Source organism: Scomber scombrus, chromosome 15, assembly GCF_963691925.1.
Source record: "Scomber scombrus chromosome 15, fScoSco1.1, whole genome shotgun sequence".
Taxonomy (NCBI): Eukaryota; Metazoa; Chordata; class Actinopteri; order Scombriformes; family Scombridae; genus Scomber; species Scomber scombrus.
The window spans coordinates 12347176-12467873 of NC_084984.1; the positions used below are offsets into that span (position 1 = coordinate 12347176).

The window sequence follows — 120698 nt, forward strand, 5'->3', positions numbered from 1 at the left end:
ATGCCTGATCAGCACTTTCTCTCTGCTCCCTGTTGCTATTTTTCTGTCTTGTCACTGTTACTGAGTCAGTGTGTGTACAGTTTAAGATAAAAGGCTGCTGCTATCTGTGGGCAGAGGGTGTGTACACCAGATCAGCACGCACATTATCGTCAAGTGAATATTTACTCTCTGGCCTGGTGCCCTAGCTTCCTAGCTCTCACGATGGCATCTTGGTTTCTTTGAGCCTCGAGACTCGCTGAACGTGTCCTGGCTATAGACAGTGGCACACTTTGATCTGTGCTGAAGTCAAAATTTCACATTCCAGTTCGGGTTTTCTCACACATCAGCAATCCCTTTCAATGCTAGGTTGTATATTGTCATGTTTACGGCTGATACAGTGACAGCTTTGATACTTTATGAAGCCAAGTGTAATAGTATTGCTGGCAGTGTCCACTGTGACATTATAATTTAGGCAACACCCTCATTATGGCTTAATGGGGCTTTAAGAGTGACATAATACTACAGAGACCCTCAAGTCAATGGAAAACCCCCTCAACATGATCTTTCTTTAACCCAGAGTTGTGTTACTATGTCCGTCCTCAACACCTGCTGCTTGCTAATATGACTCTTTTTTTTACACTCTTCACCTCTTTCCCCACTTCCATCGTCCCTTTTTTCCTTCCTTCACATCCCTCTGTGCTCTTCAGGTCCTTGTCTTTCGCCTTCCCAGCTTGTCTTTCATTCCTGTCCTCTTCACCCATAATGTTCCCCTTTCCTTTTTGCAGTCTCACTATGTAGCCATGACTTAATTTACAATTTCAGTTTCAGGCTCTTTACTCGTTTCTTATAGTGAAAAAATGCTGCACTGTGTAAAAGAGACAGAAAAGAAACAGCTGAACATTCCCATGGAGATGCATTATCTATGTTATGATCTTGGCCTAGCTGCCATAATGAGTTGTTCTCTGTTTATGAACACAGCTGTCATTTACACCGGCCTGGCACAGGGAGCTAACAGTACAATGATGGCGAAGATGAAGACAATAATAATGGTAAGAGTAATGAAATACTACTCTCAAGTCTGTAGCATGTGCTTACGCACGTATCAGAATGAGTCACAGGGAGGGAAGGGTCCTCCCTCCTTCTGCAACTTTGTGGTGAGGTATTAAAGTGGTGCGGAGAAAAAACTGGTTTAACAGACAGTTACACAATCTGGATTCTTTGTTATAGAACGTCATGTTGGATAAGTTGATGAAGGGTATGTATGTATAATACTGTGCTGTACATGAGCGGAAAAATTAAACAGGTGATGATGAGAAAGTTTGAAGGGGTAAAATAAATAATAAAATAAAGTTTCTTGAGATTTTAATTGTATTTGAAAGAGTTTATGTTTTCTCCCAAATCACTTGACTTAATGCTGTTGTTCTAACCTCCTTAAAATGACTTTGCTGTGTGCTTAACGTAATCATAGTTTATTACACTTTGGGTCTTATTTTCATAGTTAACAGTAATCTGTAACATTGTACTTACTCACCGAAGTGATTGTTGAGATGTTGGACCTCTGCAACATTACTACAACAGTCCAAGAGGGCAAGAACCACAAACACTCAGAAGAACAAACAGATGTTAAACAAGGCAACGAGCTGAGTTAGCTAGATTATCTTAACTGCTTTATTTGGAGGTAAAACTGAAAGTGAGCGCACGTGAAATGTCAGTAATAATCTCCCACTGCACAGGACAAAAGTTTGGACACACCCTTTCATTCAAAAGAATGAGAAGGTGTGTCCAAACTTTTGGCAGGCACTGTGTGTAGGCACACAGCTTTGGTACTGTAGGTCAAAGTTAAACCAATGGATGGAAACCAATGTGATTTTCTGTTTCTTACCACATCTGACTTCTTTTTAGTGATATTTCTGATGTCGCCCCATCGGTTTTAGCAATTATCACAGCACAGAACTTGGTGACTATATACAATGTTATTGATGGTAGGATTGATGAGCAAACCTATAAAAGTAGTTGTTACAAACTGGATTTAGCCTTTAACTCTTTTAACAACCATACATCTAAAATATCTCTTCTTTATATTATTATTATTGTTTAATAATAATGAATCATGGCCATGTTCAAAACCATCTGGGGCAGCTCTGAACCCAGTGGGGAAACAAAGGTGAGTTGCTCCAAAAATAGCTTTATGTCCTCCCTGCGGTAGTTCCCAGAGGAAAGAAACCGAAACTGTAAACCATAATCTTCAAAAGAAAACAATACACTGCTCCTGTCTCTTTCAAACTCACACACATGCACACAGAATGAGGAAAACGAGGATACTCATAGCTCCTGGGTATGTGTGAGCACACTAACACAACTGTTTAGTCCTAATGACACCTCAGTCACACACTGTCACACTGTTCTTCTCTTCACGTCATCTTGAGCGCTGCACCTGTTTGCTCTATGAACCCTTGACTTATTTAACAAGAAAATACAAATACAACACCACCTGAATAAGTCCTTCATTGATATCGTGGGTGTGCTTTAAATAGCGAAATGACTTTTTCTTGCTGTATGCGAATGTGGTGACACTGGTGCTTGAAACCTCCAAGACAAACAAAAAGTTGTGTTTTTCCCTCGGCATACAGAGTGGAGGTGTGTGTGTGTGTGCATATGCTTATATGGTGCTTACATGCCTACGTCTCACTGGATTTTTGTGAAGTCCCACATTATGTCGACATTCGCCCCGCACAGTATCCTGCATCACATTTTCCCTCCATGGTGCAGATGTTGCTAGCTCATGTCTGCTATGTATGTGAGCAGGCATAAATACTGTAGCTTGGCATTAAAGGGTGGTGGAACAAGTCCTCACACAGGCAACAAGCTGGAGAGCATCCACTCTGGCTGTAAGGTCTATAAACCAACGCAGGGCAACGAGGTCACATAGCTAGAAACACAACTGCCATGTGAGTCACACAGTTCTCTTAAAAAGTCTGATGGCTTGAGGTATCCTTGGAAAAGCACAAAAAGCATTCATATTATAATAAAGTGAGATATGTCTCAAGATATTTATTATTTTGAATCTGCCAACTAATGAAAGCAGTGGATTCGTACAACAAAACTGGCATCTCCTGAGGGTTGCAGTGTACTCCAAATCCAATTTGGCATGTTCACACAGGCAAAATGGCAGCTTTGGACCAAATTATGCTTTAAATGCTGAAGCTTGTAGAGGCAATGACCAGTCTGAATATGTTAAAAAAAAAAAAAAAAAAAGTTTTCATACATTCTCATTCTACTCATCTACTCTCTAATGTACTCTATCATTTGCTATTGCAGCTCACAATCTCCACCAATGGCAAATAAAACTATGTCACTAAACGAACAGACAAGGATACACAGTGAGTGTTTTTTTAATTTTATTTTTTGTATTTGCATACAATTTCAAAAGTAAACAAGGAAACTGACTCAAATTACAGAAGATAAATTTGTGGTTTGAAAGTCTATTTGTCCATCTCTAAAACAGTGGACTTAATTGGTGTTATAAATGATAAATATTTGTTGTTCTGTGGTAGTGAACTCTTGCTGTTAGCCAAAGTTCTAACACTCTTTCTTTACCGGTATCCTGTACACACAGCAGTGTTCCTTTGCCAGTAGCTGGAAATTGAGACAACTGATGTGACTGGGATCAAGTGTTGATCTTATAAGTTGTATCAGTTCCAGTGGTCTGATGAATGCTTATTTCCAATGTTTTTAGTACATTTATGAAGAATAAAATTGATTAGATTTCAAGGCCATCTTTACACAATTTACTCAGTTTTCCACCAAAGATCAATAAAATGTGTGGGCATGAAACACAGTATCCTGAGTGCTAAAACAGACTTACATGTATTTTCATTGATGGCCAAATTTTAATGATTACCATGCTTTTGTCATGTTTATGGGCATTTATGTGGAAGGTTTTGCCAGGGCAATCCTAATTTAATTCTTAAGAACTTTGCAGTGTTTTTTTTTCTAAAGCCTATTTCATTACAGTACCATAGTCTACAAGCTACGTCATCAATGCCATTAACAGTTGGTGAATTTATTTTAATGCCTTCAAACTGCACTATTGATCGCAGTTGGTATGAATTCAGAAGTCTCTGATGTCTGTTCAAAAATGTCTGCAAATGAAGAGAGTTTTGCTGATGTGGCAGATCTCCCACTTTGGTTCTAAAGAAATCCATGTGAACCTACTAATTTAGTTCACTTCTAACAGCCAGTCTTCTTTTCGGACTCATTAAATCCATGTGTCTAATGAACAGCCTGTACCTCTCGCTCTCCTCTGTACTGGAACCTTACACTGGGCTCAAAGGAATAGTTTTACATTATACGAAATTGAAAGTGTTAGGTGAGAAGATTGATTCTCTTGTTTATACGGTAAATATGTTAGCTTAGCTTAGCATTAAAGACTGGAATGAGGGGGAAGCAGCTAACCAGGCTCTGTCATAACAAAATCCACCCACCATCAGAATTGCTCTTGCCAAGAAATAGTCTGGCACATAAACCCATGCAAAACTTTATTGAATAAACCAAATTAAATATAACTTTAGACTGTACATAAAGATAGATGTTGCGAGGTGTGATGTCACCCACTGGAGCATTGGAGTCAGTTCAAGGCCCAGAGTTGCAGCTTATGGTTGGCATCATCTTTTCCGTTTGAGCTAAATTTGCGACTTTAGCTAAATTGTGCTAACAGGACAGGTATCACAATCAAGTAAAATTAAACTTGATTATATTGCATGTGAAAGTCCCGGAGCCTGGGAGCGAAGGAGGTGAGTGACCTGTCGATCAATATCCACAAGGCAGACATCAAAGCATACTAAAAGTCAGATGGAGCAATAATTTTCAAAATTACCACCAGCACACGTTAGAGATGCCAGATTTAGTGATCTTTTTTTTTTGTTGATAATGACTCAATGATTCACTTCACATTTCCACTTTTTGAATGGGAGTCAATTGGAGTCAATCTTGGTATCTAATGCTCGGCAAGATAGCAACAAACGTATTTCCCAAAGATTCATTAGTGTATCTTGGCTGTTCAAAAAGAATCTGATATAAATCCAGAGTTCAACATTCAAGGATGCTTTCAACACTAACTTAACCCCTGCCAGCTTCACGTGTCTTTATGAAAAATGGCATGGTATCAAATTCTTACAATCGATATAAATTTGACCAAATAGGTCAGTTTTATGACATTTTATCCCATAGTTAAGTGTTTCATTGAGCCAAAATAGCTCTGTGAGTGTAAGAGAGAGAGAGAGAGGGAGAGACAGTGAGTGAGACGGGATGTAGAGAGGGGGGGCTGTTAGTTCATGAGCTGGTGGCCCATCTGGTTTGAGTTACTGAACCTCCCCCCCTCCTCAATTAGACTCAGCATGATGTCAATAAAACGTCAGACTGGAGAAGCTATCACTTAAATTGGGCCTGTCAAGTACTGCTCTTTCCTCAGCATTCCAGCAGGGCCGATCGGTCTGAAATGATTTGTAGTTTGATTAAGGTTACCACAATGTGCCATTTCTGATTTGATTTGGGAACTTGCCTGCAAAACGTTGCCATAAAAGTTGTTTGCCTATTACTGGGGATATATATACAGAGAAAATGGACTGAGGAAGGAAAACTGATGCGACTGAGTGAGAAATTAAAGCAAGAAATAAGTAAGTTTCAACTTACAACGTTTATTTGTCTGACAATAATTTTCCATGTCTTTCCTTCACAACATTAGTCCTTCACAACATTCCTAAAGTTTTCCAAACTTTTGCCATCCAGCCTCCAGATTTATGCTTGAATATTAAACTTTATACAAGGGAGGTTTGAAGAAACAGTGGTGACATTTATGTTTCTTCGTTCTTATTGCACAGTGAATTTATTAGGAGTTCCCTGGTTTTAGTGACGGGAGTTTCCCAACAAGACCGTCTCCCCTCTCCTACAAACCATGGATCATCCTGCAGCGCTTATGTGCTTATATATAGGATTATTACTGTCATTTTATATCTCTGGATGGTTGCACCAATTGCAGGCATGTTTCCAGACAGTCAATCCAGTGCCTGAATAAACAGCGATTCATGGAAAAGGTCACACATTCCCAACTGCTCCCAGTGGGAAAACAGGAGAGTCCACACCTTCTCAGGAACGCAGAGGCCTAGTACCCTGAAATCTGACAACAATTACTGCATGGATTTCTGCATATCATAATGCCAAACACTTTATCTGCAGACCTCCACTCGATGGTGCTCAGTCAGTCTGGAGATCATCAGCAGATGATGCGCATTTGGTAGTTCCAGCTGTAAAATGATCCAATTTAAGTATTCAAGCTTTAACAAAATCTGCTCAAGAGCTCTAAATTCACATTACAGATGCTTAAAATTTCTAAATGAAATGATATGCAGGCTCAAAACCCTGTAAATCACACACTGCAGATCTATGTCACTGAACCACGGAGCATGTATCACACTGCATCTAAAATTCCAATGTGCCTCAAGAACATAAAGATTTAATCAAGTGTTGTGAAAATGTGACAGCCACGGTTTAACAGCAGTGCATCGAGAGGGTAGAGGACCAATTAGCTGCGTCTGAATCAATGCCAGAGCGCTCTTTAAGGTCTGAGAATGCCGGCCATTGCTATAATTGCTGTGCAGCAGGGGTCTGATTTCTGGGACTTAAACTTTAATACTCATATGTTTCTATAGGAACCTCTCTAACATAGTAAAGATGTGGTCTCTGTGTACTGACAGTCAATACACATAGCTTTTACAGTACAATCATGACTGAAAAGGTATTTTTTAAATTAGATTGCTCTGGATGGATGATGTTTAAGAAAGATAACTACTTTTGCTAACACAACTACAGATGTGGGTCATATAAAAAGACTTATTAGCTGAACCATATGGAATATAATATAAATGTTCAGCTTGTCCCTGTTGGCCAGTTTCCATTTGTGACTGCGATACTTTGTTGTGTGTTGCAGTTTGCCACATGTTATCATGATCTCTGAGATTATTTTGCCTTGTGTGTTTTTCTTTCCCTGCACCTGCAGTTTAGGCATGGATGACTTGGACTCTTTTGAACTCTATTATTGTCTCCTATTGTGCTGAAACTCTCAAAACTCATATCAAAGAAGCTGATATGTTTTATAGCTGTCAGTTGTTGCTCACTGGTATTCAACCTTAAATGACCCATTATTGAAGAACTATTTGTAAATGTGATTAAAGTATACCACAGGAATTAAGGCCTTCCTCATGTTGACATTATGTTGTCTACACCCTGCAGATAGATTGTACACGGAGTATGTATTTTATTAAGGACACTGCCTTGTTTATGCAGACAGCTCAACCATTTGAGCAGTGAGTCACATTTAAATAAAACAATAAGTATGAAGCATGAAAAACCTGGTGGAGGGCTTCAGTGACTGAATGCTCAGCTTACACATTGTCGAAATCCAAGATTACCAATCAATTTATTTGACGGTTTCACAATCTTTTGATTATTTTTCCATTCCTAAAGCCTACACGCAACTAAAGTTGAATTTATTCCAACATCATTTTTATTATTTTTAGTATGTGAGTATTGCAAAAGCTTTCAGTTTGATATTCTGTGGATTCTAAAAAGCTATTTCCCTTGTCAATTGCCTTGATTTGCACTTTATTTCATCATAAGTTTCAAATATCTGAATCATCCCTAAATGTGAATCTCCCTTTTTCTGTCAATCCTAGTTTACCCTTAACATGGACTCTGTTAGTGTCATAGTAATGCACCACCATTACAATAGTTTCAACATTAAATATACTGTGTATTACACAAACAACTAGTGGTATTATGTGTATTTAAATAAAATTAAGGCTGACGTAGTCTGCATGTGCATCCATTTAACTGACATGTGTCCACTGTGGATGTGAAACAATAAAAATCAGTTAAACATAACAGTCTATGACGTGAGGCTGGTACTAATTTTGCTGCTAGTGAGGTTAGTGCAGATTGAGACATGAACTAGTCCAAGTTTTCAGTATGTCAACAAGGTGAGCTCATGGGAAGTCCCTGATTCTCCCATGTCAGAAAGACAGAGAAACACATTTTCTCCAGCTCTGGCAGTCTAGTCCCAGGACTTTTCTTTTTAGAGGCTTCTAATCCTGGCGGGTTCCTGGCCTGACGTCACAGGGTCCTCCCCCCACCCTTCTGTCTGCTGATGAGCTGTACCCACACTCTCATTTCCTCCGCAGCTCACGAACACCAATCTCTGCTCTGGTCCTTTTAGTTTATGACGTCTGAGCATCTGATTAAAACACTGCCTCGTCTGACGCCCTAGCTGGCTGAGGGGGTTAAACTCTGAAAGGGAGTGAATATGTGGGCTGGTTTGGGTATGAGGCAGCCAACCAAGCTCCCTCTCCTCCCCATAGTTGCTCTTCCCCACTTCCCCCGTTGTATGTCTCTTATACGGCTGCCTGAAATGCATCATGTGACCAGGAAGTGTGGCTCCCCTCCATTTCCCCTCCTGTCAGAAAGGAAATATTGTAACAGAGGGGGCCGGCGCTGGGCTCTGTTACGTCGCCGGTTAAAAATAACTGGCATATTTAAGGCTGCCGAGGAATCCCAGGGCAGGCAAAGGCTGGACAGCCTGCCGCCCGGCAGGAGCTCTCTCCTCCTTTTCAGTCTGTTTCTCGCTGACTTCTCCCTCTCTCTGCTTCCTCCTCTGAACCCATTCCACTTTACACAAGCCCCTGCAACACAACTATAACCACCTTCGCTCACCTCAACCACATTTTTTTACACCAGTGGAAGCCCACCACTAAATTATATGACGTGTTGAAAGCACAGTGTTGGCCGGTTGCATCCCAGCCTGGCCGCAGCTCTGTCCAGCTATAAAGCCTTGGCTGGAAGTGTCCAAACAAACAGCCTCCCACTGACACAGAACTCATCCATATGCATACCATCACACGGCGGAACGGTCAGCCAGTCCCGTCTGTTAACTCAGTAGTCCTATGGAAAACAAATACAGATCTATTTTGCAATAAAAGTGACCATAACCAATTCCTGTCACTGTGATTATTTACTGTGAATGTCTGGACCGCAGCAACAGGTGTGGTGAAATCTGGGGGACTGAAAACTGTGTTGAACTGAACACCATGCAGGCCTGGGTCCATCAGGTGTTTTAGATTACAGAATCTTTCTTTTTATTTTGAGCAAAAAAGTCAAGCGGACCAAGTCAAACCTCCCAGATCAGCACTTCTGTTCTAAAAGCTTTTGAGATGTCTGATAATGACTGACTGGAATAATCATAATGCACACTTAAGTGATTCTCCAGTAATGTCAGTGTTCTTTCATCACCAGAAAATGTATGTTTTTAAATTACAAATGTACACTACTATTTACTAGTATTTCAGTTATGTTTTAGTTATTGATGAAAATATAAAACAAAGTTCAGTTATTATCAGAAATGTTCATGTTGTATTACAGTTGAAACAATTAGTCAATTCACAGAAAATTAAGCTGCTAATATTTTGGGAATCGATTAATCATTTTCAGTAATTATTCAAGAAACAATGCCACATTCACAAGTTGATTAATGAATGAATCGATTATGTGACAGTGTGGGTGAGACCACACTATTTGTTCGCATTGGAGTGTGTGTTTCCTTCCAGACTTGTCAATTGTTTGTTTAGCCAGTAAATGTAGGATGTAGGATTTTAAAAACATGGGTGTCAAAAACTAAGGCAAAAGGATTTTTTAAATGGTGGACATTAGATGAAATGACACATGTTATTGCAAATATTCAATATTTGACCCACAGTGCTCTGTTTGTGCAGTGCTAGTGAAATCTTCAAATTTTATCTAAGATGGAGAATTATCACTCCAAACTAAAACATTACTATTCATGTCTTAAAACACTGCAGTACCAGAGTAAAGGATTATTAGACTTAGACCTACAGTCTGTGGCATGTATGTGTTCCCTTAACAAACAATTTAAAGTCATCTGAACCTTGCTTATTCTTTGGCTTTGCATTGGGTGACAAAACAGAAAAAGCAGAAAACGACTGCTTAACATAATAGTTTTTAGAGTTAATGTGAGCTGGAGTGGAAGGAAGTACAGCAGTGAGAATCAAGAAAGCTTGACTTGGCTTTCAAGAATTAAGGAAAGAATGAGAGCTATTTTTTAATTACCGAACAGCATCTGGAAGAGAGCGTTGAAAACCTCAATATCTGGAGTTATAATCCGCTAGTACTCATATTCACTTGGGTGCTTTCCAGGAAGGGGGAACTTGACTGAGAGACACCGGTGGAAACCATGCCAGAAAAGCCAATAAGAGCTGTGCAGTTGAGTTATTTGACTATTCTGTAGACCCCCTGGGGTCATCTGAGAAAAAAAAAAAGATCCATGTGTAAATCTGTGCTCTCGGTTCAGAAATCTGTGTGTACAGTTTGTATTTGTGCCCTCGAATTACAAATCCATGTCCACCAATTTCTAAATCTTGCCCCAAAAATGTTTTAATCATTTTCAAAAGTTATAGTTGTAATAATAATATAAGTGGATAGTCTCTCAGTTCGGCTAACAAGTAAGCTCAAACTGAAAGGTTGATTTTGTGGTGAAAAGCACAGTAAATACAACATTACACAATGAAATGAAAGCTGTGAAACGTCCAAAAGTCAGTTTAGTGCATGGGTTGCAATCGGAGAACATGGTTGACCAAACTATGGGCATGGATTTGTAATTTATAGATTTCTAGAGTACAGATTTACACATGGATCTTTTTTTTCTCAGCAGAAACCGGAGGGCTCGGTACTATTCACACTCTATTTACGTATTATCATTGTTCACAACTGTGTGACTCGATTATCAACTGTTTTTAATCCTGATTTGAGTAGTAGTGTGACCACAGAATATGTCAGCCTGACTGTTTTGGAAATACTAAATGTCTAACCAGTCGAAACTCTCGGCACAGCCAAGAACAACACCCGAGCTCAACCTCAAAACTTGAAGTATTTTTGAATGTGCTCCTTCAGGCAGGTGTCCACGCTTGATCCGCACCGAGAGAACATTGTCAGGACACTTTCTGAATGAATAAGAGGAAAAAGTGACACCTCTAAAGTATCAAATTAGCTCTCAACAGTTATCCTTGTTGATACAATAACATTACCTCAATCTCTCCACATCTGATTCTCACAGTTATGTCACCTTCAACATAATGTCAATATCTGGAGTTGTATTACACTTCTGATGATTCATAGTGGGCAGGTTATTGCAGCTAACTCTTTCATATTCCACGTACTGTAAGTATTGTATTAACATATTCCATGCAAGCAGTAACAAGAGTTACTAAACCACCATGACTTCACTGGGTCAGGAAAATTGTTAAGTGTTAAGTCATTTTCTCTTCCTTTATCTCTTTTTTTTGTTCCTACTCTTTCTCATTGATGCAATGCAAAGCACCTCAGCTGTCAAAATCAGTCATTTGTTTACTGGATAATTTTCTAACCCATTATCTCACAACATAAAGAATATACAAGGACTATAATGACATGAGTCTCATTGTGCTGTAGGAGGAAACATCTTACTCTTAGATGTTACCGATATTGTAGATTTAAGGACATGACTCCTCACCATGCACATGCAGAAGTTAGATTAAGTGTCTTACTGTTAATATATCAAACAATTAATCGTAGGCTGTCCAACAGGATACATTTTCTATTTACAAAGTTCTTGTGCTATTGTGGCTAATATTTTTTCCCACCGGTCTTTGTTTGCCAACCAAAGCAATGCTCATTCATGCAATTTAGACCTCTGAATTGAGAAACCAACAGACACTTAGCCTACAGCAAATGTGTCCTGTTGAGGTGACGGCATGTTTGTTGACATGCCTAACGGACAAGATCCTGATGCAGCAGGATCAGCGGATTGTTTGCTCTTGCACTGAAGTCTTGAGTCAATGTGTCTAATTATGTTGGATAGAGAGGCTTGTGTTAGCTCGCTAGCTCTGAGCAAACACTGCCTGAACCCAATTCAAACTCAGCACTGAAGAGCAATTTAATGTTCCCAGGTAAGTTTTCTCATACTGAATTGTCATTTGTTGAAACTATTCTTTGTTTTGTTTTTTTTGGTAGTGGAAAAGAAAGTTATTTACGAGGGAGACATTTAAGTAAAGACTTAATTAGGGTTCCTTGCCGTAACATTGTAATACGGTGTATTTTTATTCAGATAACACCTACTAGTGTCATTAGTGTTATTATTATAAATCACATTAGTTTGACATTCGTGTGAAGACATTGTTTAAGACTATCTTTGGCTATGAATATGTCAACTATGCATATGTGTATGCATGCATATTTATAATATAGACTACTTGTCCTACCTGAAAAATTATGCTCATTGTAAACTGGTAAAGTAAAACCAAGCAAAACAAATCTTAAATGTTCCTCTGGACATGCATATACAGTATGCATTGTGTGTTGTCTGCTGCTATTGCAATCCATATGGAAGCACTATTAACTACAGGCTACTTACCTGCTACAGTCCTATAGTCATTTTTGGCTCCAATTTATACAACTGGAGCATTGACAGGTGGCATAAAGTATATGTAACCTGGCGCCTCTCAGTGTGAGTTGATTTTTTTTTTTAGAGGTGGCTTATCATGAATGCTACTGTAAGCTTTTGGTCATTTAGCTAGGTGATGTCCAAGCCTGCAGGTGTCCCCTCCTCCTGAGTCCTGACACAGTGAAATCAAAGTCACTGTCATTCCCGTGTGAGCCCATCTGTAGGAGTCTGAAAAGATGCGCCCACATTTCACAGGAGTAACAGCAGTAAAGGATAGGTGGTTGCTATGAATACAAACAAACCTCTCTCTCTCTTTCTGTCTCTCTCTCTCTCTTTCTTCCCCTGCTCGTCCCAGCCTCCTCCTTCTCCTCCTCCCCCCCACGTGCTCCCTCCCTCGCGCTAATGTTTTTCCGCGGCTTGTTGCCGAGCAACGAAGGCGTGTCCTACTCCCTTGATTTAAGGGATACCTCTCACGCGGTTTTTCTCAGTCCAGGCTGCCGGTCCCTGCATGGCAACAGGCGTGAGGGATTCCCCGCGTACGTCGCCTCCCTGTCTGTATCCCGTTCAAAACTGCTTCAGCGTTAAAAAGCAAACAACCAAAACAACAACAAAATAACAACAACAACAAACAAAATATCTATTTGCTTCTTCCCGGCGGGCGGCAGCATGTCCTGGAGCACAGTGTGAGGTTCGACGCGGAGCAGAAACTTTAAACCAGGGGATATTTAACCAAAAAAAAAAACCCAGTGCAGTCACAGCGGAGAGCAGCTGAGAGGACGACACATACAGATTCTCATTGATGAGGTGCGGACCCTGAGAAACTTTTACCAGCTGACATGTTATACTGGTGAAACATTGTGGACTATATCCAGTCGCCTCTCCGGGATCTCTCCAACAAGGATTTACCATATTTTCTGTTTAATTGCAGGCAGCCTCCAAATGACGTCGAGATGGCTTTAGGTGGTACTCTTCTTCCATCTATATCCACGTTTGCCAGCGGTCCCACTGTCAAGAGCAAATCCATAGGAAGTGCCAATTTAGTAAGTAGCCTGTGTGGTCATTTCTTTATTTTCATACACAATGCCAAATAACTATCATATAAATATCTGTGAAGGGTAAACAAAAAAATCTAGCCCGTGCAGTTTATTGACAGTGTTTTCCAATGTGTCGCTCCCATGTTATTATGGGAACAGTCAGGGCTTGACACTGGGCTCTACTGGGGCGTGCACCAGTTTACATAGGCTGGCTACTCCAGGAGGGTTTTCTGTGAATGGGGCACACATGGGCCACTACACAACTCCAAATAAAAACACTAAGTTAATGTCCAATCTGATTCATTCGCTTAAATTAATATTAGACTGTTCAATAGGCTGCACAAAGTCTGAGAATCATGGCCCACTCTTTCTTCTTCAAAGAAATATCACTTGCCTATGCCTCAGGCTCTAGTTCGATTTCTTTGTGAGTGAGGAAAATTTGTATTCTAGGAAGTGCTCCGTGCCAAGGACACTTTCTAGACTAGAGTTAGCTCAGTAGCACGGCTGTCATAATAATCTCTTCCCATTATAGAGCCAGGTTCCTCTCTCCTTTATGTCTTAACTTGTACTGTAATTGACGTCTTAAAACAGATTATTGAAAACAAGCTCTAATTTAAAGTCGGACAGGGTAAAGTCAAGTGTGATTTACTCGTTTGTTTTTTTCCAAACAGTAACCTGACAAACAAGTGCAGTCATAAATGCCTCTGTAACTTTCCTCTAGAGATGGAAGGAGGAGTTGTCCCATCTTAAGAGACCCTGTGTGCCAACTGGAAGTAGCTGCTCCGACGCAGACCATCCCACTGCCACCAGCACTATAAGCCCCAGCATGTCCAAGAAAGACACCGAACTAGACCTCGACTTGGACTACGACTTCATTCTGTCTAACTCCATCATGCAGCAGCAACAGCAGCAACAACAGCAACAACAGCAGCAACAGCAGGAGGAGGCCATGGCATGCAGCTCTGCCCAGGGTCTGTCTCCTTCGCCTGGCTCTTTCTCCTCATCTTACCCTCTTCCCTCCCCTCCGGGCACGGCCAGTGAGCTGCTCTATACAATCCCCGACATCAGCGACGTCTCGCCCTCTGGAGGTTTTGTGGCAGAGCTCATGAGACCCGAGCTGGACCCAGCGTACCTCCATCCCACCAGCCTCCACGGCAAGTTCGTGGTCAAGACAACAATGGATATGGGAGAATACAGCCAAGGCGTGAGCGTAAGCAAGGCCTGTGTTACCGCTGTGTCAGACCCATCTCTTTCACGTGCCTCACCGTCCTTTACATGCCACAGGATAAAGCAGGAGAACCCCGGGAACTGCAGCATCTCGCAGCCAATAGACCTACACCTGGTTGGGGTAAACTCCCAGGGTCGAGGGGGTCAGCAGCGCCCGGGCCACTTGGAGCTACATAGCTTCTCTGTTGGTGGGAGGTCCATGACAGGCAGCAGGTTGTCCTCATCCTCTTCCCTCTCCCCAGACCATCCTCTGAGCCGGGACCAACAGGGGCTGGGCCATCCTCACTCTCAGATTCCTCTACCTCCTCAAGGATACCACCACAGCTCCCCGCAGGGCTACACCTCCTACCCTCAGCCATCTTCCATGCAGTACCAAGGTTAGAGCCCATTTCTTTTTCTCATAATTATATAATTGAGTTATACTCATAAATTATAATCTCTTGTGGCCGCTGACTGCAGTAACTCAACGTGGAAGATCTGTAATTTAAACTCTGTCCATTAGTTAAAGCAAATGTGTATATATACATTTAGAACAGACTAACAAAGAACAGATTAGTCAACAGGAGTGTAAAATCAAAGTCCATAGAGTCTATTTAAATACATCTTATTCAACCTTGAGGGCTTTAATTATACCCCAAAAGCCAGTGGTTCAAAAAGGATTAAAACCTGCAGTCCATGGCCTTGAACAAACCTCTGTTGTCATCACAGAGTTAAGTCGTGGCCAGATGTTGAACAAAACATAGAGATATTTTGTGTATTAGTGTTTTGTTGATTGCTCAAAAATCGGCCTTTTCATACTTTAATACTAATAAGTCTTTAGCAACAGGCTGTGTTTCATCCAGACTATTTATATCATTTTAAAAGAATACAGCTGTTTTTGTTGTATCTTTAAATTGATGACAGAAAAACCAACTTCTGTATCGCCTATAGATCTCTTTACCAGATCTCCCAGAATATATGACCTCATTAAGCTGTGGGATCTCTGATTTATACACACACAGAAAACCTTTCTCAATACACATGATCTTTGATTCTTTGGACCCCACAGAGTCCCTCATGATCTCCAGTGGGGACTGCTTGCCGGAGGAACCAAAACCTAAACGTGGGAGGCGCTCCTGGCCGAGGAAGAGAGTCGCCACGCACACGTGTGACTATGTCGGCTGTGGGAAAACGTACACAAAGAGCTCCCACCTCAAAGCACATCACCGCACGCACACAGGTATGTATCTGTGTGTTATGATGTCTTTAAAGTATTTTTGTTATTACTTGATTTAAATATCTGTAGTACACTAAATCATGTCACATGCAGATAGCTTTTTATGTTCTCATTAAGAGGCATGTTACTGATTTTTATTTTCACTATTAACTTTAACACAGTTGTTTTAACACTTCTGTACTGTTTTTATTGTTCAGAGCTTATTAATATCTGAACGAGTCTGTTGCACATTATGTAGCAACACAGATAATTATGGAGACATGAATGGGGTGTAGATGGGGTAGGGGAGTTGTTTGGCAGGTGCAGTGAAACAGGTTGATACTGATCTCTGCTCAAACACAAACCCCAGGGTGATTAGCCTGGCCTTTATACACAAGCTGCCGGACAGGAAGGACCTCTTTTTTTCTGGAGGTGGGGAAGGTTGGGCCATTTTAACCTCAGGGCCAACGTTTAACTGCTCCGTGTGTGTATTGTGTTTCCATCAAAGGGGAGAAGCCTTACCACTGCGACTGGGAGGGCTGCGGTTGGAAGTTTGCACGTTCGGACGAGCTCACACGCCACTACAGGAAACACACAGGCCACCGGCCTTTCCAGTGTCAGAAATGTGACCGGGCCTTCTCAAGGTCAGACCACCTTGCTCTACATATGAAAAGACACCTATGAGACCTGGTTGAAGGAACTGAGTGGATGGCGGTGGAATGAAGGCTCTACAAAAAAATATATATTTTTAGCAAAACCCTGAACAAACTTGTGACCTACACTTTTAAAAACCATAATTTGCCTTCAAGCCGTTGTCAAGCAACAAGACAAGCTGTGGTGTTCACGGCAAAAAGAGCATTACTCCCTCAAGAGCCTAGAATTTCTCTCAAGACTGATCCCGTCTTCACACATGGCGCAGGTGACTCGATGACACCTCTCAGTCAGGGTTGTAAACTTTTATGAACGGGACAAAACTGGAATTTGTCTTATTTATCCGACAAAACTTGGAGGACCAGGTGCCAATTTTTAACTGGAAATGTATTTTTGTCAGGGAAACCAGGAGCAACAGACAAACATCTCCAGAGGCCTTCTACCAGCAACATGCCATTATAGGCTCTGTTAACTACACACTGTTCAAAATACTGTATTAATAAATACATATATATATTTATATATACATTTCACCTGCAATGCCATTAATTTCAGGTACAATGTTAATTTATAGAGTGGTGCTCAGTGACTATAAAGAAGGTTTTTGTTTTTTTTCAAGAAAAGGTACCAAAGATTAAGGAAAATATACAAAAGGGTGAAAACTATGAAAAAGTGCCATATGGTTGTTTGTGTGTTTCTTGGAAACCTCTCTCTCACAATCTGAATGAAATCAGGTGAACACTTCACTTTTGAATGGTGATGGCAATCTTCAATGCACTGCAGTTGCAAAGTGCAATAATTTATATGAGACATTCATATTTTTGTATTGAATGAGTAACTCTGAACAAAGATTTTTTGTTTATAGCCAAAAATATGTAATATAATCTTGAATTTTGTACATTTGTACATAAAAAAACATTTTGTTATTGTTTTGTATTTCACATTATAATAAAATGTATTTGAAATAATAAAACAATGATGACCTTTATACACTTCTAGTATATCTACATTATTATAAATACATTATTATTTAACTTCATTGGAAACAAAACATGATGACACCGTAACGTAAGCATTATTCACATAAAAAATTACAGGCTTTAAAAGCAGTCTCCATGAACATCATTAGTCACAGTAATTGGAGATTTCCATGGCAGTGTAATGGAGAAGCACATTTAAATGGCAGCAATAGCTCTGTCCTCCCTCTGCTCCCCTGATAATACCTAGATTGCCTCAAGCAAACGAACACAATGTTGCTGTTAAAAAGATTTTTAAAAAATACACTCCTACAATGTCGTGTTTCCATGAGGTTTCTCTTTCCACCTGTCAGCGGGAAGAATGGAAGGACAGCCGAGTTGCTGGCTGACATTCAAGAGTGACACCAAATCTGACTGCCACTTTCTACTGGAGCTCTCAGGTGCACAATATGAATGAAACCCATTAAAGATGCTACAGTGTGAAAGCATCCTGATGTGCTTCTGCCATATAATTATTCTGTACATATATGTGTCTATCTAAATGCATTTTTTTTTGTTATTTCATTTTTCATATTCTGTTTTCACAGTAAGATGCACTGTGTTTAAGTTCACTGAATTTTCTTTTTCATGATTTTGGTTCAAGTTGTTCCAAAACTTAGAAGACATGATTACAGTTTAATTAACATATAGTGCCTAAAAAAAATAATAATACAGCACTCCTGTTTGGTAAGTAATCAAACCTTTAAAAACTGATTAGTGTGTGATCACCAAATGTCCTCTAAATTAATTACAAAAATGATGTTTTTATGTCAATATAATCATACTTTCTGTATAGCAACATCATAACACCTTTCAAATCATATTCCAAAATTCACAAGAGCTGAAACAAGATGAGTAACATTATATTAACAGTAACGTTCAACGACATAATAAGCCCATGTTTTAATGGAAACCAACACGTGTATCCATAAAAGACCAATCATGTGAAGTCTGACTATTTATATATTTCATTTGTTTTAAGTTGAACTGTCTTCAAATGTTGTAAAATGGTTTTAGATATTGACACTTTTGTAGCATTCAGGTTCAACACCTTGCAACTGGCATGCCGGTGTGGACAGTGATGACTTTTGAATGCATTTTGTGGTCTCTGTTGCCCCCTGTAGGTTAATGTGGGTTTAAGCACACTCTAGGCTCTAGTTTATTTCTAAACTGAGCAGTGTGGAGACTGCTTTTGTTGGAATATATAGAGCTGTAATAAGCGAGGAATTTATTTAAAGATTTAGGAATTTTGCAACTTACTAACAAGCCCAGTGGAATAAAAGCGGAGAGTGACTAAGTGAAACTGATAAAAAACACACACGGAAATGTAAAAAAATCATAAAGGTAAAGTGCTTGTGGTTAAGTCTCAGTTTACATTGATATTTGTGTACAGCCACACCAAGCACACAAAGCAGAATAAGCATGGCTTTCATTTTTCTTCAGAACTTTATTATTTTTTTCAACTACACCCTACGACATGTATGTTAACTGTATACATGTAAAAATGCTCTGACATATCCAGTTCAGACTTAAATTGTGTTTTCACACAGCTCCTGCCTACAATCTTGTTGATTCACATGCAGATGAGGGATGTTAAATAGAAGAAGAACCAGTGCCATTCATGCTGCTTGTTTGTAATGCACAACTTTAATTTTCTTTTAATGTCCAACTTGTCAACTTAAAGAAGAAAACAATGAGTGCATGTATGCTGACATTCCAAGCCATGTTGATTTTCCTTAAGACTGAAAACAAAACAATCACATTGAACTGAACTAAAGTAATTGTAAAAAATAAAAAAAATAAAATAAAAATCAATAGCACACAGGTGGATTCTGATGCAAAGTTAACGTACTTTAATTGTTCCTCCATTACAAACTGATCAAAAAACAACAGCCTGTCTGTGTAAATCAGCTGATAATGATCCAGTGTTATTAAGAGAGGTGAACGTGGAAGTGGTGGATAAAACCTTGTGAAATGTAAAAGGCGTGTTGTACACATATATCCAATACCTGCAATCAAAAAGTAGAGGAAGAAACATGAAAAAAAAGTCAAAATAAGAATGGCTCTTCTAATCATCATCAAAATTCTGTTGTAAAAGGAAGTTTGCAGCCAAGTTCTCGTTCTTCTCACAAGCAAAGTAGGCTTGTATAACAAGTCCCTCTGGAAATCCTAAGGCTTTTAGCTGGATCGGGAGAGAGAAGAGTTGCAAATTAGCCGAACAATACTTTAATAAGCAAATCACAATGTGTGATTCATGTTTATCAGTCTCTGTTATATAAAAAGGATAAAAATGAAAGTTAATTTTTAACGACATAATCAGAATAATGACTGTGCATTATATTCCTGCAATTTCTGTAAACAAACTGATGGAAAATGTAAAGTATGTTCCTGCTCACCCTCTCAATGGCCTCTTTCTCCTGTGGCGTGACCTGGATATAGCTCATGTGACCCCCACCGGCTGAATCACCTGCTATCCCTCCGGCTCCCCCGGCTCCTCCGGCTCCTCCGGCTCCTCCGGCTCCTCCGGCTCCTCCGGCTCCTCCTGCTCCTCCCGCCCCACCTCCTCCACCTACCGGAACGGCTTCTGGATTAGGCTCATTCAGCATCTGGATGAACTGCTCTTGGTGATTGCTGATCTCCTACAGATGTGAATGAAGAGTTTAGACATGACTGCAGAGGCATAGATACTGTTCATTGTTGTTTGGTATTTAAAAAACAAAACAGAAACAACAGCAGCATAATTTCCGGTTATATACTCAGTTTCTCAGTTGAGTAAAATCAAAAACACCTGTTACATGAAACATTTAAGGGACAATTTAGCAATAGTGTTTTTCATTAGACCCTCATTACTCAAGTGTAAAATTTGTGGCATGTCCCTTTAAGTGAACTGTGACTCAAATGACTGATTACACCAGAAACACATTCCATCAGAAATGTGTCAACACATCCACACCTACTGCAACACTCTTGCTATTTAACACCTATCAAGCTCTGTGAGAGCTTTACCTGCAACAGCTCAGGGTTTTCCCTGCCAATCTCCTGCAGCAGCGCAGGAAGCAGAGCAGCATTCTGCTGGATCAACTGTCGCATGACGTGGAACTGGGGCTGATTTCTTAGGAAACTCAGGGGGTTCCCTGAGAGGATGAAGTATGAGCCAAAATATGTGAGACGCCAGACACAAAAAGATGGACACAGAAGGATAATAACAGAGACAAACATTTGCTCATTGATGCTGATGTAAACATGCACACAGCACCATCCTCTTACCTCCACCAGCACTTGGCGAAGAGCCAGTGTTGGCAGGGACAGTTATAGCGCCTGCAGACACAGCTGGAGCTCCACTCACTGGAGGCACCACTGCATCAGGCCCTGTAGCATGGCCCTGATCTCTGCCCGGGATACCCTGTTGGAAAAGTCATGAAATACAACATTTTTAAAAATGAACAGAAATACTTTGCGAGCTGTACAAAGATAACTCTGTGTGACAGGTTTGTGGGTTAGATCACGTTATGTCCACATTTTAGGAATTCTGATTATTCAGGAAGCATCTTAAAAGTTTCTGAGAACTTGTCATGATGGTGGAAGGTTTGCATAACCGTGCCATGTCAGGTCAAAAATAAAGTAGGACAGTAAGCTAAAAATCCCTTCATATCAGCACATGGCAAAGACCATACAAATGACACATGTATCAAGCTCTACAAATCAAAAATGAATCTGTTCTTACTGTGAGCAGGTACTCCACAGCTCTGTCTGGGTTGTTGAAGCTTGCTCTCAGAGCTGCTACCACCTGCTCCCTCTCGTAGCCCATGAGCATCATCTCAGTCACCATGGCGTCATATGATGGGCCTGTCACTGCAGGAACACACAAGACACACCAGTGCACTTAAATAGTGGGACTAAATCATCTGTGAACTACTGTTCTGTGCTTGGCCACGTAAAGCCATTTCAGAAAATGAGGTGCTTAAACCCAATCACGTCTTTATAATTAATGACCCAATACTTGCAAATGACTTCAAGTTCAGTTTTAGTATTGAGCATAAAAGTGTGAATTAGTCATTTCATTAAAAAACCTAGGTTTAAAACTGTCAGGGCCACCAGAAAAGTAGATCTTACAATTCAGGAAAACAAAGTATCTTTAAACATAGTGTACACTGCCAAGACAATTTAATGATCAAAATAACAGCTTACAGTCACCAACATGCCACCCCCATGCTTTTTAACTCACAGAGCACAGTAGACAAAATGTAGTACTATGTCAGCATAATAAACAAAACACTGCATCTGTGGAGCATGATATTAATGCAAAACAAGAGGACAATTATAGGAGTTAAGCATAGATCAAGGTAAATTTCTCTACTGTGTCCAATAAAAACAAACAACCTGCCTGAATTACTGAAAAGTGACATTAATGGCTACAACAGTCAATATAATTAAGGTTTATAGCATTTGCTCTGAGCATAGTAATATTTGCAAAGTTACAAGCTTTTGGCAACTGTGAGAACTGTGTGTGTGTGTTTTTTTTGGCTGAACTGTTTTATTGTTGATTAAGATTTACTAATGTCAATAATTTCTGCAGCCTAGTCTAAAAACACTGATGCAGCATTTGAAACTCTTAAATATCAGAAAACGATGTATACAAATCCAGCCTTACCTAGAGTTGAAACTGCCTCTTCGACTAAGTTTGTGTTTGTCGAAGCTTCAGAGCTTCTGCAAGAGAAAACAGACCTTGGGTGAGGCGTGATCTGCACGTCACTTCTCAAAGCAAGACACGCTGGTATCAGATAGATAGTTAAAGACAAACATCTACCCATCTTTACCCGACAGGGGTGGAGGCTGGGTCAGCGATCGAAGACCGCCTCTCCTCTGGTTTGTCATCTGTAGAGACACGCTCTGTTGGGTTGTCCGAGCTGGAAGACGAGGCGGGAGGTGCAGCGGGAGCTGTAGTGCTGGGAGCTGATGTGGCAGGTGAAGGCTGAGCGGCAGCTGAGGCCGTTTTAGGCTGCAAATCAATTTTGAAAATTAAAGAGTTGAGACTGGTTTAAAACGATTCACTATTAAGTGCAGCTAAGACCAAGACTGTCTCTAAAGATAACCTCATCTTTGGTTGGAGCAAATTATCTGCAAAGTACAGGAATATAAAAGGAGTAAACCAGAGCCAGGCAATGACAACACTGACCCCACTCCAAGTCAGCAGCAATAACATTGAGCTACTTCTTCCTGTGAAGAAAGAGTCTGTTCAGCAGCCTGATATACAGATGTAAGTGAATCTCAGTGGAAAGCGGAGGTTACCAAATGTAATCATAGTTCAGTTTTATCTCATTCCCATAACATTCAAGAGCATGCTTTTTCTACTAATCAAAGAAATCGGTTCAATAAACAAATACTGCCACTTTGTAAGACTATTATTCTTGCACCTTTGTCACCATGACGACCACAAAGTTCTTCTCATCGATTTTGTACTCTTTGATGGCTGTGTCATCGTTGAGGATTTTACCTGGTGAAAAGAAAAACAGACAGATGAGTCACAGATTTACTGGCATTGCCCTGAACTCTGAAACAACATGCAGGGATTTAACAGTAGATGGTGGTACGTTGTATTTTGAATAGGCGGCTGTTGAGATGATCTGATGAATCTCCTGCTTCTGTCACCACATCTGGTTCTTTTTGTTATATCATCAGGACAGAAATGTTTCATCACAAGATAAAAGGTGATCACTCAGAACAATTTTGTATTGATTTGTGGTGACCCTTCCCTCTAAGGGGGCAAATAAGTGGACCCAAACCACACCAGCAAACTGCCTCCCCACAGCATAACAGATCTACCGCATCCCCTCACTGTAGGGGTCAGGCATTCATGTCTGTACTGTTCTCTTTGTGTACACCACACATACACTCAACCACTTGTCGAAAACATGCTGAAGGATGACTCATCTGACCATATCACTTTTTTCTACTTTTTCTGTCCTTGTGTGACAGTCATGCCGAACAATCAGAAGGCCAAGGACCAAGGCAGCTGTGTGTATACCCAGAACCAACAAATACGTGAAACCCAAGGAAAACGTTACATTTGTGGTGCGAAAAAATGGTCTCGGCTGAGCCAGAGGCAACGTTGGGCAATTAAGTCCCAAAGAAAAGCAGCAGTTCGGTGGTATGGGAGAGTTTGGGTTTGAAACAACAGCTATGCAACAAAGGAAGGTATTGTGCAAGGCCTGTCTTGGAGCAGATGCCACGTCATGAGGCAACACCACAAACCTATATCTGCATTTGAAAAAGCACCACAGGCAATGAGTACAATACAGCCAAAAAGTCTGGTGAAAGTAGTGATGCTCTAGTTCAGTTTAGTCACACAACTATTTCAGAGTTGTCTGTGACTGTTACTCTGTATGAAAAGAGCTCACGAAGGCACCGGGAAATAACGAACGTCATAATGGAGCACCTCACTTAAGACATGGTGTCTATTAACACCATTACCAAAGATGGGTTTCAAAAACGTCTACACATGCTGGACTGAAGATATGCAATTCCCTCCCATACTTACTTCAAGTTGACCTCCCAGAACTATACGCGGGAAGTAAGAAAAAAGTTGAGACAGCCGAAAAATGTGGACAATTACGCCACAACAAATGATCTGCGTTAAAGCAGGATGACCGAGCCACATTTTTTTGTTTCTTTTTGCTGTGAAAGCTGACGCAAGAGGACATCAGTAAACAGGACTTTGTTGAAAGTGGGTTAGCCATTTTTGGCACGGTTGAAAAAGGGAGACCACACTGAGTCAGGCACAGCAAGAGTTAAACCTGCTGGAGCCGTCGTTGATTTCAGAGACTCCAACAAGATGGGGCTCAAGGCAGAGAGTATTTGGGAGGATATAAGACCTTGTCTCAGGTTCTGTCTGAAGAAACTTCCTTTGGTCCCCACTTGGCAGGACAAGGATCCTCGAATCAATCAGCAATGCCCGGCATCCTCTCCACGAGTTCACAGATGCCCTCTCTGGTGAAGCGTATGTATGCATGTCCTACCTGAAGCCAGTCCTGCACCTCTTGAGAAACATCAACTCTGAAGATGACGAGGACACCGACCTTTCCGCGGCAATAAAGTCAAGAGCCCTCGGCTACACGGAGGATAAATACAGCAACACAGCCACACAGGAGCTTCTGGACATCACTTTGTTCCCTCATCCAAGACTCAAGATTAATTACATAAGCGCTGAGAACGTCCTAGTCATCAAAGCAAGAGCAAAGACTAAAATGGAAAAGTTGCCGTAGAAAGGTAACTTGTCTTGTTTTTATGTGCAGTTTAGTGAATACAAGATGCCACATTCAATATGAGTTATTGTTTTTTTTTATTACACTGACTGGCATTTTTTTAATGTTTACATAAAATGCCCAATTGCTCAAAATTACATCACATTGCAAAACTAACAGCTCTCATCTCTGTTTTTTTGCAGGATAAGGAGGCTCGTGTCAGCACTACAGATGTCGTGCTTCCAAGTGCAGCAGAGGCAGAGCCGTCTGCTGTGAAGAAAGAAACGCGGTCATTGGGTAGCTTGTTTAAGAGCGGCGCTAGATCTGAGCTGAACAGCTACCTTGATGAGTCCCACCACTGATGGAGAGGAAGATCTCCTGTCCTGGTGGAAGGCACGCAGTGTTAACTTTCCAAAGCTGAGCATGCTGGCTTGTGAATACCAGCAATGAGTTCGTCATCAGAGAGAGTTTGAGTGCTTGGGGCAATGTAGTCATGTGTCAGCGCTCATATCTGAAACCAGAAAACGTTGACATGCTGGTTTTCTTGAGAAAAAAAGTCTCTGAGGACAGCAATGAGTTTTGAGAAGAAGTAGACTTGTCAGGGGTGTATTCGAAAGCTTCTGTTGTGTTGAGTAATTTTAAGATTTTATTTGTTCTGCACTTTATCCTGAAGTGACTGCCTTTGTGAAAATACATTTAAAAAAAGTTAAAATGCAAATAAATGAAATCTTTTCCTCTTGCCATCTAGATACAAACTCAGAATCAACTGGGCCTGCTCAGCATTTTTCTACACACCACAGAGCATGAATGGATGTTATCTGCTTAACACAAAGCACCTGTGAGGAAGCATCTGCATTCTTTATGTTTTTCAGGTTTTTCCATTAATTTGTCACCTGGCTGTTTACACACAGTGCCTGTGAAATGTGTTCAGCCTCCCCTGGAGTTTGTCATGTTTTGTTGTTTAAAAACATAAAGTTTAGTGGTGTAACAAGGATCTTTAATACTGACAAAAAAATGGTATTTATTGCTTGTTTTTGCCTGGTTTCCCCAACCGTTATCTTAACGCACCTTTTGAAAGACAGATAACTGCAAAGCTTGTTTAAACAAATGGTGGTAGGGAGGTTATGAAACACTTGTGCTTACCCAAGCTTCAACCTTTGCAGTTATAATCTGGGTAATGTTTTCATCTGTCTGACAGGCAGAGAGGCTCTTTGTCAGGTCTCTTGTTACAGGCTCTGTCACGCAGGAGAAATATCTAATAATTACATTTTCCTGATCCTGTTTAAAGGCTGGATTACATCAGGTTATTTTTTTGTGAACACAAGAGAAATCCCCTTTTCAAAGTTCCGATAGGGCTGAAATGAACTATTATGTTCACTTTCAATAAATCTTCCCATCATTTTTCAATTAGCTGTGTAGTTGTTTGGTCTATATATAAAAAAACAATGAAAAAAGGGCACAACGTGCTGAATGTGGCATCTCCAAATGTCTGAGCAACAGTTTAAAACCCAAAGATAGTCAATTAACTACGATGAAAGATAAAGAAAAATCAGCCCAATTCTCAAATTTCAGAACCCCAAACCATCAAACATTTGGCATTTTTGCTTAAAATAAGACGTACAGGATGAATTGACTACCAAAATAGTTGCAGATACATTTTTTGTTAACTGACTTATCAATTTATCAACTGATCTTTGCGGCTCTAATGTCCAATAACGATACGTTATGAACAGAGCTGTCTCAAGGCAAACTAATGGGGGGGGGGGGGGGGGGGGGGGGTATGCAGGCAGAATGATGCGGTCTATTATTGAGCCAAATCCATTTCCAACATTTGTCAGTTTACTCAGAGTACGCCAGCTGTCAAAAATGCCACATTGTGCTCCTCTATAATGACGGATCTGCACAGCTGTGTGAGCGAGGGAAGTTTGGAGAGAACCAATGAGGAATAAACTGCAGCCAGCAGTTTCAGTTACGGAACAGCAGGAGATGTGAGTGAGTCCGCTGCTGGTAAGAAAAAAAAAGAAAAGAGGAAATTTTGCCTTGATTCCTGCAGTTTTGCTGGAGGCGAGCCACACCGTGTGCTCAATATTTTCTCATGCTGGGTTATAAAGCAAGCTGTCAACTTTTCTTCCACAACATAGCATATTTTCTTAATTTTCTGCTGGCAAACATTTAAAATTTGTACTAATTTTAATGTAGGCACACTTTAGGCTACATACACTGTGTATCAACTTGCTTTCAGACCAATTTAGGCTCCTTAAGATTGTCCAGAATATGACGTGCAGACATCATCCGACTAAAATGAAGGAAAACTATTGGATGCAGCCTATTTTATATATATCTACACCCACTCATCAAGGTAACAATTAGGCCTGGAAAGTGAGAATAAACGTACATGTCAACAATATAAAGATTGGATAAACAAGGTACTTCCTGACTTGAGTGAATGTTATGTAGTTTTAATAGACCTATCAGCATTATTAATGTACTGCAAACATCACTTACCAGTGCAATGTGTTGCAGCAGTTACATCAACATCCAATAAATAGATACAACACAAAACAGCTATTTTGTAGCAACTTCTAAATGTTTTATGTAATCTAAAACAGTAAGCCACTGAAAAACTGAGTGATGTAAAGATGAGCTCTTCTCAAGAAATGGGAGAAATTAAGTTGGGATAAAACAATAAACCTGTAAAAAGCCTGTAAACATACCAGCATATATCAGTTTCAGTCCAGCAACTGGAAAACCGTCCTTCCCCTTCTCCTGTTCAATCCTCTCCTTTAACGTCGTCACCTGCGGAAGAAGAATCGTGATAATTTTCATCTTTGTAGAATACTTGCGAATTAAATGAATGAAAGCTTTACAGCCACCATTTTGCCAAGTGTATAGCATGAATAAAGTCCAAAGTGCGCACCCTCATAAAATCCATGTTGTCACAGTGTCATGATGAAAACACATGACACTTCTGACTTCTTGAGACAGCTAAGCTAACTCCAACCGAATTCAAGTTACATACTGATGGAATCATGACGTCAAAATGGTCTAAATGGACCCGGTCTGGTTTGATCATTTATAAAGCATGAGGTATAAATTATCTCCCAATTCTGCGTAAGACCTTTTTAGCCAACTTCATTCCAAATTATTACCACAGGTTTTACACATATTTTAGGAAGTTATGGTCAATTTAGGGCTCATTTAAATGACATTATATCTCATTTTTGAGTTAAAAAAAAGCAAAGGGAAAAAAAAGAAGCAGAAATTATTAATTATTTTAACTAAATTTAAAATCAAGAGGAAATTATGTTGATGGATTATCACAGGCTGGTAAACTTAGTCAGGATACTGTTTTGAAACCATTTAATATTTTTAATGGCAGCACTTAATCACACCTGTGGTGTTACATAATTCAATTACAAAATAAATGTAACTGTAATCCGTTACAGTTACTAAGAAAAAAAATGTGTAATTAAATTACAGTTACTGATGAAAATGTTGATTATAAAAGCGGTTAGATCTGAAGTCAGACCTTTAGGATTTTGCTCAGGGGAAGGATCTTTCTCCCTCATTTCTTAACATTTAGCTGAATACATATATTGCTATTTTTAATTATTTGAAAACAGTATTTTTTTATATTTTGTAATTAAATCATATCGTGGGCTTAAATGGTGTCACAGCACCAATTAAGCCCAAGCAGACTTTTGGCTTGTTTCATAAAATATCTTTATTTTATATTCCAAAAACTACATGAACTAATGAATACATGTTCAAATGAGAGATACATTTTGCTTTATAAGAAATGATCTCCCTTATAAATCATGTCAGTAATCATGAAAAACATCTGCACTTCGGTGGGCAGTTAAAAACATGTATTATTATTTATTAGAAAAGTAATCTAATATAATGTAATGAGTTTCATTACTTTGATTAAGTGATTGAAATAGTTACATCACTTATTACATAGAACAGGGTAACTAGCAATCTGTAACCTATTACATTTGCAAAGTAACCTTCCTAACCCTGGTCCTCAGTAGAAATGACATTAATCTACATTAACTCAACACTATCACTAACATCCAACAACGATATCTAACTGCTACTGCCCTTTATGTGGCGCCAATATTGATTTTAATTTCACAGAAAATTCGTGTTAATTTCTCATAACACACTGATGCACAAACAATAAATGCTAAAGATTAAACTTGACTTATTATTCAGCCTTATCTGGAAGCTTAGGTGGGCTACGGCTAAATGCTGACACTAAACTACTTTCCTGACCGATATTTAATAAATTACGCTAATCTAGTCTGAAGTTCCGCGTCGAACATTAGCAAACCTAATCTTAAATCTAAATCTGACCTAAAACGTATCTTTTATGTTAAAGCACTCCTAACAATAGATGGTTAACTTTGAAAAATAACACCAAAAAAAAGACTTCGATCCAGGACATAACCGACTCCCACTTCACCACCCCTTCATGGGTTTTTTTTTTTTAAACTCTCACCGTCTCCTCTTCATCGATGTCGATTTTGAACGTCTGCTGCTGAAGGGTTTTAAGAGTAATCTGCATTTTGGCGACAGAGTTTTTATCCCCGGCCCTGTTTTAAACGCTGTAAGTCCAACTTGAAAGAGTCTTTGCTGTTTTCGTTGGCTCATTACAAACTGTCAGCCGCCATGACTTCACGCCTCTCTTCTTCTGTGTTACTGTAATGTAGGCTACAGCGCTTCTTCTTCTTTGGTTTTACTGGCGGACTACACACCAGCGCTAAAGGTACATGCCGCCACCTACTGTATCGGATTGTGTGAGGGGTCATGACTTTAAACAACAAAAACTAATAAACGAGAGAAAGGAGAAAAAAAAGAATAAGAATTAATAAGAAAATATATTCTGGAGATTAAACCTGTTTCGTTTAAATGTGTAATTAGGCTACAGCGCTCCTACTGGTTAGCCTTAAAATTGCAGTGGAAATTGTACCCCCCCCAGTTTTGTGATGGATTCGCTTAATTCGGTCCAACCAACCAACCAATCAATCAATCAATCAATCAATCAATCAATCAATCAATCAATCAATCAATCAATCAATCAATAAATCAAACTTGATTTGTATAGCACTTTTTATGAATAGGTGCTGTTAAAGATTGAAACTACTGGAAAATGTATAATTAGAATTGCTTTATATTTTCTGAGATCAAAGGCATTTGAAACATACACACAGCAGTATAATTTCTATTTAGTAGTTGTACATATTATAAATAAAGACAAACATCTGAAATGTTAAAGATACTTAAAGTGTGTGAGTATTATATCACATGAATGTAGCATACTGGACTTCTTGGCCATGTCATTAAAAGTCCCTCATGAAATGACACTTTAAAATGCAAATAATTGAACAGTTACAGTTACTTTCATCATATGATATAGTACAACATAAGTCAGTGTAACTTGTTATTACTGAGTGAGAAGAGAAAAAAAACTTTTAAAGGCCTCCATTTTCACCTTAAAACCTTCACATTTTACCATTAGATGCATAGGCTGAATGTTTACAGTGCCTCTGCAACATGTTCCTATCAAGACTTATGACATTGGAATAAATTTGCTGCTCTTACTGACTGTGAGATAGTGTTTCGTGCTGTTATCACCAGTTTCAACTATCCCGGCTCTTTCAAGCATGCATGAATTTCAATCATCATCCATCCAGCACTCAGTATTCAGAGGCTTTATTGACTTCTGTCTTGCATGCTGCCCAGCTCTGACTCTGAGAGGACTGTTAAGTGCGAGAGATAATATGACTGATCTCAATGGGGTCTCTTCCCCAGGCCACTTCTCCCTTATTCCCATATCACTCCCACTTACGTTGTATGACTGTATGAATTTGTCTATCTCCCATTCCTCTCAGCTGCCTCTCCCTGTCCTTCTGCCACTCTTCACCCTCCCTACTCTTCTTCTGTCGACTTTTCCTTCCATCTCTCCACTCAATCCCCTCCCTGTCTCTCTCTCTCCCTCTCTCTATCATCCAGCTATTACGACAGGAGCAGTGCCCTCGTCTGCCTTGGCCTGAGCACACACTCATCAGGCATTCCTTATGTTGCTCCACTCGGCGGTGTCCTCCTTTCCCCTCTCCACACAGTGACTGTGCCTCTTGCTCCAGTCTCCAGGGGTCGTCAGTCTGCCATCAGCCCCCTCTGAAGTCGCGAGCCACAGAGATTACTGTCTGATCCTTGGTGACTTAGAGATATTTTTAAGAGATGATGTTGTGTGAAATAAAGACTCGGCCCCTTCTAAAATAGACAAGGGAGGAAATGCAGAGGGTGTTTTGTAAAATCTTTTCATAGGATGACAACTACAGCCTTGTCCAAGTGCTGTTTTTTTAAGTGATACAGTGAGATCTTGACAAAATGAAAAGCCTGGTGGAAGCATAGCTGAGTGAACCTGCTGATCTCAATGACTTATTTAGGAGCTGCAGCATTTCGTGCATGTACATTACACAAGCACACACACAAAATGTACACAAGTGGCATTTTCAGGGTCTGTGGTTTTGGTCAGCAGAGCTCTTGAAGGATGTGGGGTGTAGTAGAGAGAGAGAGGGGTGAAGAGAGTGAAGGTCACTGAGATGCCTTTTCCTGTGGACAAGCTGCCTGGACTATTATTGGCTTTCCAAGGGCTCTGTGAACATGTTACAAAGGAAATCCTACGTGTCATTCAAAATGGGGAACATGTTGCACAAAATTAGCTAAATGTTAATAAGCTAATATGCTAATATTTCTCTGTCTTTTCAAATACCCAGAGCCACACTAACATGCCGTTTACCATGTTCACCATCTAAGTTTAGCATGTTAGCATTTGCTAAGTAGGCTGATGGTTATGTCATTAGATCTGCAGGTATTTGGTAAAAATAAACTAAATTAAGCACTGGACAAATTTGACCTGATGTATCAAGTGATGAAAAGTTGGGGGATTATTCAAGTTATTACAAGTCATCCTGCGGGGGACACAAATATCTGAATTAAACTGTCACGTCCAACAATCCCATTGTTTTTTTTAAACATTTCACTCAAAACCACGAATGCCAACCTCATGGTGGCACTAAAGGAAATGTCAGGGGATCACCGAAGTTATTAAGATACATCACCTGGGAACTAGAAGTGCCTGTATAAAAGTTTGAGCCATACCATAGATGTTGAGATATTTCAAAGAATAAGTGAAAACCTGCTGATGAAGCTATAGAGGAAAAGTCAGGGGAACACACTGGGCACTGTGGATATCTGTATCCTATTTGGCTACAGCAATTCATCCAATAATTGGTCCAGCCTAGCCTAACATGGCTAAACATATAGTATATTGCCCAAAGATCTGGTCAAGACTGGGATTCCCAAATTATCATTTTTGCACAAAGATTTTAGAAAAGAATGGGATTTTATTGAGAAAAAGGACTCCAATAGTGAAAGTCAGGTGTTTCTCTCCTGATCACTTCCTCACGGCCTTCTAACACGAGCATACTGTAGCTGAATGACTACCTACATATTTCATATTTGTTTTTCATTTATGACCAAGACAGAGCAGCAATGCCGACACTGTCCTCTGTGTTCTGCCATCCAGAAATAGATTTCTGCACAGGTTGTGTATTTGTATAAACACACTGCAGCAAATGATACTGAGGCCTCTTTTTATGTTATTCAAATTCTACATTGCCATCAAGTAATGACATTCGTCATTATTTTGTCAATTTGATAACGATTGTTTCTTAGAGTATGAAGATGATGTGATTACACTTCAGAAAAATAAACATGTCAGATTCTACACTTTGTCCTTGAAATATGAAACACTTTTTTCTCAATTTGCTATTCAGGAAGCTTGCTTATCAGGGAATTTTAATACTTTGACATCTGCGCTGATATGCATAATTCACTGATTTAGAGGGCAGCATAAGTTATGTCACACATGAAGAAGTGAGATTATGTGTGATATCAAGTGTATCAAGTCTGCAGAAAACATTAAAAAAGTGATTTTACAAGGTAAAAAGTACATCATGTTCCCACATTTCTATATTTGAATGATCACATGTAGCCCAGTTAACGAAATGTAATTAAATTTAATTGTACATATCAAAGAAGAAACTGTACAGAGAGGAATACCCAATTATTCGTTATCTGATAACTTTATTATCAAGTTAAAAAAAGACAATGAATTACAATATTTACAGAATATCCAGAGATAAATGGAATAAAATTGTAAACAATCATCCTAGGCAACATCACAACCCACCATCAGGTAATCAGATTTATATGGGAAGAAAGGCAAGAAGGAGAGATTCTAGTGTCAAACTATGGAGACAACAGTCTGAAAAGAGAAATGCATTGGAAACAAACTAAACATATATACAAGTATCCAGTGTGTTGTCAGCAGGGACTTAACTTTGGGTAAATTGGGAATATGACAGTCTAGAGACTGCACACAGTGAGGGATTCATAGTCAGTTTCTATTAAAATGATCACAGAACAACAAACAATTTTGGGTTGACAGCTTCATTACCCAGATTGTCCCAATCTATCATCCGGTTTTTACACTGGGCTTTCAAGCTGGGCGACAAGCTGCCTTACAAAGCTTATTTCTACAACAACAGTTTTACTTTCAAAAAGCTACAAGCTGGTTCTGTAAAACAGAAAAAGGGGGGCTTTGAGATTCAGCACCAACTCAACCTGTTTTTTAAGGTACAATGAGGATCGAACAGCATGGCAGGGCTGCTACATTCCCACCTAGTGTTGACTGGGTAGACAATCGGCAGGCCTACTTTGAGCAAGAGAGCCGCTGCCCTTACTGGTCATGGATAGAAGATACTGGAGTGTCAGATGTTAGACTGGACTTGAGTGAGCTAGATCTCAGAGGGATCTACAGGTTGACTGGAAACCCAGTTGGTGACAGAGCCCAGAAAAGGACCAAGCAGTTAAGGTAAATGCAACCAAAGCTACTATTTTTTTCATGTGCCTTTCTTGCAATGTTTTTGCTCTTCACCATCAATGCCCTGGCCATTAATTAGTAGGGAACTGCATCATTGGCTTTTACTTGTTTAAATATGGTACAACCACACTGCTCTTCCTATCTGTTCGTTCCCATTACAGTACAAAAAGGAGATATTTTTCATTGTAGCCAGACATTGTACAACAGCGTAATAATGTTGGATTGGGGACTCAAAAAGCCCCTAAGGGTTATCTATCATCTTTAGATTTCTTTTTTTCTATTTTTTTCTATTTTTTTTTATGAGAACACCTAAAGGAAAAAAAGGGTTAAAGTATCCTTTCTGAAACACCACAGTTCAAACACTTAACAAGTAGTTTTTGTTTTCTATACATGGCTGCAAACATGTAGTTTACCTGGGATCCACCCAGAGAACTCCAATTCTAAAATTCTATTGTCCAACACCAGATTTCTCATTTTCCATCTATGGTTCAACGCTCAGGAAAGACAATCACAGCAGCAGCAAACACAGCAGGCGTAGTAAATATTTTGGTACCAAGAACACAATAACAATTTATTGTGTTTCTCCACATATTTCATATTGTAGTTTTCAGCCGTTTCATTTCAAACTGTTTAACATTACTTGTTGGTCATATTGGAATTTCGACATAAATTTGACTTAATTGCTATTCATTTCTTATAAGGCTTATGGGCATTCAAGCAGCAACTTGCAATAAATACAATCTCTGCCTTTTTTCAACATCAACAATGACAACTTTTTCTAAAAAGAAGAACACAAATGCAGGCTATGACAGTTGTGTCGATACAGGATGAGAATTTAGAGGGGTTTAAGTTGGGGGATTTGACACCTTTCAAATTCCAATCTTCACATTACAGTTCCAGTGGCACATATATACTTTATATATGTGGGAAAAAATAGTTTCAAGGCTTTCTGCCCTGGTTACACTTGTCTTTTCAGTGTATCCAATCATGTTAAAACTGAACCACAGACTGTGAGCCTTTGGCATCAGCTATATGTTTCTGAGGCTAGATACGAGTTAAATGCTTGATGTCAGCCTGTCATCCAAATTTAGACAATGTGGGTAACCTGTATGGACTTATGGAAATCACCAGGGCTGACTGTGAAAGGCCGAGACACCTGTCAATCAAGCAAATATAGCTTCAGACACACCACCTTTAGCATGGAATTGCATTTATGGTGCTCAGAGCACTCATAGACTATTTCTTCAGTGAGAAGCAGCCCCAATGAAACCTGATCATCCACAGTAATGAGACCTTGCTTCTTGACTGAGATGTTGATGTTCTATTCATAAAATGTAATTATTTCAATGCTGTAATCATAACCAAATCTGCCATTCACTACCTTTATATAAAGGAAATCATAGATGGATACAGGATCTGGGTACATAAAATAAAACTATCTACATGTCCAGCCATGTAGATAGATAATTTTGTCAAACTTGACTTTCTATTTTGAGAGAAGTTGAGTGTTTTCCTAGTAACTTCAAAACAGCTGGAGTTCTCTAAAAGCCATATAGTGACCATTAGAGGAACTGCAATTTAAGGCACTTTGGCACTGGCTTCAACATTCAGCCTTGGTTATCAACACTTCAGTACACAGTACAGCCCGATTCTGTACATAATGTAATCCAGTGAGCCAGACCCAATCATTTTTATCCTGATTCCTGTCTGTGGTGTTTGGGGCTTCTCTGATTGATTTGAACCAGGTGGGACTCATTTGGAAAAAGGCAATGTCACATACTACTGCGCACCAATCAGGATTTAGCAGTATTTTAATCAAAATGTTTGACAGTTATGGGGCTTGTTGCAAGTTTATGAGCATTTAAAACTTTAATAAAAGTATTTTTTTTAAACTTTGATTGTTAATTTAGTCATGAATATTTCATTTTGTAGAGAACTAAGTCTTGAATCAGTTTTCAGGGGCTTTCACTGTCATGTGTGGATGCATATCCATTCACAGTTTTTGCACTGAAAAGACAAGTGTGACCTCTCTCTTTTGGTCATGATGCCACTATTGATTAAACCTGTAGTCGCGTTCCAGGCTCATCCTTAATATTCTCAGCTTAACGGATACCTTTATCATATGGTTGCAGTCATGACACATTAAACATACCGCTGTTGTTATATAAATCCGCTGAGTGCACAGGTTAATTGTGTATTGAGAACCTGGACTACAAACAACAAAATGTATTACATGGGGATGGTAGATTTCAACTAATTCTGTTATGATTCCATCAGTGAAATTACTGAACAATAAAATAGTACAGTCAAAATGCTAAGGGTGCCACAGGCTGAAGGCTTATACGCAGTATAATATTAAGGGACCTAAAATATAGCAATTTGCTACAAACATTGGGGTGAATTGTCAGTATTTCTATGAATGAAGAAATTATTTTACTAAAACTACTTAAGGTGCGACTCTTCCTCAAGGAATACTTCTAAACATTTACCACAAGGCTAAAATGGAAAAAGTCTCAAATTAAAAAAAACAAAACAAGTAAAGGTAGCTCTACAGGGGGCCATAATTGTAAATGCTTTCATATCTTATTCGTTTCTTTTAGGTATGTTTACAGTACCCCTGTTTTGGAGTAAAAGGGGGAGTGTAAAAGGTGCTTCAGATTTAGTTTTAGTTTAGGACAACATTCTTTATAAATAGCTTAGTTTTATCTAGGTGGGATCTTTCACTGTAGATTTGACCAGAATGTCAGCAATAAAGAGTTCTGTTCACTATTGGTTACCAATATATTAAGATCTGTCCTAGGGGACTGCCCATTTAAAGAGCTCAGCCGTTTTATGCAGCACAACCTAATACTTATATATGTAACACCTAAAATCTAATAATGCGCCAACTCATAAGAAGTCACTTTTTCAGTTTCAATATTTTTGTTTCCTTTAACGTCCTATTTTAATCATCCAACTCAGTGCTGATCCTACCCAGTTTCATCATATTCTAGCACAATATCCCGAGAGGCCACAATCTGTTTAACCAAACAGTTGATCCTTTTTGGTGTCAAGCATTTCTTTGTCTTCCATATACTGGTTTTGACTTCTCTGTGATGGATCTACAGGGTTCTCTTCCTCTTTTGAGTTGCTGGACAGGTCCAATCCCATGTCCATCAAGGCAGAGGTGCCAGTGGAAGATGGAGCTGAGGCCTCTGTTGCTGAGGTGGTGCTGGTGTCCATTCGACTGTTGTTAACCATCCTAAAACATGAAGGCAGAAGGCATACATGTGATGACACAAGCCTACTGATAGAGGGGGCATAATGAAAAATGTACAGATTTACAGTCATAAAAAATTAATTGTGTATTAAGAATAATAAGAATAATAATTTCTAAGTCTGAATGCACAACCTGAATCATTTGCCAAAAGAAGACCAACATCAAGGGATATAATGTTGGCACAGAGCAGAAAGACAGATAAAGAGGGCTATGGTTACAGAAGAAAGGAAAAAATACTTTTCACAGCTCACTGAAAAAAATCCACATATCCCCAAGTTACTATTTAAGGCCATGAATTCTCTTTCTTTTACAATACTCTCCTTATTCCCACAAAGACTCTGCTGGTGAGAGACATTATTGTGTTCTTTTGTTGAGAACGTTGTCAGCATTAGAGCTCTAACCTTGCAATCTCTGTGTATCTTACTATCTTCTTAGGTTTTTGTTTTTTTTTAAAAGATTTTTTCGGCACAGACGCCTTTATTTTATAAGTAGACAGACAGGAAACAGGAGAGAAAGGGGGTTGTGACATGCAGCAAAGGACCTCGGCTGCGTATGTTGCATGCGCTCTAACCACTCGACCACCTGCGCGCCCGGCTTCTTAGGTTTTTAGTCTTATATCTCAGTCTGATTTACTGAGGACGATTAATGGCATGAAATCTTCCTCTTCTGTTTAACATGTTTTACCACAACATTTGTAAACAGTTTGTCCTATTTTCACATCTGATATTTTTTCAGTAAGTCTTTATCATCAGGGGCTGTTCCTCCTATTTCAGCCCCTGTTCAAGAAAGTGGTCTATTCTCTATTTAAGATGCTTTACAATCATGGCAATCAGTTGATCGACTACAACATTGTGTGGATGCAACTTGGACTGCTGTACACTGCTGAGAATGTGTCGACCTAGCAATGCAAATATTACCTGTGGGGTTCTGCAGGGGCCTATTCGTGGTCTTTTACTGTTCTCAATCTACATATTAGCATGTTAACATGAGTCGCAACTCAAATATTATTTTTTGTTGTTATGCTGACAGATATATTTGTCTATGAATCCATCATTTTTCTTTCATTCAGTGATGCACAAATCCTTACACACACTTACGTATACGTGCATTCTAGATTACTGTAACTCATTATTTACTGGATTGCAACTGATTCAGCGCCTCATGTTTGTACAAAATATGGCCACTAGGGTTCTTATAAGAACTAGAAATATGAGCACATTTCCCCAATTCTTGCTTCCTTGAACTGGTGATGTTTAGAATTGATTTTTAAATTCTACTGCTTGTCTTTAAGGCAGTGATTGGCCTTGTCCTATCCCACATTGCCAACCATGTCAGTAAATACACTCCTGTTTGTAATCTGAGATGTGCTGACCAGCTGTTGTTGTTGGTCCCCAAGACAAGAATGGAAACAAATGGCAGTAGGTTCTTATTATTCTTTTAGATTTGCATTTGTTTTTAAATAATTTCTTAATTGCACTGAATTCATTCCATTTTGTAATTATGGTGTGCATGACAGAATTGGTCGGGGGAGCTTATTAAATAGGAGGACAGACAAGTTCACACTTGAAGAGAAAGCACAGAAGAGGAGAAAGACGAAAAGGAATAAAATACTTACATGCCATGTCGAAGAACATGGCGTTCCCACTCAAAGCTGTTGGTGAAGCAGCGGCCACAGAACTCACAGGGAAGACGCTTCTCTACAACGCCCGGTCCAGAGCTACTGCTGCTGCTGGTAGGAGATGCAAGGACCCCTGGGAAACACAGTTTAAATGGTTGTTTATGTTCAGAGTAGTAACTTCACAGGTTTCCTATTTGTTATAATATTTATTTATTGTCATGAGTTTATTTATTGTCATGCAATTCATATTCCTATTCATAAGTAGTAGCACATTAATCACTGAGTAAAACTGCTTAATATATTAGAAATTAATGTTGGCTCTGGCTGTGTAGACCAGAGATGATCAATATATGTTGGCATTAAATCTACTTTTTGCTTCAGTGTCCAAACCAACTATATTCAATGAATCATAAACTAGAAGATTAAAATGAGGAATCATTTCAGAATTATAGGGTTGCTTAGGTTATGGCTATTTTGGGAGACAAACTGTGTTCAAGAAGAATAGCTCAAACTCATTACAAAGCATATATATGTATGTTATGGGACTTCCAAGATAAACGATTTTCTGGAATAATGTTTGTTTTTTACTTCTGGGGTTTTTTATTTGGCTTAAAAAGAGACACAAGAGGTTTTTCGCACAGATCACAATTTGATATAAAATAACTGAGAAGAACAGAGAAAATGGCTTTTCAGCAGATAACAATTTACAGTGTGATCCCAGAAGGTTTTAATGTTGTGCAATACACTCATATGGTATGGCAGCCAAACAGTACCCTGTAGTATTCTCTGTTTACCTTGACTATCTAGGTGTGAAATGTCTGTTTGCTCTTAAAGTATTTACCACTGAACATTGTTTTTTTACTGACATAAAATATACTGTTTGAAGAATTTTAAAGGAATTTAAAGTAGTTGTATTTGACAATCTTATCTAATGTAGGATTCAAACTTCCTGATACAATCTTTTGTTTAAACCAAGTAGAAAGAAGTTTTTTTAATGACTATAAGAGACAAATAAGATCAGGTGTATCCTCTTTTGCTAATTAGTATTCATGGTGTCTGTGATGTTTTGGGATCATATTTCATGCTTATTACAAGTGTACAACAACTATTTGATTTGTTAAAAAATACATAGCTCTAAAATTTTCTTTTGGATATGGACACTGTCTGTCTCAATGGTTCCCAAAGTGGGGTGCCTTGAGGATAGGCTGAAGGTGCTGGAAGATTTGTAGTCATTTTACATTTATTGTGTATTTATTGTGCATTTTCTTATAATTTCACCAATAATTGTAATGTTTTCAAATATATAAAAACTGAAATGATAAGCAATAAATATCAAAATCACACATTAATGTTTTATATGCAGTAACATTACAGGTAACGGTAACTCATGGTTCCCAGTTGTCATAGTAACACAACATGCTTCGTGGTCTAAAAAGGTTTGAGGATCACTGGTCTATTGGACAACAGGGTAAGTATGTGTATGAACACTAGAGCTGTTACATCCGTATTACCTTGTATGGTGGACTTCTCTTCTTCCACCTCATTTACTTCCTCCTCTTCTTCCTCATACTCCTCTTCCTCTTTGATGTTGTTCTCCATCTCTTCATCGTCCATCTCTCTCTGTTCCTCCATCATGTTCTCCATAATTGCCATCCCTTCATCCTCGTCCTCCTCCGCAGTGACTTTTCCATCTACCACCATATCCATCATTTCTTTCTCCTCTTCATCATCTGTGCTGCTCCCTTGTCCCTTTATCATGTCCAGATGGTCCAGATTGACCCGGCCCATCAGCTCAAAGTTACGGATAACCTGATTAAGAACAAGATTGTATATTAAATCTGGTACAGCGTGCTCTGAGCAGTCAAAGCAGAATGTTCTTTGTCATTTAGCATTTTTTGATTTATTAACTTATCAGAAAAACTTGAGAATAATACATACAGTATAAATTCTGGAGCCTCTCTATGCAGATTTCACTGCAGTGTTAAGACATTAAAATGACTGTTTCTACACAGGTGTTTGGTTCATGATATAAACCTACAATAGCTTTGTTTCTCTGCTCTATGTTCATTCATTGTAATACAAATTAGCATCCTGCCCATACACATAATTAAAACAATATCAATAATAAAAAGTAAAGGTCCCTTCAATGATAGTTTTATGGTCTGCAGCAAAAAACAAAACTACCCAAACTGCAACAACCACTGGACTGGCAATCTACTGCCTGGTGTGCAATTCATATATATTGTAATGTACTGCTAAACATGGTAAGAACTGAAAAGATATGGCCTGTTTATAACTAGAAGACATGTCTACATTCAACTTATACACTCAATCTGATTTTCCTCTTCTTCTATTCTTCCCTACTTTGATTGCACATTTCTTCTCAAAAACTCACTGATTATTGATGGCAGCTGCAATAAATCACTTGTGTGACACTAAATGTACCTCAAAACAATTGTGGTTTTCTTGGATTTATAACATTTGACTTGATCTGACTATGAATTCATTATTTTCTCAACTCTTATCTTTTATTATCTATTTTTATTATATTCCTATTTTAAGCAACAAGTAACAGTTGGGCAAAAACAACCATCTCTAAAGAAAAAGAAATGATAACTGGGTGCCCTTTTAAGTTTAATGTACTCTAAACTCCAAAAATACCATCTGCCTTCTCACATCAACTCATAAATTATCCCCATTCAGGGAGACAGAGAGACGAAACCTTTTCTCCTGGATGTGGTTAGAATATGCCGAAGCTGAAGCAACCTGATATGTATGCACGAGTCATCTTATTCCACTGTATCATTCAGTAGCTATTTCTCTGATATTTTTATCTGCTTATCTGCCAAGATGTAGAATGCAGTTTAATTGTGGCTTTATAAGCTTGTGCAGCAATGTTATCTGTCATTTGAATAAATCTCTTCCATATGTAAATGTTCACACTCAAGGACACTAAAGGAAACGTTTGCATGGAAAAATAAGACAGGGAGTAACAAAGACGCCCCAACTTAACATTATGGCCCACAAACTATGACCAAGGAATTTAGTTACATTTAGTTACACATTTGGACTCAACCGACCTTGTGCTCAAGGCGAAGATGCTCCTCTAGCTGGCTCCGTCGACTGCTGTCATAATAGCAGAGCTGGCATTGGTAAGGCTTGATTTCAGCGTGCTTCTGCAGGTGCAGCTGCAGGGCCTGGTCACTGGAGCATGTGAAGGTGCATTTGTGGCAACGGAACACCAGGCCCTGAAGGTGGCGTGACAGCTTAGAGCGGCTCACCTCCAGTGGAGCCACACGCTCCTCTGATTGAGGAAAAGGAGAAGGATGTTGTGGATTATTAGTTTGGAGAGAGGGAAGGGAAACAAGAGGAGAGCAGGAGAAAGGTAAAGAAGAAGAGCATGAGAAAGTGAGAAGAGGAAGAGGAGATGTGTCACAAAGGCACACGTACTGTAGCTGTAGGAAACAAAGTAATCACAGAGGCTGTTACCATTTGGTGATTTTGTCATTTTCTCTGTTTCAACACAAACACTTCCTCTAGATAACTTATTAGCCACATAAAAACTACCCAAAAACGTTTTATCAAATTATCAAAGCAATTCCATCCCTCTGTGCTTGCGTTTAAAGGACCAGTGTGTAAGATTTAGTGGCATCTAGTGGTGAGATTGCAGATTGCAACCAAATGAATACACCTCCACTCCCCTATCCTCTTCAAAGTGTGTAGCAGAACCTACAGTGGTCGCGAAACTTGCAAAAATGTGAAAGGCCCTCTCTAGAGCCAATCTATAGTTTGTCCATTCTGGACTACCGTAGAAGCATGGTGGTGTCACATGGCGGCCCCCGTGGCAGAGGACCTACTCCCTATGTAGATATAAAAGGCTCATTTTAAGGTAACAAAAACACAACTATTCTTATTTTCAGGTGATTATACACTAATTAAGACATATTTATGAACATTATATTTAATTCTGTCACGTCCATTCCACTAGATGTCACTAAATCTTACCCACTGGTCCTTTAACCTTTCATTTTCATTTATGTTGAACTGTCTCTTATATGCAATGCCTTCATTAAATAGCATCACTTGCACACTAATTATATTACTCACAGTATGTGGTTATGCCGCGTTTATATAGTTCAAACTGTAATCTCAAGCAAATGAGAAAGAAAAACATTCTGCAATTTGTAATTCGTAGTCACAGAGATTATTCTGACAGATCATTTCTGACAGTGACAATATCTCCAGTCTAGTCTCTGGTATGTTCTTTATGCTAAGCTAAGGTAATGGTTGCTAGTTGTAAGCTTCCTATTTACCATATAGACATGATAGCAATATTGATCTTGTGCTTCCCAAAACTACTCATTTAAAATGTCCCTGGTTCCATTTTACATGGTGTATACCTCTGTGCAGGACAATGTGGTCAATCATATTGCTCTTGTGTTTGGTGTGGTAGAGGCAGAGAGGGCAGCGCAGGTCTTTTGGGAGGTCCTCAGGTATGTTGTTGTTGTGACCGGCCTCCACATGCATGGTGAAGGTATTCCTGAGAAAGATTCACACACAGAAAGAAGGTTTTAATACTGGTGAATACTCATGTACACAATTTTTTAGTCATTTTCATATTCAACTTGAAGCCTTTCCTTACTTGTAGCAGGTGAAAAAGGAGCAGTCTTTACACTTGAAGAGCTTCTTGCCACCATGGCGGTCTCTGTAGTGCCGGCGTAGGCTCTGCATGTATCCAGAGCTAAACTCACAGAACTCACAAGTGAGGATGCCGTCTGGTCGATTGTCAGCCACTGTGGAGCCACCAGGTGTTGAGCCGGAAGACATTTGACTGCGGGAGGCCAGCTGGTAATGACTAAGCTGCTGACGAACATCCGCTGGCTCCAGGTATGATGGGTCTGAGACAGGGGCAGAGAAAAAGGGAGAAACTTGATGTTAATTATACTATAACCAATAACGAATAATCGTCATTTTTTTAAGCAAAAGGCCCAAATATTTGCCACTTATAGCTTCTCAAATGTTATGATTTAATTCATTTCTCTGACATACATGTCAGTAAACCGAATATATTTAGGTTTTGGACTGTTGTTCGAAAAAAATAAGACATTTAAAGATATCACCTTTAAATTTGAGAAAGGATAACTGGCATTTTCACTACTTTCTGACATTTCGTAGACAATGCCATTAATCAATTAATATAGAAAATAATCAGCAAATTAATTGAAAATGAAATTAATCATTAGTTGCAGCCCTACACTAATTGCCAACCAACAACAATCAATGGACATTTAATACTGTTATTCCAATGCACAGGGAAGCTGTCAAGCTGATGAGGTTTTTGCACAGCAGGGTGGAATTTAATCCGCTTTATGTATCTTTATCCCTCTTCTATTACTGTTAATGACAGATGTCTGATTATTTCTTCAAAAAGAAAAAGAATTCATTCAACTGTGGTGGACAGCAGTTGTTCCTTTTCTCTCTAAAGAAGAAAGGACCATTGGAAATGTGGTTGTGGTCACACCAAACGTCCTCCACCACCCACTCACAGATACAGAAATGTAACTGTTACTGTCATCATTCGTCCATTGCCTCTTTCCCTCCTTATTCCCTCCTCATTCCCTCTCTAAAGAGTCTATAATATCAGTGAGCAAGCGCATCTTCTCGTCCTACTTTGAGCCTCCAACACATCAATAAATAAACCACAGTGACACTAATAGAATATCTATCCATGTGAAAAATGCCTCATTCAGCACTCGGAGTATATGAAAAAGTATAGAAGAAGAAAAAAAACAAAAACTTTTCTTTTCAACTTTAAAAAATGCTTGAGAGTCAATTTCTCACTTTTGCAGAAGAGGCAGAGGAATTCATATAAATCAAACAATGCCACAGCTGATTCATGCTTTTAATATCATCTCTGCGTTGTGGAAATGTATGAAGATGAGATAGTAAATTCTGTAGTACTGTGATGTTGCGTCTTCTGTAATGAATTGAGGGCCAAACAAATCTATTACCCTGCACAAAGTGAAAGGTAGAATACTTCTGTTAGGAGTTAAAGAAGACAGATGAACAGAGGAATGAGACCAGAAAGGATTTCAAAGGCCTTGGGTCATATTTTCATAGTTTTGGGCAGGTACAAGTATATTAAAAAAAGGCACGTATCATATAGCCAAACAATTTCCCAAGAATTCTCAGTTAACATCACTCCCAATAAGTAATATAGTAATATTTTCATAACAAGTTTCACTTCCAAAAGAGAACAAACTCTGTATTTTATAACTAAAGGTAGCTATATTGGCACAGTAGAGAGATATTCAATATTTCAGCTCTGTCTCAGTGCTTCATTTGTCTCGGTGGGACACAGCTGACAGTGGTGGTTGGTGCATTGAGGAATGCTGCCCTGCTTCAACTCCAGGGAAGATTCCACATCTCTGGCAGCAAGGTGACAGCTGCTGCCAAAAACAGTCTGCAACCTAAAGCGGCTGCACAGCCACTAAAACACCTAAAACTGGCATCACATCAAAGAGTTAACTGCTGCACCTGCAGTGACGGTGTCTGCTATGACTGAATATATTCCTAAATTCTTATATAATTCATCAAATCTGTGCACACAGCCGTTTTCAAGACCATGTAGTTCTATATGACACAGACTTGTTGGCCCCTGGCTGCTGATTTCCTAAATGTATTGCAAATCTAAATAATGTTACGTTTAAAAAAAACAAAAAAAAAACACTTTGGATGAAAAAGCCTGCCAGAAAAAGTAAGATGCCAAGTGTCTAAGGATTTTCCACAAAATATTAAATATAGTGATTTTATTTGACCTTGTGTATCTTCCCAATTATGTTTGAACTCCTAAGCATTAGGCACTATGTGTTAATAGGACTATCTCCCACACAGTTGTGCAAATATTGATGTAAACCTGTTAAAATTAAAGCAGAGACTTGGCACTTTATAATGTAGTATTCATTATTTTATTTCATATTCAGTGCGCTGAAGTGCAGTGCCTTAGGAACAACTGTCCAAATACTTAGTGTCTGGACTATTGATTATTATATGCTGAATATATATACATAAGAGTTGCAACATTTAGTCAATTAATGGATTAGTTGGTTGACAGAAAGTTGATCGGCAGCTACTCTGACAGTTCATTAGTCATACAACATAAATGCCTAACATTAGCCAGTTCCTGGTAAGTATTTGATGTTGTTCTCTGTCATATAATGATCTTTGAGTCGAAAAACAAGGTTGAATAAAACAAGATTTGAATAAATGTGCTGTGATGTGGGAAATTGTAACCAGCATTTTTAAAACTATTTTCTGATATTTTATTGACAAAATAAAATGAGAAAACATCTGGCATATGAATCTGTGAAGTAAATATATATTACCCTTACATAGATAATATGAAATATTTTGCTTTTTTCGTTTAATTGAAACATGTCAATTAAATCTCAAAATATAGAAATATCCTGCAAACCCATCTGTGTATCAAACCCTGACAAAGCTGAAGAACTCTGACTCAAGGATTCGGCCAAAATGCTGAATTAAGATTTTCCAAATCTGGCCAAACGAGTCTATCATATGATCTGTTGTCTGTCAAAATGATATTACGCATGATCTCATACCATCCGGGGTCATGGGAGTCTGCTCTGTGTTACCGGCCAGCCGGGAGGGCCTGAGGGTGCCATGAGCTGCCTGGGTAGCAGCCCGGAGTTTGGGGAGGGTCAGGCTCTCACCATGGTCTCTCAGAGAGTGCTCCTTCAGCTGGCTGATGGTCATAGAGGAGAAGGGGCAGGACAAGCACTTGTACATGTGCTGCTCACCTGAAGAAAAAACAATAATCGTAAGTCAACATAAATGATAATGATATTGTGCTTTATAACTGAGAACAGAACTGACTTGACACAAATTCAACTCAACCAACTCCTACTATGAAGCATTCAAAAGGAATATTAGATTAGGATTTGCAGAGACCTGTAAATGGTTGTAAATACTCATGATAATAATAAACACATTCTCCACCACAGTCAAAGCAATTCCTCTCTGAGCCGGTCCCTAACAAATACAGATGTGGCTGAAAATATTGGTACCCTTCCACCTTTCTTAAAAATTAAGTTGAAAGTATTAAGTTCAAACTATAAGTATCATTCTTTATTTCACTCTGAATATAATGGAAACTTTGACTTAACTTTTGATCTAAAACTTAACATATTATTTAATACAACACAACAAATGAAAATGGCTTGGCCAAAGAAAATCGGTACCCCTAACTTAATATTTTGTAGTACAGCCTTTGGAGGCAATAACCAAGTGCCTTCTGTAACTCTGACTAAGGTTTTTTCACTTCAAAACAGGCTTCTCCTGTAAATATAGGGTTGGTGTGATTTACAAAAAAACTCTAATTTTATTCAGTTTGGCATTTTTTGTGTCGCCCTCCTAGAAATGAGGGTCTTACTGGGTCTTCATGGAGCCCACTTCCAATGAGACAGCAATAGATGGTGTGACTTGAAACTACTGTACATTGAACTCGAAGATCAGCTTGAATCTGTTTGGAGGTTTTCCTTGGTTCTTCCTCGGTCATGCAAGCAATCCTTCTGTTCAATCTTGGGCCAATTTTCCTCTTACGACCACGTCCAGAGATGATAGCCTTAAGCTTCTTAATAATATTGGCAACAGGGGTCTCAGGAACATCATGCTCTTTGGAGATGGTCTTGTAACCTTTATGTTGAACATGCTTGGCTATTTCCTTTTTTTGTAATGTTTTCAGACCACTCTTTAGTTTTCATTGCATTTTTAATAAAATACAATTTGATTTCAACACTGTTTGGGGCGAATGGTGCATTATTTTAATAAAATGCAATATGCAAAATACCAATAATTTCAGCCACTTCTGTATTTCACTTTGTACTCACTTAGTGCTCCCTTTGGACTAATTAGTAAAACTTTGATGAAAAAAAAATCACATAGACATGTCCTGAGGTATCATACACATAGACATAAACTTATAAACAAATGCCTTAAGCCACATCTATACTGCAACCCTCCAACATATACATTACTTGTAATTTGGAAGTCAGTAAAAAAGTTAATGTATATTTATCCTAAAAAGCATCACATGTATGTACAGTATGTTAGAAACATTACTATGTCAATGTGAAACAATTATCATATTAACATTAAATGCCCTGAATGTAAACACAGCTATAGTCTCACAGTGCCAGAAGGAGGAGAGTCTGAAGAGGAGGCAAAATGTCAATGAGGAACTTTTTTCCACAATTAGCATGAGGCTTGTTAGTTAGTTCAACTGCTGGTTATTGTTTTTCAAAGGAAACGGCAAAGGGGAACTGACTTGACATTCATTGAGTGAGACTGACACAACATTAACGTTAACTGGAGTTTACAATGTTCCACACAAGGTTACAATCAGCTAATAGCAGATTCACAAATGCATGTTTTACATATGCTGACCAATTCTTCACTGATTCATGCTGCTATCGTATATGATTGCTGTATTGATGCAGCTGTGGCTACTGCATGTGTTTGGAATGTACCCGTGGAGGATTTATAGCAGTTTGCCTCTTGTTTCTGTTGAATATATTTACTTAATAACCTAATGCATGCAACATCCTCAGCAGTGCAGCCATCACAAAAAAAATCTGATCTGATTGTAGCATGTTTCATAAGGAAACCACTTCCTTATTTCACTGTTTCTGGTAAGATAATTGAGTAAGACGGCTCCTAGATGTGGATGTATAAATCCAAAGTATTTTTAGCCTGCTGGACTACAAGCAAGCACACAAAGCAAAATAAATAAACCACAGTGATGAAATGTAATTGTTTCCAAAATAATCAAACCCAGCTTTTCAAATCTAATCAACTCAAGAAGTAATTAACTGTTACTGCTGTTTCTTTTTGTTTTCCAATCAGACAGCCAGGAGGACTCAAATGCCTTTTGAAAATTGGCCTTTCTGGTTTGCCAAAGATTTCTTTGGTTTCTTTTTCTCTTGTATCCAATTGTCAGGTGGAGCTCTTTTGCATGTGCTTGAATGTGTATGTTGCTGGATCAATGACTGCTGTCTGGCTCTCTCATAATCAAAAATGAACATCTAATTAAAGACACCTGTGTGCCTTCACCTTTGTAGCACGCTGCAGGTTTCTCACCATATACTCAAATAGACAATATTAACAATATATTCACCTTATGTTGAAATCTGAATCCGAATATGATTATTTTGGATATGCTTAATTAAGGGTGTACCTAATGTGCTCAGTGAATGGTGAAGCTCTTCCTCAAGCTAATCTACTGGTTTCATTGTGCTGGATAAGCTAAATCAAGCACAGCTATGTAGAAGGTGATAAACAGGAGGCTGCTATTCTGACCTGAGAACACCTTGTTAGTCATGGATACAGCTGTGAGATGTGATTTTAATGTATAGTGTGTGTGTGTGTGTGTGTTTTTTACCTGTGTGTGCCTTATGCAGGTGGCTCTTCAAGCGACTCACGTAGGCAGATTTAAAGGGGCAGAGCTTGCACTTGAAGGGCTTGTGGTGCCCGTGGTGAGACTGCACATGTCTGTCCAGACTACACAGAACCAGAAGGGAGGATAGGAGATAAGAGGATAAAAGAAAAAAAAAACAGATGAAATGAGGACAAAAGGATAGCAGATAAAGTGAGAAAGTGACAGGAATAGAGTATGGGTAAGAAAGAGGGGAGAGAGCTCCACTCTACAGCATCCACTTTGATGATTTCAACGGCAGGGTTTTCAGCAGCATCTAAAGCGCTCAATTCTGTTTACCTCACAAACAACAGCCGCACATTTCCAATGACTACAGAACAAGGAGCCATGGGGTGAACTCATCTACCCACAATCCCCTGGTGGGAATGAGTGTGTGAGTGCCTGTGGGGACTGTGGCTGTGTTTTTAATGCCAGCCTCCTAGGTGGCATGGGAATGCGGCTTCTTTCTGGGTCAGGGCACATACAGTACAGAGGGATTACACCTGGGAGCTCAGAGGAGATGAGGACTCTCTCTTTCCCTCTCGCTCTGTGTCTCTGTGATGGATAAAACAAATCACACTATCAAAATGTCTGTCTCGCTGCTGCAATGTTTGTCTTACTCTCCTAGGAGGAAGTAAATCTTGGAGGAGATTGAGGATTCAAATGGGTTTGAGATAGGGTAAACAGAATAAGGTGTAAAACTGTGCTCTGTAGAAAATGACTTTAACATCGAGTTGATTTATAGAACAGCTGGTGTTAGACTAGTTTAAGATCAACTGCTACTAGGGCTACATATTTCACATACAAGGGTGCAGCTATATCGTGCACAGCCTTTTCAGACAGCAGCCATACAGATGTCAAAATAATGATTTTCAGGCATTAATCTGCTGCTAGATCATATAGGCTAAAGAGATAAAGACAACCTGAAATGTGCCAATATTCCAACAATCAGTACCACAACATACATGAAAAATAACATTCTGTTTTATATATTTTAACCTTGGGTAAAGGTGCTATATGCATCTATATAAAAGAATGAACTGCTGTGTTAAATTGTCTGTTATATTGACTCTTCCCTACTTACTTGTGTCTGAAGGGTGACACGAACTGGCAGTACTGGCAGCTGTATTTGTCCTCTCTATTAAAGAGCGCCATGGCTGAATGGCTCCTCTCATGGGATCTCAGTCCCTGCATGGACATGAAGACTCGGTCACACTGGGCGCATGGGTGGCCCCCTGCCGCTAGTCGCTGCTTCATTGGGCCCCCTGATGCCACAGCCCTTGCTGCAGCCACAAGGGCTGCTGCCCTTCCCTCAATGGCATCCATTACCGGTTCCAGTGTCTCCACGGCAACAGCAACATCACCAGAGCCTGGGGAAACCAAAGGTGGGCCCATCGTGGTAGCTGCTGGACTCTCGAGCTCATCGGCTTCAGCTGCTTCATCTCTCTCCAGGTCGCCGTTCGTTAGGCTCTCTGAAGGCAGGGTCAGTGGGACCTCACTGATTTCCTGCTGCAAAACAAAGAGAAGTCTCAGATGTTCAGTATTCTTTCAGTGCCTGTCTTTCAAAGCCTTGAGCGTCTGCTCACTTTAGTTATATGGAAGCACAACGCTGCAATGAAAATGTAACCCTTTATTTGGATAGTCCAATGTTGATACACAACCAACTACCAGATGTCAAAAATAGCTCTTCACTGAAGTATTACTTAAAGTCTGGCAGCTCTGAAGCTTTTACCCAGATTAATAGCATGTAAGGAATGGTCGAGCATCTGTTTAACACCTCTAATTCTGCCTACTGTATGCTGCATCAGTGCAATATTTTTCAGCTAGGTTTTTTACTTACAGCACCCTCTGTTCCTCACTCACCCTCTGTATTGCCAATTGACTACATTTATGCTCAAATGCTGAACGCTGGAAGATCAACATGTGGGTATATCATTGACCTGAAAGCCTTACATGCAAGACATTTTCCTGAAATAGTGGCCAGGAACACACAAAAAATGTTGCTTCAAATGCTTGAAGCTGCAGTGCAGGGTTGTATGAGGGTAAAATGAGAGTGTTTCTGGTCCAATAATGAATGACTGAAAAACATGGCTGAGTCAAGTCCAAAATGGGCAAGCCTTAACGCTAACCGTTAAGGCTTGCCGCAGCTCTAACCCTGACCTGAAAGTCTGCAGACTGCTGGTATTTACTACCAAATGGAATGTGACAGGAAAAGTCCAACCGCTTCAATCTGGTTGTGTTGCATATCAATCCCAAATCTACTTCACCTTTCATCAATTTCTCCGCCACAGAACTCTTAAGAATAAATTTAAATGCAATAACATTCTTATTAAAGCCAATCACAATATGCATCCAGTCCTACCTATTCCACAATCTATTTGGCTGCCAGACTTGTTTCACATGTAGCTGATGTTGATTATAGATCACACTGAAGAGCTAAAACAGCCGACCTTGCACATTCACCGCAAACAATGACACATACCAAAGTAAATGAATTACTTGCCTGCTTTTGTTTGATCGAATGGTGTACTATAAAGACAGACCATGAACTATTCATCACAACAGTTGTATGTTTAACCTCTTTTTCATTTCAATTTCTTGGCAACTTAGCAAAACAAAACTTCTCCATCTATTCCAATGTCCCTCATTTGCTGGCCGGATTCTGCAGTCATCACAAGTAGAGACAGACAATCACGATTTTTTTATTGCCTCGAGCAAGCTCATTCTTTCTGTGGAAGGACCTGACCCTGCACTTCATGCAGCCATAAATAAGATGTGGCATCCAGAGGCCCAACCTTGCCATCCAGTCTGCCCTGACTGCACTGTCAGCCTGTTCTTCATCCCACTGTATAAGAAACCGTTGCAGGTCTAGTATTGAAACTGTGCTCGCGATACTAAAAAAAAAAGCAACATTTATTTTTACTCTCTGCAAAGTGTTAAGCATACAGTATTTTCCCTCTGGTGGATGTAGTACATGGTCATGGTCATTGTGTTGGTTGATGTATCAATTTAACATGTCCAAGTGTATTGATCTTCAGAATTTTCCATACACTGAATATACTAAAAAGAGAACAGAAATACTCTACAGATGCCAGCTGCCAGACTGAAAACAGTACATCTTCACTGTATCACTCTCAGTGGCCTCAAACCATCTCATCTTAAATACATAAAAGACAGACTGACGGAAGAACCAGGCCTCCGTTTGGATGAGGCGTTGGATCCTTAGGCCTGTTCCCCTCACCGGCAGTCTCAGTGGAATACTAATGTTCAAATGGTTACCCACCACTGCCCTAAAAGTTATGGCTCACCACTCTGTCCTCCTCTCCTCCCCCCACCAAGTGCAATGGGACACCATTGCTTGTTTTCTCTGGGGGAAGCTGACAGACTATCTACCCAGAAGCCTCCATCAGTAACAAACAAAATGAGAAACAGAACCCAAGTCCAGTAAGACAGATTACTGCAGAGCTAGGAGGATAGGAGTAAAATTACCAGACTCAAGCACTGGGGACAGAAAAAGTAGGCCTTTCAAATATTGTTTAAGATGATATGATGATGAGTAAATAAAGTATACTGTTCTTTTGCTTTATAGGTCCAACAAGATTTGTGAATACATTTTGCAATTAATTGAACAACGAAATATTTCCTAAACAATGTAGTAATAAAATAATAGTAATTAATAACAGTACTGAATTCAATCTTTTTTTGTACAAATATCTGTTACATTTGGATAATGTAGTGAATCCTCAATCAATATATAAAAAAACTTGAGAAGAGATCTAACTCTGTTTACCTTGACATGTCCCTCTTTGACCTCTCCATACTGGACATGCTTCCTAAGGTGGTTGCAGATGGCTCGGAGGGTGGGGTGCACCTCTACACAGAAGTTGCATCTGAATCCTATGGGAGTTTTATTTACAGGGCTTTCCTGTTCACACAAAGAAAAATAACAAAAGAGCCTGTGTAATGCAGTTTTTCCCTCTTTTTGTTTGACATATTTTATAAATGTAAATAGAAATGATTTAAAACAAATGTGTTTATTTCAAATGATATTGTTTGCCTTTTAAATTGCTATAAAAATGTAGTTTACTTTTAGCTTATTGTCATTAAATAATTAATCAGCTGATGCGTTTGCCACAGTCAGAGGATAGGACTATCTCTTCTTCTATGAGGTAAACCTCATAGAAGAAGAGATAAATTATGAAACTAATTATCACACCTCATTGTAATCCACTGTTCCTGGTGACAGCAAAGAGGCAGATGGAAAGATATTATTGTATTTTTAATTATCTCTTCATTTCAGTGTTGGCAGTATTTGAATATTTAGGGTATAACTGCAATTATAATGTAGGTTTATAAAATCAAGCAATGAAAATTTAACAGTACTTTGAGAAATTATTTCTCTATGAGCTGTTTTCATAGATTTTATGATTTTTTGAAAAACATGAGTCTATGGCTTCCAGGAGTTATAGAACAGCTGTAGTATGATAGACAGTAGAAGCATTAGACTGTGGCATCAGATGATTTATAGTATGCTCTCACAGACATGAATGGTAATAGGAAAATAATTTTTTTATGGTTTTAGTGTTTGATTTAAAAGGTTTCGCTTTTAACTTCACTCACCTTTTCAGGTTTGGTCTCAGGTAGTTCTGCAGCTTTCTGTTTGCTGAGAAGCTGCCTCCTCCTCTCCTGCCTCATAGCCCTCTTCTGAAACTCCTCATTGTGGTTGAATAGATGTTTGGCCAGGACTGGAAGAGCCAGGAACTTGAGTTCACAATGAGAACACTGGTACAACTCAGAGTCCTCATCCTCGGGACCGGGAGACACGACAAAGTCCCTCTTCAAGTCATTGCTGTGATGGTCGTTGTAGTGCATAGATAGCAGCTCGCCTGTGCTAAAGGACAACCGGAAGCATTTTAGACACTTGAATGGCAGCCATTCAGCCTCTCTGTCCTGCTCGGGTTCAAGCGGCATCTCCAGCACTTCCTTGTCATCCTCTGCCATTGCACTGACAGCAACTTTCTCTGGTTCTTTGGCATAGATAACTGTAAAGTAGCGACCAAGCTTGCTAGCATGCTGCTTCTTGGGGAAGACACCTGGGTGGCGTTTAATGTAGTGTGAGACAATGCTCTTCCTGCTGAAGGCCTGGAAGGCGCAAAGAGAACACCTTCGTCTCTCCACGGCCAAACGCAAGTCTTCACTCATTTCTGAATTGTCTCCTTCAGATGGCGGGGGTGCCATCACTTTGTTGGGTTTCTCGGTCATAGTCTTGGAAGCAGCCAGACAATGGGTATAATAGGCATCAATATCATGCCGCTTCTGATAGTGTGCTGCCAGGCCTTTGCGTATAGGGTTTGTGTACGCGCACAGTGCACATTTGAAGACATTGTTTTTGCCCTCAGGCTGAGCACGGACATTGTTGTGCTTGATACGGTAGTGGCGAGCAATGCCTTTCCTGGTGGAGCAGAAGTATTTACAGAGCTGACACTTGAATACAGCATGTTTCTCTGTCTTATTGATGGGTAACTGAGAGAGAGCAAAGTCCAATTCACTGACCTCTTGGACTTTTGCTGCGCCTGATATATTACTGGCACTGCATTCGGCTACTGGCTCTGTGTCCTTACTGGAGGAGAAATTTGTCAGAGCAGGCGTGAAAATATCAGAGGCCGACTGATTGTGATATTTTTCATAATGGATTTTGAGTTTCTCCAGTGTCCCATGTGTGTATGGGCACATTTTGCATCTGTATGCACCGAAGCCCTGCCTTTGAGTTTTGCACTTGTCATCACCATCATTTATGTCACTGATTTCCTCAATATCATTAGCAAAGTCCTCTGCAGTGACTTTCACTAATGGGTGTCTTTTCTGATAGTGAGTGAGTACGCCATGGATACGTGAGTTTACATATGGACAGTGACGACATTTATACACAGAACTAGGGTTAATGTCTGCTTCCTGTGCAAAATCTGCAGCTTTTACTTTCATGCCTGGGTGTTTCTTTCCATAGTGAGTGAGGAGGCCATGGAGACTGTTGTACTCTGACAGACATACAGTACACTGATAAGGATTATTAGAGATGGAAAGACGGGGGTGGGTAGGATGGGTGTTGCTTTCTTGAGGTGGGGTGGCAATGACCAGAGCGCCATCATCTTCAATCGACTGGCAATTGAAAGATGCATGTTCATTGGCAACCTGCTGGTGGATCTTTTCAGCTGAGCCATTTCCTTTGATGATATCCAAAAGCACAGATTCATCCCCTTTAATGGCCCAAGGATGGACTGCCTGATAGTGACTGGTGATGTCCCATATTGTACAGGCCTCAAAAGCACAGTCTCTGCATTTGTAATGTTTAGTTTCCAGGTTGCCCCCTTGTTGGGTGGTCTCTGGCCCAGCCCATAGCTTGCTGGCCATGTACGTGTAATCGACATTGTGCTCAGGATGGCGTCTTTGGTAATGGAGCAGCAGGCCTTGGGGTTCAGCATGGGAGTAAATGCACCACTCACAGTGGTAGCCAGCCTCCAGAATGCCATCTTCATAAGCCCAGTGTAAAATGGTCATGGCTGTGGCTTTCACAGTGGGGTGCTCTTTCTTCAGATGCTTCTTCAGAGCATAGACATAGGGTGATGTGTAGGAACAGTGCCTGCACTTCAGGGAACGCAGGGGAGTAGCATTTTCAGAGTCTGTAGGGGCTGGCACCATTGCAGAAGAGACACTACTCGACTGAACCATCTGTGCACGCTCACGTTGACTCCGGACAACTGCAGTGTGACGACGTACAAGGTCAGCATTGGCCTTGGTTTCTCTATGCTTTTTCTGGTAATGAATAAGCACCCCTTTTACAGTGCGGTTTCCATAATCACAGTGCTGACAAAAGAACAGCTCGTCCTCGCCTTTCTCGCCATTTCCTGGTTTAGGGCTTGAGTTGTTAGAACCATCGTGACCATTATTTTGAAATTGCTTCAGAAACTGTTTGGGAGCTGCAATTTGCAATTCATCCATTAACTTCATCAAACCTGGGGTGGGGGCACCATGTTTAATATATTTTGCTGTCACTTTTACCTCTGGGTGTCTCTTTTGGTAATGGACCAACACACCAACAACAGACCTGTTGCTGTACACACAGTGTTTACAGTAGTACATTTCTTCATCTGATCCATACAGTGCTGCACTTGATTGTTTTGGAGGCGTAGCCATGTTGAGGTTAAATGAAGAGTTGGCAACAGGCTGTGACTGATCCACTGAGATAACCTTCATGGTCTTTTGAATACGGAAATAAGATGCCTTTTGCTCTGGGTGTTTCTTCTGGTAGTGGACCAAAACAGAGTGCATGTTCGGGCTTGCAAAAGAACAAACATCACAATCGTACACAACAACATTGGCACCCATTGCTTCTTTGAGGGAGTCTGTCTCAGCGCTGGCTTCAGGGGTCTTGGAGACTGTTTTCGGTCCTGGGCTTGAGGAGGACCTCGGAGTTGATGCGGCGTTAAAACTTTTGGGGCCAGAGTTTAATATTTCCCTCAGAGTTTGCGATTCACCGGTCTTGTGGGACTGCTCCACTACGTAGCTGGAGAAGATCATAGCATTGTTAATTTTTACTGTTGGATGCATTCTTTGGTAATGGGGCATTAGACTTCTGACATTGGGGCTTGTGTACGAACAAAAGCGGCACATGTATACCAGATTTGGTTGGTTGAAGTTGAGCACATTGCTTGCTTCAGGGTGGTGATCCATGTAGTGTTGGTGTAGATCGTTGTAATTTGTGTATTCAATGTAGCACTCCAAACAACGAAAGACTGCACTCTGGTCCTCCGGGTCCAGGATGTACTTAAAGCTGAACTTGATGTAAGGGTGCATCCTCTGGTAGTGGGTGCTGACGCTACGAGCCGACTTGTTGTGGTAATCACAGTGTTTACAGTAGAAACGTGTAGTTCCAGGTTCTTCTGAATATTCACTGTTCTCTTGGATAGCTTCCCTACTGTCACTTGGGTCAGCAGAGATGTTTTCACTATCATCTGAAAGAGTCAGTGATATGGGAATGTTTCTAGGTTTTGATTTGGGGTTGCTTTTCCTTTTCCCTATTCTGCCTCCCTCGTGAGAGATTGTTGATTCTCTTGCATGAAGCTGCTGTGTGTTGTAAGCAAAGACGGGGCTTTTGCTGTCATGGTTTCTGCTCACTTTATCAGCACTGGCATGATTTTCTCCTGCATCTTCATCATCCATGTCATCCAGATTTATGATCATGTCCTGTTGGCTTTGGCTAATCTTACTTTGAAGGTTACTGGCAATTTCATCAATTCTGGTTCTCTTCTTGACTGAGGACAAATCCAAAGGCAAGTCATTAATGGACTTCCTGGCTCTTTTCCCTGTTACTAAGGGCTTTTTGGTGGCAAGTCCTAAAATGGAAGTCTGGGTTTTTTGTAGAAAGATCGGAGAAGCATCCGCTTCAGCTTCCAGCTGGTCTGTCAGCTGACTTTCAAAGACAGTGGGATCTAGGTCATCACAGTAGGAATGCTTGTGCTGCTGGTGAACCCTCAGACCTTTCAGAGTGGTGGTAGAGAAGCTACAGAGTGTGCAGCGATGAGGGTTCTGCTGGTCGTTCAATGTGCTGGTTGTCTTTTTTCCATTGACTTTGGAACTTACATTACCCCCATTAACTGGCTCTGCAGCATTGTCATTCTGAGGTTCTGGACTATCACTTGTCAGGTCCATGGTCTCCAAATCTGAGGAACTGTGACTCTGTTTGTGTGTGCCTAGTTTAAGAGGGCTGGTGCAAATAAATGGGCATTCATCACATTTATACACTGTGGTTTTACCAGAAAGGTGAATGTTTTCAATGTGGCGGGAGATGCTTCGCCTGTGCATGGTGAGGAAGGAGCAAAACGGGCACTGAAAGCGGTTCATGTACTTCCTGAATGGTATTCCTTTAGTCTCCAGTAATTTATTATCCTCATCAGTCAAAAGCTGCTTTGCATCTGCTGACAGGGTTCCAGTATAGCTGGGATCATCTATATCACCCAACTCTTCTTCATCATCATCTTCCAAGCTGCTCCTAGAGTCTTCTTCATTGAGTAAGTTTGCATCCATCTCTATACCACTGTTGGAGACATCGGATGAAACAAACCTCTTGGACACAATGGAGGTACCTGTGCTGTTGGGTGTAACCTCACTAATCTGTGCGTATTGAAAAGATGAGATCTCTGCAACTGATTTCTCCAACGTGTTTTCTGGTGTTTTTCCACCTGACTCCTCATTTCCACAATCATCCGTGAAGCTTTTCTTTGATATAATCGGGCTTTGGGAAGAGGAGGGAGAATCTGGTTTGGGCGAGCTTGCACTGGCCTCCCCTTCCAGCTCCTCAATGGAAGAAACTATCTTGACTTTGTCACTGTGTTCCTTCACCACATGATTAGTCCAGTTGTCCTTCTGGTCAGTCTGATAGTCACACCATTCACAGGCGAACATTCCCTTCATGAGTCCACTGGCCGAGGCAGATTCCTCTCCGGTCTCAGCATATTCTGAAGCATCTCCAGCACCTTCTGAGCGAACTTTGTTATGATACATGATTTGGTGTTTTATTATCCTTGCTTTTCGTGGAGACCGGTATGTGCAATACTGACAGGAATACACCTTTGAATGGTCATTATGCATTATAACTGTATAGCTGGGCTGCTTTGCTGTCTGTGAGGAGATACGTTCCACTGAATCTTCCTCTACAACGTTATGCACCTTTTTGGTGTGATTTCTCAAGAATGACTTCGATCTAAAGTAACGGACACAGAACTTGCACTGGTAAAATGGCAGATGGGTTTCAGCTGTCTGCTTCTGTGACGTTTGATTGGAACCGTCAGTAGAGTTGGGGCCTAAAAAAAAGGAGAACATAAGTGAGACAAGTGCCTGAATATAATAAAACACTACCATTTAGCTTGTATTATGTCCACTTTCTTTTGTTTCTGTCAATAAAATGAGCTACATGTCAATGCATTTTTATGCTTAATAAAATATACAAGCATCCTACAACGTAGAGCTCTTTGAAACAGAAAAACAAGTGTTTCCTAATCCTCAACAAATTAACTGTAACATCTGAATTAATGTGGTAGGCAGGCATACTCATTCCAGCTTTAGGAGGCGTATAATCCTTGTCATCCTTATCCTCACATTCCTCCTCTTCCTCTTCATCTTCATCCTCGCCTTTCAACGAGTCAGACTCATCTGCATCTGCAGGCTGCAGGAAAACAGTGTGTACTTCCTGAATGTGGGTCTTCAAATCATCATATGACTCGGCACGGAAGTCACAGCCATCACACTGCAATACCTCCATCATTGAAATGGGGGAGCACTCCCTGGAAAATCAGGGAAACCTGCAAAGAAAAACAAAAAATCATTAGGTCAGACATACAGGATTTTCCAGGGAGTGTACAGCAGTATGCATGTCTAATTCAACTGGTTGTGACAGAAATTTTAAAAAAGAGAATCATTGGCTAAGCCCTGTTTACACTGCAAGTTCAGGGGGGGATTCCTATTACAACAAGACTCTCTTTATGTAGACTTTTAAAAAAGCTTAAACCTGAAGTCAGTTAAAAATTCAGAACAGTTAACATGTCCATAAAAATGAATTAGTGATAATCTAACATGATTACATGTATTTTCAATATAACAAGTGAGGCAATGGCCAGCCAAAGATATGACATTTTCAAATGCTCATGATGATATGTTTAAAACAATATCCTTGGGAAGCAGAGCCTTATTTGCGAGCTTCATGGAGTCTCTTCAAATTGCATTTGCAAGAATGTGCTACAAAATGGATGAAGCACATTGTTGCAAATGGAAAAAAGAATCTTGCAGCAATGAGATGGTAAAATATATATATATTTTTTTTAAATACGTTTTTTAATTTGCTGCAAAAAGTTGTGGGGATGAAAAATAAAAAATGATTAGAAGAACGCACATTTGTTTGTTTATGCCACAAACGTTTGTTGTCTCATTATGATGACAAACCACTTTGACAAAGAGTCACAAATTCACACAAAAACAACAGTATTTTCAATCTCTAATGGACTGGAGCTGTCAAAAAACTCTGATAGAGCGTCGCAAAGCATGTCGAAGAGGAAAATTCAGCAGACACTGATGGTACCCGGAATACTAAGAAGGTCCCATTTTTTAGCATAGCATCATTCCAAGAACAATGGAGGGACTGAGGAGGGATTATGGGCTGATTTGTCCCATTTTTATTACCTTGGGATAAGCAACAGCTGGAGAGCAGCTCCACAGCTCAGTATTTAGAGCAGACTATTCCATCAGATTGTATCAACCGCTCTGAAATAAGATTGAATGAATCAACTGAGAGATGAAGGCTTTATGTCTTTGAGTCTCTGCAGTTCAGAGTTGGCCAGAAAAATGGAAGCTGATGATGTGGCCGTCATTTCACAGCTCTTTCATCATGGCTTTCTAATCATGTGGTTTTGTACCTTACACTGGTTATGACAGGTGGTTTAAGGTCACAATTTACAACCGTGACGTTCAAATAAAAAACTAACCAATCATATTTTTTCACACCTTCTTTTGAACACATTAATGAGTAAATCAAAGCAGAAAATATAAAGCTACTCATTTCTGATAGCATATTATGTTTCCTTAGGACAACAGGTACATACAGCGGTGCACACAGTTGATTTGGAGGAAAAAATCATATTAACCAACACCACATGAAAACTTACTTTTCAGTGCAACAATAAAGGTGAATCATTACTTTAGTGAGACACCAAATTAAGTATGTGCCAGGTTTAATATAGTCTCACACAAAGAGAACAAATAGGCAGTGCCCAAACTGTAGGTGTAATAGTCAGAAAAACTGCATGTTAAAAGAATGAGGAAACTGCATCGATGAAAAGCAACATGGTTAAAGGAAAGCCAACAAATGGACATTTGAGGATTTTGTTGCCTGCCAGACTATGCCTCAATAAAAACTGTATATTTTGAGTTTAACAAAGCTGACATTTATAGTGCAACAAGGCTCCAATTTAGAATCTCTTCATATCTGAAACAAATGGAGATCCAACAAACTTGAGTGTATGTCATGGTATGGGTGGCTATGTCCTGGGACTCAGTAGGTCTGATGATTGCTTTCCATTGATGCATAATGGCCAACATTTACAGTATGAGGCCCAGTTTACAGGACCAGGTGCACCCTATGGTGCAAACACAGCTCCCTCATGATATTTCTGTATTTCAGGATCATTACTCAGACTGCTGAGTAAGATCAAGAGTGGTTTCATGATTACTATGAAGGAGTACTAGTTCCCTTTGCAGAACATTTCAGGGCTTTCATGATGGATTAAAGTTGTTCTGAATGCACATGGGGCCCTTCTCCTCATTACCTCCTTGAAATATTGCCAGGCGTTTTCTTTATTTTGTCCATCCCTGTATATCAATGTCAGTGGGACAAAAAAACTTGAAACACAAGACTAAAACAACAAAGAAGTGAACACATGGAGGGTTGTGTGCACACCACTGGATATACACCAACACACTGTGTACACTGTTTGTCAGTTTTGTTTCTAACTGTTAAAAATGGCCACAACCGAAGTTTGTGCAACAACTTTTTATATATTTTTCTTTTGTGCCAAACTGCACTGACAAAGTAATAAATGTTTCTGAGTGTTTTTAAAACATTTTTTTTATAGCTTGACTGTATGAGTAAACTGGAAAAATGAGAAAAGAAAAAACACTAGTCTATCCTCACATCCAAGGCAACTCATTTAAATCTAATTAAACGTAACTCATTTGAAATGGTAACACACTGAAGAGCACTTTCCAAACTAAAACTCACATTTTGTTGAGAGCTGAGAGCGAGCATTAATTTGTTTGTTCTATTAGGCAAAGATAAGAAATATTTTGCATGTATTCAAAGATGATTAATGTTTCACACTGCAGCATGACCCTCAGAGAATATTATTGTTCTTAATGGAAAAAGTCTACGTTATAATGTGACTAGAATGTGACTTAAACCACTCTTACTATAACCATAAGTGCTCTTTTATACTCTTGCTGAAATGCCAGAGTTATTAATAGATAATAAAATTCAATATTCCACTGTAGCTATAATTAATTGTTTAACACTGTCATATTATACTCCTTTAATTTGGGCATCCTAAAATGTGAGGGTAAAAAAGCATCCTAATTGCGTTATATTCATATCAGCAGTATTATTGAGCTGCTTTGTAGCAACAGTGACATAAGCACAGTTGTGGTATGTATTTGGGAATCATAATTTAGAGGATGGCAGATTTCAGCATTTAACCAGCCTGAAGTTGTATTCTACAAAGGCAGCCTCTCTATAGGCTTAAAAGACTCATGTAAAAATGACAGCACTTGTATTATGTAATTATTAAACATAATTTGGTTAAATCTATTCATTTAATATGAACTGAAACCTTATAGGCCTGCTCAATTTTTTCCATGGGCTTAATACATTTTCCTGTTTTTTGTTTTGTTTGATTTTTTAATAATAAAGATAAGGGAATTTATTGTTACATATAGTATACATAATATGACATTTGCTCTCATCCATTGTATTAGATTGTCTGATATTCTGTGTAGAGTGTGTAAATCTATCCACTATATAGTGCTCTCAAAAATTCCACAAAGCAACGTGTCACATTTTATAAATGCCAAAAATACTGTTGTGTGACTCTGCAGTGACTGTGATGAGTGATGACGCTTGATGATGATGACAAGTGAGTGTCCAAAATCTCATTATACTGCTCATTATAGAATTAACTATTGGGTGTCTTTTGGGAGCAGAGAATGAGTGAAAGTCTTGTATCAGCTTCTGAATGTATTAAGTGTGCCTCCAATTGTGAGATGTTGACATAGTCCTACCTAGTTAATATTTCAGAGATCAGCCAGTTTAATTTTGAAAAAATGAATTGTTTCAAGTTGTTAAAAGTGAAGCTCTCATGTAATTTATTTTTACTAGAAAATCCAATGAATGAAAGTTATGCAATACTGAAAACTGAAAAACTAGAAATTGGATCTTGTGTTACAAATTCCGCTTTGATTTTAGAAGAGGTACGAATAAAATACAGCTTTGATAACACTATCAAATTCAATCCACTGATCTAGATATTGAAACCAGGAAATTTCAAGTGAGATCCAGCCAGAGACAGTTGGGAATCCCGCCCTGCTTCCCACACCCAACTGGCCAGCCAGTGGAGAGCTCCATGTGAGCAGGCCAAGCTGCCAGTATGTCCCTGAGCAACCAGGGGATCCATTGTTGTACAGGGTCAGGTTACAGCCTCACCACGGGGCCCCACCCTGCTCTCTTGGCAGTTCACTGCTGTTTTGAACAAAGTTGCCTCCTAATGCCAGGTTCCTTGACATGGATATCAAGAGAATCCTTTCGGAGAAGGAGGGGAGAGGAATGCCTGGGGAGGGAGGGAAAAAAAGCCTCCTACACAACCACCATCTGCCTTAGAGTTGGCTGTGTCTTTTCAGTCAGTTCCTGCGCCACACCAAGTTAATGGGTGAGATTGTGTAACTGCTTTCATCCAGTCAGCTGGGGCTCTAACAGGCAGCGACTGAGCTGCTCAGATCCTCCTCTGAGCCGAGCATCAAGGGCAGCCATTTTAGGAGCTGACTATGTGCACTTAGGTGTTCAGCCAGCACACAACATGGACCCACAGATCTGATCCTCTTCCTCAAAGGCAGGCAGCCTGTCACTGGAGAGCTGCTGACAGAAATCTATCTGCCAGATGTACAGCGCTGTACCCAAGCCCTCTGTCCACACAGCTCAGCAGAAAACATCTCACACTCCTGCCAGCCTGATTTTGCCTAGTCCTTTTCATTTCTCAGGGACATTATCTCTCACATCAAGAGCTTTTCAGAGAAATTCTAGAAACCCCCATTCGGAGCGAGTGGCATGCACCGACGCTTTGTGGAAAAACCAGAAGAGAAATACAGCAAATGCGTTTGGTAAGAGCTGCCAGCAACGTTCCACAAGGGGGTCTAAAAATGTGAGGCATGCCTGAACTTCTTTATCTCAGAGTTCTGCAATCCTGAGCCCTGAGGAGAAGACGAGAAGGGACAGAGAGAAGCAGAGGGGGAGAGCAGGCCTGAAGGGGAAGGGTGGGAGGAGAAGGGGAGGCAGCGAGGGAGCATGACGGAGCCACCTGGAAGACCTTCAGTGGAAAGCAACAGAGGACAAAGCCATCAGACTGGGCTCCCCAGATTCCAAAGTCTACTGACATTTGTTAATCACCAACCGGTCTCTCTGCATCGGTGAGCTCTGCCAGCAGTCACACCCTCTACTCAAACTGGCTGACAGCAGCTGCTCTGTCTGAAAGAGGGCCTTTGAATAAGCCAGCATTAAGCTGATTAGGAGTACAGAGGTTTTGTCCTTAACTGTTGGTTAGTGCTACCATCTCATGCCGTCGGCGAGAGAAAAATCCACGGATGTGTTATATTATTGTATGGCTAGCATCCTGGCTACAGATAATTCATCGGGCATACAAGACAGGACATGCATCTCCTCAACCTGCACAGCCTCAATAATTAATGACCCATTGATTGAAAATGACAGCCTGCTTTTTAAAGGAAAAGTACAGTGGCAGTAGCAGCAGGTAGCCTGAGCCACGGAAATTGATTTTTGCCGAGATGAGATGACAACATCAGAGAAAAATCAATACATTTTTAGTTTCAAGACAGTCATAAAAAAAAGAGAGGAGTGCAAAGGTAACTGCAGAACACTTCAAATTCTGATCTCTTTCCCCGCAGTGTTCTCCAGGTTTGCTCAGACTAAAAGAAGAGAGCAAAAAGACAGCAGAGAAAGATCTCATTGTGCCTGCAGAAGAGCAGCAAACGTTGCGTCACAGGACCAGTGAGAATTTGGCCTCTTGCACAAACAGGAGATAGAGAGCTGGAGATCAAGATGGCTACTCCCATCCTCTGATGTCAGCAGCCTAGAGGACTCAACATACTAGATCTGATAGCTTGCTCAGCAGTTGCTCGTACACAAATAATTGCCTAATAAAATGCAATCCAATTTAAAAAAAACAAGACAGACAACAGCCTCAGAATGACCAAACAGTTGAAGCAACACCTCTTGAACATCGTCTCGACAAAAATAGAACATGAAAGCAAGTGCTGGGTTGTAAATCATTGCAGAGTTGTTCATTCTGTATTCATACTGCGAACCTGCTCTATATAGACATATATGGAGCTATATGAGACAAACCTTTACAGATAACATACAATTAATGTGTTATACTGTAAAGCAGCAAATGTATGATGAACCTTGGCACATGATCTTTCAATGCTCCATAAAACTAAAAAACTGAAAATGAAAACTTGATTATAATGTAATATTTATTGCTCAGAAAACCATGCAAATCTCTCACTAACTCTGCTCAAAGGCAACACGTATCAGACCTCACTACCACTGTAAATGTAACTTCATGTTGAGTTATCCAACCCAGAGAAGCTACGATTCAATGTTAATGGAACAGAGGAGCATGACAAATCTCTGGACAGCATCATACACTCGATAATGGTGGGTGACATTTTCTATCCATAGTAATATTGATCTTATGGCACGCAATGTCTGACGTTTGTGTTCTCAACACTTTTGTTTTGTCTTATTTTAATTTTAGCTCGTGCTGAGAAGCCAGGGAGACATTTTTTGACTGTGGTACACTTCACAACAGTTGACAGCCTCTGTGATGTATTTGGCTCAACTACGAGGCGTTTGCCATCACACCAGAAGAAAGATGTTGATAACAGGCACCAGGTTAACGTACAGTACGTCACAGATAAGATGTGGAACAAACAGTACTTGATGATTAATTGAATTAATCAGTGAAGGGATATTCGTCAGTTCACATGTTTTGGTGCATTTTCTTCATTGGATCACCTACTCTGATATTGTCTTTCCATGCTGTGTGTAAGCCTGCATCACACTTGTTGTTTTGAGTGTACTAAACACTGAACGGCACCAACCTGCTTTTCCTGAATGTGCCAAGTCTGCTGACGTGTCTCTGAATCTACGCAGTGCTCCTGTATGCAAAATAGCATTCAGTGAAAGTAATGAGATTCTATGAGATGTATCTTCAGATTTCAACAGAGAGAAAACCTGATTTAGAAAAAAAAAAATCAATACTAATTAGGGGTGTGATATTTCTTGTCTAAGTGAATTTTGTCTTGCGAAGCTAAAAAAAAAAGATGATCGGTTTTCTGTTGATCATTCGCACGTCATGTCTTTTTATAATGTCACGTGTGGATGATTAACCTTGTTACAGCTTCTACCTGCTGAGAAGATCTCAGTCAGAAGTATGAGATGAGGAGAGGAGCAGTGGTAAGTTAACCTCAGGTCTCTACACTGAAAGCCTGAGGTAGGAGGAGCAGGGAATCTAGCACAGCTATGGAAGCCTAATGATGCAAAAAGTAAAATGTCACGCTACCAAATTATAATACAACTTATATGTTGTTCTACTTGTGTATTCATGTGATACAGTATTTGTGCAATTTACTTTTATTTCTGTGTTTTTTTATTTGCAATATATTATAATTTTTGATAATTGGATTCTTTATTTAATTTATATTTATATATTAGAATTGTTTCTACTCTTTACAATTTACTTTTTAGTATTTCTTATTGTATCTAACTTTTGTATTTATGGTTGTTATTTCCATAAATACCAAAATTATCCATCTATAAAATATCCATACAGTGCTGCATACTGCATATGATAATTATATATTTAGAAAGTAGAAAAAAGTGATTCATTACAAGCTGATTAGTTCAAACATTTCAATTCAATTTCCATTTTGTGAATTTTAAATAAAAGAAAAATAATTTATTTCCTCATTGAAGTTTTCTTAAAAATATAGTTAATATCTTGTCTCGTCTCGATCTCGTGAACCCAATATCTCGTCTCGTCTCGTGAGCTGATTGTATTGTCACACCCCTAATACTTATAAAGTTTTTTATTTCTTTTCTGTTAATACATCAATGTTTTTGGTATCATTGGTACCATTTTTGTTAGGTAATTAAATGCATTTGAAAGGTTCTTAAAAGGTCAATTGTTATTTCCTTTTCAAAGGTAACTGACTTCCCTCGTATAGGAAAGGGAAGAAAATAGTGATGCAGGTACTTTCCCAGTTTGGAGAAGCAGACAAGGAGCACGGAAGCTAAGAGGTGTACTGCTGTGCACGGGGCCAACAGCAAAACATATCTTCGGCACCTTAAAAAGGCCAAACAAAAATCAGTTCTAAATATAAAATATTTCCACTATTTTACCTTTCCATGACACGGTCCTTTGCCTTGGCACTACATTTTCTCAACCGTAGAATTTCCGTATTCCTACGCATGCCACACACTGTATTACGCCACAAAACAGCTGTTTGAATAAGAAAATGCTGTTGCAACCTCATACAACCCCATTTCAAAAAATATAAACTATCCCTTTAAGAGCCTATCGTTTTGTCATGGTATGACATAAAGCAGCCTTTCAATAGCTTTGTATCTGAAAAGAAGGCTCAAATCAATCTCCTGAAATCCAGCATCTGCTGATGCAAGTATGAGCCAAGTCAAGCAGGAGCAAGAAATATTTATTTTGGCACCAAACCTTTAATCGTTCTCTTTACCAGATACGATTGAGAGGCGTTGAAATCAGAAAAACTCAAGTAAGGCTTTGATTTCAAAGCTGAGGCTTTTTTGCTCATCCTACACCTGGTGACTACAGCACTAGGTGTATCTGGATCAGTGTTTAGGGCCTTTTGATGATATAATTCACAATTATTCTGATTTACATAGATATTAAACCTGCAATTTAACAGTTTCTGTTGATCATCACACTTTGAAATGAAATGTGTCGTGAAAATGTGAGAAAAGAGCTCACCGTCAAGAGGGGTTATGATTAAAATCAAGTATTGATTTTAATATGATTTAATAAAAATGTTTTCACCAACGTTTTGATATGACTGAAAATACATCCATCTGAGCTGCCCCCCAGTGTGATGTCACAACTGGTCTCATACGCGGCTAGATGGTTGTACACATGTCAAGGTCAGCGATGCGTCAGCCAATCAGAATCATGAATAATGCATTTTCTAACATCCTGTTTCAAGACTAAAGCTGAATCTGTTAGTCTATTAAACGATTGTTTGTTTTTCAAACATAAATGCTAAATATGACCTTTGTTTCAACTTCTCAGTTGTGATGATGTTGGTCCAGCAAAACAACCAATTTGAAGTCACATTAGGCATTATTGTGATGGGCATTTCTAACTAATTTCTTTCATCAGTTTGATGAGAAAATGAGAAAATAATATATGAATAACACAGATAATCATTAAATGCAGCTGTGGACCAGATTTCTGTTTTTGTAACATTGAAACTGTGTTTTTCTGCCTGACCGCGCACACACACACACACACACACACACACACACACACACACACACACACAAAAGCTAATAAAAATACTAATAAAGTGGTTTCTTTGTGTATAAGGCTACTTGTCACAGGAAATATTTAGTTGTCCTGATCTTTAAAAAGGAAATAATAACATCCTGAGGGGAGTTCTAAATCTGTTCAAAGAAGACAATATGTGAGGCAAGACCTGACAGGATTTTAACTATGTTAGGCAAAAATCCTAAAAACAGGTCCAAACCACGCAGGCTTACTCAGATGGAACACAAAAACAGTTCAGACTCGGTGACTGCCGCTACCATCCAGGCGGCCCTGAGTTACAAATAGAGCCACCATAGACACTGACTGGAGGGTCAGTACAACTGAGTCACTCTTTCCACGTCTGTGGAGAATCTTAACACAGCACTTCTGTTCGAGCTGTGGCAAACTCACTCAAACTTGTTAACCGCAAATGAAGTTTGATCTGTCAGCTCTGTGCGTCAAAGTTCAGAGAAACTATAATTTTAAGATGTTCTTGATATCAATATCCATGGAAAATACTTCATATTATATCCTGTAAACATTCTATGAAGTTGCTTTGTGGTGTAAGTAAATTTAGTTTCCTTCATTATTGATTAATCTGATGATTATCTCCATTATCTGTTTCTTTTGTAAATATAATGCACATTATTAACCTGCAGGTGCAGACTCTGGCTGTGAATGATGTCACACAAGCAATATGGTAGCTCCCAGAAAGGAGATATTTTGGCTTCATTTTTGCATGGTGTCAAGAAGTGGAGACAATTGTCCATCTTTATATACAGTCTATGCCTCAGCCTTATTTGAGCAGTAGCTTATGATGGCTATTACTGAATCAGTTTGCTGACTGTGTGACTGCTATTATTTTTTATCATAATATGACATTGTTATGGGGCAAGATACATTTCTGATATAATTTTAGCCACATTCCTACTATATTATTTATAACTATGGCCCAGTCAAAGGGCAACCGGAAGACTAACGTTTGTACTATTGTACTGTCAGCAAACATGCACTCGTACAGTATGGGCATTTGTCTACAAACTCTTAGCCATGCATGCACAGCAATCATAAGCTATATGCACACAGTCAGGCAGCTCTGTCACCATCTCATCTACATGCAGAGGTCTAAATTCCAGTCAGTTGTCAACTAGTTTTGGATTTTTCATGGCCTTAGCCTTACCTGAAGGTCTTAAAACATACAAAAAGGCTGTGGCATCTGAATATAACACAGGATATTATTCCCTAAAAAGGATCTCCCAAGTACTTCTTTATACATGCTTTGGAAGTTATTTCAGTTCAGATTAGGAATGGTGCCCTCAAACACAAGCCAGCCAAAATAACAGCGTCTGGTTTGTAGCCATTCTTTGGCCTGCATGCACGCTGCTCTTGTTGGCTCACAGTTAGGCTTTTATCTGTCGGCACTGTAGCAGATAACAACACTGGTTCAAAAAAGAAAAGCTGGTCCGACCTGACTGACCTTCATATTCCAATACTGTGATGCCGCCTCATCCCTCCGCAGAAGCTAAATGTATTGACAGATACAACCGCCACACTGCATGGTAGTCTGTGTTAGTAAGCATGTAAAGAGGAGATACTGTGTGAGCAGTAGATGCTGTGTTTCACAAATGCTAATCATTTTCTGATTTTTTTCCATGAGAAGCAGATTGATGTAAACTTCTTTTTTACTCGGCCAGGTTTTCATGCAACACGGACAGATCAGATAATGGTGAAGATTGAGGAGAAAAGCTAACAAGTGAAGAGAAAAAAAGAGTGAAAAAATGAGCCAATGAGCCTCTGATTATGCACAGCAGTAGAGCAATCATTTTCATTATAAATCACTGTGTTGATTTTTTTTTTCTGTGAAATGTCTTAAATTAGTGACGAACGCCAATCACAGCTTCAAGGGATCGATGTGATGTCTTCAAATTGCATGTTTAGATCAACTAACAGTCTAAAACCCCAAAGATATTCATCATACAATGATGTTACAACAGAGAAAAGCTGCAAATCCTTATATCTGAGGACGTTATCCAGCAAATATTTGGCATTTTTAGTCATGCTAACACTGCAGCTTTTGGGATATTAGTTTCTCTGTCTGTTGGTTGGTCCAAACTGAAATATCTATATAGCCATCAGATGGACTGCAATTCAATTTGCATACATGGTGCCCAAAGGATGAGTCTTAATGACTTTGGTGATCCCCTTTGCATTTAGTGGCCACCATGAATCCAAAAATTGTGTTTGTTTTTTAGCAAAATATTTCTTTGTACTATAGTACTACTGTTGGATAGATTGCAGATAAATTTGGTTCATATATTCATGCCCCCATCATGTTGACTTTTAATAATTTGTGAATTTGTGGTGAAGCCTTGAATTCCTTTTGTGCCATCAACATGGTGAACAATATACCTGCATACTGTCAGCGTGTTAGCATTGCCACTGTAAGTTAGCATGCTGACATTAGCAATTAGCTCAAAGCACTGCTGGGCCCAAGCTCTGCCTCACATAATCATCAGCTGCTTGATAGTGACTTAAACAGATAATTGATCATAAAAAATATTGCAGGTTAATTTTCTGTTGATTGACTAATCAGTTAATTGACTAATAGTCTCAGCACTACACAAAAGTACTTAAAAGTCAGAGAAATAGAATGTAAATTAATACATAGTCTAGATAAATGGCCTTTTAAACATGTAATAACACTGATTTTTAAAAATCTAATTTCTACCATTTTATATAATTCAATGAAATATGTCAAAAATAAAAAGCCAACCTGCATTGCAATAACCTCTACTTTAACTATAGCAGTGGTCATTTTGGCCCTCCAATGCCTTGATTATTATATGTGAATATAAAAATGTAATAATATGTTAATGAAGGATTTTGACACTAGATTTAATCTAAAATACCATCCCCCACCAATCTGACAGAAAGATGACTTGTTACTCTAGACTTGATGAGCATATCTGTTTCATCACGACAGCATTTCAGCGCCTGCGTGATAAGAACAATAGTAAGCCGGACAGTAAGGTCACTCCTCCCTGCCTGTGATCAGAGCGCAGAGAGCTTCCTTAAATGATGTGATCATGTGGTGCTGCTCATTTGAGGAAGTCTGAATATACAGAGATGAGACATCGATCCCACCTGGCCGATCAATGGACCAGGCCTTCACAGACGAGATGTGAGGAATCAATAATGTTCAGTATGAACGTTTTGTCATAACATTCATCAGACATCTGCTGGAATGGAATGAGAGGGTTGCCAATGGCGTGAAACAGTACAGGAAAGAGCTGGAAATACAACAATAACGCAATCACACATCTCCCTGTAAACTTTTGGGATACATTTCAATAATTTGATTCTAACCATTTTAAACTTAAATGAAGCCCAAACCTTAAGGCTACTTCTCTGATGATAATAATTCATAAAAGGTTCTGTTTAAGTCTTTGAGGTCACAAAGATGAATAAAGACAGCAGATGTTGCAGCTTGATTAATCATCTTAAAAGCTAAATCACCAGCTATGCAGTTACACATTTGGATCATAGTAACTGAGGCCGTATCAAGTAAATAATGAATCAACCAACAGTGGATGGGCCAAAAGTCCAATACGTCTCTGAGAATGGTCAAAAACATCAACACTGACATAAGATACTATCAGCGACCTGACAAAAACCGCAGGCCTTAATCTGACAACAAATCTGTTTGAGGAAGCATATGGCATTCAAAAAAGTAGGTCAACCATTAACCAGCCAACACGGCCTTGACCATAAACATTCTTCCAGCCCTCCATCATAAATCCATCTGAAATAACTGATGTGAGGGGTAAAAAATAGTACTCTGCATTAAAGCAAGATTATGTAAAATTATGAAATGACAACAGATTTTTTGGTCACTTGGGGGGCAGCGGAAACAAGCTGTGAACACAACACTGACATATCATCACCTTTTAAGCTGATATGTTATGAACTTGGTAGCAAACAGCTGCTTATTTCCACATCCAGCAGTTACAGAGCAACATTATCCTTTATTTGGAGTCATGTTTCTGTCCACCTAGTGAATATAAGTCTAATATTCACTCTCTTTTATCTATTTTTTTTTTTTATCTCTATCAACTCCTGCGTGAAATATCTGGCTTTTCAGTCGCTAAGTGCTTCACTATGTTCACCAGCCAATCACTAATTGTGTCTGTTTGCAGTTTGGAGCTGAGCAGGTAGTGTACAGGGGTTTTTAGAGCTTTTTCCTCTAAAAACAACATTCCTATGAAGCAGTGAGAGTGAACCAAAAAACTTAAAGTCAGACAGCTTAACCATAGGCTAAAACTCTATATGAAGTTCCATAAAGCCGAGGGGAGCTGCAGTGTCGGCTGATAATTCCCTGTTGGTTCATCACTGCGATTGACGCCTTTGATATTACACTTTGTCATTTGATAGATTGTTATTGTGGAAAATATCAATTATAGCCACTTTAAAATAGATATTGTGCTGTAACTGAGACTAACAAGTCTGTTCTCTGACTTAATGACTCTTCTCCACTTGTTCTACTGTTCAATTACTATCATCCCAAAGTTGCCACTGTTCAGCAACAGTAGCATGAGGTCATTTAAAAGTTTAAAAAAGTGTGAAAACAATTAGGTAGGACTTCTCGGCTGGACTGCACTGGTTTCCCCCAGTATGTTAAGTCTTGTGTTACATTCTAAATTAATATACAGTATATTTTAATCAGAGTTTTAGAAAAATGTCTTCAGAATATTTTTCTAGTAGAACTATGATATACTTTCTTTTTCAGATCTGGTAAGTCTTCTGTTAGTTTTTGAATGCAATGTTTGATCTCTGCACATCTGTATTTAGGATATTTATTTGCAGCCACAATTAAAGATTAAACTTTTTTTTTCTTCCTTAGAGTAGAAATAGTTTCCTTGCGTCTGTTCTCTTCTCCGACTCTATCCTGCCTTGCAGCTGTGTAGCAGCCACCACTGTGTGCGTTACAGAAGCTAATGTCCTTAAGGTTATTACCTGTACTCGATGTGCAATTGCTCTATATTTTGGAATTGAAGATCAAAAACATTCAAACATGGCTTCATCAGGTCACAAGTTCCATTTCCTGTCATGGGAAAAATCTAAATCAGGAAGTGCTTTTTGGTAAGAACTCAAGTTGCTTGTCTAGCTCTCAGTTCAGCAGTGTGTAGAAAACATGAAACTCTTGCAAAGTGCATGTTGTGGACAGACTCTGCTATACAGTCCCTCAGCTATTTTTAGCTTGCTTTTGGCCTCTTGGTAGTTTTTCCTTTAGAGCTTCCTCTTTACATGACCGTCCATCACTGAAAGATGACCTGATTCAGATGAGGTCCTGATGGTGCCATAATTCCTCTAAGTCTTGAAGTCTGTCTCCACTATGTTCCAGAAAAGATGAAAGGGTCTTAAATCTGATTTAATGTCTAAAATCTGTCTTCTAATCTGAATCCTTCAGCAGTAACATCTCAAAAATGCTGTGCTGGCTCCTTCCTGACCATGCTCATCTCCGTACACTTTGACATTCACTGAGAATCTATGTTATTTGATCCAATTTCAATCAATACACTCAATTTAAGCAACATTATCTCACTTTAATTCAACTAATTAAATCCTAAGACAGCTACACCCCAAATGAACAAGTTATCCGCATTGTGCAACTGAAATGTTTACCTATTCTTAACTGAGAGGAAATACAAACATTAGCCTTTTGTGTTTAGCTTTCTTTCGCTGGTTATTCAAACTGAATGAAGGAGTAAAAAAACGCCTGGCTTTTCAGGAAACCAGCTCAGTAATAGCAGATCGTCTCAGAGGACTGGTAAATACAGGTGCAGAGCCTTTCAGACACTGCAATCCAGAGAGCTTTGCTGATCTGTCTGCAGCCTGACCTTGACTGGTGTCACATTCACAGGGCATAAAAAAGAAAACACCTCACCACAGCAGGCCCTGACCACCCTTAAGGATTCCTGGTAATGGAGAAGCTTGTGTTATGACCACCATCCTATTGAGATGACTGTATACAGGTTTAACAGAGTAAAATAGAGCAGGAGCTTAAGTGTTTCTTTTTATTGTTGTATTGCTGAACGTTAATAAAGTGAAAACTGGTTTACTTTCTGATATCACGTCAACATCTCACTCAACATTCAAAGCTACTGCATTAGATAGCGCGAACATGTGCCACCTTAGTAATAAAGGTTTGAGGTTTGGACGATTTTGATCTTTGGACCTGAAAGTATTCTGCTGACTGCGGCCTTCAAGAAAGTCCACACATCAAAAAGAGAGACAGAACGGCTGAAAGAGGAGAGCGAGGAATGCCATTAGCACGGCTCCAATACTATGCTAATCCCAGGAAGGGATGATAATTTTCTATTTTATGTCTGGGTCGTCCATACTGCAAGGTCAGACAGTGCCTGTGTCAGCCTGTCTCTCTCTGACAGATGGATACCTGACATCACCCACCCAGTCAGATACTAATATTAATACTTAATATCACTGCATTCACTCTCGTCTTTACAGCAGCTTTGTTTCTTTGCAACCCAAGACAATTTCCTTTTTCTCAATCAAAGACATCTGACTTGATAATTCCATGTTTTTCTCTGAAGCTGCACTGAAAAAAAAATGAAAGAAGCTGGCCATCATGGTACAAGTAACCTTGCTCCAAGGGTAGCCTTTGTGTTTAGCAAAGGGCTCAGATTGTTCCCTCTGAAAAAGGGGCTGCTGCAACACAGAACACTCACTAGCAACATTTGGCCTCTTTTGCACAGACAGAAGATAATGACCAAGCAGATTAGGAGGAGACAGGCATTAATGGCCATCTTCTGTGCAACTACTGTCTTTAAGGTTGTCATGGTGAGAACTTCCTGTTTAAATTTTTTAAAATAAAAAAAACACTACTCCATTCACAATGTAGCGCTCATGGTCTTTTACATCTCGTACATTTACGTTTTAATCGTAAGCCTTTAGGAGATATTTATGTGACCTTCAAGCCTGAAATTTTCACAAAGCAACAGAGGGCTGGTAAATCCCTCAGCTAAAGCCTGCTGGGTGTGAAGGTTAGATAATGAATACCCTCACTCTCTTCGTTCCTGTTAACAAAACCAAAAATGAACCTTTTCATCTTAGCCGATTTTTTTTTCTAGCCACTGCTCATCCTTTCAGAGCAAACAAAAAAAAGCACCAAATGAAAAATGCAGTTAATAACAGATATCAAACCCCAGGAAATCAAGTAGTTCAGAGAGGATAGGAGGTGGAAGGAAGCAGACATGCATGGCTTGAGTTCTCTAGAAGTCTCCTCCTCAACCTTCTTTTAGTTTAGTCACCTCACTTGGCTGCCCTCTCTCTCTCTCTCTCTCTCTCTCTCTCTCTCTCTCTCTCTCCCCCTCTCTCTCAGGGCTGACAGAATTATCTTCTGCATCAGAGCTGAGGCTGGGCCAACGCTCCACACAGAGGACTCCATTTCACACAGCAGCCCCACTGTGGCCAAGGAGACACAGCCAATCACGCTGGAGTATCAGTGGCATGGCCATCCACCATTTTGTGCTCCTCAAGGTCTTTGACTGTCCTGCTCAGCTGAGTGGAAGCTGCCTCTGCTCACTCGGCTATCTTGTTACACAGATGGAAGTGTTTAACTTTAAGAGCACAGACCTGAGCGAGCAGCTTCCCCTCCTGTCGGTTCCTCTGCAGACTGTCATGTCAGTCAGCAAAAGCAGAAGTGAGATGTGTGGTTTTTGTTCGCTGCAAAGATGGCCACCTAAAGTGCAGCTCTGTTGTTCTTCACAAGCCGAAGACAATGTCCTAAAGAGACCTGCCTCTAAAACACAGAGCTTTCAATCAGCCTGTCATACAAATGCAGAACTTTACTAGATATGTGCTAAGCTTCTGTCCATTACTTTAGAAATAAAGGCGACCCAACATGTTGTGAGGCAAAATCATTTTTTCTAGACTAAAAAGCATAAAAGATAAAACTTGGGGCAACCCTCAGCAACATGATTAAATATTCCATCCAAAAATGATTAAGTGCACAATTTAATTAATAGCCTGGGGCATGATTATTTTTACAATTTTATATGGGAAGGAATAGGTAGATATATTTGGTTTTCTCATGAGGGTTCTTCCCTTGAGCTTGAAAAGAAAAATTCTCCGAAAAAGAATCCTATCAAGCGCCGTACACAACACAAGTAGGCTACAGCGAAAAAAATACATTTATCTGCCACTGCAAACACTACACAATCATAGCCCAACATGTGAGGCTGACAATATGTTTCATTCAGATCTCCTAGAGTTGAGCCACACGGGTTCATTGGGCTACATAAACAACACCGAAGAGTCAGGCAAGTGAAGGATGTCCCAAGGACAGATTTTGGAGAGAAACCAGGAAGTGTTTTTCCACAAGGACAATTACTCCAGGAAACCTTACATTCCACGAAGCCTTGTAGTCCATCTCTCCAAGGAAACCATTTCCTGACTTAAATCAATCTGCTGCTGTCTTGATCCAGCAATTGAATAAATTATGTTATTTGTATGATGTGACTTTAATATGAATTCTTTCTCACTATGAGTAAAACCATCTTCCAATCAATCAAAAGTCTAAAACTCTTTATTTCATTCCAGCTTTCCTTTTGTTTTTTTTCTTCAGTGGTATCTAACTTCACCAATTCAACAAAAAAATGACTACAAGAAACAACTGTGAGATGCACAGAGGGGTTTCTTGTAAGTGGTGCTCGGTGGACAACTGCCAGAAAACACTGCAATGCTGACTTCCTTGTAAGCCTGACATGGCAGTTACTACAGTTACAGGGAGTGGGTGAGGTTACAAACTAGTCAGGATGGAGTATTTCAGAGTGACCAAAAGAGGCCACAGGAAGCAATAAAAAAGAGCTAAAAACTCAACCTCAGTATGGTTTAAACGCAAAAAAAAACAAATAAAGACTGCTTTGGCAACCTTTAAAAAGCTACCAGCAACTTTATCTAAGAGGAGAAGTGAGGTTCCTCTCCAGGTTTACCAAACCAACCTCCTGAGGCAACTCAACAGGTTTGAGAAGGAAAGATGAGAGACCCATCAATATTAACTTACCACTGAGCCCTCCTTTCCAAGCTCTTAAATATTTAATCGTCCTTGGACAGCTCTGTTGCTTCGTAGGCCGAGCCAGTGGATCCCTTCTACAAGACCACTCCTGTTCCTGCTCAATGAAGGCCTTGTCCAGTGGCACCACACTGCCCAAGGAACGGGCGTCTCCAAAGAATTCAGGATTTTTTCCACCACAGGCAGCTTTAGGCTGACAGGCTTGCTTCACTGTGTCTTATTAGAGAAGGGCATAAATCCTGAATTTAGTCTGGAAACCTGAGTACGCCTTGTAGATGGCTTAATTTATCTCGCTGGGCAAGCTGTCTCATCAGCACAGCCACTGTATTCACTTTTTGTTAAACTGGGTCCCTACATGCTTAATATATATATATATATATATATACATATACATATACACATGCTGAAAGGACTAGCAAGAAAAATAGGAACAACTGCAAGCTATACTGACCATTTTTTCCAGTAGGGGAGAGGCAATGTTAAACTGTTGATCTTCTGATAGAAAGCAGAGACGAAGAACCAGTTTTGCAGCAGTGTAACGTGGCAACTGACAACAGAAACTGGAATGACACCTCTAGCACGCTACTTCCTTGTTCCATTTAAACCCTGACATGATGTTGCTTTTTAGTTTTTCAGATAGGCCTATACTTAGTTAGATAGTATTAAATTATTCAGTGGATCCTGGCAGGTTTGAACTGTCACGCTTTCATATTTGACACAATTAAAATATGTAAGGAAGAAATTTGTTTGTGGAGTGAGGAAGGTTAGTTAAAGCACAGCAGAAGACAGCAAGGTTTTTGCTGTTGCTGTAATGTCTACCGTGTTTTGGATGTGGGGGCCTGTGTTTTTCAGCACACTTAGAAGAGTAGCAGCAGGGCCAAGCGGCATCTCTTGAGCCATGCATCATGTCAAGAAAGCACTCACTGGAGCGTTTCAATTTGCTTTTGTGCGTCTCCCTAGCCTTCTACACTGCCCCAGGTAGAGAAGAATGGAGGAGTGCATCACCCAATGTGAGTGAGTGAGTGAATGAGAGAGAGGGAGGGAGAGCAGTTGTGTGTGTGTGTGTGTGTGTGTGTGTGTGTGTGTGTGTGTGTGTGTGTGTGTGTGTGTGGGTGTGTGTGTGTGTGTGTGTGTGGGTGTGTGTGTGTGTGTGTGTGTGTGTGTGTGCAAGAGATGCAGAAAGAGTATCAGAGTGAGTGATGAGCTTCACAACCACTTCCTTCCAGCATTCAAACCATCACTGAAGTCACTCTTGTTTAATCCGCTGTCCTCAGTGTCGAGCTTTTTTAGCGTAATCCTGAAATACCTTGCTAAAATCCAGTTATGTAATTTTTTCCCCCAAAAGTATCTACCATAGTTCAGTTCTACCAGGTCACCTTGAATCTGAACTGCAATAACAAAGCTTTAAATCTAATATTTTCACGAAGGTGAAGTTCAACTAGTTTGATACAAACATTCAGTCACAGATCTGGACCATGAACAATTAAACCTATAAACTGGTATGTTGCAAGGTTATATGACATCCATTGAATATTTCAATGCTGTGTAAATATGTTACAAATAGAGCATGTTTAGTGTGTATGTTCGGAAATGTGTAGCAGGGCCAGCCAAACTCGTTACAGGGGCCCGGTGCAACAATGAGCTATGGGCTCCTGTTGTGCACTCCCTTCAGAAACACTTCTTCATTGCATTTTTACCTGCATTTTTGAGTCCCATAAAAAAAGATTATTTCTATAGTGTATGTCACTAAGTTAGTTTGTGATAAACTGATTAACACAAGTTTGTTTAAAGATATGCAACATGTAAGCATAATATTGACTGAAATAATGAAAAGATTAAAGAATTCACTTTGACAAAAGGCCCCTCTATAAGACATGGTGTCAAGATTGTGTTAAAATGCAGGCACTACCTTAGGATCTTGAGCATATTAACAGACAAATGTGTTATTAACCAACCCTGAAAATAAAGGCCCCCTGGTCAGTTTCCCACATTGTAATTCAGCCTTGGTTAGAGGATACAGGAATTAGTATTTGAGTCTTCACAACTAAGGCAAACTGCTAGAAACGCCATCTCTGCCACATCAAAAACAAACAGCCCTGATGTACACAACATTATCTGCTGAGTTGAACCTAAAACCTGAGCATGCAGATAACCTCCTGGAACAGCATGAACAAGCTTCACAATGCGGAAGAGACCAGAATGTTTTGCAGACGTATGAAAGTTACTACAGGAACTCTAAGTACAAAGAGAAAGCACACAGTGTCGGTGTCTGAGCAGACTCAGAGCTCTTCAGAAAAAAAAAGAAACTATCACAATCGCATCAAGAGTTAAATCACTGGGCTCATTTACAGAACATCCACCATCCCTCAGACTATACATTGCACCCGTCTGTGAGACAAATGTGTCGACCGCAGCAGATTCCTGCCTGGCCGTCCTCTATCAGCTCCTCCTTGAGAACCTGTTTGCCCTGCGACGCCGGGGAGAAGGAGCATCGCCACCATTTTGATTGCTCTTCTCAGCCCCAGCATTGTCGCAGCACAGTGTGTCAAGCTCACAGTCTCCTTGTCAGCAAGATTTCACACAGTGGCCGGGGGAACTGCAGAGCGTAGCACAGCACACGCACACACAAAGCAATTGTCACACACACACGCAGAAAACACACTACAGCTTGCACACACACCTCCTTCACTCTCCTGACATGCTGGTCAACTGACACCTTTAGGATATAATGTGTGAAAAGTCACCTAAGGCTGTGCAATGGGCGCAAGAGTGAATTACAACATATAGTCTGTTAATAAATGACCAACAACATAATCCAACAGTCCAGATAACTTTTTTAACTAATTCAATATGCCTGAAACACACTGATAAATGAGTAAAATCTTAAAACAACAGGCACGTGTGTGTCACCCAATAAACAGAGGGCAGTCTATTAGCTGTTCTACAAATGAGTCTATAAATTATAAGTAAGACTATAAACTGAACTTTACTTTCTCATTTAAAGCTGTCGCTTAATGTAAAGCTGACAAGAAACTGAACTCGTATTCAACCAAAAATTCACAAACCACAAAGCAGAGAATCATCTTGAGAACTTCCTTATAGAAACTTCACTCTCTCACACACACACACCTGCACACAGAAGACAGAGTGTGTGTGTGAGTGCGTGTGTGTAGTTTTGAGACCACTCTGTTGAACATTAACTACCTGGATGGTCAAAAACACTTCATTATTCAAAGCATTAAAATTCCTGTCTCATCCACGTGTCCCTCAGCCATCGCAATCTCAAACGCACACAGTCCCAAAAAAAAGTATCAGGCAAAAGCTTTTTTTTTTAAAAATCCAAATATTTAAAAGTCAAATGATGTTGAAATTATTTAAATGAAAGCAGCAAGTTCATAGAGTTAAAAGGGAGAAAAAAGGAGAAAAAGAAAGAAGTTAACCTTGAGAGCCTCACTAAATGATCTATCCTCACTTTTCAGAGTTCTTCTGCTTCCTCTAGCTGACCAACTTCCGAGCTAAAAAAGGCTGAAAAAGAGCAGCAGCAGAAGAAGAAGAAGAACAAGAAGAAGAAGAACAAGAAGAAGAAGAAGAAGAAGAGGTTTTTGGTCGATCATTAGAACACAACCTTTGTTCTGGCGTGAGAGATCCTGTCTATCTGACTCCAGGGCTCTCCTTGGAGACTCATCTGCTTTCCTCCATTTTATGGTGAAGCCCTACAAGTCTGTGACATACCTGACTTGAGAGCAGAGCAGTGACAGCAGAACATGCATCCAAACAGTGCGGGGGGGGCAAGCGGGGTAACAATGTAGCAATAAGCACCAAGAACAAAAACAAAACACTAAGATAGATACAAATATAATAGCCATACATTGCGCTTACATTCATTACCACTGCCATCAAAGTGATATCTAGCTCCAACCCTGTGGAGAACAGACTCAAAATCGCCACCAGATTTTTTAAAATTGAGAGGAGGAGGAGGAGAAGAAGGAGGAGAAGAGAGGGGGGGGGGGGGGGGGGGGGGGACACATATAGCCTCTTCACACTGGACATGGCTTTCATGGTGAGTGTGTGTGTGTGTGTGTGTGTGTGTGTGTGTGTGTGTGTGTGTGTGTGTGTGTGTGTGTGTGTGTGTGTGTGCGTGTGCGTGTGTGACTGGACCAGCGGCTATGCCAGCTCCTCTGTGTCGCTAATGGAGGCTGGTTGGAGAGAAGGAGAGCAATCCGTGCAATGGCTTCTCCATGAAGCTAACGCGCAACAACACGCACGGCCGGAGAGGGGGGACGCACAGCCGGGGCCAATAATTCCCCTGACCAGACATGTCAGAATAACAAAACACTCCGCTGAAACACGCAGGCGAGCCTCTCTTACCACCGCCGCGTCCATTTCCTTGTGTCACTTTGACAACAAACCGAAAGGCGACATAGCGAGGAAGCACTAGGTTGGTTAGGATATTAACTGGGAAGCGAGAAGACCCACTTGACTTTGGCTGCATGAGTGCCAGCCGGAGCGCCCACCCGACTAAAATTCTCGCCCCGGCTTCCTCTCCCAAGTCGGCTGGACCTGGACTAAATGGAGAAACGGGGGGGTGATCAGCTCTTTCCAGGGCATTCACGAGGCGCATATCCCATGATCTACCATACCGACGTTCTCGCAGACCTTGAAAGCTCAGCCGAAATCTTGGCGAAACTGGAAATATAGTGCAAGAGGGAAAAAACTCACTGGTACAATCTTCTCCTCAAGCGATCCTCCCAAAAGTTGTCCTCGTATTTCATGCGTGCGCCCGGTCGGTCTAATGGATGATCGCCATCTTTCCTGCTTCTCCTTTGCTGCAGCTGCAGATGACCTGAGATCCGTCTGTCTCTGAATAATGAGCAACCACACAGACAAGGAAGACAATCTGCAAAGCAGGCTACACAAAGAAGTTTGGGAGACTAGCAAGCACCAGAGGGTGCACAAGAGTTTACGACGAGACGAGGGAGCATCAGCAGGATGGACAACGTCTATGTCTGAGAAGCTCATCCTTCATCTAGACTGAAGTCAGATAGCCTGCAAAGCTTTACCAAGCGGCTCAGACCACCACCAGATACATGCGGGCACCGTGAATATTATATAGGCTTTCCATACTGTGTCTGCCACGTCATGGGGTTATCTGCAGTTCACTTTGAGGGTGATGATGCTGCTTCACGCTTCCACCAGACAGACAACAAGACTGTCACATAGATAGATAGATAGATAGATAGATAGATAGATAGATATTTAGATAGATACATATTAACACATATAGTGCAAACCCCAAGTAAAACAAATACATGTATTAAAATATGTTTAAAATAAAATATATAAACATAATGTTTTTTGTTTTTTTTAAATCACCAGTCCCTTTCAGCACTTTATATATAAAACTGCCCCCCTCCACTGATATGGCAAACAAAAGCAAATAAAAACAATACATATTTTACATGTGTGTTAATTCACTTTGTCCCCCATTCAGAAAAAATAAAAAATCATTTAAAAAAGCATGGCTGATGTGTTACAGTGGGCACGGTGATGCTGCTGCTGCTCTGTCCACCAGCTGCTAACAAAGAGGGAGTCCAAGACAAAAGGTGCAGGGTCCTGCTCAGATGTATGTCAGTGTGAGGATGGGTGGTGGGTGGATGATGGGCGGGTGGGGGTTAAGCAGCAAGAAGGGGCACACATGGGAGGGTGGGCAGTGAGGAGAAGAGTCAACCTTTGCACGATTGATCTGAGAACATTAATCTGCCTCGACGGCTTTTGTTGAGAAGAATTTGACATTTCATGTATTTAGGTTATTTATACAATTTAAATGTTCTTGTCATATTTTCTGCTGTGTAATATATTTTTTAATATGACAGCAGTTCCTTGATAAATGAGTTTTATGTCAGAGCACTTAATTAAATATCTTAAGAGTTCAGATTTGAATGCATTGCATCATGTAAAGCTAACTTTTTTCTATAGCTGACGTTAGTTGATCTTTAATTCTCACGGCTGAATTAAACATTCATTATATGCTCAGACTAAAGCTTCATTTTACTGAAAATTATCCAGCCTTGCACATTTTTTGTCTTGCAGAATTAAGTGAAATTATCAAAGTTATTTTATAACTACATACACATTTGAATATGTTTCATTATATTTATTTAAGTCATTATATTTAACTGAACCATGTTTATTTTAAAATACTTGTTCACAGTCATTACTGTGCTCTGGATGATGCTCACAGTTTATGCGAGTGAGACACATTGTGTTTTTCTTTTGTCTTTTTCAGACAGTAGATGTAAACGACATCTGTCCTGATTTATTCACACAAAAGCATGTGTTGTTAACAGTTCTCTACCGACTTTTTAAAAAAATGAAACAGTGGGGTTTTATTCATACCCAAAAAAAAAATGGTTTGAATCCCAGAAACTTTTTTTTTCTGCACGTCTGTCTGTGACATTCAAACACCTGAAAAACCTCCACCGTCACACATCTTCTGAGCAGGCTTGCTAGTGATTGTTCTCTGGTTTACAGGCAGAGACACAGAGAGGAATTAAATTTGTGTAAGATACAGACATAGTTAATCACGTTTGACAAGTGTTGGTGTTGCCTCTTGCGAGCTTCGGTCATGAATTATGGATTGTGGAATACCTATATTTTTTGTGAAATTTAATAGAAAGCTTCATATTGAAAGTGATAGCCAGTCACTTTTTGTATCAACAAACTGTTCATCAGTGTTAATACTGAGCTAGATTCTCCACAGTGCTGTTAAACAGTGTGATGTAAACATTGTCTAAACTATGTGACACATTGGGAGCTGAGTCGTGTAAGAATATGAAATACATAATGTGCTGTTAAGCATAAGGTGGCAGATGGAAACAGGAATGAGCCTATTTTAATGCACTTCCATAGTGCCAGTTTTCCTGTTGTAGTGACGTACATAGCCCCATGTATGTCCCAAACACTGTGGCAAATGATCACTTGGCCCAAAAGTGACTTCCTCCTCCTTCAGGGTTGCCTCAGATACCCTGTTGTTAATTCATGCTTTTTTGAACTCAAAGAAAATGCAAAAAGTGCCAAAAAATACCAGTAATATTTATGATTTTTTTTTTGATGTCTCAACAGATCTTTGCAGGAATGTCTCCAGAGGAGCAATGTGTGAAATACACACACCCAAACAGACACACACATACACACAGTGTTGACAGTGCATCCTGTGGGTGCCAGGTAGCAGCCGGGGTTTATCATGCTGCTTAGACATATGGCTGCTGCGGCAAATCTGATTAATATGGGACGGCCAGGAGTCCAGCGTTACAGTGTAGGACAGACTGCTTGAGGACAACCCCACCGCTCCAACCTCCCCCGCTCACTATGCCAGGCCTCCATCCAGCACAGCACAGCTAAAAACAGACCAGTCGTCAGGGATTCAGATGGTCTAAGCGGTTGGGGAGCTGGTGGAGAGGGGGTGCTGTACAGATTTAGAAGGTGGCCAATGACTTTTTGGACACATTAAAATGAACGTATCACCATTTTAATGGAGAAGTCTCATTGCTAATGAAAAACAAGCATCCTCATTTAAGTACTTCTTTAGGTTTTTTCAAATAAACACATTTCAATTTTCATGGCTGAGTTTTATTGTCATTATGCGTAACGATGAAATGCAGTTCCCTCCGCACTTCACACACAGAAAAAACAAACAATAACACATTTTAAATTAGAGTATAATAAGACAATAAAACTGGCAATAAACTATAAGTATATATAAAAAAACAAAATGAAAGAAAATGAAAACTTATATTGACAGGGAAAATACTGTTTTATGAATAGTATATGCAGACTATAAACTATACTAATACTGGGTAGAGCCTCCCTTTGCTCTCAAAACACCTTCAATTCTTTGTAACATGGAGTCCACAAGATGTTGGAAACATTACTTCAAGAGTTGAGATGTGATGCAATCGTGTCAACATGTTGACACGATTGCATCACATAATTTCTGCAGATTTGTCAGCTGCATGTTCATGTTGCGAATCTCCTGTTCTAAAACATCCTGAAGGCGGTGTATTGGATTCAGATCTGGTGGCTTGGGAGGCCACTGAAGTAACTGTCATGTTCATGAAACTAGTTTGAGATTACTTTTGCTTTGTGACATGATGCATTATCAATGCTAGAAACAGACATTAGAAGATGGGTAAATTGAAGCCATAATGCGATGCACATGGTCAGCAACAATACTCAGATATGGTATTCAAATGATGATTGATTGTTATTAAGGAGCTCAAAATGTGCCAAACTGTTTTGGTGAGCCTGTTCCCACTGCAGCCTGCAGATTTTCTGTTCTTGGCTGACAGAAGTGAAACCTGCTGTGGTCTTTTGCTTTTGTAGCCCATCCATTTGACGTGAACATTGACTGAGACTCCGCGCCTGTATCTGCATGATTTTATGCATTGTACTGATGCCACATAATTGGCTGATTGGATAATTGCATGAGTAAGCAGGTGTACAGCTGTTTCTAATAAAGTGCTCAGTGAGTGTATATAATATAAACTGCCCTACAAACAAAGTGTGGATGTAATATGCAAGTTACTGTGCAAAAAGACCTGAGGTTATTGAGCTAATATGCATAAAAAGAAACAAAAATATCAGAATTGTTCAATGTAAATTTTAGCTTTTGACTGGCTGTTCTGCAGACTCTCCAGTGTGCTGTTGAGAACCCAAATGTGCTCCTTGAAAAGTTCCCAAGATGGGAATTGAGACACAGTGGAGTCCTGTATGGGTCAGCAAACATTAGATGAGGTCTGATCTGTGTGCTTGTGGAGAGGAAACACAAGATACAAGGAGATAAAATGATTGCTGCTGTGATAATGGGAGTTTTCATGGACAACTATCTTCAACTACAAGTTTGACAATGGTTCAGGTTTTGTCTTCTTTAACCCCTTTGACTTCAAACCCCCCACCCCCAACCCCACAAAACACAGACAAGCAAATGCAGACACATTGAAAACATATTGTATGTGGTTTTTAGATTTTTTTTGTGAGACAGACAGTCGAATGAAGGGTTTCTTCAAATAAAGAAAGATTTTGACATGTCTACGCAATTTAAATTCTAAGAGTTATTTGAAATGGGTGAAATGAGACACGAGCATTACAGATTATTTTTTTTAAATATGAGGTTATGATGAAAGAAATGGCAGTACACATTATTGTTTCGTTTGTCAGTATCTGCACCATCTCACCAGACTAGCGTTTTCTCCTAAAATTACAAGCTAGCAAACTATGAGGGATTGCTTGAAATACAAAACACAAGTATAACAATGTGCATGGACATTAAACTATCGGGAGCTGCCTGTGAGGATTTTTAGATAGAGATGTTACATCCGGAAAATTGTCATGGCATGAGCTTGAATGGAGAAATGATCATGAATTATTAATGCTTCAATTACTATTTAATTTAGATAAGCCCTTTAACTCGTCAGAAATGTTTCACAAATGTCTTCATGTATTCAGGATTATTCAGAAACAGTTGGCCAGACATCTGTCCTGTAAAACCGAGTTAAATTTCAAACCCTGGCCTGGTGTGTGGGAGATTTGCATGTTTGCATGTTCTCTCTTGTGTTCACACGACTCTCTTCTCGGTGTTTAAACATCTTCCAACAGTTTAAAGATGCAAATCAGGTGAATTACAGGCCCTAAGTTGCCCAAAGATGTGTACGTGTTTGTGTTTCCCTGCAGTCTTCTTAATGTGTGCTGCATCCAGCTCCCCATGACTCTGAATAGGAACATGCCAGTAATAACAATGAAAAGAATGAGAATCTGTAAAGCTGTTCTACCGAGAGTTATGACAAGACTCATGAGCAGTACCTGATGTGTAAAAAATGCTCTTCAGTCATTCAAATAAGCCTTTATTTAGTTGGACTTTTGTACCTCATGCCGTGTCCAGTCAAATTTACCTCCACATCAGAAAAGAACAGGCTGTACAATCATTACAGTGCATTTACAGTACAATACATATCAAAATAGCACAACGAACAATTGATATACCTGCTGTGTAATTTGAATGCAATTTTCAGCAGTCTAAACTTGAAATGTGCTTTTGAATGAGCGTCCTTTATATATTTTGTGGAACACAACCATTTCTGGTGGCAGACAATACAGGCTGACTGAGAGTGAGCATTTCATGCTTACTTTCAAGTTCTGAAAACGATGTTTCTGTTAAAATATGCATGCTCAAAATTTCCAGAACATCTTTAGTTATTAAGAGCAAATAGGAAAGGAACATATTGTTGCATATAGTTTTATTGATAGACTACTAAAGTATTTATAGCATTACATTTATCTTCTGCTGACCTTCGGCAACAAAATATAAAAAAATAAATTATAAAAGTAAACTAGACAAAATATGCATTTTCACTTAACTTCAATCAGTACCTAACAAAATTAACATACACATGGACGTAGATACAAGACTAGTTACAGTCTGTGAGTTGTTTGTGTGTGTCAGAGTATTTGAAGGTGACATATTTATCTGTGAAATGGCCCAAACATGACAGAACCAGCATGGCTTTTGGCTGCCAGCAAACTGCGGATCAAATAAAAGACAGTAATAATGCTTAAACTAACTGATTTATACAATGCTAGTCATTTACAGCCATGCTAGCAGCTCGGTGAGGTGTGACAAAGGCAGAGCAGTGCCACAAGCTAAATGCTAAAGCTAGCTTGGCAACATGCCAACAATATAACAATCCGATGGAGCCTGATCTCTCAGAAATACGTGACGGGGGCACGACTTCTTAACATTGAATTTCGTGACACGGAACACGTCATGTGTCAAATTTACGTGTCCCCATCACGGACTCCTCTTTCGTGGTGGACACACGGATTCCCCGGTTCAACAACGTCACGTAGTGGGCGGTAATTAATACTGTTTTCTAATCTATAAATCTTTTATTTAATCTTTTTTTTTAATAGTCATTTAACTGAATTTATTATAGTGCATTAAACACGATTTTTTTTTTGTCTAATAAACAGGTTGTGTATGATATAACATAACGTCATTTTGGTGTAATGAGGTAGTTATTATATTTATTACCGCTGGACTTTACCTTTACGTTATTAAAAAGGGAAATACTGTCCTCTTTTAGCATTTTACCACATGAAGAATAATATAATCAATAGTTTTATAGGCTGTTAATAGAATGAACTGGGGAATCTGTGTGTCCACCACGAAAGATTGATTGATTTTTTGGGGACACGTAAATTTGACACATTGCGTGTACCCACCACGGAATTCAGTGTTAACAGGGGTCATGCCCCTGTCACGTATTTCTGTGAGATCAGGTTGATCCGATGTCAGGCAAAGTAATGTTTACCATGTTCTTAATCACTGGTCATATAGACCCCCTTAAATTAGATTTTCAATGAGTACTACTAACTTTACCTCTTTAGTCTTATAGTGTCAGGCTCTGCTCATACATCCTGTACAGTGAAGGTGAAATATTCAACTGAAGAAACAAGAAGAAAGACAAAAAAGAAAATGTTTAACTGAAGGGAATCTTTAAAATTTTGACTTGATGATAGTAATGAATAAAAAGTCAGGGGATCATCAAACTCATTTAGTTCATCTTCTGTGCACTATGAATGTCGTTCCATGGCAGTCCATCCAGTGATGGCCAAGATGTCTCACAAAAAAAAACAATGTGAACCTTATGGTGGCACTAGAGGAACAGTCAGGTGGTCTCCAAAGTCAGTAGACCTCATCCACTGGGGACCATGAATGTCTTTACTAGATTTCATGACAATCCATCCCAAAGTTGTTGAGACATTTCAGTTCAGATGACAGTGGTGGACCAATGTTGCCATCCCTATAGGGCCATGCTACTTGTATGGCTGAACATTAATAGCACTTACTAGCCTTATGTTCATTCAGTTCCTAGAATTAAAAATGTATTTGATGCAACATGTTAAGGCAGTGTTCTCTGCAGAGTATTGTTCAACACATAATAAAGTGCTTTTCCATACATTTTTACGCAGTAGAAATGTGTGTGCATGCATGTCTGTATGTCGCTGTGTGTGTGCTGGCCGATAATTTCTCATCATGGGGAATTTTATTGCTTTCAAGTCCTCATGCTTTGACCTCAGTGAAGTGATTGCCTCTGATAATGCCATTAACCACTGCCCTGCAATTCTCTGGGGCGCAGTCAAGAGCCTGAAAATAGAAAATACTTTTATTTCCGAGAGAGGTGTGGATGTTTCTCTCTACTGATTTATCAAAGGGCAAAAATTGACCACATTTTATTTGTTTCTAACTAACTGAATCATACATTGATCGGTCCTAACCTACTAAGCCTTTCATTTGTATGCCAGTGGCTCAGGCAGATAAAGATGGTCAAATGAATTGGCAGTAACAAATGGTACTCTAATGTAAAAAAAAACAAAAAAAAAACAGCTATGTTCCTCCCCTATTTTATTGCTGTGAACAGCAACAGGGCATGATAATGATCTGAAAGTTTCATTACAAAGAATAATGGCAGATCTCTGCTTGATTTAATGTGTCAAATTATTGAGTGTTTGGACATTATTAAGTGCCAGATAACCAGGTATTATGCATGGAAGTGTGTTTAGAGTAATAGCAACAAGCGATTATGTCAAGGTACTCACTGGGGTTTTATCAAGATTCATTTTTATTATTTAATGCTATGATATTTCTTATCAGTTAGGAGAGAGATTTGAAATTCTGAGTTTAAGCAACACGCAACAGAAAATGTGTTTAATTTTGCAGCAAGTTTTATGAGAGCACTTTGAGCTACATCTTACAAATGAAAGGTGTAATACAACTAACATTTTTATTACACAGTCCTGTAACTCATGACTTTTCTCAATTTTCCGATCAGTGGAAAAGGTTTGATACTTTCAATGAATGCAACAAGTTGAGGGAACAGATTTGTGCAGCCCACGCACAAGTGCATGCATGCATTTTAATTTGTAGTCAAAGTTTCTAATTTAGAACCATCTGAATCTTTCTCTGTCTCTCCCTCCATCCTACTATCTACGAGTCTGTCAGCAGACAGAGTCCAAGGGGCCTAGTTTTTATCCCCATCTATGTAACAATAAATCTGCTCTGCCACAGGAACTAAAAAGTCCCCAGGTGAGAGCTGTGCAAGGAGGCTGTCCTATCAGGGAACAGCAAAGCATACAGTGGACAGTGGCATCTCTGGGATTAAAAACTGCTGCATCCACTGTTCCCCTGGCCCATTGACGGATGGATAAAGCCTTGGACTTCACCTTATTGAAAGAAGCAGAGAGCGCCCGGGGAGCCATGAAATCCATAGACCCTTCTTTAAATGGGTTTGTAAGAGGCTTCCGTCTAGCAAACCACGGCTGAAAGAGCCCATTAAATAAAGCCTAGCTCCTCAACAAGGAGCTGAGGCAGATTCATCAGAGAGAAGAAGGCAAAGATAATGATAGTTCATGGCCAGATGGGGGACGTTTGCTTCACTCTCATGTCATGCGGGACCCTGTCAATAACAACAACAGCCGTCTTTTCTCACTTTCATCTGCCTTCGCTCTTCTGGGAATGTGTCTTGCAGATGAGCTACATGCAGAAAGAAACAAATTAACATGAAATGTACATACAAGTTTGGGACCTAAGTCATGAGTAAGATGGACCATTTTCTTACTTAAGCAGTCTCACTCTGTTCTGTTAACCACCTTCAGAATATTTCATCCCACATCTCAGGCCAGTGATCTTGAGTGTTACAGCGCACCACCTACAGCATATGCTCTGTCGATTTTATACATCTAACTGTGGATTAAGAATCAGGGTGGAGACATTAGCCCACCTTCTTTCTACCTTGGTGGTTTGGCAAGACCTTCACACTGGGAGAAGGTGGAAGGCAGCCTGGGCAAATTTGAATATCAATGTGGTCAGATAGGATGTGAAGGTGTTGGAAGGAGGGAGGAAGGGAGGCTGAGGATGGCCTCTGGCAGGACAGTGGGTGAGAGAGAGAGGGAGAGAAGGAGAGGGACAGAGAGAGAGATTTGTCATTTGCTCTCCGTTCCACCTGCTCCCCTGTCATGCATCCTGCTGGGGGGGAAATACACCCTGATGTCTGAGGGAGACAGAGGGAAAAGGATGAGTGAGGTGGAGGAGGGGTTGGAGAGGCAAAAAAGAAAATAGGAGAAAGAAAAAGATGGACAGGAAAGAGAAGGAGACAAAGGAAGGCGAGGTAAAAAAAGAAAGAGACAGTTGTAGAAAAAAAGAAGAAAATATATGCATACCATTGCGTATTTGAGGTGCCAAGTCCTGAGATGCAGGAGCACAGGGGCTGGCAGGTATGCAAATAGGAGGATGAACCAGTGCGCCACCAGATTACTTTTCCTGCATTTGCTATTCATATATTTGCAAGGTGACTCACTTCAGACAAAGCAGGTGATCAAGAGCTCTTTCCTTTTTCCTCTCGTCCTTTCTCCTTTTCTCTTCCTCCATATCTGAAAAGCAAGGAGAGGAGGAGAGCAGGGAAGGCATGATGGATCCACAGCCTCAGCAGAAGTCGTAAGCCTTGCAAATGTCGCAGCCCACAATTGCACGCCTGCAGATTTGATATGTATTCCGTCAGCAAACCCCATTTAATCCATTTTGCTGTCAGCCCCCCTTAAAAGCATCTCAACTAATACAGGGTGAGTTTAGAGAGGAGGCGAGAGACAAACAAGACACCGACATGCATAGCTAACAATCATTCTTGAATCACTGGAAAACATTTGACATTTGACGTTTTCATCTTAAGTTTTTCACTTCTGCTGACCAGTTCAGTTCAAATCACCCACTCTTTATACATAAGATTCAAGCTTGTACTTAAAATGATGACTTTTACAAAAGCGTCTTAGCATCGACATCTTCATTGACTAATGGCACAGAGGTAAATTTGACTAAAATGCTATTGGTGACTAAAGCCCAGCTTGCTAATGGATGCAATCAACTTTGGGAACACATTTGAAAAAAATATTGACATGCTTCCTGCTGTTCACTTAATGAACATCTTATAAAACGAAGCTCAACTTCCTCTGAATACAAATATAGAAATATACGTATTGCAAATAATATGTCCTTCTTTCTAAAGCTGGGTTTCCACTAGAGTCTTGGAAGTTTTGGGTTAAGGCTCTGTGCTCTATTTTAGCTCTTTCCAAAACTGTAGTTTTCTCAGTAGAGATTGGAAAGTTCTTCTTGAAGCCTTTATTCCAACGTAGAGGTCCACATCCTCTCTAGTTCCTGTCTCAGCCCTTGTTATTCCTTCAGCTTATCATATTCCTCCTTCTTGATGTTGCTGTCACTTGGGACAACTGCATGTTTTTCCACCGCTATATTTCCTTCCCTGTCCATTACCACACTGACCAGTTGTGTGACCACTGCTCATTTATCTGAATCTGGAAATCCCACACGATTCAAGCTATGCTATTCTCAACCCTTTGTGGTGTCTCTTGTGTAGATACTATAGCAGGACCAGCCCCCTACTCACCTTTAGAGATGCAGCTACAAGGGCATGTCACATTAGGATGGCTGCATTGTGCCATGTGTCAACCATAAAATAGGTCTAACTTAATACGTGACTTTAATATGTGGCACAATATTAATGGTTTGTCTCCACTTAGGCACAATGATGTTTTGCTGATATCAGCACGTTGGCATGCTTACAATAACAAGGTTAACATGCTGATGTTAAGCAGGTATAATATTAATCATGTTTGCCAAAGTGTCATAAATAGTTCACTCAAAACCACAAATGTCTACCTCATAGTGGTGCTAGAGGAAAAATTCAGGGGATTCAAGTCAAGTCATGTCAAATGTATTTGTATAGCCCAATATCACAAATCATAAATTTGCCTCAGGGGACTTTACAATCTGTAAAGCGTACAACATCCTCTATCCTTAGACCCACGATTCAGATAAGAAAAAACTCCCCTAAAAATCCCTTCAAAGGGGAAAAGATGAAAGAAAGCTCAGGAAGAGAAACAGAGAGGGGATCCCTCTTGCAGGACAGACAGACAAGCAATAGATGTTGTGTGTACAGAATAGATGGAGAGCAAAATTACAGAAATACAGCAGGGGATCACCTTTGAACCATGAACATCTGTACAAAATGTGTCAATCCTTCCAGCACATGTTGAGATATTTCACTAGATTCATGAACATTTTTCTACTGGTGGTCAAGGTATAACCAACAACATTAGGAATCATTCTCTGTGCTCCATAGATATGTGAACAGAATTTCATAGCTATCAATTCAATAGTTCTTTAGATATTTAAGTCTGGATCACAGTGGACGGACTGACCAGCAGACAGACAATCGACAGACTGACGTTGCAGCCGTTAGAGATATGCTGCTAGCATGGCTAAACAGCACAATGGTTCAATACTTTAAAATACCTGGCACAATGGTCAGAAATAAAGTCAGCCAGCAAGATTTAAACATGGTGGAGAATCTGTAATGGCATGAGCAGCCATCTCAGGGGAATAAATTCAAAGCACACATATGTCTACAGATATAGATTGATAAATGTTTATTCAGCATATTGAGCAGGAGATTCTCTGTCCATCTTACTAGGCTCTCGACAAGCCTCTGAGGGCTTTGTCTCAGTGAGATCTGAGATGAGTTATTCCCTCCTTTTCTATTTGATTACATATATGTAAGCTCTCAGTAAACAGAAGGGAATGTACTGCGGGAATAACATTGATAACATTGTGTATTTCCTGTTGAAATCATGAATTTGTAACATTGTACCATCATACGCGGGAATACAACATGTAAAAGGAAACACACATCTCTGCAGCACCCACAGCACGCTGAGGTGCCACAGTTTCTCCAAGGTCACACTTCATTTCTCCACCAAGGCTGTCATGCAATCACAAGAAATAAATGAAAAGCATGTAGCATCCTGAGGGGGGAAACCACAGTAAACCCTTGGCTGTGGTCTTCTGAAATCCTACAAACTGCAAAACGACTACAAACATAAATGAACTACATTAGGTTTCAAAAATCATTTTTGAAATTCATTTTTATTAGATTTTATATTAGACCAGAAAACACCAAATGTACACTGAATGTTTATTCATGAATTTCATTTTGGGACAAATTTTCCCTTTGGATCAAATCTCAGGAATCAAATCCAAGACTCCAGGCAACATCACGACCCATATTTTTTATGTGCCCAATTCCCTCACACGACTCAATAGTTATACTTCACCCAGTTTTGGCATAGGTCTCTTTTTCCCCAATCTCTCATGCTGTCTCTTAACCAATGTAAAAATATTACAACAATTATTCATCTAAAATTCCTTAAATCGTATTATTGTTCTTAAAGCAGTTGAATATATGGCCATCTTACATCTCCTAGGATCTTACAGTATAATTTAATATAAAACATTCATGTACTAAAATATCTGTATCTTTCATGCCTGGCAAAATATGTTATGAAGTTAAGATGACAAGTTTTATAGTTATGTATGATGACATATACATAACAGTATTTCTATTCTAGACTGCAGGGAAGTAAGGAGGGCTTGCCAAGAATGTTATTTGTTGTACATGTATTGTTTTTCTTCTGCAACAATTTGATATCCTTGATAAATGAAGAAGAAGAAAAAAAGTTTCTACATAATTTGTAAACATTGCAGTGTCTAACAATAATTGTGTGTTAATTGAAGCATCCAGAATGCCTGACAAATTCATTTTCTCCCAAAATTAACAGCCTGACTGGATATTTAAATAACACAATTTACTCTGTATTATTATAGGATAATTAAAGGGCTATTTACAATCCTAACACGAGGCATAGCCACTGGCAAAATCACAGTCTGTGAAAGGACATTTTGTCATGTTGTCTGCAACCTTGATGCCTTGAACCCAGCTCTAGGAATTGGCCAGAGTCATCAATAAAAAGCCATAGAAGATATGGAAGCAGGTATGAAATATTAAAGCTGGGGAGCAACTCCAGGAAGCACAGAAGAAGTTGTCGGCATTTAATTTCACTTCTTTGTTGAGATTTCTTCCTGAGACAGTTGGCCGTGTCAGCAGATTCTCACCGCTGGCACGAAATTCATGGGACAAGTGTCCATGTCAGCACTTTCCCCCCCTCAGCCGGTGTGTAAAAGGACATCACACTTGTCAGCTGTGGTAAAACGAAATTAAAAGGACAAATAAAATGGTGTGTCTGTGAGTGGGGCTTTTCAAAGAGGATGTCCTTTTGGCTGAACGATATGATGATGCCTGTATAAGGTTCTCACATGGGCTGACAGATCATGTACGTATATATGAGTGTGTGTAAACGAAAGTCTGCAAGCAAGGCCATGGATGTCCATGTGTGCATTCCTGTTTGTGTAGACATTTATTTGTGTGATCCATTCATGTTAAGTATATGCACAAGAATGCTTGTTATTACACTTGAATATAAGGTGAAAACACCCTTCATGAACTTGTGTCACGCTGCCATTGACACACTCTTGCTTACCCAGTGTGAGGTGAGTCAGGTTAGGAATTAGCAGCTGGTAGAGGTGGATTAAGGTTTCTGCTCATTAGACAGAGGTAGCAGAGCTGTAATCCACGTCCTCCCTCACAGCATATACACTACACACACTGAAACAAACACCCAAGCTCAATCCATTAAAAAAGTTTACATTCATTAATTTTGCATGACCAAATGGCAGGAGCCAGCCTTTCAGGTTTTACACACAGAGTTGCTGATGTAACTGTGTGGAAATGACAGCACAGAGTTGCAGCAGGTATATAGGTTGAGATCTCATTTGATAAAACTGTGGGAATGGCTGTAATGTTGCAGCGCCTGGATCTGGATTATGGATGCGGTCTTTTTCTGTGGCTCCTTAATCAGTGTGATGGAGCTGAAGCAGAGGTCTGCAAAAGTCTAATCCTCCCCAAGTTCTATCAAAATCCTCACAGGGTGTCATTATGAAGTTATTGATCAGACAACTTGCCGTGCTGAATGTCACAGCAAAGATAGAGATTTGGAGGTAACAAAATTGGACATACTGTAGTGCACCACATAGAGATACATTCATGGTGTGTACAATATATTGAGGTATATTTGTGTTTATTATAGAGGAAGTGACATTATATAGGAAATGATGGTTCCTGTGAGAGGAATTCATAGCAAGGGGAATCCATAAACAATAAGCAGAGATTATTATGGCTTTGCCTTGATAAGACAGTGCTTGAGGTAAGTACAATATGAAACAACACATGCTGAATTTCTGTTACTACAGCTGAAAGATCTCCAAAAGGTTAGGTTCACAATTTGAGGTCTCCATATGAACACTGAATCAGTTTTTGGTCGCTTCAATCATTATTCCCCTTGTTCATTTTGACAATGCCAAGAACTTTTCTTAATGTGCTCCCAATGTAAAAGATTGGGGACAAAATACATGGTGCTCATTCAGTGAAAAAGTACATTTGCAGTTAATATGATGCGTCAGGTGCCCCCAAAGGAGAGCAAACATGATAAAATGCCCTCTAAGGTGCCCACAAAAAGGACTAAATATACAAAAGTTCTGCAAGTTATGGGTAAATCAGGTTGATGTGCCATATAGACTGCCTCTATATGTGACAATCTGGAGTGAAGCACCCTCATGGGTCCCCTTTCAGTAGAAGAAAATGTGATAGTGCCCTTTAAAGTTCTTCCACAAGATGTAATGCAGTGCCCTATGAGTTGCTGTTGTAATGGGGTGAGCTGGAGGTTCTGTATGCATGCCCTTCTAGTGAAAAAATAGTGAGAAAAGTGCAATTTAGTGTTCCCCTAAGTCTAAAATACTGAAGCGCATGATTGGGCGCCCTTTCAATGAAAAAAGTGATTAAATCCCCTTTAGGGTGACCCAAGAAGATGCCAAAACATGATGCCACTATGAGTGTACTTTCAATGAACAAAAAAAGTGCTTATAGGTTGCACTGTATTTGAGATAGATTGGGAAGTGCCCTTGCAGTGAAGAAAATGAGATGCTGTGTCCTGTAAGATGCCGTTGAGATGAAGTTTACTCGCCATTATTCTAGATATTCATGTATCCTTTATGACCATAAAGGAAAAGCACACTTGAGAACATTTTTTATAGTTCTTATGGCTGACATTGCATTCAGTTGATTTTGTTGCACTGTTACTCACTAGTTTGCTCAATGTTAATTGGGGTTGTACCATTTTTTCGCCACTTCCCCTCAGGCAGCCAAGACCACTATTGTTACTATCTGTCAATTGCCACTCACGAACGTAGAACAAAGACAGTGTTTTTTGTCCCCCATCACTTACATTAAAAGTGCATTATGAAGGGATCTGGACTGGACAATAAGATGAGAAGGTTTATATGATTATTATAGGGAACCAATGCTTTGAGTGATTACAAAAATTGCCCCTACTTTACATTACTGTAGAATAAAGTCTTCCCTTTACATGAAATTATTAGAATTTTTGATAATTTTTGCTCTATATCTCTTTCTATCTACAGTATATCTTTTTCACACTGATGTATCACAGTTACAGATATATTTACAATTCTGTCTGCCTTTGAAGGGCAGGTATTAACCGGCTGCGCTCTGCACACAGATGACTTTTGTCACTGTGGAGAGGAGGAGATGGAGGCACAATGACAGAATACGCACAGGACGAATTTTTTCCACCTGTGTTAATATTTTTGGAGTGGAATATTTTTGGTTTTACTAACAGCATTGACTTTGTCACAAATACTGTCCCATATGTAGGTTTTTTCTGGTAGTATTTGTTTTTGTTATAACTCAATATATTTGTTAACCTCTTCCACTAGAACCTGATCACATTTCATTTTGTGCTTGCAGCTTTCTGCTCGTCCAAACTCTCCATAAAGACACGCAAAACATCATTTAAATACTGCTGTCTCCACCCTGTTGCACCTGTTTTCATTTACGCAATTATTCTTAGTAGATCACCCGCAAAACGCACCCAAACGAAACGCACAATCTATTGCACTGTGCACGCAATTTAGGCCATAAGGGCCTGATTTTCTAAGATCCCAAATAGTGGGTACTAAATTGCGTGCACAGTGCAACATATTTGCATTTTCTCCTCCCTGTATTTTGCGCACTGGGGTTGAAACGGCCCATATTAAATATTCATTATGGCAAACGTACTAAATGGACAGCGCGTACTATCTTGCACAGTTGAAAGACGCGCACTGTGCAACAGTTTTAGATTTGGATACTTAGATTTTAATTCATTCTGCAGTACCATCAGGGAGGCATCTGATCGGCCCCAAATTCATTCTGCGGCATGACAACGAGCCCAAACATGCAGCCAGTCATACAAAACTGTCTTCAGTGACAAGAAAAACAAAGACTCCTGCAACAGATGGTTTGGCCCCCACAGAGCCCTGATCTCAACATCATGGAGTCAGTCTGGGATTACATGAGGAGACAGAAGCAACTGAGACGCCTAAATCCACAGAAGAAGTGTGGCAACTTCTGCAAGATATAGGAATGAACAACCAACCTGCCAAGTAACTTGAAAAACTGTGTGCAGGTGTACCAATGAGAATTGATGCTGTTTTAAAGGCTTTTGCTCACACCAAATATTGATAAGTACTGTGAAGTGAGAATGTTTTCAAAAATAACAACATAAATAGTTTTTATTTACCATTTAACTTCATATAAAGTTTTTGTAAACAGAAAAAAAACATGAATTAAATCAATATCTAGGTAAATTGGTTGTTCCTGCATATGAAGAACTTGCAACATGTCTTCTGTAGATTCAGGCATCTCAGTTGCTTCTGTCTCTTCATGTAGTAATCCCAGACTGACTCCATGATGTTGAGATCAGGGCCCTGTGGGGGCCAGACCATCTGTTGTAGGACTCCTTGTTCTTCTTGTCACTGAGGATAGTTTTTTTATGACTCTGGAGTCTTTGTTCTGCAGCAGAATACATTTGGGACTGATCAGACTCCTCCCTGATGGTATTGCATTATGGATAAGAGTCTCAACATCTAAAGTGCCTAAAACTATTGCACAGTATGAATAATCAAATCATCAGTTGCCAGATTTCTTTAAAAATCAATCAGGAAAAGTTACACAGGTATAGTTTTAGTAAAGTTATTCTTGGCAGGGAACATGCTTCATTGCTGAACAGTAACTTGAATTTCCAGGTCCCTCCCTATCATAAGAACAATATTCAGCTCCTTCACCCTGTAATGGAGATAAAGTGTGATTATAATCATATTAGTTCTGTAACACACATATATGTTTGTAATCAATATGCTATTGATATTAATATTCTACTGCATCTTTTTTCCAGTGTTGAAAGACAATATCTGTTAAGTATTTTCAGCATGCAGTAATTTGCTTATTGTTGTCTGGTTTGAAATTTGGATGAGAATGCTGTCAGCAGAAATGAGAACAACAGCTTAATGATTCAGTCAGTTTATGAACTAATTGGTGTATATCAACAATGACAGCTCTGAGTAGCTCTGGAGAATTGCGTGGCTTTTGAGCTGCAAGGTAATCATATCTGCTTTTAAATAAGTAAAAACCTTTGCAGTGTAGGTGGGTACGCCTCAGTGGGAAGTACATGTGTCTGCATTTGTTAACATTCATTTTCTTACTGTTGATGGACACATTTTCTTCCTAAGTGAGTGGCAAAGCACTTTACAAGCATTAACTGTCACATTTCAGCTGACAGTGTGGAAAACACACTCATTTGGCATGATCATTTTCATACCCAAAAATGTTTTTTATGATTTTTGTTTTTTGCTGTACATGTTTATGCACAATAGGCTGTTCACACCTCTCTCATCAGCATGTGATCATGTGGGATGGCACTATAGCACACAGAGGGAGCACCTTTGCAATAAAAAAGAAAAAAAAAGAAAAAAGCTTCACCTTATCTCACAAAGACTGGAGGCAGCTTGTCTGATGTTTTATATTCAGGGGTAATATCTGAATTCAGATGAACAGAGGAACCCAGGTGTATCTGGCCACTGTCTGTGCAGAATTCAATCAAAGCCAAGTCAGATCAGCTCCATCTCCCTCTCCCTTTCCTCCCTCTCTATTTTTCTTAATTTCACTTCAGTTCACTGTGTGCTATTGGCATGAATGATAGATGAGTAGTAGTGCCCCTGCATCCAACAATAAACATTTGTCTTCTTTGACTATTTTTATGATTGTGTACTGTGTTGATTGTGTATGTGTGTAGTGTAGACGTACACTATATTGATTGATGTATTCAACAGCCAGACCCCTTTGTTCTCTTCTCCTCCAGTCAAGTGATATGACTTTTGGTACATTTGACAGGTTATCATTATTTAGTTCATTCATTTTACCACTTTAATGAAAAATATATTTTTCTTCTATCAGAGGAGTTTGTTTCTTTGAAGAATTATTTCACAATGTATTTTAGAAGGAGGAAAATTGATTGACTGGATTCAGTTACTCTTTAAATCGTAAATTTATGCAAGTTAGAGAAAAACATCCTTTCTCAATTCTACTTTCAAGCTATACTGCCAGTTTTGGTTTTATTTGGGTTAACTGAGGTTTGAGAAATCTTTGTGATTTCTGCATTGTAACTACTTTCGATATAGTCCCTTTGAACAGCATGGTATCTGTTCATAGTGTGCTCTGCTTTTGAATTTTTAGCCAACTGCAGAAAGTATAGCTAGCAGCATAGCTCTACAGATACCAGTCAGTCAGTTTGTCCACTGCTTTCGTCCGGATATATCTCAATATGGATTGCCATAGACAACATTACATCTAGCACCACTATGAAGCAAATGTTTGTGATTTTTAGTGAAACGTCTCAGCTACGATTGGCATGACATTTCATACAGGCATTCCAAACAAGTCCTCCAAATTACACAACCAAATACATCATCTGACCATGTGGACTCCAAAATGACATATAGGAGCCTTTTCTAAACTGGTGCCCCATATTGTCACAATTTCGCTCCAATTTGGTTTCCAAAACTTTTACAAATCACTGCAAAAATAATTTTATTTTATGGTGTGACAAAGATGGTTAGGTTTAGGCACACAAATCATTTTGTTAGGAATGATTTGGGTTAAACAACTTCCTTAAAGTTAGGCGACCTTCATTGTTATACAATAATAACCATGGGGTTAAGGTTGCGGGACAACCACAAAAAGATGGTCTCAACTCATGGAAACAGAAATGAAGAGCGGTTTCCTGTGGTAAAGTCCACTATTGTGCATCCCACCTTCTCTGAAAGAGGACATTTGTCAACTTTCATAGAATAGAATAGAATAGAATATCCTTTATTGTCATTGTACAACAAGTGTCACAACAAGATTGGTACGGGGTCTCTTCCCGTGGTGCAAAATAGTCAAAATAAAAAATAGTGCAAAATAAAAGTCAAAATAAAAGTCAAAATAAAAATAAGAAGTCTAAATAATATCTAAATAAATGTAACTATTATACATAAGAACAATGAAATACTTCAAAAACAATGAAATACTTCAATAGTATAGATGTCATCTATGCTAATAAATGACATCTGTCACTCAAACGTAATTATAGGTCATTTTTTGGCGACTGACATTACAACCTATTGTGTTGTTTTTCTGGGAGGATGGTCTCAGACATTTATGTTTCTCACAGGATGAATTGCAATAACTTTGATGATCTCAACGAGGTTAACGTCTTATTTTTTCAATACTTTGGTCTATGGCCAAATACCTGAAAAACAAATGACATTCCTGTCAGCCTCAGCTGTACTTTGTAGTTAGTAAATATTAGCATGCTAACACACTCAACTAATACGATTAACTGCTAAACATCAGCATGATAGCATGATGATATTAATATTTAGCTCAGTATTTAGCTCAAAGCACAGCTGCCATGAGTACAGCTTCACAGGGCCAGTAATATGGCTGTAGACTCTTAGTCTTGTTTAAATATTGTGTAACAAAGTAATGTAAGCTTTAGATATCCATTGCATTCCTTAGCCTTTTAGAGATTTCAACTGCATCTCACCATCTTCCTCTTGTTAAATGTTATTTTGTGCTTTTAGCACTAAATTACATAAACCTCCATCAATGGGAGGGAAGAGAAAGATATCTCAAAACCTGATTGACTAAACCAAAACTGTGATTTTTGCTTTGCAAAAAAGCTGTTGTTTTTGCATTTGCTTATTGTAATTTGGGTGAACTGACCCTTTAAATAATGCAAGTTCCTGGCTTAAAAGAGGGGGATCTCTTCATCCATCCGTGCTTTGTGGTGCACATTTGCTTCTGTGTGTGTTTGTGATCACACTTTGTTGGCCAGGGATTGGATTTTCTCTCTCCATTTGGGCCACCAGTGATTAGATGAGTCTATGTCTGAGAGTTAATCCTTGTTGGAAGGAGCACCAAGTTGCATGTGGCATGCACACACACACACACACACACACACACACACACACACACACACACACACACACACACACACACACACACACACACACACACACACACACACACACACACACACACACACACACACACACACACTGACATACTCACACACACACACACTCACAATTTGAGATCCAGATGTATCTTTTTTTAAAGTGGAGCTGCATCTGCAGGGAGGCATGCGGCCCTCATGGCACCGGCCCAAGCTGCTTATTGATGGGCAGATTTAGCCTCCATTCATTTCACTCAGACATTCCTTTGTCAGACCCCTCACCCTCTCTTTCTCTCTCACACAACACACACAAACACACACACACCATGTGTCAGATGATGCCAGCAGGGGCTGGAGACTTTGTGAAACAGACCAGAACATAAAAAAATGATAATGTCTTTTAAAACACTCAGTTACATACCGGCAATCCAGTATTTACTTATCTAGTATCTATATCTGCTCTTCCCTTTCCTATACAAATTTTCTTAAATAAAAGTTGATGGACTAAATTGACAGTGAGCTCTACTTCAATGCATTTGGTTGTAAATTTGCTTCAGACAGAAGGACAGAGTGGTTTTAGCATAATAATGCAGCTTCTCTACTGTACATTAATATTCATAATTACAGACTCTGCTCTGACAAGTTGGCCCCTCTTGCACCTGCCAGACATCTGTGTCAGAGCAACAGCCAGAGTGTGTCTTTGCACATACGTATGCAGATTTGTTCAAAAATAGTTTTCACGCTTTAACTCATAACTTCACCTGTAGCACAAATATTCAGAAAGGATCTTGTTGCTGCTCCTCCTGCACAGAAATGTTCATTTGGATCAAAACATCAGTGTTTTTAATTTAGACAAGTGACTCATTTCATTCATGTTATTATCTTTTTAAAACATCCACCATCATTCAGTTCTGTTTACTTTGCCTCCATCTGCTGCTTAGGGAGTTTATATCTGTGACTGATTCACCTAATAGCTCCTTATAAAACACATCTAAAGCACTTGATAGACAGAAATGCATGAATTTTATTGAATTTTATTAAAATAATAAATGATTCAAAGTGTTTCAAAACTATTAATATGAGGTCAGCTTGACCTTTACAGCATGTGTTTGACCTGAGGCCTGCTGTGTTGACTAACCCTAGCGCTGGTTATTAAATTGAGCCCAGCCTTAAACTAAAACATTGACACATAATAGGTCAAACTGGTGATTTGCATGCATTTAGTTACAATACGGTACAATAAATTGTGCTATCTTAAAAAGAATATAGCTAAAGAATCTTGGTCTGATTGCAGATGCAATGCAGATTAGACAAAGTACTCTTTATACTTGATGATAGCATTTTTGTATTTTAACCTTATTTTGACATCTGTATTTGAGGTACTGTACATCAGAAACTGACCATGACCATTTTGGATGATGTTTTTTTGAGGTTGCACCATGTAGTGCAGGACACTGCAATCAATTATTCAAAAAATAAATAAAAATAATTTTGAGATTATTATGCATGCCCCTAGGGGGTGGGGGTATGCATAGTAGCTGGGGGATTTACTTTTTGAGGTTTCCTGCCTCCATGCCACAGCAGCTGCCATTTCCTCTGTCCTCCAGTGCGACTCATGCATCCTCTGGCTCCAACACACACCATCATGTTACTCAGACCATCCCAAACCACACATACACACACCATCTTACTCATTTCATCCCAACTGCAAGGCTGCTCAGACCATATTTCATCAGACACATGCCATCTACAAAAACAGGGTTACAGAAGCTCTTCATTGCTTCTTTACATTTCTTTATCTTTGAGCTGCCTCCTTCTCTTTCAGAACCTTCCTCAAACATATAATTAAAAGATGAATTATGAATATAACAGGGACATGAGATAAAGTGAATATTGCAGCCTCTCCACCCTCTACAAAAGACTTAGTGGTAACACAGAATCTGTTTTATGCATTCAAATTGAATCTTTGTCTCAGTCACTTTAAATATTTCTCTCCATCCACCAAACCCTTTATTCAAGTGGTAAAACTGTGCTAATGTGTGTGAGGGAGACATCTGGTACCTGGGTGAGGCTCTGTCCTCAGAACTGTAATGCTTTTGCATGTCACTCCGGCAGTTCATTATTTGTGATAATCTTTTCTCTCAGGCTGGAAATAACATATCTTACAGCACAACAATGGGAGCGTGAAGGTTGAGAGATGCATCAGAGGAATCGTCTGCTATTCTTCAGGGGAGAAAAACAAGTGGTTTGGTTTTGTCATTTAATTGAGAAACAAAAGCAAAGGTGATTGCGGTGGAATTAGAATTGGGAAAGGGGAGAAACAACAGTTGGGATGTAGGATATCACCGGAGGCTGTGAGGAACAAGAATAGGCTTTGCAGGGTTTGTAGATGAAGAAAGGCTGTGTTTATATTGCCACATAGACTTTCTGTCCCCAAACAATCACATTTTGTCCGTGTTTTGATCTGCACGGTTCTCCACGGATGATGCCGGATCTTAGCTATTCGGCAACCTGTCTAGGATGACACTTTTTATTGCGACAGAGACAGTGAAAAATAGTTCATTCCTTGCAAAAATGCCTCGATGGTTCTCAGAGGTGAGCATCGCGCAATTAGTATGCAACAAAGACACCTCAATGTAGCCGCAATCTGAATAGAGAAAATGAAAGTTGTGGAAAATATGATGTGTTTTCAGAGCCTTGGGAGAAAGGAGCTAATATGCATGTCAGTCAAGCCTACTGGCAGCAGATAAAGCCAAGTAACCATTTTATACCTGAGAGTGACTAAGATATTGGTGTGAACTAACTGACCGCATGCTGTTTTTAGAGTCAGTGACCTCCAAACAGAGATTTATGCAGAGTAGGGTAGTGAGGGAGAAGGGAACAGTGATTCTCATTTGTCCAAGGCGTCATTCAAATCAGGAATAGAGTGACACTTCAATTAACTCCCTGTCCTCAACAAAGTTTACCTTGGTCTTCAGAAAGGCACCGTATTTCGTCTCATCCTGCAGGATTAGCCAATCATATTTCCAATCTCAGACCTGTCACCATGGTGTCGCTATGCGGCAGCTGGGAGTCATAATGACAATCTATTCTTTAGGAAGTGAAAAGCTGTTCCCTCAATTTTCCCAACCAAAGGGGGACATGTTTTTCCTCCCTCGTAGCTCCCTCTCATATTTTCTTTATGATAAATGCAGATTTTCTCCTGTCCACCCATGTGCTTGTCTGTCTACCTACTGTAGTGTCAGCTTGCCTCTGACTTGTTGCATGTCTGTTCATCTGTCCATCTGTCCCTCCATCTGTCTGTTATTCATTTTTTCTGTGTAGCTGCTTCTCAGTTTGGAAATATAGACAGATTACAGGTTTCATGAAATGACACAACATTTTCCCCAAAATTATAAACACAAAAAAAGATTTGGTAAATTAATTTAAAAAAATTATATTTGCTGTTTCTCAACATTCCACCTCTGTGCTGGGTCTCACCAGAGGTTTGCGTCTACATCACAAACAATTTTGGCCCTGGCCAGGCAGCAGCAGAAATACCCCTGGCATGAGCCCAAAGCTTTGTGTCCACAAGCCTCCTCCACTGCCTGGAAAAGGTTTTCTGCACTTACAGGGATTTCAGTCCAACACTCTCACGGAGAAGAAAACTCCATTTTGGCGTTGAAGAATTGGGATTAGGTTTGAAGAAACACACTGGGGAATCTCAGGATTTTTAGAAAGCCAGCAGATATAGACCAGTGGAAACTGACATTGTTCCAGATGTTGTAGCAGGACTGCTCTGGCCAGTGTTGTTCCCTCTGCTTCTGGAATGAAGCACCAAGAGACAATCGAGGAATGCAAGCAGATGTTTAGTATTATGTAGGCTCAGTTTAGCCTGGCGGTCCCATGATGGATGTCATGATGGCTGACAAAAAGTGACACTGCCTCTGCCTTTGCTGCAGCCAAGGATGTCTACAATGATGGAGCGGCCAATATTGTTCCATTCTCTCTAAATAAGAAAAACATTACTCCTGTCAAAATATTGTTGTAAAATACAGATCAGGATAAGTGGGCCATCATGCAGTCAGATGATTTCAGAATAACTCTTTTTGCTTGAACTTTTACTTTGATTTCTAGAAGATTTATTTGTCACAAACAAGTATTGTGTATAGTTAAATGCAGTGTGGTGTGGTATGCTATTAAGGTTGTGCTAAAAGACTAGCATGACAAATAATGAGTAGAAATAGAACTATAAAGCAGAGGTCTTCAACAGGGGGTCCGCGGACCCCCTAGGGGTACTGCAGGTGGGTCGCGAAAGTTTTGGTTGATTAGTCATTTTTTTTATATTCCCCCTCACAATTTTTTCCACAAATTGAAATGTCTTTAAATACACATTAACATGAATCCAACACACTGTAGTGAACAGATAAATGGAGGCAGAAGACGTCTTTCAGTCAGCAATGCACACATTCAGCGACACACAGGAGCTCTTTCAAGCTGGGCACCGGTTCATTCACAACACCTGTCCTGCCAACGAGGAGGACCCGCCCCTATCGCTGCTGTGCCAATCACGAGGCCGTACCTTGCACATGTTTAAAATAAAAACATGAATATATGAACCTGTGTATTACAGATATCCCAACTCTCCTGGAAGTTCTGGGAGTCTCCCGCATATTGATAGTGGCACCCTGAGGCCCGCAAATGAGATCGAATCTCCTGGAATCTGGAGCGAGTAAGAGCGCGAACTAGAGAGAGAGGAAAACAACTTATTTTACTTTGTCGTGTTGCATAATGGGAAAAAAACACTCACAGTGTGCCAGTTTGACTGGAGTCATGGTTTGATGCGACTACTCCCAAAACAATGGAAAAATACCATAATGTTTGTGGAGTGGAGCAGATGAGCATATAAAGAAATTTGTCACAAACTGTTGTCGATTTGGGCTGAAAGAAGAAAAAACTACTGGAAACTGAGCCTTCAGAACAGTCTGAAGCCAGTGCTTTTTAATGACTGGGATTATTTTGGCAGAAAGAAAAAAATAACAGGTCCCCTTTAACAAACTTGATGGTTTGAGTAAAGAAGCTTTTTGTGGCTGAGGAGGCGTTTGCCAGAGTGTACAGGACAGAATAGTCTATTGCTGGGGTGGTGAGGATTCTTTATAATCCTACTAGTTCTAGTTCTGCACTTTCTGGTGTATAAGTCCTTCACAGTGGGGTGTGAAGATCCAATGGTACACTAACCTGACAAAACACTTGCTGTAGGGCTTTACGGTCCTCAGAGAAGAGGACCTTAAAGACCTTTAGATACAGATCCCTCCATTCTACTCAGCCTGTGAAAAGTTGTATAATTTCTCCTATGGCTCTTGAGGTTTGTCAAGTCTGAGAACAATCAAGTGACATCATGCACATTATAGGAAGTGTAAGTGGTCTCGTAGCATCCCCCATAGGGACTGAAAGTGAGGATATGTCTGCGATTTTATCCACCAAGTACCCCACCTTTACTAAATCACTGGAATACTCTTTGGAAAAACATAAATTTCATTTTTATAGAGTTACTGTAAAATAGAGCAATTAACACTTACTTATTGGAAGTCATGGTTTATGGTAAAAAAAATAGTCACTCTTGTTCACTCAATGCTCACCCTTTATCCTTTTTTATTCTACACTGCACGACTTGTGGGTGAATATCCTCGCAGAGAACAGATGTATGTTGACAATGGCTCTCTTTTTCTGCCACCATCAGCTAGCCGTTCCTCATTTCTGTAAAATTAGAACAACTGCTGTGATATTGTCTCATTCGTACTCTCTCTGTTGGTGGTATGTATTCATTGCTCCAAAACATATGATCCTTTTTCTAAATGTAAGTTTGAACTGGTGACTGCACAATAAAATATTTTATTGTTTGCACTGTAAGGACGTAATGTTGCGTTGCAGTCGCCGGTGTTTTGTATAATGAATGACAAGGTTTCCACATGAAAACACAAGATCACAATTCAGCTAAAGTAAAGCTTTAGATGTCCTTATCTTACAACACAATGTAATATTCTAGATGTAACATCAGAGTTAGATGAGCTGAGAATTACTTGTATTCCCTGATTTATTACCTGACTGTTATAAACAGGACAATCATAATGTCATACTTCAAGTCTGTTTTGTTTTCTCTCCTCTCCTCTCTTCTATACAGCTGCATTGTAATCCAACATCTCAGACACCAACTGGCTCTAATTTAATTAATCCATGACGTTATAAAAATGTGCACTTTATACATGAATGCATTGATTACTTCAAGACCTTTAAAATGTTGCAACAAGTTGTTTTTCTCCCTCAACCGCTTCACCTTTCTACATCCAATATTCATCATTCCACAACAAACAACTCTCCTATGTTAGATCTGCATCACATGTGAGACTAGATGATCAAAAACCACCGTGAGCCACACACAGATCTGATATATTTATTTGCTTTTTTTCATCTGAGTCAAAGTGTCATCCTGTGCGAGTGACACAGGCTCATTCCAGCTGATGCAAACATAACAAATATTATTCCCTCTATAGCCTTGTGTGGCAGGACATGACTGCTCCATCATTACACACCTTAGAATGTGCATCCATGGTCATGAATATAAATTCAACGCTCCATAAAGAAGAGGGTCTCAGCAAAAGCGTCTAATAAGAATATTCATATTGTATATCAACCAAGACATGCATGAATAAATATAATTGAGCGACTGGGCACAAAGGCAAAAGAGAGGAAATGACAGACAGGCAGGAGATATACTGTAAGGAGATGGCGAGATGGAGGCGTCAAAAGCTGTGTGCTGAATTCTGAGCTTAATGATCGAAAAGCAAATAGAGAAAAAAATTATCATGCAACAGTTGTTCACTGTTGCAATACATGACCCTGAGCCCTGTATCTTGAAGATTTTTTTACTCTTATTCAAATGTATTTTCTGCTTTTAAATGATTTTCACACCATTTCTGCATTTGTCATTTTATAATCTTTAATGAAGGTGAATGTAGCAAAATTGCATCAAATTTCCTTTTTGGCTGGACTTCAACAGTGGGGTCAACCCTTCACATGTCTGTCCATCACCGAGTCACTGAATGACTGATGAAGGTACACCATCGGTTGGCCACCAAATCACTCCCTTATTCACTCATTCACTACTTACTATACAATAGACACATATTTACACACTCAGCATTGAGACAGGTGGAGGGTAAATGTAGTGCACTATATAGTAAATAGGGAGTGATTTCGGACACAGTCCCAGAATGCATTTCGCACCAACCGACAGTAAGCAGAAACAATGGGGATTAAAGGTGCTGTGTGTAGAATTTAGTGGCATTTAGTGGACTTGGCATAATGGAATATTCGTTAGTATGTTAGTGTATAATCATCTGAAAATAAGGTGTTGTCGTGTTTTGCGAGGTTTACACATCCTCTAACTCTGAACAACACACAAGTGTTTCCTGAATGTAAGTTTACCAGAGGCTAACGTTAGCAAGACAGCTAAACCACACAATCTGTGAATACAGCAACTTACTGGGAATCACATTTCTCTTCCTTTAGTATAGGCTAATTGCTTCCCCTCAACTCCAGCCATTGTGTTAAACTAACATGCACAGGACAGTCTGTCCACTGAACGCAGAGACCTCCATTAAAGTCCTCTTAAGACAGAAAATGTATCCAATCCCAAATTATCATAGTAACAAAGCATTACAGGGATCAGTACTGTGATCTAATACCTCGATTTCAAATTGTAATCCTTTATACTACACAACAATAAAAAGAGTAATCATAATGCTGTGACACATTAAAGTAATGCCTGGTAGTACAGTACCTTACTGAACAACATTTATATAGCACCACTATCATGCCAAATGAAGCCATTTCTGTACAGCCTAACCTGTTTTGAAAATAATATTGTCTGCCTGGCTGGGACATGTAGTGACAAAATCACATGCCTGGAATTAAAGCAAGTAAAAACAGCTTTAATTTCAAAAGGGAAACAAACAGTGTAAAACAAATAACAACAAATACCACTGTAGAAGGTAATAACATGCTCAGAGTCATGGTTTCAGAAAGTCTTCAGGTTTGCTCAGATGCCTGTGCAGGTGACACACTTAATTTACCACATACTTTCTGTTTCCAAAACACTCATACACTCTCTCTCTCTCTCTCTCTCTCTCTCTCTCACACACACACACACACACACACACACACACACACACACACACACACACACACACACACACACACACACACACACACACACACACACACACACACACACACACACACACACACACAGGCTCAGACAAATTCACGCACTCTAGTTTGATTGATATCATTTTCACACGTTGGCCACCTAGCCTGTCAGCAGCGTTTTCCTTTCTAAGAGCTCTTCAGATATGAAGCACAGTGTCATAGCTGCATTTCCTGTACAAGGTTACAAGGTCAAAAGAATTCATTTCTGGATGTTTTACTCATCAGCCAAGATCAGTTCACACGCCTCCATTGAGTATATATTAACAGTTTATTCAACATGTGTGTGTAGTTATAAACAGATATAAGGAAACTTAAATGTTATTTTTATTAAAGATGTATTTTTGCCCACAAATATCTATGGCCTTTTTTTTTGTATGAAGAAATACATCTATTCAGTGAGTTGAGTGCGCAACACAACTGTTATAAATGTTTTATAACACTAAAAATGTCTTTACACCTGCATTAGAGTGTGTTACAAATTATTGAGTGTTAATGGGGGTTGTTACCCTTGTGTCTTTTATGTTGGTGATAAGTTTATTGAAATTATTTCATGCTGATGCAAAGACGAGTCATCTCTTTTTTCTGGATATCAGTCTTCATCAGGTTTAAGTGCATAAGCTTAACACCACTGACCTTCCCCTAGCTAATGACCCTTGTCATCACACAGGCTTCACACCAGCACTTTACACCAGGGAGACAGTATAAACAACAGCCTCGGTCGACCGGTCCTCAATCACTGCTCCATAATGGCAGTTACCTTGGCACAGTCATATCCATCATCATCATCTTCCGGCGTTAACTTATCAGAAGGGATGAGGCCGTAGAAACTGCAGAGGGACAAAGCATAGCAGTGCAGTGACAGGGGCTCCCTCTGCTGTGATGAAAAAAAAAACTCTAGGAGCTCTATGCTGTGATGGGAAAAATAGTATGTATGTCACTGATGTGGCAAATTATGTTTGGGGAAATTGAATGATGTTTCAAAGAAGATTGCAAGGGAATGATAGTAATTTCAGAGCGTTCTTAAAATGTGTCAGCAGTTGGAGAACTATTTCTGTTTGTTTGTCTTGTTATTTATGTCAGTGTACATGTTTGTTATTATTATTATTATTATTTTTTTTATTATTATTATTATTATTATTATTATTATTATTATTATTATTATTATTATTATTATTATTATTATTATTATTATTATTATTATTATTATTATATACATATAGAGCAGAGTTTCCTATATAATGTAAAATCTAAGGAAGACAATCAAGGTTGTAGCTACCGTTGAGGAGGTCATGTTTTTTTCTAGCAATTTGGGGTTTTTAGCAACCTTGAGGGGGTTTTAAAGATGCTTCAAAATGTACTTTTATATTAAACATGAATAAACAGCTAGAATTATCAGAATTATAACCCAACTCTGCTGTTACTCTCAGCTCTGTGGAGTTTATAGCTAATTTCAGCTCATTGTAACTGTTTTCAGTTTTTAAAAAAAACCTCACTGTACGCTACCGGCCAAGCAATTAATAAAAAACAAACTAAGTTAAACACAAACTGGTGAGCATAGTGAAGCATTTAGCAGTGTAAGGGCCAGATTTTTCTCTTAGGAGATGGCGGAAACCAAACTGGAGCTAGAAAGAAACAGAATATTGCACTCATATTCATCAGGTGGAGACATCTCCCAATGAATGTAGTTTTTGCAGCTTGATGTGCTGCCCGTAGTTTCCAAAAAGAAATGATGCATGCAAAGTGAATGCAGGTTTAAATTCTACAATCCAAAACTTCCAATATTTATAGACCCAATATATTTGAATTAGTCCTACAAAAAATGAAGAATTCAATATTCCTCTACCGGAATATTATTTGAGTCAGTCAGATGATTTCCATGAAAAGAAATGCTTAATTTAAATAAAACTTGCAGAAAACATCATTGAATAGCTAACATCAGTAAAACATGAATCCAAATACAGATAGTTAAAAAAATGTGTAGCCTTTTGTTGGAGGTGGTGAATATTAAACAATGTAGCTTTGTTGCAGCCATAGATGACTTTCTAGTAAACCATAAAACTGGAGTGTAATGGGAAAGTCAAACTGGATAGGATAAAATGCATGAGTTGTGAGCATTGCACAGTATGACCATGCTGTGGAGGCTTTTCACAGTCGCTGTGAGACTGAGCAAACAAGCTTTGGTTTACAGTAAGTAGCATGTTAACAGTAACCGTGGTAGGTTTACAGACAGTTCCTTAGGGGGCTGTGAGGAGGAGGCACTGTCTCCCACAGGAAGGGTTTTCGGAGCAGATGGTTGCCTGGGTGTGCAGGCTCGGTGGCAATCCTTCCTGCCCTTTTTTTGTCACCCTGGCATCATGCAGCTTCTTCGTGGAGGGCAGCTGACAGCCATTCACCCACTCATCAGCACAGACACTACGTTGGAGCTTGTCCTTGGGAGGAGGCAGATTAGAGGAAGATTGTGGTGTATAGGATTTGAGGATGTTTTCAATCATTGATTTACAAAAATGGAGCAGGATTGGTGAGGGAAATGCTGGGCTTTCCCAGACGCAGTATGGCATTTTTTTGTAATCTGTTTGATTTGGCAAGAAATATTGGTTATGGTGTAGCAACACAGACAAGAACATTGATATTGACCGATTCTGAAACATCCTGTGTTATTTTCAGTGATAAGGTTTCTTATCTCCAATGCCAATTTCTTGCTTCCTCACTATCTGTCGCTGCAACTATGTTATGGTTTTGGTTAAGGAAAGATTATTTGTTATTTGTAAAATATGGCGTATAATATGGATTGAGATTTATCTCCCATCTCTTTAAGGCCCCCCCTCCCAATGAGCCCACTCAGTTCTGATTGGTTAGCTTCCAGAAACTGCCCCTTGGCAGACCTCCTCCAGCCCAGAGGTTACGTAAACAAACAGTAGTAGGATTACACTTGTTTTGCTTGTTCTTTAGTCAAAAAGGAAAATTCTCAAATACATTCATACATATTTGAGCCTGAATTCAATCTGAAATATGCAAGTACACAACGCCAACAGCCCCAAGAACAACCTTAGCAACAAAGGTCACAACGGATGGCCTTTCATGGGTATGTGTGTCAGTTCAATGGGGAAGTACAGTAGAGGGAAGTTCACAAACAGAGCATTCAGAGCAGGCTTTTGACTTTCAGGTAGCATTTTTCTATACAGTATATTCAAGTTTGGAAATAAAACAGATTCCTAGATTCAGGGACTTATATCATTATGTAGACATCTGGCATAATATAAAGGACAGAAAATCAAAAAAAGAATGTTATGTCCCCTTAATGAGATCATGTCTAAGCCATTTTAATCATTAAAAAGGCCCATCTCCTCAAATGGAACATTTAGTTTATAGTTTTGATTGGGTACAGATAAATTATACATTATTTGATTTTGGTTTGAGGTAAAACAATTATGTGTATCCACCATTTTCTAACATGTTCAGTTTCTCAGTGGCCTGCTTACTCTGTAGGTTAATATGTAATTAAACTTATACAGAGTTCAGTCTGATGATCAAAGTTTGATTAGAAGACTGATTGATTTAGAAGACGATAATCTACCAATCCTTAATCAACATACAATGTCGATTGCTATCATCTCCAGGTTGCTGGCAGTATGTCCTAGAAGTGGCATTTCTCAGAGACTGATCCCCACATGTTAATCTTGCTCGATCACATTGCACAGCCACCTGTTTCCCCGTCCTCACCAGACATTTCCTTTGTGTCATGATGTACTTCCCCTTCCTGTTCTCATCACCCATCCAAATCCAGCACTCACTCTTCATCACTATCCATTTCCTCCCTCTGCAAACTCTTCCCTTTGAAGACATTTAAATCCACTGACTCACACACACACTTGCCCCAGGTTACAATCAACTTGACCTGTGTATCAGTTATACAGCACATTCTCAATGTCAGTGTAAAAAGCATTATTAGTTCAGCCAGTATTGATGTTTGCTGTTTCTCAAAGCACAAGCTCTCTCTACCCCTATCTCTATCTCAGTCTTTTTTTCCTTTCTCTTTCTGTCTGGTTTCTAATGTATTCTACCCCTTTGGTGGCCTCTAGCCAGCCTGGCTCTTATGTTCTTTAACAATGGAGAGGGAGGAGGTCACTTGATGCCTCTCCCAAGCTCGACTCGGCTCTCTTTTGCTCTCCTCATATTCCCTAATATGCTGTGTTCCTATCTCTCCTTTTCTTCTGCTTTCCTCTCCTCTTTTCTGTCTACCCCTCCCCTCGTGTCTTCTCCCTAGCCCTCTGGGTGAGGTTGTCCTACCAGGCTGTAACTAAGCTATCTCTCTCCTTTCTCTCTCTCTCTCAAGAGAAAAGAAAGAGCTGATACAAGGCACATTTCAGCATGGCAGGTTCCTCAGAGGATGATTTGATTCTTGAACATATAGAAAGCAACATGCTGTATATAGAGAGCAGATGTTACAAATACCCAAATACGGATCATGTACATGCTATGCAAATAATATGCAACCAAAAGAAACACAAAACACAGTATGTAAATGGCCAAATATATGCAGATAACTGAATATTACAGCCAATTCTGATTGTTGAACATCTCATTCAAAACTATGGCCATTGATAACCTCATATGACAACATCTGCTCTTCTGGGAGGATGTTCCACAAGATTTCTAGCCCATTCAGCCATAAGAGCATTATTGAGGTCAGCCACTGTTGTTGAGCAGTAAGGCCTGGCTTGCTGGCAGCATCGTAGGTCATCTCATCGTGTTATATGGGTTGGAGGTCAGGCCTCTCTGCTGGCCAGCCAAGTATCTCGAGGAATAGTCATATTGGTTGATTCTGTACATCATGATTTACGATCAATGTCAGAGCTCAGTACTGATGCAGGAGTTATGTAGAGAAGCATAGTAGGAAGAGGGGTTTGCTCCCTTTCTCATAATAGAAATTAATGCTGCTACAATATTTCCCTAACCTTAACCGTACCATAGTTGCCATGTGAAGATATTGTACAAAGACTAGCACAATTTACTAGCATGAAACACAACATCGATTGAGATGCCCATAAATTGTTTACTGAATATGAAAAGAGTAGGGGGGGGGGTCTAGTATGGTGCCCGGGCTCTGCAGACCCCTAGAGGAACCTATGACAAAATATGGAGGAGGGAGAGAAAAAAGGGAGGTAAGGTAGGCCAAATAAAACAAAAACCAACAGGCCTCTTCCTGTACAACAGGAAGAGGTCTTGCTCCTTAAGTTAATCTAAAAATGGTAAAACATTGATATTTAACATGCAAAATGGGCCTATGTCAATGTTCTGAGGAACCTATGAAAAACAGCCTCTGCTAAACAAATCTTTAATCTTTCATTCAACCTTTAAGTGAAGCTTTGAGTTCATTATGATCAGAATTTGTGCTGCTTAGCTTCTTTCCTTCCAATTCTCTACCATCCAGAGTGGCAGCTACTGCTACTACAGCCTCATATGTGGAGTCAGCAGAGGAACTTGCCATCAGGTCCTGATCGACCTCCCCTCAACCCCTCCGCCCTTCCATCTATCAACCCTGGTCCTAGACCCTGCTGGCGACCAGGATGAATGATTCATCCTTTCAGTGAAAAGAGCTGACTCATCGCTGCATTTCAGCTCCATATTTCCAAAAGTGGGCAGGAGCTAAATGGCTTTACCAATAGCCTGTCCTTCTCACCAGCTACAGCTACCTTCTTGTTGTTCTGCTGAACATGCAAAAGAAGGAAATACAGTATCAAAATGTATTGCCACACTGAGTAGAAGCCATAAAGGCCTATTTATCTCTCAAGGCTGCAGCTAATTGCAGCTTAGTGTATCTATACAATTTCTGAATATAGGCAAATGCACAAGTTTTATTTAATGTGCTGCCTCATGAAGTTATTACTCAATTCAAACGAGGCTATCTGCTCTGGCAATTTATTAAATGGTCATCTTAGAAGCTGAGGCCGATTGATAGTCAAATATCTGACCAGGAGTCAATGTCTGTCTCTTTGAAGATTGGTTTTGAGGACCTGGTGCACACAAATATTCACATACTCACAGTGTGACATTTTAAGATGAAGGACATTTTAGTTCTGCTCTGCTGCAGTGGACTAATGGTCAATAACAGATTTATTTTCATCACACTATATTACATGTATGCATGTGTGTGTATGTGCTGTGTGAGCGTGCCGTTTGTGTGTGTGTCCTTCACTTCCTTCTCCGGCAGTTATTATGGACATTTGAAATTCTGAGCCAGCTTCTAGATTGAGCAGGGGGGGATTACTCATCTGCCTCAGATATTGTGCTCCTTGGTGGTGCTTGGCTTTGTGGCTGACTTAATGAGAGTGGAAGGCTTTGTTGTTGTGAATTTCTCTATTCATCCAAAAGGAGGAGGAAAGGTGCTCCACTGAGGAGAAAGAGAAAAAATAAGGTAGCTACTCCCGGGCTGCTTTTCTCGGTGAAAAGGAATGACAACTAATACCTGAGGGCACTTCCTTATCTCCAGCCTGTCAACACAGACAGGCCATATCATTCACCGGGAGCTTTACTCCATGGGAAAAAAGCCATCCACCAATGGGAATAAGCCCTTCGTAGAAAACAGTGGTGCTCTATCTCTTACTGTGACTCTGTAACCTTTATCATACAGTGTTTATGGAAGAATGGTTCCTCACTCTGCCAAATAGTGAGACTTTCTTTCATTTCCTGATTTCAAAGCAATGTTGAGATGTTCTCGGCTTAGAGGAAACAGGATGAGGTGAGGAGGCAGGAAGTGCATTGTGGGACAATGATGAGATTATGGGGTGAGGAGAGAAGATCAGGTTTGAGATTCAAAAGATGTGCTGACCACAGGTAGCGTTATTAATGTGAAAGAGAGAGAGTGTGTGTGTGTGTGTGTGTTAAAACTTTGCTCTCTCAGACATTTTTTATCCCATGTTTAAGGATCACAGTTTAAACGATGAAGCAGTTTTAAAGCTATGCTCCCTTTTACTGGCATTTTTGTGTAAAAGTGAAGAAATGGAAGGTCATCATCACAGAATAACATGATAGAAGTGAGAAAAAAGAGAAAGATGCATAATGCCACAAGGTGCAAATGGTTTATTGACATCACACTGTCTTGAGCAAATTTAATTGACTTTTGTCAATAAGATGGATGAATAAGAAATTATGTAACACCAAAACATCAATTGTGATTTTCTCTGGGGAACCAGAATGAACGTGTGCATAGCTGTGCACAGAGAGGCAGGGGCCTAAAAGAAAAGATGCACTCTTTACATCTCATTTAACCTCTGAAAAACTCCCACCAATACCACATCCTGCGAATAACCACTGAAGCCACATCCGTCTGAGCTAAAGACAATAGTTCCTCACATGCATGGTGGGAATCCTCATGTGTAGAAAACTCACTCAAAACAGTTATTTGTAGACCCACCTTTAAAAACCCTGTGCTCTGCTGAGCTCTGGCAATTTCCTGATGAAAGAGAACAGTCCAAAGCGTACCCCGCCACCCTCACAAAAGTGTCTCCCTAGAAGAAATCGATGACCTTCTGTGGGAGGTGGAGATATGCCACAATCGACTACACAGCCCACTAAATAGGCAGCCAGTGGCAGATGATGTTAAATGAGGCTGGGAGGAGATAACACATTTGGTTACATCATTGCTCAGGTCCCACAAGGAGGTGGAAAATGATTCAAGGAAATGAGGTGAGGAGCCAAACAGTCACTAAAGAATTTTGTAAAAAATGGTGCATTAGTAGATTTTTCCTCTACCATGACCCTTTTCCCAAATGTCTGGTGGAAATATCTTATAAAATATGCAGCGAAAAATCAGGACTTTTGGATAATAAGTTGAAAACATAATCTCTATCCAATTTAGTAATGATAATAATTTTACCTATCCTCATCAGACTCTCTAAAGCATCTCATTGTGGAACATCCAGCAGATATTTGTAATGTATTGTAGTCAAAATCAATTCTGTTGTTGAATTCAAGGTTATTTGTTATTTGTTATTATTTTCTCTGCTCTTAGGTTATTTTAGTGTTAATTTTTACCAGTTTTTTATTATTGTTTTATTTGTACGCCTGGTGTTACATTGTCCCATCTGCAACTTTTAATGCTGTCTTCAGGTCAGGTGCAAAAATGGTTTCCAATCTCAATGGGACTTACCTGGTGAAATAAGGGTTAAATCAGAAAGAAGCCTTCAGCATATCCTAAATTGTAAACCATGAACAAAGGATGTCCTGAAAATACCTCTGTGGCCCATTTTTACTTTTGCCAAAAATAACAAGAGAGAGAGTCTGCAGCCATGCTAGCACATCAGTACTTTGGGCTGAATTCTAACATTAGCATGCTAAGGCTACATTCAGACCGAAAAGCCTCGCTGCATTAAAACAATGCAAGTGGTGGTGGGAGGCGGTGAGACAATGAAATACAGTCCTGGAAGTCAAGGAGCTACAGCGTTTAAAGGCTTCTCAGATGGCGAAACACCTCATAGCGATTTGAACTCAGACTTGATTTTACAACTCTGGTAAGCTATAGCAGCAGCAACCATTTTGTCTTTTGTTTTTCGATTGCAAAGTCAACAGCATAAAGGGGAATGTCACAAAATAATCAAAATGTGCTGGTTCAAATCTTTTGCTTTCAAGCATACCTATGGCCAGTCCAACAGAGTCTCACTGCAGTTTCTGAAATAGTTACAAAATGTAATCTTTAGATACCTAACATGAAAAATGCATAATGCCACAAGTCACAAATGGACACAAGGACACAAATTTTAATTTTTTTGTCATGACACTCAGCATGACTTTCAAACTAATCTATTTCAATTGGAAATATTTGTCATGCCTGCACCATATTTGTTCTGCCGGTCAGCAGGAAACCATAACAAATCTCTGTTAAACAATCATGATGTTTTATGATGTGACATGTGGCTAAAGGTATGGTTAGGTTTAGGCACAAAAACTACACAGATATATTAGGGAAAGATTGTCGTTTTGGTTAAAATGATCACCTCAATAATAAAGTTAATAACGTTACTTCCTTAAAGTTAGGCAACCTTCATTGTCATACCAACATAAAATACCACAGCTAAAAAATTTGCCAAATTGCAGTTTAAAACATGACACTTGTGGTTGGAATGTCCACTTTGTGCCACCTATTGATCTAGCCATTCACCCAACCCACCATCTCCAAACATAGAAATTTGTACCTTATATTGATGTCATGGATGGCGTATGTCACTCAAATATGTAGGCACTCAATATACTTCCAATACAAATGCATTAGTTTGAAAAATCGTGCTGAGCGTCAAGAAAAA

General features: G+C 39.6%; 3 protein-coding genes across 3 annotated transcripts; 1 reads left to right on the top strand and 2 right to left on the bottom strand.

Moving 5' to 3' along the window:
* Window positions 1-13026: 13026 nt before the first annotated feature.
* klf4 (Kruppel like factor 4) lies at window positions 13027-17619 on the top strand. The gene is made up of 5 exons (XM_062434299.1): window positions 13027-13324; window positions 13449-13560; window positions 14276-15158; window positions 15830-16000; window positions 16485-17619. Exons 1-5 carry the CDS (start codon window positions 13320-13322, stop codon window positions 16658-16660), a joined length of 1347 nt encoding a protein of 448 aa, XP_062290283.1. The 5' UTR covers window positions 13027-13319; the 3' UTR covers window positions 16661-17619.
* A 1652-nt stretch (window positions 17620-19271) lies between these two features.
* Window positions 19272-29570, bottom strand: rad23b (RAD23 homolog B, nucleotide excision repair protein). Its single transcript, XM_062434300.1, has 10 exons — window positions 29389-29570; window positions 27599-27680; window positions 23058-23137; window positions 22461-22642; window positions 22295-22350; window positions 21368-21495; window positions 20911-21046; window positions 20650-20777; window positions 20040-20282; window positions 19272-19825 (listed from the first exon to the last, which is right to left on the bottom strand). The coding sequence occupies exons 1-10, from the start codon at window positions 29452-29454 to the stop codon at window positions 19712-19714; spliced, it is 1215 nt and encodes a 404-aa protein (XP_062290284.1). The 5' UTR covers window positions 29455-29570; the 3' UTR covers window positions 19272-19711.
* Window positions 29571-33034: 3464 nt separating this feature from the next.
* Window positions 33035-83220, bottom strand: znf462 (zinc finger protein 462). The gene is made up of 13 exons (XM_062434857.1): window positions 82462-83220; window positions 59314-59564; window positions 53830-59066; window positions 53000-53134; window positions 50294-50718; window positions 49177-49295; window positions 46340-46537; window positions 43360-43615; window positions 43118-43257; window positions 41798-42021; window positions 40229-40526; window positions 38715-38850; window positions 33035-37081 (listed from the first exon to the last, which is right to left on the bottom strand). The coding sequence occupies exons 2-13, from the start codon at window positions 59525-59527 to the stop codon at window positions 36862-36864; spliced, it is 7602 nt and encodes a 2533-aa protein (XP_062290841.1). The 5' UTR covers window positions 59528-59564; window positions 82462-83220; the 3' UTR covers window positions 33035-36861.
* Between the last annotated feature and the right edge of the window lie 37478 nt (window positions 83221-120698).

Coding starts and splice junctions, on each gene's coding strand:
- klf4 (XM_062434299.1), top strand. Junction 13,561..14,275: donor CCATAGGAAGTGCCAATTTA/GTAAGTAGCCTG, acceptor ACTTTCCTCTAG/AGATGGAAGGAGGAGTTGTC. Junction 15,159..15,829: donor ATCTTCCATGCAGTACCAAG/GTTAGAGCCCAT, acceptor TGGACCCCACAG/AGTCCCTCATGATCTCCAGT.
- rad23b (XM_062434300.1), bottom strand. CDS start 29,454: ATGCAGATTACTCTTAAAACCCTTCAGCAGCAGACGTTCAAAATCGAC. Junction 22,643..23,057: donor TGGTCGTCATGGTGACAAAG/GTGCAAGAATAA, acceptor ATTGATTTGCAG/CCTAAAACGGCCTCAGCTGC. Junction 19,826..20,039: donor AGAAAGAGGCCATTGAGAGG/GTGAGCAGGAAC, acceptor CTCCCGATCCAG/CTAAAAGCCTTAGGATTTCC.
- znf462 (XM_062434857.1), bottom strand. CDS start 59,527: ATGATGGAGGTATTGCAGTGTGATGGCTGTGACTTCCGTGCCGAGTCA. Junction 46,538..49,176: donor CCTGCATAAGGCACACACAG/GTAAAAAACACA, acceptor TTTTTTCTTCAG/GTGAGCAGCACATGTACAAG. Junction 38,851..40,228: donor AGAGAAGTCCACCATACAAG/GTAATACGGATG, acceptor TGTGTTTCCCAG/GGGTCCTTGCATCTCCTACC.